A 144179-nucleotide genomic window follows, 5' to 3' on the forward strand; every position below is an offset into this window, starting at 1 on the left:
GAATCTCTAGATTTTGAAATCTGGCTTTTTAAATTCTGTTTCAGTGCACATTTCAAACTGTGGAAATGGTCAGCCCCAGTTCTGTTCCTTTAATATCACTAATTTATAATTGTTTCATACATCAGATGGTACATGGGACAGATTATCCTAGAGCAGGAATCCCCGATCTCTTTGTGAGGAACGGCTGTTTTTCTTTTCCTCAAAACTTTCAAACCTCTAGAAAATTAAGATAAGCGGAGGGAGGGGTGAGGTGAAAAGAATTGAGGTGGAAAATAGACTCCAGTAGCCTGGGGGAAGAGGCCTTCCTTGTAGCTACACATCCCTCCCGGATGGAAATCTTAGCACCTTGGGAACTGACTCAAGTTTGCTGTCAAGTTCGCTGTTGGTGGTCTTGATGGTGGGAAGTGAGAATGGGGGGAGGCTGCACCTTGGCAAACAGCTTGGATGGGTGAAGGCTGTACTAGACCTGCTGATGTAAGAAACATCAAGTTTTCCAGATAATAGGTGGCACCTTCGATGTCAGAGTCCACTGCGAATATTGGTTCATGCTCAGTTAATTATGGGCACTAAGTAAATATTAATGGAAACTGATAAGATCGTGTTTGGGATAAAAACAGAAGAGCAGTGGATTCTGACAATCTCTGTGTAGTTTACCTTCATTTTGGGGGGTAAAGGAGAACTGAATAGGAACATTCATGCTATCTATCCTTGGTTCATATTTTTGGAACACGTTCCCTCCAGGAGACTCCAAGGAGTTCCTAAATGTCAATCTAACCATGGTGTCACTCAAAGCACTCTTTAGTGGTTCTTGCATTGTTGGTATTTTGCTGTTTCCTTCCAGACTTTTTTCTATAAAGGTTTTCATAGCTGAGTTCAAATTTAATACATAATTTTGTGCCTTGCTTTTATCCACTTATAATGTTTGCGTTTTCCATGTTCTCATATAGACTTCATACAATGAATTATTAATGACAGTATAATGGTCCATTGAATGCATGTGCCATGATTTATGTAACCATTCTCCATTATGGTTCCCTTCTGGTTATTATAGGATGTAACTTTGTTCCATAACACTTAGGCAGAAGAAACATTACTTTTCTTTATTTTTTTATATCAATTTAAATGTAGGTTTGAATTCCCATGTGTATAGCTGACAAGACACCCAACAGCAGCCATCATTGGGGGGCTTGTTCCTGTGTGTATGTTCAGGGTATCTGGAGAATACCTGGCGTGTAAGTTAGGATATATTTGACTCTAAGTCAAACATATTACAAATCTACCCAAGCTGGTCTAAACCATAAAGTTGATGCACAGACCTGTAACTAGAAGTTCAGAGGGGGTTTCAGGGTTGGTCTGATGTAGTTGCTTCACAACGTCTTCAAGGACCCAGTTTCTTCCCATTTTGGCTCTGCTTTCAGCACAGTCAGCTTCATCCTGTACAAAATGGTGGTCAACTAATGCTACATGCTTCCTTGTGTGCATTCAGAGATGGGGAGGAGGTAGAGAGACAGGGAAGATTCTTCCAGAAACTTCCTCTGAATACCAAGCAAGTTTCTCTCACAGATGCCCTCAGGAAATGTCTCCTCTATTCCCACTGACCGAAATTGGGTCATATGTTCATCCCTGAACCAAGACACATGGCCAGTAGTCAGAATTTAACTCATTAGTCTTTAGATTGAGCCATATATCTTATTACTACAACCAAAGTGGGCTATTTGTCCCCCCAAGCACAAATGCAATACATGGAGAAGTAAACAAAAGTGGGGGTAGTTGCCAATAGAAGAGGGAATGAATTTACAGAGTTGACTAAAATATCTCCTATATCTTCCAAGTTCTGTTTTCAACCCTAGAAACCAAAGCACCCTGCTATACAAACATAGCTAATAAAATCCTCAAGGCCCAGCAGCCTGAAGCCCAGACACAAAGGCTCCATATCTTTTAGGGGGAAGATCCGCTATCCTTTTTTTTTTTGTCTCTCCAAGGGCAGTAAAAACAGAACACAGATTTAATTTCTCAGTAAATTGTTCTGCTACACCATCCCTGTACTTAAAATCTTTTTCTGACCTCATTTGGGGGAAGAGAAAGATTACTAAGATTGAAAACCTCCTTACTCAGAATCACCTAAATTAACAGGTGTGCATTCTATCTTTCATATCTTACACGTTGGGAAACTCGCTCAGCTATACTGCTTTTAACCATTGGCTAGTGCAGTGAGTAGCAAACTACCCAGTTAACCAGTTGGTTACCAAGTGTTTTCTTTTTTTTTCTTTTTAATTTACATAAAATAAAATTGACTTTTTGTGCGTACAGTTCTTTGAGTGTTAACACACGTGTAGATTTGTGTAATTACAACAATCATCCCCAAAATTGTCTTCTTTTGTAGAAAAACTTTCTATAGTAAGAGTTCAAATTGAATAGTGTGCATTTTCTTTTCCTTTTTAAAAATTGTTTTGGCTATTCTAGTTTCTTTGCCTTTTTGTATAAATTTCAGAATCAACTTATCTACGTCTACAAACTGACTCAAGATCTCAGATCTTCAATCTTGCTTCATCTACATCTACAATCATGTTTTCTCAACACCAACTCTCTTTATCCTGAGACTCCCAATTTGGAGACTCCAGCTTCAATTACTGCCCTTCTTTGGGCTGTGTTATATCTTGAATTTAAAAGTATATCATGTTTTTCTAGAACTCTCTCAATGACTATTATCTAGAAGTTCTAGCTGAGAAGGGAGACATTTTCCAAAAGTCACTCAGTGTTTGACACCCAGGTGTCTGAGTGTAGCTCTTCGTCTTTAAGGCAGCTTATTTTCTAAAAGATTTGGAAAGAGAGGGAGGTGAGCTATTAGTATAAATCAAGTATTAAATTCACTGTGGTTTTCATTTATCCCAGATATGAACACCTATTTTATCAATTGTTAAAGAATAATTGTTAATTATTCAATTTATTAAGTGAGAAAGATCAGTGTTGAGGTTTTTTGTTTTTATTTTTGTAAGTAATTATAGACACACATTACGTGTAACAAATGGATATTTTGACCAGGGATTCCATGCTTGTGGGTGTGGGTGCTATGTCTACAACCAATCCAACATTCTTTAAAGAAATAAAATGTGATATCTCTGTTAAAAACAAAAAAACAAAAAACCTCCTTACTTAGATACGAAAGGACCAGGATAAGTGGACTTCAAGAGGATTTACACTATCCAAAATAGTTTGTCAAAAAAATCGAGAATCTGGGCACTTGGGAGAATAGAGCTACTGCTTGAAATCACACACATATTTGCTTAAAGATAAATTTAGTAAAGCTTTATTAAGTAACCCGAGCTCCTCTAGTTCATTCATCTTCACATTCTCATTTCCCACCCTTAAAATAAAAAAGTGTCCTTCGATAGATGATTGTGTCCTTAAATAAAAAAGTGTCCTTTGATAGATGATTGGATAAAGAAGATGTGATACATACATACACACACACACACACACACACACACACACACACACACACACACAATGGAATACTACTCTGCCAAAGAAAAGATGAAATAGTGCCATTTGTGACAAGATGGATGGATCTTGAGATTATTATGCTGAGGGAAATTAGTCAGACAGAAAAAGCCGAGAACCATATGACTTCACTGATATGTGGTATATAAAACTGAAAGCAACAAAGGAACAAGACAAAGAAACAAAATCTCATAGACACAGATAACAGTTTAGTGGTTACCAGAGGGTAAAGGGGGAGGGGGTGGTAGATGAGGGTAAAGGGGATCAAATATAAGGTGATGGAAGGAGAACTGACTATGGGTGGTGAACACACTATGGGATTTATAGATGATGTAATACAGAGTTGTACACCTGAAATCTGTGTAATTTTGCTAACCATTGTCACCCCAATAAACTTGAATTAAAAAAAAAAGTGGGCTGTTGAATCTTGGACACAACCTAAATTCCCTTTAATGGGTGAGTGGATAAACAAACTGGTACATCCAGACAATAGAATATTATTCAGACCCAAACATAAATGAGCTATCAAGCCACAAAAAGGCATGGAAGAAACTTAAATGAACATTGCAAAGTGAAAGAAGCCAATTTGAAAAGGCTACATGCTGTATGATTCCAACTATAGGATTTCTGGAAAAAACAAAACTATGCAGGCAGTAAAAAGATCAGTGGTCGCCAGGAGCTGGGGGGAGGGATGAATAACAGGCAGAGCACAGAGGACATTTAGGGCAGAGAAACTACTGTTTCCCCGAAAATAAGACCTAGCCGGACAATCAGCTCTAATGCATCTTTTGGAACAAAAATTAACATAAGACCTGGTAGTATAGTATAGTATAGTATAGTGTAGTGTAGTGTAGTGTAGTGTAGTGTAGTGTAGTGTAGTATAGTATAGTATAGTATAGTATAGTATAGTATAGTATAGTATAGTATATAAGACCCAGTCTTATATTGCAGTAAAATAAGACCGGGTCTTATATTCATTTTTGCTGCAAAAGACGCATTAGAGCTGATTGTCCAGCTAGGTCTTATTTTCGGAGAAACACGGTATCACGATGGATATATGTCATTATATATTTATCCAAACACATCGACTGTATAACACCAGGAGTAAATCCTAATGTAAAGTATGGATTTTGGTTGATAATGGTGTGTCAATGTAGGTTCTGATTGTAGCAAATGTCTGATGTGGGATGTTGAGGGTGAGAGGCTGTGTGTGTATGGGGGCAGGGCGGGATGCAGGAAATCCCTGTACTTTCAGCTCAATTTTGCTGTGAATCTAAAAATTCTTTTTAAAAATTAAGTCTATTTTAAATAATGTTGGTGGTATTATGAAAGAACATAAAACTGAGAGTCAGGAGACCTCGATTCAAATCCAGACTGTCATTTACAAGCTGTATGATCTTCAGTTATTTCAATCGTTCTGTGTCTCATTTCACTCACCTGTAAACTGAGGATAATATTCATTCATCAGATTTCCTGTGAAGAGACAACATGGGTCCTCTCACAGAGCACACAGCAGGTGCTCCAAAAATGTTAGTTGAGAGTGAAGAGAGGAGGAGGAAAAGACAGGGAGACAGGGATTACATAAAATCAAGTGCTAGTGGAGGCAATTTATGACAAGACCCACCAACCAGTGATGAAGAGATGATCAGCGGTTATTTTTTCCCCTCATATGTCCCACTCCACTTTGGATTTGGGCTTTTGGCTTTGTCAAATGATGATTTAATAAAGTTTTCATTATTGCTTGAATTACTCAGAATACTACGACTCTTGCCTTTGTTCTCCATTGAGAGCTGATGGGAAGGAATGAAGTTTGGGGTAGGTTTTGTTGTTATGGTTGTTGGTTTTCATTTATTTAATAAATATTGTGAACCTAAATACTGACTGGTACTCATGCTGGATACTGGGGACGAAGCCGTGACGAAGCCAGACTCGGGCCAAGTGGTCACAGGGCTGACGTTTAGTGTGGAAGTTAGGCATTCATCAACGTATACTGAAGTGCTTTGAGTGTTACAGTGGGAAGCACGGTGAATCAGGATACCAGATAGCAAGGGGAATGCATTGCCTTTATGGTCAGGGGAGGCCTACCCTGATGTCTGAGTGCGGATGGTGCTGAGGTGGGAGGCCTTAGCAAGAAGGAGTAGGGCGCTGGATTAGAGTGCATAGGGTGGGACAGCGGTTCTCACACTTGAGCATGCGTCACAATCACATGGAGGGCTCATAGATGACTTAAGTATTACTGCATAACAAAGTACCCCAAAACTTAGCCGCTGGAAACAACAAACATTCGTTACAACAAACTCTGAGAGTTTCTGTGGGTCAGGAGTCTGTGAGTCGCTTAGCTGAGTGCTTGTGGCCCAGGGTCTCTCAGGAGGTTACAATCAAGGTGCCGGACAGGGGAGGGACCTGCTTCCAAAAGCACCTGCTTCTGAGCTCACTCTTGTGAGCTTCTCCACAGGGCTGCCTCACAGCATGGCAGGTGGCTTCTGCCAGAGAGGGAGGGAGGAAGGGAAGGAGGGAGGAAGGGAAGGAGGGAAGAAGGAATAAAGATATATACATACATATATATATATATATATATATATATATATATATATATATATATATATATAGAGAGAGAGAGAGAGAGAGAGAGAGAGAGAGAGAGAAAGAGAACCCCCAAGATGGAAGCCACAGTTTTTTTTAAAAAATATTGACTTTATTATTATTTTTGTAAAACATGTCCTTTAAATGTTCAGTAGTTATTCTATGGTTATAGTTTTATTGCTATCATATATTTTCATTGTATTATTTGAATATATTTTATTTTACATTTTGTAACCAAAAGGTACTGCTTTTTTCCAGTTTTATTGAGATATAATTGACATATGACATTGTATGTTTAAGGTGTACAACATAATGATTTGATATATGTATACATGCAAAATGATTACCATAATAAATTTAGTTACTATCCATCGACTCAGTTACAAATATTTTTTTCCTTGTGATGAGAACTTTTAAGTTCTGCTCTCTTAGCAACTTTCAAACCTCCCACTTATAAGATAAATAAGTTCTGAGGATGTAACTTGCAATATGATAACTATAGTTAACAATACTGTGTGGTATAATTGACTTTATTTTTTAGAACACAGATTTACAGGAAAATTGAGATGATAGTACACAAGTGCCCATACTTTCAGTGGCATGTTACATTTGTTACAATTCATTAACAAATGTTCATACATCATTATTAAACAAATTTGGTCTAAAGACCATTCTTTATTCAGAATTCCTTAGTTTTTACCTAATGTCCTTATATCTGTTCCAGAATCCCATCCAGAATAGCACATTCTTATCGCGTCCAGCGCAACACGGGCAGTGAGGGTGCGAGAAGGGGCGGCTTGGGTTAAGTTTTTAAGAAAGAAACAAACAGAGACTCAATGCAGTTAAATCTCTCCGAAGGCCAGGGGTCTCTCAGTCTCAGAGGACTGGAGCCCAGAATAAGGCCGACTGGAGGTTTTTACTGATAGGTATACAAATACAAGCAAGTAACATTCTTACACGGTCTGTGAGACTCATACATCATAGCAGAAAAATGTTTATTCCAATCACCCTTTGTCTGTCAACAGCCGAAGCACAAGGTCCCATGATGTCTTAATTAAGGTATGTACCCTCTCAGGGTCAAGTCTCTCATATTGTAACAGCTCTGTTGAGATAAGTGGAGAGAACTGATCTTTACTGTCCTCATGCTTGTCTCACAAACAGGTGCAAGAGAAAAGCCAGAGCCAGCAATGGCTTTTCCCAGGCAGGGGGAAGGGGAGGCAAGGCCCCTTCCCACATTTTTCTAAGGCAGTTCATTGAGGGTCCCCACTTGGTTCCGCCTGGCTTAGGTGTTATCTCCCGTGAGATATCTTACCCGTCTTTGGCTGCAAACCGTCTTTTTGGGACCAGACAGAGAGACATACGGTGTAAACACAAGGATGGAACAGAGTCCCAGAAAGGCACAGTCTCACAGACTCTTCTTTCCTTAAGGAAAGACACGGGGGACAGTTGGCTAGGCTGTTGTGTGACTACATACTCTATTTAGTTGTCTTGTCTCCTTAGGCTTCTCTTGGCTGTGACAATATTTCTCAAATTTTTCTTGTTTTTAATGACCTTGATAGTTTTGAGGAATACTGGCTAGGTATTTTGTAGGGCCAAAGTTGTTTTATAATCTGATTTTGGAAGTGAGATCTCCTCACTCTGGCCATCCTCTGTCTGTTAGAAGCGAGTACTACTAAATCTAGCTCACACTCAAGGGGACGAGATTAAGCTCCCTCTCTTGACGGGAGGAATAGCAAAGAATTTGTGGCAATATCTTTAAACCCCCATAGCTTATTAAAACACAGATTGCCAGGCCCCACTCCCAGAGTTTCTGATTCAGTAGGTTTGGGAGGGGTTCCAAGAGTTTGCTTTCTAACAAGGTCTCAGGTGAAACTCCTGCTGCTGTTCCAGGGATCTCACTTTGAGAGCCACTGGGAGCAGGGCCTAGGCAAGACCTTGGTGCGTACAGGAACTGAAAAAAGTTCATCAAGATCTACTTACATCTCAAGAGCAATCTTTTATAACTACGGCCTGCACTGAAATCAACCCACTAGTTTAACGTCTGGATTTTGCCAATTAACACAAAACTATTAACTAAAAATATATGTATGGCTATATAAAAAGGTACAACAGTGTCTTGTGTTATATTAGATATGATTTATTTCATTTGATTGTCACAAATGCCAGGGAGAGAAATCAAGTATCTCCATTTGACAAGAAGTAACTGGGACACAGAAAGTCTAAATGACTTGTTTAAGGTCACACAGCTAGTTAATGATAGAACCAAGTTTATGGCTGGGTCATTTGAGCGCTGGACCAGCACAATTTCTATTCTATCAGGCCGTTTCATATTGTTCCCAACTTCTAAGACTTGCCACCTTTTGCACAGTCATTAATAAAACTAGGCACATGACAGTTGAAGTCATCAAATGAACAGAATACATAGAATTAAAGTAGCATTTTGTTCAGTGGAAAAGGAATTAGTGAAACAAGTGATTTTCAAGCTCATAAAGATCAGCAGCATTTGCAACTTAGGTTGGGAAAACCTCCCTCTCCACCGACATTCAACTTCTTTCTGCTTGCTGACTACCACAATTGCCATCAAGTACACTCCGTCTCCAGGTAACACCTGAGAAAGTCACTGGAGGAATCACAGGCCACAGGACTTTTTGTCTGCCCAAACACACCGACAGGATTGCTGAGTTCTGCTGGCAAAGCTCCTGGTTAAACAGGTTGTAAGTATGTCTCTTTTAGGCTTTGGTTTGAATGGAAAAGACCTGACAGTCTACACATCATATCACCACCAAGATGACTTGAAAATCTAGAAGTGTGGGAAGACCACTGGATGTCTTTGAGTGTATGTATTACTGTTTATATTCAGAGTAGAGATGCAGTTATTAAGCAAAGAATTGGGTGCATAAATAGCCAATGAATGCACAAAAGTGCAATAAGCTACAACACACCAATAATACTCAGTGAGAAAACCAGTCCAGTCAGACCAAAGGAGTGGTTTTGTTACATTTTTACCTTTCCTTAGAGAACATTCTGCCTTTTAGTTCATGTTTACACATTGCCAAAAATAAAATAAGGTTTGGTGGAAATGATTAAAGCAAGCAGTACTTTACACGCTCATATTAGGAAATAATGATTTAATAATACTGAACCCTGAATCCAAGCTCACTCGTATGCAAAGAATACCCAACACACAGTGTAAGCATAGCCTTCTGTCCAAAAGTAGTGGTGCTTGTGGTGGTGAAGCATGAAACAGTCAGGGAGCTGTCCTATGGTGGTGATGGTGGTAAGGGGGTATGAAAGATAGTGTCAATGACCTTAAATTTGATCCTTTCCAATGGTAGCGGAGGTGGGGGCATGGAGCAGAGTCAGTGACCTTACAATTAATCCTGCCCAATGTTGTTAAGGGGAGTGTGCAGGGGGAGAGGGGGGTAGGCCCCAAACGAAGTGTCAGTGACCTTAAATTTGATCCTGTCCAATGGTGGTGGTGGTGGTGGTTGAAACAGAGTCAGTGACTTAACTAATCTTGTCTAAAGGTGTTGGGCCCCGTGGGAGAGTGGGGGGGTTTGGGTGGGGAATAGAGGTGGCAGGCCAGGAATGATCTAACAATCCTGTCCAAAGGTGTTCGCCAGTGGGTGGGAGAGTGGGGAGGTGGGGGCGGGGAGTCGCCGGGGACCAAGACACAAAGAGTCGGTGACGTTACAATTAATCCTGCCCAATACTAAGGGGCGGGCACGAAGCAGAACCAGTGAGTTTACATTTGCTTCTGCCCAAAGGTGGTGGCGGTGGAGGCCATGAAACAGCCACTATAATTAAGTGGCAAACAACACGAAAATCAAAGTGTCAAGATGAAACAAACACCTTGAGGCGCAACAGCCAGCCCCTGAGCAGGCCTCCCGGAAAAGGTGCCATTGGTTGAGAGGGGCTTGGAGCGAAGCGTAGGGTCAGATTCCTCACGTGGGCTCCAGGCCTCCTCACAATCGCCCTTTACCTCCGCCACCTTTTTGCTACGTAGGACCTAGTCGGGAGCGGGACTCAGAGCAGCTGCTCTTGGCCGCCCTGCTGAGTCCCAAAAGCCGGGAAGGAAGGAGCCGGCGTCGGGTCGCACTCCGGCAAAAGAAAGCGAAGACGGCGGCCAATCAGCTGCCGGCGCGTGCGGCCGCGCGCCTCCCGCGCTCCCCGTGCCCTTCGGGCGCCGCGTACGTGCGGCGGCCGGCTCCGCCCCTGTGGGCGGGACGTGGGGAAGCCGCGGGCGACCGGCCGCGGCCCGGGAGCTGCTGCTGCTGCTGCTGCTGCTCCTGCTGCTGTTGCTGCTGTTGCAGCGGCTGCACCCGCGGCGCCGAGGCCGAGGCGGAGGCTGGGGTACGCGCTTGGAGAACGCATCAGCTCCGTGCCGCTCGGCTGCACTGGCCCCTGCTGCCGCCTGCGCGTCTCGGCTGGTCTGTGCACTGCCCCGGCGAGAATGCGGCTGTTCTGGTGGCTGATGAAACAGACGGTGCCCAAGCAGATCGAGCGCTACTCGCGCTTCTCGCCATCGCCGCTCTCCATCAAGCAGTTCTTGGACTTCGGTGAGTGCGAGGCCGCGGGTCCCCACGGTCGCCACAGCCCCCACGGCCCCGTGGTCACTACCTTCCGGTACCGCCGCTGCTGCCGCGGGTCTCCGCAGCCTCAGGGCAAAGTCGTGGGAACCACGGGCGGGGTTACGGGATGCCCGGGGGCTCTCCCCGGGCTCTTATTTCGGGGCTCACAGGGACAAGGCCTGGCACCCGCACACTGGCCAGGGGCCTACCCACAGACACAACCCTCATCCCGGGCGGTACTCCCCAAACCTGCATGGTTAGCTTCAAATCTACTTGACACAGACCTCACCGCCTTTAAAACTTACCAGCGGAATGTTGGTGGCTTTTTAACGTTTTTATTTTTAGATGCTTTTTTTTTTTTTTGGTTGTGTAAGAGCTGTTTAGAAACACCTTGAAGTCGAATAAATTATGCAATGGCATTTTGTTCCTTTTCTGCTGCTCTAAGGTGCTCGCGGGTGGCGGGAGCGGCAGGACTCGAACAGTTGCAGTCTTAGTGTTATGTTAAAACAGTTAAGAGGCCTGGGCTGCAAAAGCTTGGATGCTGGGGAGGAGAGGACGTGTGGGCTCCTAGCCTTAGGATACAACCCCGGCCTCCGGGCCAGCACCTTTTGTCCTGCCTCTCCTTTTGTGTCCCACCCACCATCTCCCCAGTGGAGTGGGCTGGTGGGCCGCTTCCACGGATGGAGTTGCGAGAGCGCAGCGGACACAGCCCCCATTCTGCCTGAGGCCTAGCTGAGATGGGAATAGATTCCATCACCATATGTTAATTAGATCATGTTTCCCCAGAGTGGTGCCTTTTCAACCGCTGAGCGAATACTCCTAATTGCTGAATGCGAGGGAGCTGATTGTGAAACACCTGAAAGTAAACCACTCAGGTATCAGAATAGAATTCGGCATCCTTAAAAACAAATAAAATGGAGCAGCAAAGATGTTCTAAGTTCTCAAGGGAAAATAACCCATTATCAACGTCCGTTCATTTCATGAACTTTATGTAAAAATCAAGGGATGGTGTCAAGTGGGCATGAAAACTAAAGTGCAGAGTAGGTAGAACACTCGGGGAAGACTCAACATGCAAAATGTGATGACTGTACTTAAGTTGGGATAGGAAGAGAGGAATAGTTTAAAGTTAAGACCAAATTAAGTTTTAAGAAACCAATTTGCCAGAGAATGACAAGGAAAGTCAAAGTTCAATGAGATGTTGATCTTTGCATCTTAAACTTCGCTGCCCAAAGCTTTTCGGTAGTTTTTTACTCTACCATCTCTGGCCACTTGTGAGAATTTTAGAGGTTTAAGGCAGCTCCTGACTACAGGGTTTGGAAAGAAAATGTCATGTTGCTATAGTGTGTTTGCCATCTCTAATTTATGGTTTATAGAAGATTCTGAAAGTATCAATAACCTTTCATTAAGGTTGTCACAATATAAAGGAACAAAAAGAACCCAGAAACTCCTAATTCCTCCTTTCCACCCTCAAAGTTGAAGTGATAGCTCTAATAGCTTGGTGAAATTTCACTTGAGTTATTTCTATAGCAGCTGGTATCTACCCATGTTAGTAGGTGTCTTGGCAAGGATGCCATTTGAGTAGAAAAGCCACAGTAGGGGATAGAGTTATCATGGAAAACCCATGGGACCAGTATCTGGAAACAAATGTTCTAATTCTTGCTCTGCCACTAACTCAAGAGTGTGGCCTTGGCTAAGTGACTGAATCTCACTGGGGTTCATTTTCCTCATTAATAAAATGTGTGGATTATATCAGTTAATCTCTAAAGCACAGCTCCAAAGTCCGTGATTGCAATTTCAAAGAAAAAGGGATATGCTTTTTAAAAGAAAATTATTAAATCTTTTGATAGCTATTTCCCATAAAAGGCTCTGACCTGTTTGGGGAGGGTTGGAGGAATGTACTAATGTAGGATGATGGAAGAAGCCTAATAATTGAAGTCTTTTCCTTATAAGGGAAGCTCACAGAAGAGCCATATATAATTGTAGTGGAACTGTTAGAAACTGCAAGCCTAGTTTGTAACACTCAGATGAATCAGGTGGCAGGCAGCCTACCTTTAATGACGTCAACTAGAAGAAGAGAGTTGTCACAAAAAGGTCATCTCAAGTAGTACCTTTCTCTTAGTTCTTCTAGCTCTTGATAGAAGTTCCATTTTGGCAAGTGTGTGGGAGTTTGAGAATTTAGAATGGGTGTGGGGATATTTTTAAGGTGAGGAGGAAAAAGAGTAAAGAGGCTTTCTGCCTGTGCATGATTCGAGAAAACTACAGGGGAGGGCCACCTCAAATGCTTAAAAGGACCAGGTGGGGACTGTGGCAAACTCCCAGGTATATATGCTGGCTTCAGAAGGGGCAGCTGATTGGCACCAATTCAATATATTTTAAAAGACCTGTGGCTCAAACAAAATAGAGGCATGGGTCATGTTGACCCACAGGCTGCCACTTTGTGAATTTTATGACTTTCTCCCTGCCTACTTTACAAACGGGACATAAATTTTTGACTAGAATTACTGGACAGAGACCAGAGAAAGGATGGATATACATGGAATTTTATGCTTCAGTGTTTGTTAGAACTGTGTCAACAAATACATTGTCGTTTCTATGGCAACAGAAATCAAGCTTTATTATACTAATGTACCTTCCTTGTTTAAGAGTGAAGACTAAAACTGGTTGTTACTTCAGAAGCAGTGATTTTATTTTAAAGGAGGATTTCTCAGTCTCAGCATCGACATTTTGGGACAGGTCATTTTTGTGGGGGTGCTGTCCTGGGCATTGTGGGAGGTTTACTAAAGCAGCATCCCTGGCCTCTGCACAGTAGATACCAGTAGCCTCCCCCCTCCCCAGTTGTGACAACCAAACCATCTCCTGACAGTATCATGTCCCCTGGGAGAGCAAAATCACCCTCTGTTGAGGACCACTGATGTAAAGCATTTAGATCAGTGGTTTTCATGCCTGGGACCCATCACCCCAACTTCTAATATAAGTAATCTGGGGTGGGGTGCAGGGTATTGGTATTTTTAGAAGACCCCCCCAGGTTGTTCTAAAGCATAACCAGGGTTGCATACCACTAACTAGATGACCTTCTGGATCTAGAGGACTGTCCCCCTTTCATCTGTGTGCCTTTTATCTCTATGCTCTTCAAATAATAAAAGTTTCTTGAACTCAATCTTTACTTGAAATATGGCCTTCCATAATAATGTTGTAAAAACTATGTGTAGTGTTAGGCGGGGACTAGACTTATTGGAGGGATCACTTCATAATTATATATAAATGTCTAACCACTATGCTGTACACGTGAAACTAATATAAAATAATATTGACTGTCAACTATAATTGAAAAAAAACATAGTTACGGGGGTGTAAAGTATAGCATAGGGAATATAATTAATAATATTGTAATAACTGTACAGTGTCAGATGGATAATAGACTTATTGGGGCTATCACTTTGTGAGATACATAAGTGTGTAATCACTATGCTGTTTTGTATACCTGAAACTAATATAATATTGTATGTCAATGGTAATTAAAAAACAAATTTTTAAAAATTAAAAAAATAGAAAGAAATACGGCCTTCCAAACAGCAAAGCATAGCAAGAATAGGAAGTGGTCTAAATGGATTAGGAGTTTATAATGGCAGTGTGCCTTCTAAAGGATGGGGTTTTTAAAAACGAGATTTTCTTTTTGGTCTGAGATTATAGTCACGTGGTTCCAAATTCAAAAGGTGCAAAAGGACAGAAAAGTCAGCTTCCACTTTTGTCCACTAGTCTCCCTGTTTTTGTGTCAACAGCAGCTTGTTCTACTTTTGTCTGTACCTTGCTTTTTAAGCTTAATACCTTAGCTTTCCATATCTGTATCTGCAGAACTTCTTTTTTATGGCTTTTGAGAATTTGTTTATATGAGTGTGCTATATAATTCATTAGCCAACTCCCTGTTGATGGCTTGTAGGTTGTTTCGAATCTTTGCTATGACAACCACTGCTACAGTGAATTACAGCGTCCATTTCATTAAGTGTATATATAGGACAAATTCCTCAACGTGGGATTGCTACATTAAAGGGCATGTGCATTTGAAATTTTGATAAACAATTGTCAACTTGCTTTCCATAGAGGTTGTCTGTTTATCCTCTCATGGAAGTTTGAGCGTCTATTTTCCTACACTTTCACCACATTGTTATCAAACTTTGGCTAAGTGAAAAATGGTATCTAGATGGCATTTTTTTTCTCTTTGAGTAAGCAATTGTTTAGGTTTTACGATGGAAAATTTTAAGCATATACAGAAGTAGAGAGAATATTATGATGAATCCTGGGTTCATTATATTGCTGTCCACATGCTGTTTGTCTGTAGATGTGTGTATGAGCAGTCTGTTAGATTTTCTTATCAGTGTCATGCTTGTTTCAGAAAAAAAAATTATTTTCTAAATTAAGAGCAATTTATCTTTTGAATTTTTGTTCTTTAAAGATTTGTTAGGATCCCTCTATAAAACCTCTTAAAACATACTGTGTTTGGGGGACTATTGTTCTTTGACAATTTATTCTAAAATACTGCTCCGTGTAGATTTTCTGTTTATCCTCTAGAGTCCATTTTGATACATTGCTCTAGAAATTTACCCTAGTCATTGTGGTTTTAAGTCAACTAGCATAACTGACATAGTAGTCTCTTAGTCTTAATTTTCTCTGTGGCTATTTCCCCCTTTATTTCTTTTATATTTGTTCTCTCCTCCCCCTTTCTCGATTAGATTAGAGGGTAGTTTATATGATTGGATTCGTTTATTAGTTTTATGACTTTTATTTTCTAGTTCATTAATATCTACTTTGACTTTATTAATTCCCTCTGATTTCCTTGGGTTTATTATGTTGTTGTTTTTTTGAACTGGATATTTTATTTCTTTTTCGTTTGTTTATTTCAGTATTTAGGGCTAGAGTTTTGTAGCCCTAAGTTTCTTTATATTTTGTTCTGTTGTGTTGTGATCAGAGAATGTTATCTGAATAATTATTTAATTTATTGACGCTTGCTTTGTACCCCGAGATGTGGTCATTTCCTGTGAATGTATCTTTTGGCAGCAAAAAGAAGGTTATGCTTTCTTCTCAGGTTATAGAGTTTGGTATATCAGATCTACCATATTAATTATGTTGTTTAAGCTTTCTTTACTTTTACGTTTTTTAAAACTAGTTTATCTGTCGTGGCCCGAGAGAAGTTGAAGTCTCCTAATAATATGATTCTCTTTCTCCACATACCACTTATGGTTTTTGCTTTATGCCTGTTAATGTTAGGTTTGCTGCTTAGATCTGGTTACTGTCATTGTGAGATGTACCCTTTAGCAATACAGAATGCTGTCCTTCTCCTAGTTTAATGCTTTTTTGGCCTGGATTCAACTTATTTGACATTGAGATTTAGATCCCCGTTTTCCACTTGTTTATGTTTCCTGGTAGAGCATTGCCATTCTTTTGTTTTCAGGTTTTCTGTATTACTTTGCTTTAAATATTGGATTGAATTATAATATGAAGTTGAGTTTTGCTTTGTGAATCAAACATTTTTTCTTATGTGGTTAAGTTTAACTAATTATATTTATTGATATATGACAGGTCTGTTAATCTGTAATGAGAAACATCTGTAATTTTCTTTTGCTTTCTGTTTTTAATACCTTAATTTTCTACTATAGTGTATGTCTTATTTGCTTTATTATATTTCTTTTAATCATTAGGCGTGAATTTTGGGTTCCAGTGATTGTCTTTATAATTACTTCTTTATTTCTCTAGACCTTCTTTGTCCAGTATGGTCACCATGAGGCACTTGAGACTATTGAGCACTTGAAATGTGACTAGTGTGACTGAGAAACTGAGTTGATTTAATTTTAATTTAAAACTGATACTTGATTCAGTTCATTGGAAAACTTTTAAGTATGTTTGGGACGATTTGGATATGTGAATCTACCTGAACTATAAATTTGATGAAATCTAATTATAGGTCAATTATTTCTGATAGAAATTTAGCTTTGAATTGAGATGAAAGTGTAAGATACACACTGGATTTCATAGACTTAATATAAAACTAGTGAAATATCTCAATATTTTTTTACATTGATTCCATGTTGGAATGATAATCTTTTGGATATGCTGGATTTAATAAAATAGCACAAATTTCACCTGTGTTTTTATATTAATGTGGCTGCTAGGAAATTTAAAATGACATGTGGCTTGCATCTTTCTATTGGACAGTGAGGCTTCAGATAGTACATATTAATTCTTTATTAGGAGTAATAGGAACATCACATTTTAATGGTCAGAATAAGCATTTATTGATTTTATTTCTCAATATAACTTTTCCTTCTTCCCCTGTGAACCTGTTACTCTCAGGATTTGGGGACCAATTTATTGTCTTTGAATGGCAGTTAATGTTATAGTAGTTCTTTGTTATACCGGCCAAAGTTTGAGGTCTGTTTCTCTATTAAGTAGTTGTTATGAATTAAAAGTTCTCTTAGTGATACAAGAAAAGGAGAAGTTGGACTGTTATGACATAAATTAAAGATAGAACCTTCTGAACCTTGAATGAGTTCATAGGAAATGATTCACATTTTCATTCGGACGTGTTTTTCATCATTCAGTTTATCCTGTCCTCTTCTGGTTCCTTCAACTAATCACTTTATCCCCTCCTCGTAGACTTACTTCCTATTTGTTTTATTTCCTAGTTCCTTTGTACTTGTCTTTTACGTAGCTGCATTTGCTATTAAAGGCATTTGCTCCTGGCTTCTGTTATTTTATTCTAAACTATTCTTGGTGGAGAGTGGGCCCTCTTTGTAATGTCTCACAGCCTCCTGAGCTGTTTGCTCTCTGCAGAGTAGGCATTCCATAAATGGCAATTACTGACAATATAGAAAGGTCATTAACAATTATGTCACTTTAATCGAGTCAGTTGTTATATAAATTTAAACTTCTCTAATGTCCCCACACTTAAATATAGCATCTCCCAAGTAAAACCACCAGAAAGCAGGTTGTCTGACAACTTGGCCTTCTTTTCACAGCAAAGATTTCTACCAGAATCACACTGGTTCTGTGAACCTTGGAGCCTTTAGCTATTAGAAGGCAGCAGCCAGTTTCCCTGTTTTTACTATTCTTGAGGTTCAGCCGCCTCTGTTTTCCTTTAGAAAGTATTTTGGGGTTCTGATACCTACTGAGAGGTTGACTTTGGTTCCAAATGACTGCTCTTCGAAAAGTTTTTAAGTCATTATGCTCCTTGGAGGCTGGGGAGGACAGTGATTTTGTTTCTGGAGAAGATGCAAATTTTGTTTTGTTTTGTTTTTTAATTGTGCTAGCAAAAGGGAAAAACAATCTCATTCTGTTTCCGCATGTGTTTATTTTGTAACTTTACATATATGTACATGACACACCTTGTCTGTAAGCCGTAAGATTTTTCTGCTGTGTGGAGTTGCCAAGAATTAGACTAACCTGTTTCGAGACAGAAGCCTACTGTTCAGAATTAAAAGGGAAGAGAACAATATCATTTAGGGTAAAGACATCTAAGGAGGCTTAATGCATCTTGATCAATATCTAAAATTTAAAGAAAGAATTGGCCTTTGGGGGCCTTAATGCTCCGATAGGCTGGATTTCAGCATAACCTGGTTTATCAGGCTCTGGGCACTAAAGGTGTAGCTCTGGTTTCCTTTGATGTCTTTGCTGTTTTGTGTGCTTTTGAAGGGGAGACATGGCCACACTTACTGACCTAGTGATGACTGAGTGGTTTCTTCTCATTAAACGTTGCGAAATTGATCAGACTGTTGGCAAGATTTGGGAAACCTTGGTTTTGTTACAGGATGGAATCAGAAAATGTCACCGCTTTCCTTTTTAAAAATATTGCATATGCATATTAAATTATTTTACTTCCACAATAATCTGATTTCAGAGTTGGGCAAATCCTTTTGTTTTAGGAATACTGTAGTGTAAGATAGGCTGGTTGTCAAACTATATAGCCCGACGGTCAGCCACCTGTTTTATTTTGTTTTTCTAATTAATAGACTTTAAGACTAGTTTTAGGTTCACAGCAAAATTGGGCAGAAAGTACAGGGAGCTCCCACATACACTCCCTTGCTCAGATCCAGCCTCCCCCACTGTCAACAGCCCCCACCAGAGTGGGACATTTGTTATAGTACACCCTCACTGACCCACCATTATCAGCCCAAAGTCCATAGTTTACATTAGGCTTCTCTTTGGTACATTACGAGTTTTGAAAACACTTATTTTTGTAAATAAAGTTATACTGGAACACAGCCACACCCATTTGTTAACATATTGTGTGTGGCTTGTGTCCCTCCACAACAGCAGAGTACTTGCCACAGAGACGGTTTGACCCACAAAGCCAAAAATGTTTACCATCTGGCCATTTACAGAAAGTTTTCGGGCCTTTAGTATAAGTTAATTCAATCCCCTGTTAAAGAAGGGTGAAGTGATTGCTCTAGTGATTGTTCTTAATTTGCATTTAAATGATAAAGCTCGTAACAGTAAACCTTGGCTATCTGGAATGTTACTTTTGAGGTACCTAAGACTTTTCTAGGTAACCGGGCTGTTTACCTATAGGGTGTGTGCCCCTGAGTGGAATCACCATGTGAAAGGCTTGAAGGATTGTACAACTTGAACCTACAGAGCTGTCACCAAAGTTTAAAGTACCAGTTTCTCCACAGCCCTGCCAAAATGAGGTTTTAGGATTTTAATTGTATAATGGGTAACAGAGAAACTGAAAGTTGTATTTTTCCCCATGTAGGCTTATTCTCTGCATTTTGTTGTGTGTAAAGTTCCCTTGACCATTTAGTAACTGGAACCTGGAGTTTTAATCGTTTGTATGAATTCCTTGTGTCTATTTGGCATAGTAAGCTATTGTGCTGTGTAAATATTGTTTCCCAGTGTTCCCTGCTTTGGTAAAGTAATTATCAAAGCAACAATTAAAGGCATTTGCAAAGAATATCACCTATAATTCTTCCGTCCATTTTTTGTGACAGCCTTCTAGCTTTTGCCCATATGTTTACATACGAGTATGTTAACACCGGATGTTGGTTTCTTTTTTATTTAGTCTGAGTTTTTATACACTCAGTCATTTACAGTGTTTTTATCATGGTCAGATTTATCACCTTTAGCAGTTTGTAAATTGCTACTAAATCCTGGAATTTATTGCCATTTCTGATGGGATTTTTGTAGCCAACTTGCTTTTGCTCTGTTTTGTCCAGTTGGACAGCAGTAATTAAGACCTCAAATCTTTCTTTGTTCTTGTTTCTGTTTATCACCTACTAAGTTCACAGAGTAGTTTATATTTGTGGATTCTATTCAATAGGACAACTTTTCTGATTTGAAGTAAATATCATAGGCTAACTTTTGCCTTTAATTTGTGTTGAAATGTGGTGAAGGCAGTTCCTTATTTATTGCCTTAGGTTTTTAGAAATTCTTGCTGTTCCTGCCCACTTACTCTTCTTGATAAATTAGTTAACTTATACAAAATATGCTAAGGGGACCGTGGATGGGTTAGCTGGCATTCATTGAAACTAGCCTGGAAGCATCTTCAGTTGGCCCATTTTGCTTTAAGGCAGGAGGTGTGGGCAGTTTACCTCCATACTTGGCCTTGGGGCAGAGCTGGGTTTGAGTGTGTCCTTCATGTCCCTCAAGGAGTCCCCTATTCCTGGTCAGTGTCTCATGTTTACTGAGATTATACTTTCTGCCATAATGAATGGCACAAAAGTTACAGTGAACTATTAAATTTACACAGGTCAATATTTATATTTCCTCTAATTGAACATTTGGGGTTCTAACTCAATCTTAGATTATTTCCCTAAGCATCACCCAAGCAGTCTTGATTTTATTTTCATTCTTAGACTTAGGATTCTACTTGACCATTTGAATTGAACCAGGATTGCTTTCTTTCTTACTGGGCATGGAGGTCAGTATATAATAGTTTCACTGTTGGGAACAAATTTCTGTTTCTCTCTAACATTTTCCGAACACATGAAGTTAAATATTTTCCCTTGTGTTTTTTGCCAGCAAACAGTAGGGCCCTTTGAAATTGGTCATATACATATCTTTTTCCAAAAAACTGTTAACATTTTCATAGACTAGAACAGACTCAGGGTTTTATCTGAACGTTTCCTTGGATATGTTCTAGTAGAAAAATACAATGTTTCCTTAAACTTGGTAGCAGATATTCCTCAATCCCTGACTGTGGATTTTGTATATATTTAGTTAATTTCTCCTGCTTCTGAGATTCAATAGAAAGCAAAGTGGTAAGTGCTATCTTACTTGTCCTGTACTGGTCACGTGATGTGCTCGCGAGCACTTAATTTCTAATAAACCCTTAAGTTGCTTCCTCACAGTGAGCCTCCCTTTCTCTAGAAATTGCCCTTTCGACACAGGGGCACCGCTTCTTCGGTTGGTGCCCTTGACACATTCTCCTCCATGTCGTCTTGGACCTACGTACTTACATTCCTGCCTCTTTAACCTGAGCTTGGCCTTCAGTAAAGCAGTTCAAGAGGGAAATTACAATGGACTCTTTGGAAACTGAAAAAGATCCAATAGAGTCAACCAGCATTTACTGAGTACTTACCAACACTTGGTATAAAATATGATATAGTGGAATTTTCACCACAGTCATGTCCATTTTACAAATCGGGGAGCTGAGGTTCAGGGCAGGTAAGAAAATGAGCCACACGTACAGCAGATGGCACAGCCAGGAATCGGACCACCTCTGCTCATCTTGCGGCCACTCTACAGCTGAGAATGAGGGAAAGGGTGAGGGGTGGTGTGGGAACAAAGCACGCTGCAGGAAAGGATCGGCAAGTACACTGTCACAGCTTGTCAAGAGTCACGATGTCCTGAAGTATAGCCATTTCCTTCATGAATGTGTTCAGTAGTTTTGAAGAGTATCTGAAAAAGAGAGAAAAACGATAGTTGACAGCGCTGAAAGATTATGAAGATGTTTGTGGTCCCTTTCCTAAGAGGCTGAAACAAAACTCAAAACATGAACAGAGACTAAAAACACATGGGTAAATGGAAAACCTTGGGGTGTTTAATAGCCACTGTCTGAGCCTGAGGAGTTCTTTCATTTGTTACCTTGTTAAATTTTTTGTGATTGGATGCTAGTCAGTTGTTCTCAGTCCTGGCTGCTCATGAGAATCATCTGGGGGAGCAATGAAAACCAGTGACACCTGTCCCCCGCATAAGCCAATTAAATCAATTTCTGGGGGTAGGGTTTAGGCATGGTATTTTTGAGTTACCCAGGTGATTGTGCTTCCAGAGTTAAGAACTATATTAGATCTGGTAAAGTTTTTGCCCAGGCCCAAGAGCTATGAACAAAGAGCTATATGCCAAGATTTATGAATTCTGTGAGTTTGTGGCATGCTTTCCTGCTGTCCCTATCTCTCCCTTGAAGGTTTATGTAATAGGGGTGGGTGCATGGGAATGTGTGAGGTGTTAACCGAATTGTCCTTTATCCAAAATGCCCTTGGAGGCTCGCTGGGTGGAACACAAACAGAACACATGTAAATGTATGTACATAGTTGTGGGGACAGAGCCCCAGAAAGTAGTTTACAGGCTCTCGGCCTCATGTGGAAGGGTGCTGGCTCGGGTAGTAGATGGCCGTCGGCTGTGGCTGGTTGGCCAATTGGCTTCTAATATAACTGCTGCGGCTACGGAGGAGAGCCGAGGATTGCCGAGGAGAGCCAAGGAGAGCCGAGGAGAGTAGAGGAGCAGAGTCGAGGAGAGTGGAGGAGAGTCGTCGGTCGGTTGGCAGAAAAACGGACAGCAGGTCACACGTCCAATGAACCCAGCCTCCAGTGAGACCATAGTGATATGACTCCCCTACCTATGGCTCCGTGGGTGTTCCTTTTTGGCCTCACCATATCCTGCGTTCTTATGTGGGGAGCAGGAGCAGAGACCCCCCAGGCCGCCCCGCACGACAAATGGCGCAGCGAGCAGGGTCTCCCGCACGACAATAGTGTTTTTCTGAATTTCTAGCTCCTTTCCTTGGCTGCCTACTCCTAGCAGTGCTTTCCAGAGTTGTTCCAGGATGTACATATTAGGCAAGGTCGGTGGTGTAGGATAAAGAACTGTCAAGTGTAGAGATACAACCTAAAATCTTCTCTTAGATCCATTCAGTGGGAGCTTGAGCTCAGAGATCATCTGTCCAACCTTCCCAGTTTTGCACGTGGAAAGTAGAAGCCCTGAGTAACAGACTTCCCAAACCATCAGCTAGTTGTTGATGTAACATCTTGGCTGCCTCTTTCAAAGCAAACCAGAAATTATTGTTTTTAGGAGGCAAAAGCCACTCACCTTTGTGTACCACTCTCTGGCAGACACAGTAGTGGGCAGATATAGCTATAATGCTCACAACATCCAGGTCAAGTAGATGTTTCCATTTCTTGGATGAAGATGCTAAAGCTCAGATGATTCAAGTATCTTGTCTAAGCAAAGTTAATTGTGGCAAAACCAGTAAAAATGCAGGTAGACTGAGCTTTTAAACCTATGCATTTTTCATTCAACATAATATGCCATTTCTTTCAACATAATATACCATTGCCCCGGTGTAGTTCTTTCTAGCAAACAAGAGTATTTGTAATGCTGAGGTTTCATCTAAATTCATTGTATTAGACAATCAGGAAATTGCCTACTCTAATGGTCTTCTCATTTCTGAACTATCAGATTGATACCTATTTATTTACTTACACGGAAACAACTTTGGTTCTGATGACCACCAACACTCGTTAGACTGCTTAGTATTGTCTCTGGGAATATGTAGACTTGTACTCACGTCTTGATTTCTGGTGCCTATCATGGGGGGAGCATGGGCTAATCACTTAATTCCACTACACTCCCGTGTCCTTATCTGCAAAATGGAAACGATAGCATCTAATCATAGGTTTGTTGCACGGGTGACATCGAGGCTGCGTGGCGCATGGTACACATTCAGTAGATGTTGGCTATGCATTTATTATGGGAAATTAGTGACACAGTATTTCCTGGATGAATCAGCTTCCTGCTAAGAATAAAAACTGCATAGACAGCTCTTAACCTTGAATGTTAATTATCTTAAAGTTTGTTGGCTGAAGGTCCCAGCTATATAAACTGATCGTTTTCCAAGAAACATATAGCACTTTCAGCTCATTTGTGCTTTGAGCATGACTGGCTTTGGATCCTTTTCGTTCACTGTAATGGTTAACATTTTGCCTCAATTAACCTCAAAGATGAATACAGTGTGACCTTTACTTAACTATTCTTGCTTCCATGACAACAAGAGAGCCTGTAATTCACCATCCACCGTAGGACTAGATCCTACGTCGATACGGATCTGTGTGGTGGCTTTGGCTTCGGTTGCTACTCACATGCTCCCGCTGGCCAAAGCTCTATTTGTGGTATCAGTTCTGACACGTGCATACCTGTTCTCTCCACTCTCTGGCCCAACACACCGTATTGACAATTACTGCCACCTTATTATCACTTTCCTAGCTACCTTTCAGCTCTTCTTCCCTTAACTAAGGATTTCAATACCCCTAACCAAATATATAGAATACAATGCTCTATCTATAAGAGGAATTTACCATTACGAGCAAATGTTAGCTTGAACCACTGAATTTTATTTGCTATATTAAGGTTATACTGAAATTTACTAGGTATTTTAATTTTCAGTGCTAATCAGGAAATAGTGAACACCTACAGTGTGCCAGGTATTATGCTAACGGACTCTTCCATTTTCTGAGAAATCCTGGGACCCACAGGATATAGAAGTCAGTGACCGGGGGCAGGGGCAGAGGGGTTGCCCAAATGGAGGGCACAAATGGTGAACCCACAATGAAATTCATTTACATCTTGCTTTGGCCTTATCTGACACACAGAGAGGGGCATGTTTCTCACTAATATGTTTATGAACATATATTTCAGAAAAGTAAACAAACAGGATTTCTAAAGAGAGGATCAAGGCGTTAGTGGACATTACTCACTTTCCCTCAGCACAGACACAGATGTCCTTCAGGGAAAGATCCATAACCTTTGCTCACCTTCATTAAGGACCCCACCACAGTCACCCTGTAACCTCTTTTCCTATAAGAACAAGAAAAATCCTTACATGGAGGTCTGTACCATGGGCTTCAAACCCCATCAGGAAGATCTGCACATTCTGTATGAGATTTTTGCTTTGCTTTTTGTTTCTTTGTCTGTTTTTTAGATAACAGACTAGCTCTAGTTACAGGAAAACCTTTTTTAGGTTTTCTTTTTTTAAAAAGATAATAGACTGGCTCTAGTTAGAAGAAAACCTTTTTTATAACACTGCATTTTCTTTAAAAACACTCTTTTTAATGATTGCATATTTCCCCATGTAAATGTGCAATACTGAAATTTTTTTACTATTCCCTTATCGTTGAATATTTAGGTTGTTTAATGATGTCCCTCCCAAACCTTTATTTGGAAAAATTTCTGACCTTAGGAAAAGTTGTAAGAACAATGTAGTTAACATTCATGTCTAGCCTTTAGATTCCTTCAACAGGTCCTCAAATAATGGAGTTTCGTTATAACATTGATGAGGTGTCATAGGAATCTAATTCTTCTTTATATCAGTTAGCCTATGGGTTTTGTTATTCACAGTTTCGCTTAAAGTTACAGAACCTATCGGTGACATTAAATGAGGACTTACTGTATTTGCTTTTCATCTCCTTCCCACCCCATGCATCTGTTCCTGTCTCCCTCCCGCCTTCTCTATACGTGTTTTTTTGGCTGAACCATTTTAGAGTATGTTGCAGACATCATAACTACCCCTCGTACTTACGTATATCCTAAGCATAAGAGTAGTCTGCTAATAACCTTGATACAGGCATCACACTTGGGGAGTTTATCATTGATAGCATAACAAAATTGAATATTCAAATTTCCCCTAATTGCTGAAGGCTCCTCTACTGGACAGCTCAGGTCTAGAATGTACTCAGAAGGCATGGTGGTCGGGGCGGCTGCCGAACTAGGTGTAGCAGAGCCCAGGAGAGGCTCCCACCTCAGTAATGCAGGGGGAGAGGTTGGGACCGACAGGTAGAATCAACTGGAAGTCTGTAAACAGAAGGCTCATGCTCCACCCTTGACCATCGGAATATTATTAGGCAGGCAGTTACCCATAGGCAAAGTAAAGGGCAAAAAGGGGGTTCTTTTCTAAAGACCCTGAATGAGCTAAGAGGAATTAGGAACGCTGGTGTGGTGTTAGGACCCTCACCAAAAAGCCAATGTAATCAGGTTTTTGGGGTGCTCACGTAGTCAGTCTTTAGGCTGCCTCACTCTCAAACATGACTGAACAAGCAAGGATCGCCAGGCATCTGAGGGAAGGCCACAGTGAGAAAGAAAGAAACTAAGATAAATAAATGGCCAGAAAATGACCCCATAGCAAACAAATTCAGGCAATATAAGAATGCTTAAAAATGTAATTTGAGAAATAAATCATCTTCTACACCTACTCATGAACATCTTAAGGCAGCTGTCATTTTCCAAAGATGGCTATGATGATGCTTTTATATGATGCACCCTTGCTAACCCTCCATCAAGAGAGGGAGTCTCATCCCCTTCCCGTGGAGTGTGGGCGGGCTGTGGCTGCCTTGACCAGTTGACTAGGGCAGAAGGGGGCTAGTTGTGTGACATCCGAGGCTGGGTCATAAAAGGCCCTGCAGCTTCCACCTTGTTTACCGAAGCCATGCAACTAGCCCAAGCCCTCATGCTTTGAGAAAACCCATGGAGAGGCAGTGCTTGTGGGGTCAGACTCATGAGTTAGGAAGCCTTCAGCTACTTCCAGCCCCACCCACTCCACCGTGTAGTTACGTCCCCAGCCTTTGAGTTTTAATAATAAGGCCTGGTCTAGAGTGAGGGCAGTCTCAAATTTGGTAGACCCCAAATCTGTTGCCTATTTTGATCTCTTTTTAACTTCAGGAATAACTTTTCCCAAACAAAGGAAAAGTACTGAACTTCTCAGGCTGTGAAAAAGTACTTCTAGACCTGGAAGTAAAACAAATATTTAAAAGTATAAAAAAAATAATAAAACTATAATTGAAGCCCAAAAAATATAAGGGATTCTTTTGAAGGATGTTCACCACAATCATTTAGTAGCTCTCCATTCACATTTCAGGTTGTTTCTTTGAAGGACTATTAATCATTGTTTAGCCCTGGTAAGTCCAAGAATTACTTATTCCAAAATTCAATGTTTTCAAAAGATTGAAATGTTATAATTACAACTGGAGGAAAATCAAAGAGCTGCCCCTAAAAATATTATTTTCTTGGTTATATTTTAGCTATTTTAATGGTTAATAAATAGTAAAAATACATTGCAAATGCAAATATTTAATTGACAGTATAGAAAAAGCAACATTATCTGAACAAGCTGATCATTCATTCTGCCGGTTTTTGGTGCCTTGCTAGCAATTTTTCCATTTGTTGCTCTCCTTTTCCACTCCCTGATCCCATTACTACCACTCCCAAACCATCCCCCACCAAGTGTTAAAACTGGAAGATGTGGACAAAGATAGCCTCAAGTAATCCACACAGGAGACTTCATTTGGCGGGGTGGGGGGGGGGGGGAGGAATATGCTCAGCCGTCTGCTTTAATTATAAGCTATCTCATCAAGTTACTTCATTAACTGAAGAAATAATTGTTTTTTTCTGCTTCCTGTAAATTATTTGAAAAGAGGATTAAAGATTCACTGGAAATACAGGCCACTGTGGAAACCAGGTATAAAGAATAATAAGTCTGAACTCTTGTTCTCAGAAGGCTAGTCAAATGCTCTTTTCTTATGGTGACCCGCAGTGAGAGGCTCCCTGCATTAAATCCAAAGCCGTTCGTGTTTCTGTGTCTATCATCTTATGTCTCAGTGAATGGAAAGCTATTTGGAACCTTTCTAAACAAAGCAAATCATATCTTTTGCAAATGTGGTTGACTGTCTCCAACTTCTCAATGAAAGGGCAAAGTATGAAAAACAAGCAGAAAACAGAAGAGAATGAAAGAGTCATCAAATGAGGAAGAACAAGTGAAGAAATACACGAGTGTGTTAAAGCCAGTGACTAATTTGTGTTCACTCGTCAGAATTTTCCATGCCCCTCACCCACTCCTTCATTGTCATCTTCTGAACTGATACCGAGGAATAATTTAATTGGTAAATTTGAGTAAGATGAAGTATATAGAAAAATGCAGAACAAAAATAGAAAATCAAAATTAAGGAATGTAGAAAAGCCACGTAAGTGGGAAAAAATGAAGTCAAATAACTGGAAAGAATAACTGGAAAATACTCAATATGCCAGAAGACTTATAAAAACAGAACCCTTTTGAGAGGACATTCAATTAAAGCCAAAAGGTGTTTTTTTTGGGGGGGTAAGTTTCCTAAAAAAAAAGATTATTGGAACCCCTTGATTTAAACTGAGTTTCCAGCATTAATACACAGGATAAAATGCTTTCAACTTATATGAGGAAAACTACAGAAAGGTTAAAAAAAGTCAGGCATTTCGTATTTATTTTTAGGTTCGCTCATTAACTAACTAAAAAAGGCTTATCCCCCTGTTTGAGCTAGTGTATAATTAAAGTATGAGTACAAAGAATTCATCTCAAGAGCTAAATTAAAATGTAGGAGGCAAAACCTGAAATTTTTTAGGTACTCTTTTAAAAATACAAACTTCTGAAAGTATTATGTATTCTTCCAGTAAATCAGTGAGAAGCTACCATAGGAGAGGTACTCTGATCGGTGCCATGAGGGATATAGGTAGACACAAATAAAGTTTCTTTTTCTGCCACTTTAGAGAAGGTCGATAAATCCAAGAAGGCTAGCATAAATGCTTCCTGAAGTTTGGTCCTTAGACCATGCCGTGACTGGTTGAGTTTTCTAGTTAGGGCAGAGTTGACCAATGTAAGCATCAAGGCCTTTTCATTTTAAAATGAATGGAAGTGGTGGATAGGGACACGGAACACACTTTAATCCTTTTTAATCTTTTTTTAATTATGTGGAATCATCAAGTGAGCACAGCGTCGCACAGTCACGCTCTCAGGGCTCAGCAGGTACCAGCCTATTTGATCTGGCACACATGGCCTCAGGCTGTTTCACTTTATCATCATTGGCACAGTTAATGATTGCTGTTTGATGAGCCCCCTCTTTCACATTTTAAGAACTTGTTAATGTTAAGTGTTAAACACTTTTTAAACCTCACCATAGCCTCTACGAAATAGGTACTGCTTTTTTTCTTTTTAAAAAAATTTTCAATTACAGTTGGCGTACAGCATTAGTTCAGATGTACAACATAGTGATTATTCTTTTATAAACCTTAGGAAGTGATCACCCCAATAAGTCTAGTACCCACTAGACACCATACATAGTTATTACAATACTATCGACTATATTCCCTATACTGTACTCTACAGGCCCGTGCCTGTTTTTATAACTGGCAATTTGTGCTTCCTAATCCCTTCACCTTTTCCACCCATCCTCTAAACCCCCTTCCATCTGGTGGTGATCAGTTTGTTCTCTGAATCTATGAGTTTGTTCATTTATTTGGTTTTTTCAGATTCCGTGTAAGTGAGATCATATGGTGTTTGTATTTCTCTGTCTGAGTTATTTCACTTAGCATAATAATCTCTGGGTCCATCCATGTTGTTGCAAATGATAAAATTTCATTCTTTTGGCTGAGTAATATCCCATTGTATTTATCCATTTGTCTATCAGTGGACACTCAGGTTGCTTCCATATCTTGGCTGTTGTAAATAGTGCTGCAATAAACATGGTGCGTATATCTTTTCCAATTAGTGTTTTGGATTTCTTCAGGTAAATACCCAGAAGTGGAATTGCTGGGTCATAAGGTAGTTCTGTTTTTAATTTTTTGAGGAACCTGCATACTGTTTTTTATAGTGGCTGCACTAATTTGCAATCTCACCAACAGTGTACAAGGGTTCCCTTTTCTCCTCATCCTCGCCAACACTTATTGTTTGTTGATTTATTGATGATGCCTTTCTGACCAGGTGTGAGGTGATATCTCATTATGGTTTTAATTTACGTTTCCCTGATGATTAGTGAGGTTGAGCAGCTTTTCATATGTCTTGGCATCTGTATGTCCTCTTTTGAAAAATGTCTATTCAGGTTCTCTGCCCATTTGTTAATTGGATTGTTTGTATTTTTGGTGTGAAGTTGTATGAGTTCTTTATACATTTTGGATATTAATCCCTTATTGGATGTATCATTGGCAAATATCTTCTCTCATTCCGTAGGACGTCTTTTCGTTTTGTTTGGTTTCCTTTGCTGTGCAAAAACTTTTTAGTTTGATGTAGTCCCACCACGTTTACTTTTTATTTTGTTTCCCTTGCCCGAGGACATATATAAAAAAAAAATCACTAAGAGCAATGTCAGAGAGTTTACTGCCTATATTTCCTTCTAGGAGTTTTATGGTTTCAGGTCGTACATTTAAGTCTTTAACCCATTTTGAGTTTATTCTTGTATATGGAGAAAGAAGGTGGTCCAGTTTCATTTTTTGCATGTATCTGTCCAGTTTTCCCAGCACCATCTATTGAATAGACTGTCTTTACCCCATTGTATATTCTTGCTCCATTGTCATACATTACATGATCATATAGGTACAGACCATATAGGCATAGATTTATTTCTGGGCTCTCTATTCAGTTCCATTGATCTGTATGCCTGTTTTTATGCCAGGACTGTGCTGTTTTGATTACCACAGCCTTGTAGTATAGTTTGATATCATACAGCATGATACCGCCAATTTTGTTCTTCCTTCTGAAGATTTCTGTCGCTATTCGGGGTCTTTTGTGATTCCATATAAAATTTAAGATTATTTTTTCTCATTCTGTGAAGAATGCCATTGGTATTTTGATCGGGATTGTACTGAATCTGTAGATTGCTTTGGGTAGTATGGCCATTTTAACAATGTTAATTCTTCCTGTCCACGAGCAAGTACTGTTCTTATTTTATAGATAGGAACACTGAGGCTTAGAATTGTAGTGACACTTGCCCACGTTCATGAAGCTTGTGGCTGCTCGAGTCAGGATTCAAACCCAAGTGTGCCTTCGGCACGTGACCTTGGTTTTACTGTTCTGCAGGACCGCTGTCTTGTATCTGAGTTCTGAAGTCCAAAAAGCTCTAAAAGTTGAAGTTTGTTTTTCGTACCTTTGGTGCTCATTGCGTGGCAAAACGTGATTCCACATGACTTGAGGCCGTGGTCTTTATGCTGCTTAGTGGAAATGCGCAGATTTCACTGCAGCTATGTTGTGTCTCTGTCATGACCGTATTACACAGTGGGTGCACGTCCTCCTTTTCACTTTACTGAAATCTGAAAACCTTTACATTCTGAAACCAGTTAGCCCTGTGGGTTTCCAGAATAGATGTGGGCCTGACCGACCCTTGCCACCTGGTACCTGCCAGCCCACTCTCACTTCTCATGGCCCTCCCTCTTCACCCCAGCCCTGTGCTTCTAATTTGCTGCTCCAAATATGCTGTGGACGTGGGCATTTAAGCACGTAAACTTTCTCTACCCCCAAAACTCAGCTAATGTTTTCAAATCCTGAGTTCGTACTGATACTCCCAGTTCCAGTTCAACAGCTCAAGGTTCGTCCTCTCCTTCCCCACCCCCTAACTTCCTTTCCTACTGGGAGAATGTCAACATTTCTTTTGCGCTTTAAAAAGAAATGTCCTTTCTATTTAATGAGGGTGCAAAGTATTTCTCCTGGTATGTGGAAACGTAGACGTTCATTTTAGCTTAGATAATAGGACTTTCATTTTATAATGAGATTCACTATGAGTTTATAAATATCAGCATTTAAAATTATTCACCTACAAAAATTGTATAAAGCATTTTAGGAATGATATATGTTATCTGAAGCAGTGCAACCAGAGTCATTTTAACGGTTACTCTTCTAAGGCCAAATGAATGTATATGGAGTAGGAGGTTGGAAGGTTATTGCTGAGAATTACACCCTTCTTCCTTTCTTGGAGTATTTCCCTTAAGGGAAAAGTGAAAGAGAGAATCGTTGATTAGTTAAAGATTTACTGAAGGCCCTCAGTATACTCACTTAGTATGAGGGAAGTAAGGGGTGGATTGTTGAAGACTAATCTTTTGTTGTAACATTTTTGAAAATGGAGAAGAGGGGTGAGGTGTCAATGGGGGGGGGAAGAAAGGTTCTGCAGATGACTTTCAAAAGTGGGTTCTTTTATTTCTGGTCGTATTTGGTGGGGAGAGGGAAGGAATAAACCAGAACTTGGCTGGAAGTGTTACAAAATTGGATTTACTTCTGCATCTCTAATTTGCTGCCTTTATTGCATTTGGAAGAATGAGGAGACAATTGTTAGATGAGCTTCCGTCTTTCTGGGCCAGAGGTTGCCCATTTCCCAACAGCCTCCGGGGCATATGGAGCCCTAGGAAGGCCTATTGAGTATGAGGGAGTTGGGAGGGTCCCATGAGTATCCCAGAGCTCAGAAGAAGGACTAACGTTTATTGAACACTTACTCTGATTCAGGCTCTGCACATGTCATCACAGTCTTTACAAAAACTGAAGTTTCAGCCCCATTTTACAGATTAAGGCAGCTGAAACTCAGAGAGGTTAAGAAGTTTACTAACGATGTCCCACCCCCAAAGTAGAGGAGTTAGGGCTGGAGCACATTTCTGTCCCCAGAGCTCATGTCCTTTCTATCATGTCCTTCGTCCCCCAATCATTGTCCGGGTTACAGCAGGGCTGAAGGACTGGGGGCTGGGCCAGTCCTGGAAAACTACTCAGCTCACATGGCAGCCTGGGAAGGGGCTCAGGTTTCCTCCTTCAGGTGACAGGTACCTTTTCTCTCACTGTGTCCGTGTTATGTAAATTGTATGCACAACCAGCTCAGGGCAATCAACTGCAGATTCCCTGGCCTCTGTCTTTGTAGTCAGCAGTGTCTTACCCTGTCACGTGCCATGGTAGCCATTCTGCTTCTGAGCACACCTGTGAGCTGGTTTCTGTGGCATGTCCTGAGTTCCTATGTCTCGGTCAGAGGTAGGGTCTGGAGCTGTTTGCCTGAATGGCAGAGCTCTGGTCCCTTAAGAAACACATTTGAAGCAAATCTCAGTTCACAGTAGGTGAGTAGTTGTAGAGTGAATGGATCTATTGCCTTCTGGAAACCCCTCTGAACAGGAGTGGATTGACATGTTCTCCTACTTTTGTACTTGGCAGTTTTCCCACAGTGTTTATTTCAAAACAAATTCAGATTAGATCCCACGTCACTTTTATGTTGCTACCGGTAACACCGGGAATGTATTTGTGTGTTTTTTTAAAAAAAGCTGCTTTCAAGGTTGCCTCTTGGAATCCATGCCCTTTTTCTATTCTAATTATTTTCTTAAACTTGCTATTTCGGAGGATACAAATTTAACTAGAGGCTGCAGGATTATTTCATTTTCTCTTCCCAACCGGTAACTGTGCTACCATGGGAACATTTATTATTCCATCTGTTAGATTATAAATCATGGAACATCTTTCATCTCTTAATAGGGAGAGATAATGCGTGCGAGAAAACTTCATACATGTTTCTGCGAAAGGAGCTTCCTGTGAGACTGGCTAACACAATGAGAGAAGTTAACCTTCTGCCGGATAATTTGCTTAACCGCCCTTCTGTGGGGTTGGTTCAGAGTTGGTAAGTAAATAATGTGGCTTCAAGTGGGTGTTTCCATGATGCTATGAACATTTGGCATTGGGACCGGTTCCCTAAAAGTACACGTACTGCTTGTGTAGGAATGAGTCAGTCGGGATAGCCGGGTTTTCCAGGCAATTAAAAGTTGTTTTTTCTTTAATTGACAATTTAAATGAAACTCAGCTAATTTAATCTGACAATTAAAACGAAAATACTTCTAAATGGTAATAGACACTTCCTTGCCTTTTCAAATTTGATTTTTCTGGTTATGAAAGTGATTGCTGATTGAAAACAAATGGGAAAGTACAGACAAACAGAAAGGAACAGCAATGCAACGACCCACGTGAGCAGGTCTGCAGTCCTTTAGAGGGGAGATGCTGCTTCACTCAAGTCTCAGCCATGCTCCTTTTGTTTTTTTTAAAGAAGTTCCTCGGAGACAGTACTTCTTTTAGAACAATGAACTCCTTTAAAGGGACCTCAGACTGGAAAAACATCAGTGCTGCTGTGCTGCATTTGCCCTGTGAAAAGTATGAAAAATCTTAACAGTGTAACTTAAAGTTCAATCCGGTATAGCTCTGATACTTAAAGCATGTGTGATTTACTTGGGCAAGTTGCGTTTGTGAGTATACTACCTACTAGGTAAGCAGGGTGAGGTTGGTGAGTGGTAGGACGTGAGAGCAGGCGGTATATTTTCAGAAAGGGATTTGCGTATATTCGAGAAACATTTGCATGTCTCCTCTGTATTATAAAAAGCAAGGTAGAAGTCACTGGAGAAAGCTGGAGGAGTTTGGGAGGCTAGATGCGGAAAATGCTCTCAAGTCAGTACAGAGGAGGTGCTGTGGACTCCTGGGGGAGCGGTGCCAGCTGTGGCTTTGCACTGCCCCTCCGTGAGTGGGTGGAATTGACAGGGACAGGGAGAGCATTTTCGGGGCAGAGAGTGATGTGGACAGATACCAGGAGAATGAAACTATTAGCTTGCATTTTAGAGGGTTAGTGGAGGCCAGGCTGCTGAAAGAGAATGGCCATTCACTAGACATACCTCCATAATATTAATTATCGTACATTCTTAGGGCTGAGAATGAATCGTCTGAAACATTCTGTTGGGTGGTCTTACAGATACAGCGAGCAGTCCCTATTCCAGCAGCAGCTCCTCACGGTGGGAGGCACAGGGGCCCTGGAACCCAGGAGAGCCCAAGAGATGGTGACTGACTTCCATCTCAGAGTTGCTTTCTACCCTAAATCCATAGGTTGTTTCAGAAAGAGCAGCAAGAACTTGTTTGCGTGAGACTTCGTCTTGCTCCAAGGCCATCATTAGAGAGTTCCAGCAGAAAGTATATAAGCACTCTCGGGGGCCACTGGGGTAGGGATTCTAGGCAGGCTGGAGGACTTTCAAGTCCCCTGGTCTTGGTGGCAGTGACAGTGAAACATTTACTTTCACTTATGTAAAGTGACTTCAGGGGCTTCAAAGTGAGTTGCTGGCGAAGTATAAACTCAAATACTATGTCAGTTCTTTTTGTGTCTCCTCGCTATTCCTCTTTCATAGCTGTTCCAAACACATACATGTCTTTTCTCCCTTTTTTTTTAAACATTCAGTTTTGACATAAGGGTTCGCACAGCTAGCAGCAAGAATTCCCATATGCGTACCTTCACCCAGATTCACGAATTGGTAACATTTGTTCTGTCATTCTCACTCATACTCTCTCTGTGAGAATGTATATACATATATATATATATGATATTCCACACATACATATATGGCACACACATGTATAATACACGCACACGTTAATTTTTTCCTGAACCATTGGGTTAGTGGTAGACCTCATGCCCCTTTGCCCCCAAATACTTTAGTATGTATTTCCTTAGAACAACTCTTCGAAAACCACAGTATGATTGTCAAATTGGGGAATTTGACATTGATCCAGTAATATTTGCTAATATGTAGAACTTGTTCTCATTTCATTAATTATCCTAATAGTGCTTTTTTTTGGTAGCCCCTCCCCCCACATTTAGGAATCCAATTCAGGATCATGCGTTGTGCTTAGCTGTCATTTCCTTTCTCTCTTAAAAGCAACTCTTACACGTAACAGGCTGTAAACGCCACCTCAGTCAGAGCATGTTCTCCTTGTCCTCTTGACTTTCGGGCTAGGAAGCTTGGCATCATCTTTGCCTCCTCTCTGTTGATGACTTGGCTCTTTCAGTGAACTATCCCCTTTGGGAAGGACAGGATACCCGCCTAAAATGCTGGCATGTGGCAGGGCAGAGGGCATCACCACGCATGGCTGTTCTCCCAGGGTGGTTTGACCTGATGATTTTAACAATGTGTAATCCATAGCCTTATCTGCCCAGAGACTTGAAAAAAATATACCCAAAGACGATACTTCAGTATCATGCATTGTCACAAAGTTCAGTGAGGCTGAATGACAGAAAACATCATTTCTGTCTATGTATTTATGTGCTTAAGAGTCATTTTTAGTTACTTAAGTATGCTCATCCTCTATCCAAAGCTGGCTAGTAGGATTAGTGGTAATTAATTGTTAGACATAATTAGAATAAGGGATAATACTTTCAGGACGTGTTAAGACCCAAAGCAGAGATCACAGACCTCTGAGTAATTGGAATCTCTGAATCCCCACCAGATCGAGCAGGTCCTGTCTGGATGTAGCTGTCACAGTAAATCCCATTTTCCTGGCAGGTTTTCTAGATCTTTATGTTGGACACATCACTTCTTGTACTGGCCCTGATTGAGACATGCAGCTATTCTTAATTCCGAAGCTGTTTCTGAGGGCTTAAGGTTTAATTCTGAGAAGGAACCTTCTTTATTTCTAGTTTCTAAGTTCTTTGCATGCACCTCAATGTCACACACGTGCTTCTTATGATATATGTGCACTCTTTTGGGTAATCAAACTATAGACTTGGTGTATCAATTAGGATATGTTTGTAAGCAGCAGAAAATCTAACTAAACCTGGCTTAATAAATTGGCTTGCATAACTATAAGATCCAGCCATAGGATCAGCTTTTGGTATTGGTTTGATTCAGAGATTCTTGAGTTTATCAAAGCCCTGCTTTTCGTGGTGTCAGTTTCATCATCAGGCTGGATTTCCTCCTGGTGACAGAATAGCTGCAGCAGTTCCAGGCTTCCCATCCACATAGCACACAGTACAAACACAGAACAAATTGACTTCTCTCCCAAAGACTTCAGCAAGCCTTCTTGCTTAGCTTACTGGTCTGAGCTGAGGCAGTGTGCTCACGACTGAGCCGATCTCTGTGGTCAGCATTATGCACCGCAGTGACAGGCTTAGACCCGGACTGTCGGACTAATTAGGAATCAGTGACGAGAGAAATAGGATTACTCAGAGAAAAGTTGGGCCACCCAGGAGCTTTGCGTAGCATCGGCTTCCCCTGAAGCACTTGAGCTGCATGGGAGCGGGGGAAGAGATAGGAGGAGTACCCAAGTAAAAATTTGGGGTCCTCTGAGGAAGAGGGCAAAGAGGAATGGGTGTTGGGTAGGCAACTAACACGGTAACTCTTCTTTTTCAGGTATATGCAGAGCTTCCTTGAACTTCTGGAGTATGAAAATAAGAGCCCTGAGGATCAACAGGTCTTGGATAAGTAAGTATGGTACCCAACCTACCTGAAAGTGAAAAGATCTAGGTAAAAAATGTTTTGGTAAATGGAACTCACATCTTTAAGAACCAAGAAGTATAATTTGGACAAAAGCATTAGGTTTCTTAATGGGTAATGACTCAACATTGCATTTTTGTAAAAAAAAAAAAATTTGAGTTAAGAATTAAACATTGTGCAAAAGGAATACTGACACGTCAAATTATGCTTCATGATCTAATTCTTAATGCTTTTATACTTCTGGGGACTCACTATAAATATTGCAGTAAATGTTCCACCCAGTGGTCGTTTTGAGAATGCAGTGGCCTCTGTATATACATGAATTTATCTACTCAGTCCTTTACAATTTTAAAAAAAATTTTCAATGCATTATATTTGAGCTCGGAAAAACTATAATGGTTTTTTTTTTTTTGAGAAACTGAAAAGAATATGCTTTTTATATAACAACCTGAATTCTATTGCTGCTGTTATGCCCAAAGACTGCTAAATTCTCATACAGATGGAAAATGTTTCTGCTTTTCATTTAACCAGAAAACACTAACCTTAGCTCTGAGCGTGTTTTTTCCCCCCCAAGAGAAATTAAGTATCCCCTTCACATTACTTTCTTCCTGTTTCGTGTACACATGAGTGAATGCATATGGCAAGCCTGTTGTGCTGAGGAATTTCTTTCTAAGTAGAAACCTGGTCCACACAATTGTTGAGACTGAACACCTGCCATATAGGTGTTCCATAAAAAGAACTAGAGAAACACCATGTTATACAAGACCTTGGCTTGAGACATTTAACCCAGCCCTCTCATTCCCAGATAAGGAAACTGAGGTCACAGGTGTGAGGTGACTTGCCCAAGATCCTAACATTAGTTAGTAGCAGAACTGGATCTGTAAATCATACTTTCTTTTCTTTTGTATGTTATTCTTTACAATGTACCGTACTGCCAGAACTGCTGGTTTGAGCCATGAGTAGCTAGCTCAAATTTAGTTGTAAATTAAAATACAAAGGGGAAAAAACTCCTGACCTGTTTTCTACTTTGTTTTGTGTAATGGATCTGTGAAGTGTGGAAGGGAGGCATTGGCTTAGAGCCCCAGATGCAGTGTTTTCCTTGCTATCAGCTCTTGCTGTCATTTAAGATATTAAAATTAGATGAATCAAATCCAGAAGCTTTGTTTTCTCAAAAGTCATTAGCCAGTAACAGTTTGTTTGGCTGAGATCCTAAAAATTAGGCCTGACAAATTTTAGGATATAGATTTGGGGAAGTAGATGATAATAAGTTTTTGCTGTGTAGTTCCCAGAGTCCTGTCTCAGTTTCTGGAACAGGTTGTCAGTCCGATGCAATTTATGGATGTGAGCCTGCTTTGTAAACTGCCAAATGCTGGATCCAGTGTGCACAAGATCATAATGATAATAGCTCTCGCTCAGTGAGTTTCGGTAACCTGCCCAGGTTCACGCAGCTAGCTAACATAGTTGGGATTTTAGAAGCCTGATGCTTATGGTAAAAGAAGGAGTGAACGGTGAGTGAGTCATTTGACTCATAGCAGTAGACTTTTCTGTTCAGTGAGAGGTTATATAGGAGTCATGGGCAGGGAAATCATTTATGTACAGTGAAAGTAGCTTGGAGGACAAGCATGTTTATATAATGATAACGTTTAGAAGAGCCCCAGGAGGTTGGGGAAGTATTCTGAAAATGGAGCCATTGAGGGAAGTCCTCCCTTCAGATAAGTTGAGGCACTTGTCAACTCTAATAAATTGTTTCACTTTAGTACTATTTAATTGATAAATACACTGGAAAGAGCATTATGTAAAAAACAAATTGTCCATCATAAAATTTCTTGTGAGTAATTATGACCAAAGTTCAGAGTTGATTTATTCATCTTTACTGTCTTTGTATGTATTTGTTACAGAAATACTTCATCATTGAGAAAAATAAGACTATTCAGACAAGTAAAAAGAAAGTCACTCCAAATTTCCACTGCACTGCCAGGGGACAACTGCTGCTCACATTTTTCTTCCATCCATACTTTTAACTAGGCACACATGCAGAGGGTGCCAAAAAAAATCTATACACATTTTAAGAAAGGAAAAAAACTGTATTCAAATTGTAATATTCAGTATATACCGATAACAAAAGATGAATACAAGTCATGCATATACAATTTTTGGCACCCCTGGTATTTCTGTAAGTATAAAATATTTTTTACAAGCATAACAGTGTTGACATTATAGATCTACACCATTATTAGTAGTTTTATAGTGGTCCATCTACAGATAAGTCATGGGATTCAACCTCCTATCATTGGGGTTTAGAATGGTTTGTAATATTCTTGCGACTATGAACAGTGCTCTAAAGAACAGCTCTTAAATACAGTTGTTGCCCTTGTCGCATTATTTTCCTGGGATCAGTTCCTGGGAGTAGAATGACATTCTTTGGGCTTTTGATATATGTTGTTAAATTGCCCCACGAAACGCATGAGTTATGCTTCCACACTCTAGGTGACCCTGGTCATTCTTCAGTCTGATAAGTGGAGAATAGGATTGCATTGGTTTAGTTTGTTTTTCTTTTATTATTTGTGAAGGTGAAGTTTTTGGCATTTGCGTTTCCTCTGGTAAATTTCCCATTGACACCAGATCCCTTGCCTAGTTTTCTGTTAGGGTGCTCATCTTGTCCTTTATTAAGGAGAGTAACTTTTGCAAATATATTTTTCCCAGTTTTCACTTTGTTTTTTGACTTTATAATGTATGTCCCTATAGAATTGCTGAAATTCTACACAGTTGTGTCGTTTGTTTCTTCATGGTTTCTGCCTTTGGTGTTAAGCTTAGGACAGACAGCCTTCCTTACTCCAAGGTTATATATTTACTCACCTGATTTTCTTTTATCTTTTCTGTGATTTAACCTTTTAAATCTAAATCTTTTAACCCACTTTTTGGCTTACGGCTTGAAATTGCGATGTGACTTAAATTGTTAGCCAGCTGTCCCAACTAATTTGATTGTTTCCCTACTGACTTGCAGTGTCACTCTGTCAGTATGCTACATTTTTATATACACATACTTAACGTTGGGCCTGGTTCCGAGCTTTTTGTTTGGTTCCATTGCCTTGTCTTTTTCTTCTTAGTTACTATTCTTAATATATGTATTTTCCCTCTGCATCTTTATAAAATATACCATAATACTTGAGGAGGTTTGTTTTAATTGTCTTTGTTCTATCTACATTTTATCAGTACGTTTTACTGCTGTGAGAAATTTATCTCAAAATTGTAATCTTCAAAAGTTTGACATTATTTATTCATGGAAGCAGTTGCTTTGAGACTCCCTAATGAATCCTTGGAAATTTTGTTTGGATTGTCCTCATGTTGTCAGAAGACATAATAATGTTCTGCAGTTAAATGTAATCACTCATCCAAAAAGTCAGTGGATTCCTTAAAAGGTATTTGAGCATTTTTTTCCCACTAGAACCTTTTACTTTTTGTATCTCTGAAAGAAGAATTTCCGTAGAAAGTTTCAAGCAAAAAGTTAGGTAACACTTTAGTTTCCCATGAGTTCTTCCTTGTAACCTGTAATGATAATGATGTCTCTACCTATAAAAATATTGGCAGACCAGAGATGGAGCTGGGAAGTTTGTGCTTCAGCCATGCGATACAAAGACTGACCACTTCTGTTTTCCTCCCACACAGTTTTCTGCAAGTTCTGATTAAAGTCAGAAATAGACACAATGATGTAGTTCCTACAATGGCACAAGGAGTGATTGAATACAAGGAGAAGTTTGGGTTCGATCCGTTCATTAGCAGTAACATCCAGTATTTTCTGGATCGGTTTTATACCAACCGCATCTCCTTCCGCATGCTTATTAACCAGCACAGTAAGTTGGGGTTTTGCTCCAGTTTTGAAATGGTAACTGGGGTGATTTCTCTCAAATGTTTTTTTCTGTTGCTTCACTTTTAATTTACAGACCTGCATTTTTGTCTAGTTCAGTTTTTTCCTAAGTAAATCCTAGCTATTAAAGAACTATTCATTAGTATTCTTTGTTAAATCCTTGAAAGGCTTTTCTAATATTCATATTGGAGACGGGACCACTGCCTGCCTTTTAAGCCTCTGCTGTTACATTCCTGGTGGCGGGGAGGGTCCAGCTTTAATGGCAGCTGGGCAGTCATCTCTGCATACTTTCATGTGTCTCAGAGAGTGTTCTGTTCTTTCTCTACGATGTTAGGTATTTTCCCTTTTGGTTTTAAAAACATTGGTGCTGGGAATATTGAATTGGCAGACTGACAATATGAGTAATTAATCTTTTATTTCACAGTGATCAGTGAAATCAGATTAAATGAATTGTCAAACCATAATCTCGTCTTGAGAGTTTTAGTTCACTCTCCAGGCTGATAAGCAGATAAGAAAAAAATAACTAAAATTCTCTCCACAAAAAACTTTTTGGCTAATTTTCAGCATTGTCTCTTTGCCCAATTTCATCATTCTTATGAAAAAGCATCCACATGTCTAGAATCTAAATCATCCTCTTTGGGGAATCACAAAATGGACGCTGCATCTTTATTTTACTAATTTTATTTGGAAAAATGAATGTTATACAACTATTAAATGTGAGTTGGTCCTAAATGTATATCTTTTTAAAAATAGAAATGTATGACAATTTATAGGAAATTTGAAGGAAAAAACACACACCTAAATGCTATTTAACTAAACTACTTAGATAACTACAATTTCTTTCTGACCCAAATATATGTGTCTATGTATCTGTGTACATGTTTCGAGGTCATTGACTAAGCTTGTACACTTCTGTTTTTTCTCTCAATCAGTTGGAACTTTATGTGTTGATTAGCCTAATGCCCACATTTGTCATTTTTTTATAACTTAAAATCTCCCCTATTTTATTTAAGCATTCTCTTTTTGTGGAATCCAAATTATTCCCAATTTTTGTTTGATTTTAAAGTAAGTATACTAGTGAATAAATTAATAAGTAAATACATAAACAAAATTTCAATTCAGATTACTTTTTTCTTTGGGGTTCCTTTTCGCTTTTATTCAGAAGTAAAATTTTGCTAATCTTGTTGTTATGAAAGTATTTGCATGTACTTTTTAAAAAACTTGAACAAATACTGTTTGTGTATACAGTATTGGAAAATAATCTCCATGGCGGAGTGAAATGTTCACAGTGAAGACACTTTGCAAGCCTGGCCTAATGGTGTAGACTGTGTTTTCTAAATATTTAGTGATTGTTGGAATAAATGTCTGCAGTAGTACTGAGAAGGTGGGTAAACTTGGCTAAGGACGAAAGGAATTTTTTCATCTATGTCACAATGGGTCGGGAAGGAAGGGTTGGACATCTGGTGTGTGTCACTGCTTTAGGACCTGCTAACTGCTACTGGCATATCTTAAAGCATGTCCTTCCTCCTTCGTTGTCCCATAGTTGATCACCCATCATTGTATATATTCTATTACTTTAAGTCACTGTGGATGCTAAAATGATTCTTGCAAATAACAGAATCCTTTCAAAACTTATAAACCTCAGTATTTCTCTGCTTGGCCATCCCGGCCTGCTTTGTTTGTAATCTCTCCCTTCCCTTTTGTGTTTGTTTAGCGCTTCTGTTTGGTGATGACACCAATCCTGCTCATCCTAAACACATCGGAAGTATCGATCCCACCTGCAACGTGGCTGATGTAGTGAAAGGTAAGGAGACCGCTGTAGTGTGAGTGGTTATAGTTCAAATAGGATTGAGGTGTAATTGAGGCAGCCTGGCCATAGGGTGATGTTGCTAAGTTGTTTGCTGAGTCATCAGGCCACTCTGGGCCCAAGCCACTTGATGCGAATATGTATCGGTCTTTCTAGGCAGTTCAGGAAAAGATTCGTAATGCTCAAAATAGGAGTTTCTGCTTCATTAACTAGGCTTTTACTTGTAGTTCTAGCTTAAACCATACACATTTGTCAGCTTAAATAAATAGATTCTAAGTTTTGATTGCCACCATTATCTGAACATTTCAGAGAATGCAAATCCTTGTTAGAAGATTGGGGTGAATTCGTGTTTTATAAAATGTAAACATCTTTCTGATGTGCACCCCAGGTTTTAGAGTCTACATGGCACCTGGGCTTCATGTGGTCACTGCACATTGAACTAGATACTGTCCCAGTAGCCTTGGGGTAGATCAGAGCCCCTAGATCCATAAGTCCCTAGTGCCCGGGGAATTCCAATCTGAATGGCAGTTTCCTCATTATTAATTTAAGAGAGATGCTGGTGCCAGAAAGCCTTCCTGGTCACAAGTCATCCACCAGGTTTCCAGACCTTTTCAGTTTTCTTCAGTATTAAGGTCACTCTATGGAGCCTCCGATTCCCAAAAGGTCCCTTCCCAGGGTTATATCTCCTACTGTGGCTCTCCTCTCCCTCCTGTAAACACACACTTAAAAGTACTCAGGACCACAGCTCTCCTGGTCTTCATCAAGGGTCTTTGTTGCTCAGACATTTTCTGAACTGTGGAACTAAGTGAGAAGGAAGCAGAAGAGGGCCTAGTCTCTGTGGCAAAGCTCTCAAGCCCACCTTAAGCAGATTGACCTTTGCTGCTGGAGGTAGAGGTCTAAAGGGTGCGCAGCCTCCCCAGGAGGGGAACAGACCACACCTTCAGCAGCCATCGCTAAGGAAAACCTGTGCTATTTGTTGACCCTGGGCATTCTTACACCTGGGGAGGAGGACCCAGGCCTGCAGGCCTTACTTCAGCCTAGGATTGTCGAGCTGTTCTGGCCTCTATTTAGTTGGGAAACATTTACTCAAATTATTGCAGTTATAAGGTGAATAGGTCTAGCCTCAGTTTCCTAAGAATGCTATAGGTTGCTCTCTCACAAGATAACCTTGAGTTTGATCATGACCTCTGCAGGCCCCCAGTGGGGGAGGGGGACAGGATCAGTCCTGTCATAGATTGTATGTTCATTAGCCCCTAGCCCAGTAGATTTTATGAATCAGAAAGCCAGGTTCAGATAGTTGGCTGCCTTTAGAGAATGCAGCCAACTGTTGCACATTCGCAATGCAAAAGTGCATTATTATATACTCATGTGTGCCTTTTCTCTTGAATGTAAACAATTTGAGGTCAGGGTTTATGTCTTACACTTGTTTTGTAATTCACATAGAACTTAGTATATGCCTGTTAGTTGGTCAGTAAATATTCCTTGGTTTGACAGATTTGAAACCTTTTGATAATTTACTTTTTTAAAAACAGCTTTGATGAGGTACTATACAAGTCACCCATGTAAAGTGTACATACAAGTCAGTGGTTTTCAGTGTGTCCACAGAGTTTTGCATCTATCACCACAATCAAATTTACATTTTCATCGCCCCAGAAAGAAACTCCCTAACCATTAGCAGTCATTCTCCCCTCCCCAGCCCTAGGCAACCACACATCTACTTTGTCTCTAGAGATTTGCTGTTCTGGATGTTTCATATAAATGGAATCCTGTAATATGTGGCCCTTGGTGTCTGGCTACTGTGACTTAGCATAATGTTTACAAGGGTCATCCATGTTGTTGCATGTGTCAGTACTTCATTCCTTTTTTATAGCTGAGTAATAATTCATTGTATGGACACACCGCATTTTGTTTATGCATCAGCTGATGGACACTTGAATTAGCTGGGTGACCTTGGGCATGTTATGTAACCTCTTTGGGCCTCAGTGTCTTCATCTATGCTGTGGTGCTATTGGTAATTCACCTGTACGATAGGGTGAAATGCGTTCATATATGCAGAGCCCCCAAAGCAGTGCTAGCACCCCGTCAGGGATATAGACAAGTTTGCTAGCAGTAGTTCTTGGCAATAGTGCAAACCGTGTGGCTTCTCCTTTATGCCACTGGTTATATAGTAAGTTGGTGCCTTTACTTTTATTTCTGGCATAAATTATAAAATATTTTTAAAAGTCATTTAGGACATTTATAAGGCAATTAGGTATTTAACATTCAAGAAATATTGCTAATTTTTTGTGTGTGATATTAATATTGTGGTTATTTTTTTTTAAAGGAGTCCCAGCTTCGAGAGAGGTATTTTGAAATATTACGCATGATATAAAATGACATGTGGGATTTACTTCAAATTATACGGAGAGAGGGCAATGAAACAGATCAGGCATGTGTTGAAAACTCTTGAAGCTAGTAATGGGTACACGAGGATTCATTGTACTATACTCTGTCCTTTTGCATATGTTTGGATTTTTTTCATAATAAATTGAAAAAACATTTATTTTTATCACCCTGTTTCTTCACAAATAGTCTTTCATTAATTTTTAGAGAGTCTTTAACCACCAACCAGGACTAGATAAGTGACAGAGTTCCAGGCAACTGTGAGCCCTTCGGTAGAGCAGAAGGATGAGCAGAGCTAAAGTGAGTCAGAAGCCTTGTGGGAGGGTGTGAGAGGACGCTGTTTGGACTTCACTCTTAAGGCGAAAAGAATCTGCTTTTGCAGCACTGTCTGTAGCGCTCTTATTGGGCTTAATTACCTACTACCTGGTCTTGATCTCTAACTGGGATGTAAAGTTCTAAAGGTCTGCAATTACTCTCATCCACTTTTGCTTCACTCTTCGGGACAGAAGTTTTGTACCAAAAACTAGCTGAAGCTCATGTGCAAACGAGTTTAGTCAATACTTGAAAGAAAAGAAGTGTATGCCCACAGTCTGCTCCACAGCCGCCGCTTTCTTTGTCCTTTGTAGTCACGATTTCCACCGCGGGCCAGATCCCCTCCTTTCTCCTCCCTCCCTGTGTTCACTCTTAGCTTCTTCACTCTTTCTCCTGCCCTTTTTGCCTTTTCTCCCAGTGAGAACACTGTGGCACTGCGAACAAAGGTTACTGCATCCTCTCATTTATTCATTCCTGCCACTTACTTAGCACAACTTAAAGCCTGGATTCCCGGTGAGGCTGTGTCCAACAAAAATCACCCGCAGTCCCCTCTGCCACTCGGAATGCCACTTTCCCCAGCACACGTGCACGCACACTCCTACCCCCACACTCAGAGCATCAGGAAGAAGGACTGGCGTGCTCCGCATTCCGCACTGCATCTTTAAAACCACATTTTTCACTTCTTCATAGCCTCTAACCTTAAGGAAAACAACAGTGGAGGGTGGTTTTAGATTTAAAAAGTGCGTAAACACATAAAAGCAACATCCATAAAATCAACTCTTTTCTGTTCCCTTCATAAATCATACCCACTGACACCCACAGCACACTAAGTACACTTGGATCACACTTACTTTCTAGAATGTCGTGCTGCTCCCATCTGGTGAGGTGTGTGTTTACTGAGGGTCAGTTATTTGTCCTCAATCCATTGGTGTCAGTTACACCACCTGTCGTGACTACATCATTTATTATTATGTTGTGTAAACTGAAGAAACGTGAGTACAAAAAAAGATCCTTACTTCTATTAAAATCAAGTTGAATGCTTTGGAAAGACCTGATAAAGAAGAGTGTCTTAAAAATGTAATGAAATGACTGTGAACAAGGTAACTATTAGGTTACAGGGCAGCATTGAGTAAAAATCAGAAGAAGTCTGCACTCAGATTGCTTCATAATTATCGTTCAGTTCATTATACTTATATTCATAGATGTATGTGGCAGTGTTTATCTAAGAAAGATGACCTGGGACCCCAGACCCATCGATATTCAAAGAAGAGGCTTTGGCCTTATATAAAAACGTTGGTAAGGAAGTAAATTTGTATATTCACATGTGCATTTTACGATAGTTAGGTTTACGATATTTTATGATTTCCCACTCTATGCAACATTTTTGTCAATCATCCAGCTCCTGTTCCCACTTGGGTCAGTTAAGTGGACTAATCCTACATTACCAAAATTATAAAAAGTGCTCATTGAAGGAAATTTCGAAAATGTGGTAAAAGAGAGAAGGGAATAAGAATGACCTGTTTTCATAACCCAGTGAGAACATTGTTTTATACATTTGAATTCATGCCAAATTTATAGATTAGTATGCAACTGAGAATAATCTTTGTCTCTGTGAAATCCATAGTCTTTGTGTATTTCCCCCTGTCCAGCACTAATGCCCATCACACATGACCTTCCTGGGTGAATTCAGTACTTGATAGTTGTGGCCTCTATTCTGCTCTCTCTCTATCAGTATTGCTAGAGTCCTTTCTATGTTTCATCTGCTGTACTCATCATCTCTAGAGTCAAATGGTTTTTCCAGCCAGGTGTATATAGTCTTTATTCCTCATTAGGGCTTTAAGTCAGTTACCTTTTCTACCATGGTAAAATGGGCTGGGCCACCTAGCCGGAAACCTGAAGGTCTCTTTTCTCCCTATAGACTAAAGCAAATCTTAACAGTCAGCTTTCTTTTCTTTTTTTTAAAATTTATTGGGGTGACAATTGTTAGTAAAATTACATAGATTTCAAGTATACAATTCTGTATTACATCATCTATAAATCCCATTGTGTGTTCACCACCCAGAGTCAGTTCTCCTTCCATCACCATATATTTGATCCCCCTTACCCTCATCTCCCACCCCCTCCCCCTTACCCTCTGGTAACCACTAAACTGTTGTCTGTGTCTATGAGTTTTTGTTTCTCATTTGTTTGTCTAGTTCTTTTGTTGTTTTTGGTTTATATACCACATATCAGTGAAATCATATGATTCTCTGCTTTTTCTGTCTGACTTATTTCGCTCAGCATTATACTCTCAAGATCCATCCATGTTGTCACAGATGGTCCTGTTTCATCTTTTCTTACCACTGAATAGTATTCCATTGTGTACATATACCACAACTTCTTTATCCATTCATCTATCGAAGGACATTTTGATTGTTTCCATGTCTTGGCCACCGTAAAAAAAGCTGCAATGACCATTGGAGCACACGTGTCTTTATGGATAAATGTTTTCAGATTTTTTGGGTAGATATCCAGGAGAGGGATTGCTGGGTTATATGGTAATTCTATTCATAATTTTTTGAGGACCCTCCACGCTGCCTTCCATAGCGGCTGCACCAGTCTGCATTCCCACCAACAGTGTATGAGGGTTCCTTTTTCTCCACAGCCTCTCCAACATTTGTTACTATTTGTCTTGTTGATGATAGCCATTCTGACTGAGCAGTCAGCTTTCTGTTTCATTCCCCATGGGTCCTACTCTTCATTCTCTGCGTGTCAGAATACCCGAGCAGATGTTCTTTCTGGCTCAAAATAAGACAGGACAAACAAGGCAGAGAGCCCCAATAGTCAAAAGGCCTGGAAGTCTTCTTTCTCTGCGTCTTCTAGCAAAAAGGCACTGGGTCTCCACCCCCAAGGGCTGTATGTAGCAGCAACACTCAGAAGGTCTCAGGGCCCAGGCCTCACCAGCTCTTCTTCCCAATACCCCTAAGTGCTGTCAAGGAGAGAAAGAAACACATGTCAGTTTCCTTTGCCTCTTAGCAAAGTTTTAACCACTCCCTTCCTCTTTTTAGAGCAGTTGATATTTCTTCACTGGCTTTTTACTTTCTCCTCGTATCCTCTGAGATTTAATCTTCTAACTTGGCATTTTGCTCTCTAATAATTTTTCCTTTTGTTTTAGGAAGCTTGATGTGGAGGGAGTTGAGTTTCTGGGTTTTAATGACAGCTCTATTGACTTTCTCAGCTGTGAAGATCTGCATGGTTTAAGCGTAGTCACATGTCCAGCCCAGATGTCTCGTGTGTTGCGCGCACGCATGTGTGCACGCACGCTTGCTTATGCATGCATGCATGAGTGTGCTTGCCTATATATGCGTTCACATGTGTGTTTTACAGCCTTAGGAAGCCTTAATGAATTAACAATGATTCCATACTTAGATCTCTTGAGACAGACTATAGAAAACTTTTATGTAGAAGGGTAGGGGCAATATTTTTATTTTTGACTAGACAGTTGTATAAATGTGTAAAAGTGGGGTGCATCTTGCATAACATTAATTGAATGTACCAAACACTGAAGCATGCCTCCTTGCTGCTTATTTAGCACATTAATATCTACCTTTACACATCTGCAAATTACAGACTCGTGGTGGTGAATGCTAGAATTACTGTTGTAAAGTAGTTTCTTTTATCCTCTGGAACGAGCCTTCCATTGTGACCCTTTCCCTCCTTTCTTTGTAAGAATCCAGAAAATAAAATGGGAAATCCTGTGGTAAGATCATTTTTAAGGTACCAACTTAAATACGTGGTACAAAAGTCAGCTCTCACAGCAATGTTAGCTTGCCTGTGTTGTTCCCAGATGCTATTATTGCTTAGCGTAATAACATATAAATGGTATCCTGAGAGTATGTCATTATTTTGGTTCAGAAATAATGTCTTGTGTTCTCACTTAGGGCTCTTCAGGTTGCAAGTAACAGACCCACGTGCTAGCTCAGAAACAGATTTATTGCAAGAACCATGCAGGTCCCTTGTCTGTAGACTGTTGGACTCGTTTTGGACAATACCACTCCAGGCCTTCTAGATCATCATCACTCTCAGTGTATCCTTTCGTCTTTTGCCTGCCTGAGTGTCTCCATCCTCAATTCTCAAAAGAGGAATTTAATGGGCTCAGCCTATCTTTTTGTCCATGACCACATGTTTTAGGATTCTGGTCAGTCTGTAGATTGGTTACCCTTACATTAGATGTTTTGTTGCCCTCTTTTCCAGTTGCTCATGGTTTGGTGGTGGGAGAAGGTCCAGTACTTTAAAAAAAAAAAAAAAGCCCTGCTGGTTCCCATTCGGGATGGGTTTCAGATAGAAGGGTGATGATAGACATTCGTTATTAGCGTTGCTTTGTAACTTGAAAAGGTTCTGAAAAGCAATGTGTCTGTGACTTTGTAATGCGTTATAGTCATTTATGTTACCTTGTTCTGGCAGTGACTTCTTAAACTTGAGCTTTATGGTTTTCTAGACCATATGGTCTTTATGGGTATCCTAGACCTAAGTTAAGTTAGGGACCTTGGTACCTTCACGTTTGTTTTTTCAGTACTCACTCAAATTCATCCTCATCCAGCCTCTTAAAAGATATTTGTAAACAAACAGTTGTGTGTATTCATGATAGAGACTAATATTTGATAGCAGAGTTCTGTGGTGAGTTTTAAGTAGGAACATCTAATTTTCAAAAACCTAATAAAATTACCTCCATTCTCTACATTTTCCTGTGTGCTTTTTCTTAAAATTAATTCCTGACTGGGTTGGATCTGTTGAGCTAGTTGCTGTGTGAGCCTTTACCCTACTCTTTATGGCTCGCCTTTTAAATGCAAAATAATTAGTCTTGAGTGTTTACAGGTGAGGTATTCTCGCCTGGGGAAGCATATATATGTGCCACACCCACAATTTTACTAGTTACTTTATGATCATGCCTTATTATCCTTGAAAACAGATTTCTTGAAACAATTAATAGCACTTAGGTTTAGTGGCAGTAATAATCATTTCCTAATACTTCCTTTTAAAGATTGATGGTAAACAGTGGCTCAGTTATATTGCAGATAAAAGTAATTAGGTAAATCATCATACTTAAAAATTGTGATTTCTAATTAAACAGAAAAGTCTTACTAGAAAGCTTGTTAAAGGTGGAATTTGCATTTTACTCTGGAATAGAGGCAATGAAATTATAAGCCAGTGGTTGAATTTTGGTTGTTAATGTTGGTGATATTTTAAAGCTTTTTAGTTTTTATGTTACATCACTTAAATGGAAGTGTCCTGTTTGAGTATGTATGTGCTACTTACTTGTAATCATTCATGTCCTGGCAGAGAATTAGCGTGACCCAGCCTTGACTTTCCAGGCAGGTGGTCCCCAAATGTAGCTTCTCTTCAGAATTACTTGCTACGTTTTTAAAAATATAGATTGCCAGGCCTTGATACAGATCTACTGCATCAGAATCTCCAGGAGTTTATTTTAAAATCTCTGTGTGTTTTTTTTAAAAAAAAACTTGGTAATGGACTCTACATATAGCTAGGTTTGGGAACCACACGAGGCCTCTAGTCCCCAGTCTGACCAAAAAGAACAGGTCTCATCAGTAGTATAATTGACTACCCCTTGAGGAGTTTCTCATGGGCTAGAGGATTGTTCCATTTATCAGATATTTACTAGGTGTGTGTCGTATCCAAGGCATGATGATGTGCTATGGGGATTTATAAAGGTGCATATGGATACGGATTTTACTGTTACTGCCCCCAAATACTGTTGGCTGGCTTGTGTATGTGAGTCTTATTGTGATGTCTTGAGTTTTTCAAGGATCATAATGTAATTTTCAATTACAGCACTGATACACTATATTTTGTAGTGAGGCTTTAAACATTCTTATCTACATGTGGTTTTAGGAACCACACTGGGTCTCTGAGTCCCCAGTTGGCTGCTTTTATGTGGGCTCTTCCATCTTCTGCATGTTACATTTATGTAATACTTTTTCTTAATAGCGAATGATATTATAATCTTCTGCCATTTGGCACCTGAATACCGTGAAGAGCTAGCACAGTTAGAGGGACTGGATTCTTCCCTTTATAGTGAATGGAAGAACAATGTTTAAACACCTTAAAGGATGTTATATACTTGGAGGATTTGTTCTGTGGAGATATATTGGCCTTGGATATGGGTAATGAAGCATCATGTTTCGATTTCAGTATTTGTTGGTTTAAGTGAAGTGGCCCTGGCAGTCCTTGGTTGGCTTTGTGCTATTGTGTCACTAGGTGGAGATGTAACATTGTTTGCTGGTGTAGCCAAAGCAAAAAGAGTGAGTCTTGATTTATTTTCTTTTTACAAAAGTACTTAACAAATATTTGATGAAGTTTATTATACGCTAGGAAAAAACTTGTAAGTTTAGTATAATTCTAAATTTTAATTATTTTGGGGTTTAAATTCAGTCCTACTTTAATGTCTATTTTCACACTGATCAACTATATTTTTTCTCTCCTCTTAACTAACATTTCCTCATTATGCCCTCATTATTTCATCTTGTCAGTTATTTGAATGTCTCTATTGTTACAGTTTTTATTCTGAGGTCAAATATTTTGTAAACTTTTATTTGGGAGCAATATGAGGTAAATGAACCAAAACTTATAGCTTGAACATACCCTAATCTTATCTTTGTATTATTTTTAGGTTGATACATCAAATTTTAACGTATTTAGACTCCATAGGGCTTATTTTTCCCCTTCCTTCCTCCCGTCCTTCCTTCTTTCTTTCTCTTACCTGAATCGAATCTTAAACACATATTTACTCCATGCACAGTGTCAATGTGGGGAATGTAAAAGAAGTACGAGCCTGTCTCTGAAGAGCTGATATCCAGTTGAGAACATTGCAGACGTGCCTATGAATCGTTTTAAAGTAATTTAAATATCTAATCTTTGGAAATTGTAAAGGTGAAACTTAAAATATATTTTACTTTGGAAAACAGTCTAGCTGTTCTGCAAACATTTAAACATAGAGCTACCATATGATCAAGCAGTTTTCTTCTGCTAGGTGTATACCCAAGAGAAATGAAAACATGTTTACAAAAAACTTGGACATGAATGTTCGTAGCAATGTTATTTGTAATAGCCAAAAAGTGGAAACATTCCAGATATTTGTCAATGGGTGAATGGGTAAACAAGATGTGGTATATTTGTGCCATGCAATATTATTCAGCAAAAAAAAAGGAATGAAGTACTGACACATGCAACAGCATGATGACCCTTGTAAACATTATGCTAAGTCACAGTAGCCAGACACCAAAGGCCACATATTACAGGATTCCATTTATATGAAATATCCAGAACAGCAAATCTCTAGAGACAAAGTAGATGTGTGGTTGCCTAGGGCTGGGGAGGGGAGAATGACTGCTAATGGTTAGGGAGTTTCTTTCTGGGGCGATGAAAATGTAAATTTGATTGTGGTGATAGATGCAAAACTCTGTGGACACATTGAAAACCACTGACTTGTATGTACACTTTACATGGGTGACTTGAATAGTACCTCATTAAAGCTGTTTTTAAAAAAGTAAATTATCAAAAGGTTTCAAATCTGTCAAACCAAGGAATATTTACTGACCAATTAACGGGCATATACTAAGTTCTATGTGAATTACAAAACAAGTGTAAGACATAAACCCTGACCTCAAATTGTTTACATTCAAGAGAAAAGGCACACATGAGTATATAATAATGCACTTTTGCTTTCTTAATTTGTCCCCATATTTTGGGATGTATCCTTCTGAATTCTCTCTTCCAGCTATATCTGTAATGGCCCTGATCCTCTTACCCTATGTCTTTTTTTTTTTCCTTTGAAAAGTGAACTGTTGCTCCTCGGACTTTGATAAACATCAGCCTGAACCTGTTACCTTTAACTAACTTAAAGGACATTTTTAAGTGATGGTGGTGTCTCCAATAATTTAGAATGCGTGGCTCATGGAAATCCATTCATTCAGTAATACTAATGATGTTTCATTTACAGATAATTGGCAAATCTTAAGACTGTTGCCATTATTATTTTTTATATTACAAGAAATACCTTTTTATGTTTTTGCTATAATTTAGTCAAGTTACATGGTGTTCAGAAGTACTGCCTTGAGTTTATAGATTCTCATGAAAAATGCCTTTTAGGAATATTTAAAAATTAAACAAATGTGTGCTTAGTATAGAGCTGGCCATATAGTCATTAGTGCAGTATTTTGATATTTGTGGTCATTAAAACTTTAAGGGAGAAATTTTGGTTCAGTCTCCGTAATGCTGTTATAGCCAAAAATACTGTTTTTGTTTTTTTAAAAAAGGCAATAGTTGATGAATTCTAAATCCATCAGGTTAGAAATTGTCCTTGTTTGCTTATTCTGTTATGTCTGTCTGTCTGTCTGTCTACCTACCTGCCCACCTACCTACCTATTTGTGCCTACATTATTAGTGCAGCAGCTAACCTTTTGTTTTCTTTCCTTGCAGATGCATACGAAACTGCCAAGATGCTGTGTGAACAGTATTACCTGGTGGCCCCAGAGCTGGAAGTGGAAGAATTCAATGGTAAAAGAGAAATACTTTCACTTTAAATACAAAGGAGCTGACTAAAAAACTGATTATACCTGAGCTATATTTCAGTGAGATCCTAAACTTATGCTGCTTTTAAAATCTTTTTTATCTTTTTAAAACCTTTTCTGTATCTGTGGTCAGGTAGGTATATTGTGGTAAGGAGTTTTTGTACAGGAATGTGTAATCTATTAGAACTCAAAAGTTCTTGGAACAGAAGTAATCCAGGTAGAAAATGCACAAAGGTATAAATAGGAAGTTCTCAAAATAACAAACACAAACAGTCAATAAACACATGGGAAAGTGTTTAACTTTCTTAATCAAATAAGTACAAACAAAAGCACAGAGAAATGCCATTTTTTGTCTTTAAAATGGCAATGATTAAAACATTTTATTGCTTTGAATTGGTGCCCCCCAAAATATTCTCTTACCAACACTTACACATTTCTGGTATAAGTTTAAATTGGTACAGCTTTTCTCAAAAAATGCTAATAATGTTTTTTCTCTTTGATCCAGTATATTAGTAATGGTCATATTCTTTGGTCCAGTAAATTAAACTTCAGAAAATTTATTATAAGAAAATAGAGATGTCACCCATAAGATAGAATATTATGCAGCCATTCAAAATAATGCTTTAAAAGAATTTTTTTCTTTTTCTTTTTTTTTTAAATTAAAGTTTGTTGGGGTGACAATTGTTAGTAAAGTTACATAGATTTCAGGTGTACAATTCTGTATTACATTATCTATATCTCACATTATGTGTTCACCACCCAGAGTCAGTTCTCTTTCCATCATCATATATTAGACCCCATTTACCCTGTTCTAGAGTCCCACTCTGCCCTTACCCTCTGGTAACCCCTAAACTATTGTCTATGTCTATGAGTTTTTGTTTCTTCATTCGTTTGTCTTGTTCTTTTGTTGTTTTCTGTAAAAGAATATTTAATGTATGGGAAAAGTTGAATTTTTTTAACACGGGCTATAAAAGTTTGTAATAGTGCAAGTTCATTGGAAAATATTTTGAAGGATTTCTAGCACCTAGATATAAACGACAGCTGTCTGGATAGTGGGGTTATAGCTGATTTTTATATTAGTTATATGAGTCTATATTTCTCTGTTACTTTTTTATTTTTAAGTTACAAAAGAGACATGCTCGTTGTGAAAATACAAGCAATACAGAAATGTAGAGTAAAAAGTGAAAATCTCCACTATTCTTCTCAGTCCCATGCAGAGCTTTGTTTTTTTACATAAAGGGTTGAAACTATACATATTCTATAATCTGTTTCTCAGTTCACCTTAGAGATCTTTGCATGTATAGTTATTTAGAGATTACCCATAGTACAGATTGCCATAATTTATTTAATCATTTCCCAATGGAGATTGTGCGTGCGTGTGTGTGTGTGTGTGTGTGTGTGTGTGTGTGTGTGTGTGTTTGGAGGGTGGAAAAATTTGTGAACATGTCAAAGTATTTCTGTATGTTAGATTCCTAGAAGTGGAATGACTGAGTCTTAGGGTATGGGCATTTACAATTAAGATAAACCAAATTCCCTCTCAACAATATACCAAAGATGTTTTTCTCTTATCATGAGATCAAAAAGTTAAAATACTTCAGGTTGCTGTTGTAGGACGTTTGCCCCTAAATTCTTCTGGAAGGTATGGACTCAAAGCTGCTGTCAAAGTTTGTTGGGCTCTCAGATAAGAATTGTGCCCCTGTTTTGAATCAATATACTACCAGAACAGAGTGGACTTAGCTTGAGTCTTCCTGAGTAGAAGCAGCTTAATATTCTCTCCCTTCCTCCTAGCTAGGTGGGGCCTGACCTTAAACGTGGAACTTAAATTCACAGGTAGTAACCAATTGCTCTTTTGCGTGAATGGCAACCTCACTCATGCTGAAGGCCAGAGCAGCGAGCCTGTTCTTGCTGATTCCCAGGTGCCAGCTGTGTTAGCATGTTCCTTCCCAGCGAGGCTGTCATGCTGCGCAATGCATCCCACCAGGAGAAGAGCTTTACAACTATTTTTGGCACTGTCTCCTGCATGACTTTTAAAGCCCTTTTCCCATCTCTAAGATCAGTGAATGCTGGTGGTTATAGGCCGCCTGTAGTTTCCTGTTGCTTTGGGTAATGTATTTATGATTTATGCTTATGATTTCTTTGTGAGTGCAGTTAAAGACTGTGCTTTAGCGCTAACTAGGTTCTCCTATGTTAGAGATGCAGGTCGGAGGTTGGTCCTGAACCCCGTAAGTAGACGCTGTTGCTTCATAATGAGAGAATGCGCGAGTGTTTCCCACAGCATGGTGGCTGACTCTTTTCAGGGAGGGGTCAGATCAGATCCAGATACCTGTGGATTTATTTTCAGAGCCTGTGTGAACTAGCATAACATCGCCTTTCAGGATGCTTCCATTACCCAATGGGTGCCTCTAACAGTAGTTAGTGACAGTGCTTGCTGCTCTGCTCTGTACTTCAGAGGAGCAAGGCTGCCATTAACCCAAAAGAACAATTAGTTGCTGCCTGAGAATTTATGTTCTGTTACTTTGACATATCACCTTCCCCTCCTCCCCCCCGCCCCCCCCCAGCTTTTGGATTTTTTTCTTTCCCTGAGAAAGTAGTAAATTGGATTATGTAGAACACACTGTGTGAACACCACTATTTACCAGTCATCACTAGAATTCTAAATATTGGGGGCCAGCTATAGTAAACTTCCTTTATTATCCTTTCTGTAACACATTTAACAGGAGCATTAAAATAACGGAATTTTATTTACCTTGTATCAGGTGTCAAATATTTCGACTTAACCACCTGTGGCAACCCATGTGGGTTTCTCCAAAGACAAGTCGCCATTTCATCATACTTGTTCTCATTTCAGCCTTCTCATTCTCTTGAGAAAACAGTTGCTGAAACATGAAGCAAATAAACATTTCTACCTTACCTTTTTTGCACCCATATGGTAAGGCAGCATGGCTTAGAGGAAAGATGTGAGTGCTGTAGCTAGGCAGGGGGTAGAAATCCGCATCCTGACACTTAGGAGACATGGGCTTTAGACAAGTCACTTCACGTCTGACACTTGGCTTTCTCATCTGTAAGCTCAGCCTGTGGGGCGATACAAGGATATTTCTAGGGCCTCAAATATAGCACTGGGTACATATGGGATATTTTTTAAAGGGTGGCTACTGGAAGTCATGGTTGACTTGGGAAAGATACGACTTATGGTTACTACTTGCATTTCTCACCATTTCTAGATTAGTCTTTCCTGTCAAGAGGTTGATTCATAACTTTAGATTTGGTGGGAAACATAAAAATTTCAATTCAAACAATGTATATTTTGTTATAAGAGGTTTCATAGAAAAGGTATGCATCTATCCTGGCATTTTATTGACGTCTAATTTCCCCATATTGTATGCTTTTGTGGGTATTTTCAGGCAAGTGATTCTATACAACAATCGAAAAGCCATTACTGGTAGCTCTGTTAACACTGTAGAAATTAATTTTTTAGTAATGATGCTAGGCAACATTTATTGACTGCTTACAATGTGGCAGGCTCTGTGTAGACTACTTTATCACTATTATATCACTTAATCCTTATATTAACCCTGTGAGATATGTACTGTGCCATTTAGGAAATGGAATGCCGAGGCCCACATGAGTTAAACACCTATTAATGTATCTATTAAATGCCTAAGTCATGACTTAATCCCAGTGTGACTTTGAACCACACTATGTGTTGTTTCCAAAGGCCTTATCCGTTGACTTTGGGAATTGATTAACCATCTCTAAGTGCCTAGCTACGTCTTCTCTTAAATGCGTTTTTTTTCCTGCAGAGTTCTGTTGATATTTATTAAGTGTTGTTTCAGTGAATGGTATTTCGAGCAATGACTGTGCAAAATAGAGACTATTATTTCTTGAGTCTTGAGCATGAAAAACCTGTAACATTTTTTCCATTTACTTTTTTAAATGGAAAGTTCATATTCCATTTGTGTCTTATTCTAGAAAGTCAACAAACGTCTAGTACTAAGGGTCCACCACATAAAAGCCAATGGACTCAGGATTAGGGAAGAGTCGTGGACAAAAACATTTGACCTGGTTTTAAATGGAAGGCAAGACGTGTAAATTATAATATCCCTAAAGAAAAGTACAAGTAATTGAGCAAGCCTTCAGATGGCTCCTAGAGAAGGTTGATTGAACTGAAAAACAAACAAACAAAAAACCAAAACAGTAAAACTACCAAAGGTATTTTAATTTCCCTGAGATTTGAAGTGAGTGAAAGGATGAATTCGGAAGGCTCTTTATATAACTAATCATGCCTTTTGGTAGAAGATAGACCAAGTATTCAGTGTGCTCCTAGAGCTCTATTAAAATGACAATAATGAAATACAAAGACAAACAGCAGAGGAACTGGTAGGTACTTCAAGGGACCACTGATCCCACCTCCTGCCAGAGGGTAACCAAATGGATGTATGCTGGTTAATGGGACAGAGCAGAAAAAACCACAAAGGAGACTGCAGTGGATATGGCACCTGATTGCAGGAGGTTATCCTGGAGGGACTCCAGGAGCAGAATCGGGAGATGCAAAGGACTGAAGTGGGAAGGGAAAAGGTTAGTTGAAAGGTGGTGTGAGGTAGACCGTGGAGGGCTGATGGGGAGCTCGGGACATGTGCTTTGCCTACAGTCAGTCACAAGTGTTTTCCCCTGGGCAAAAATCAAAACTGGAGTACTTTCTTCAAGAGCAACCTGGGAAAAATTGGGCTGTTCACATGAGTGTTGTTAGCCCAAAGTAAAGCAAGCCCTCCTCATTCGAGCATTTGGGGGCCCCTCCGGTCAGAGACCAGCTTACTGTCAGCTCATCCGAAAGCCGGTTGAAAAGTCTTAACCAGGTACACAGAGCTCCAAGTCAGCTTTCCCGTTTAGGGAAGGGCATGGAGAGGTGGAGTGGGGAGGATAAACACCAGCTCCCTCAAATGGTTAATCCAGTTCCTCATTCTTCAACCAGAATATTACAGCCAAGGTGTATCAGACCTTGGGTGAAAGCCAGCAGTGTGAATGAAAACGTGAGTGGTATTAAACTTACTAGGTGCACTGTCATGGCCAGAAGGCCACCTCCCCTTTCTAAATTCTGAGAGAAAAATGATTTTGAATGAAGAATTCTGTATCTAGTCAAACCATTAATCAAGTGAATAAGGATTGAGAAATGTATCTCACACACACACACACACACACACACACACACACACACCTTTCTGAAGTAGGTTACCTGACTGACTAGATGGTGTGTTTAATAGGGATATAAGAAATAGCTAAAACATTCCAGAACTTCAATCAAAACCAATTTGAGGACAGTGGCTGTGCAGCACGATTGAAAAGCGATAGATTCTAACTTAAAAAAATCTTAAAGAATCGACTGGATAATGCAATAGAATAAGAAACTGGAAGAGCTTAGTAATGTGTGGAGGAAAACATATGTTTCTTGTCCAGTTACCCAAGAGGAAGGGTAGTTAGAAGCTCTAGGAAATACAGAGGGTGCCAAAAAAATGTATACACATTTTACGAAAGAAAAAAACTGTATTAAAATTGTAATACTCAATATATACCGATAACAAAAGATGAATACAAGTCACGTTTGACTTCTGCAATGACAAGAGGTGCTCAACGTGGTTGCCATCAGCATAATTTTAATACAGTTTTTTTCCTTTCTTAAAATGTATAGACATGTTTTTGGCACCCTCTGTATATAAAAACTGTATCAGAAACACATGGTCTAAATATTTTGTGACTTAAAAAGGGTAGTCTGATTTTGAGCAGCTGGAGGAGGATAAAGAGAATGCATTTCACCTTGAGACTGAGAACATTCTCCTTCAAGTGACACACGAACCATGTCATTGGACTCAGGGAAGGAAGTGTTGCCCTGATATGCTGTTGTGGCCGCTCTGCAGTGATCACTATTTACTTAGTTATGAGTTCACTAACACTATGGATTTTCAGCTTTGTGAAAAAGAACCTATAGGCAAAGTGCAGAAGGGTTAATTAGGGTTACAAAACAGAATGTAGGTGTTGTCGACCGAAGACCAAAGCAGAGTAGTACCTCTGGGTACAGTCTGGGAGTGAGACCGGAAAGCGGGTCTTTTCAACAAATTTTTAATCACCTGTACATATTACTTAATTGAAAAAAAAACTGATCCCCAAAGAGTTCTGGATTTAGAAACAAAAGCTCTTAGTTCAGGTGTCCAGTTTCAGGGCCTCCTCTGTTACGGTGGGCAAGTCACGCAGTCTCCGCAAAGCCTGTGTCCTCCCACCCTGGGAACCACACCACATTGTCAGGAGGATTCAGATGGATAATGTATGTTCAGGCTCTTTGTAAACTGTTAAGAACCACACAAATGTTTGCTCTATTTTAAATTCCTGTTAATTGTGTACTTTATTAGAGGGTGAGTATGTCTGTGTTCTACGTGAGAAAGTTCCTATCTTTTGAGTCACTTAAGTGATTTCAGGTCACAAGGAGGAAGGACTAAGTTTTCTAGCATCTACTCTATAGCCCACACTGTTCTTAGTGCTTGACATGGAATGTGGGGTTTCTCAGATTTCCCCCCGGAAGATCCCTGATGCAAGGAGGAAAGACTGTAGGTCTTAGGGGGTCTGTTTGCTAGCTGCTAGTAGAAAAAAGATGTGAACCTTACATTACAGTACGCTTGTTTGTCATAATTTAACACCATTTAACATTGCTGTTAAGTCCAGTTCACCAGAAGATGTCCCTTTCCTCTGTGGCTTCACATTCCCCCTGCTGACCGCTGGGGTCCGTGAAAGGGGTGGGTGTCTCCCAATTTGTAAAACACTTGAGTGATATTTGGATGACCTTAGGTAATGCTCAGAACATTACAACATAAGGAATAATATTCCAATTTTGCTCAACTATGTTTTAAAGTGATTGAGTAATTTGCCCAAGGTCACATAGCTGGTAAGTAAAGGAACTGGATTTCACCCAAAGTTTGCTGGACCTCAAAGCATATGCTTTTGCTCAGCCCTGCCTTTAGAGGCAGAAACCTAAATTAGCCTTTTGTACAGTTCTTTTTATATACTTTGGAAAACTGAATGCAAACATTGACTTTCTTCTAGTTTTCGTCCTTATTCATTGACGGTTTTGTCTCTGTTTTCAGCCAAAGCTCCAAACAAACCTATTCAGGTAGTTTATGTGCCCTCACATCTGTTTCACATGCTATTTGAGTTGTTCAAGGTAAGTGGAATTGAGCAACATGGAAAAAGTCTTCATTTTAAATTACTTTGATTCAGGACGTAATGGATTCATTAGATTAGCATAAAAAAAGGTTCTGCATAACCATTTAAAAAAATTCTAGTTCTGATATCCTGTGGGTTTTATAATTTGTACACTGTGAAATGAAAAATAGGTGGTGTACAGTATAGTTTTCGTGAATGTTAGTACATACTGATTTTGAAGCTTAATTGTTCTTTAGTGATTTTATGTAACATCCATACTGTTTTTTTCTTCAGTTAGGAGATTAGGGATGCCTTTTAGTTTCCAAACCTGGCAAAGGCTTTATTGGTGGTAGCCAGATCAAAATAAAAACATGTTTGTGCATATTTAGGCCTCTGAACATTGAGTGTTGGTGTTCTAGTGGTTGTTCTAGTCCTGAGAGCTACCGTAATCCTTTCACATATTTGAGACAACTCAGAAGATCTGACAGAGGCAGAGGAGAAAGGTGTGGAAGAGCTGAACCAAGAAGGACCTCCCTTCCACCCCAAAAAGTCTTTAGACTCTTTACAGCTTAAGCTGTTGCTTTTGTTAACGAGTAGCTAATGGCATTTCCAGTAGCAATATTACCGGCACAAGGCATTTGAGCTAAAATTTCATTTCTTCCAATGTGTGAAACCCTAAATTGAACACCTGAAAATCAGTTATGCTGATTTGCTTCCCCAAATTATACTGTTACTGATGTAACACGTGAAGGTTGAGATGGGCATTCAATTGTGAACTTCTCTTCAACAGCTGTGGCTCTTTCAGAATTTCTTTTTAACTGACATTTCTCCATTTTTCTTCAGCCAGACGATGAATTTTTGTGGGAAGCATGAATCCCCTCAGGTTTTCCGCCTTCTTTAGAGGAAAGGTGCTCCATAAATGCAGACTGATAAATGGAGTTAAAGTGCCTCAGTGAGGCTCTGCAGCCTCATTCCACGTAATGAAAACACTCCTCTTGGGTGAAAGTTGAATAATTTAAATACCCTACAGCAAAACCAAAAGCAAAAAGGAAGGAAAGGAAAATAGATGTTTAGTCTGGTAGATGGGACTAAAACTAGATGAAAAACAAAATAAAGCATCAGGAAGTTTTTTCTTGGTTTAAACACTCCTTTAGCTAAGTTCTTTAGGGGGGGAAAATGCCATGTAAATACAACTAATATTTGCTCCACAGAAGAACTGTGTATAAGTAATCTTGTGTTCATTTCTTTCTTTTTCTTGTTTTTAAAATTGTGGTTTGTGAGTCAGCAGTATGCTAAAAAACAGGGTCTTATTATTTCAGAATTCAATGAGAGCAACAGTTGAACTCTATGAAGATAAAAAACAGGCCTACCCGGCTGTTAAAACCCTTGTTACTCTGGGTAAAGAAGACTTGTCCATTAAGGTAACGCTTTATTTGCACGTATACTTTAATTATTGGTTGATTTAATAGTATCTAGACACTGAGGAATCAGAGGCAAGGGAAGAAAACTGATATTTATTGTCCTATTTGCAAGTACTGTATTAGATCCTTGGCTTAAATGACCTCATTTAAACTTCAAAAAAGTAAAAATAAACTTCATTAGCACCCTGTTTTTCAGGGAGGTAAGCAAGATCTCAAACCCAAGCCTGTGGGATCCCACCCCACTTCCCTGCCTCCTTTGTTATACACTGTTCACAAAGGAACCATATTTCATTGGGGGTTCAAAGCCCTTGTATGTTTTAGAGTAATCTGGTATGGATTTTATTGAATGAACTTGTTTCCAACTAAGTATAGCGTGGCGAGGACTTATTCTTCTTCCTTTCTTCCCCCTCCTCCCCGCCCTCCTTTCGTACATTACAGATCAGTGACCTAGGTGGTGGCGTCCCCCTTCGAAAAATAGATCGTCTTTTTAACTACATGTATTCAACTGCTCCTAGACCAAGCCTGGAGCCTACAAGGGCTGCTCCTTTGGTAAGCGTCTTTAACTGCTGCTTAAGGAAAGACCCTTACCGCGAACAGGGACTCCCAACAGAGCTGAGCAGGAGCCCTCCCTCGTTGAATGGGAATGTTTCCTGCATGGTTTGGAGGAGGGGGAATTTTACGTCACTGCTACTTTCTTTGTGAATCCTTTGGACTTAGATTTCTTTCCTAGTTTGTGTCTAAGAAACACTGAGAGCTCAGTGCCTCATTCCCAAATACAGAAAAAAGAAAACGCATTGCCCTGTGGTTAAGATTGCTACGGGAGCACCATTCACTGCCTGGCACTACCCTTGGAGGGGATGGAAGTTGAATAGCGGGCGAGCAAAGGAACAGTGCAGCGTATGTGGCTGCAGAGTGGTCCTGGGCAGTGTGGCACCACATACCACAGAGGGCCAAATCACCCTGGGCCATGCAGCCTCCCCGCCAAATTTGTTTATATCATTAAAATGTTAAACATTCAATTTTTTATACTAAATGGCATAAGCAGGAAATATATAGGTGGTGTATAGGTATGCATTTTCAGAGCTCTTTCTGTCTCCCTCTGGAAATAACCTTTCAGCCCTATTAAGGCAGTGAGAAAAGTTTCTGGTTACCATGGCAGCATTTAGATCCTCGTAGGGCCATACTTTCTTCCCCTGCTGAGTGTTTCTAATTGACAAACAACAGTTGAACCCTTTGTCATTAAACACAGCAATATATCTATCAGTCTACAGAATGGTTCAAGGTATAAATTAAGTTTCCTTTTCAAGTCCTACCTGACTAAGAAGCACATAAGAAAGATTATATTTTGTTTGTATGAAAAAAATCCAACACTTTTCATCATGTATTAGAGACAGAGTTTGTTAACTCAGCATGTTGAAAACAGAAAGGAAGTCACATCTCTCATTTGAGAAAATTCATGAAAGATCAATTTTGAATGGCATTGCCTTAACCTGGGTCTGGTACCTACTTAAATAAATATCAAAAGGAAGGAAAAAAAACACACTACAAGTAAATCTAGAGCCTTTCCCAGTTGTTTGAAAGGAACATGGATCATGTATTCCAGGTCTCAAAATAGCATTTGGGGGATAACTGTTATGTCAGTTATTTGTTAATGAAAGTGAGCAATTGAAGTAAGAGACCTTAAAAGTGTGCGTCCAACCTCCCAATTTATAGGTGAAAAAATAAGCTTAGTAGCTTGCCCAAGGTAATTGAGCTCATTATGGCACAGCTAGCTAGCACTGGCTATGTCTTCGTTCTTTCCAGTGTACCATATGGCCTCTCCTTTTGAAGAAATGCTTCCACTAGCATCTCTCCCTGTTGTCCTTGGCTATGAAGTGGGCACGTGGATGTGTACTACTAGAAAATATAATTTCCTCACCAAACACCTTACTGTGTTACAGTTCTGTGCCTTGACACATGCATTTCTTTTTGAGAAATGTCCTTCTAGCCAACTCCTATTGAACCTTTGACACCCTGGGAAAACTTACCTGAACTTCACTAAATCTGAATTAGAGGCCTCCCTCTGCATTCTGCAGGACTCTGGGCTTACCTGTCTCCTCACACTCAGTACTGCATTGGGTGCAGGCGTTCTCGGCTGTTCCTTGGTAGACCTGACAGCAAGCTCTGGGCCTTGCTCGAATGGAGGAGGCCAATTTTCTTGGCCTCTTCCTGGAGTATGCTGGTTTCTTTACTGTGGTGATCTCAGTCACCATTATGGATATCTTGTCTTCACTACTGCCCATATTCTGCCAGTCATAATGCCCTTAAATGGCAGGGTACGCTCTGTCACACCCAGCTCTTTGAGTTAGTCCCTATCCTGAGGAATGAATCTAGGAAACATGGTAGAAAATGGTAGAAATTCATGTAACTTGGTAAAATGGCTGCACTGTAGTAGCTATAATAGTTTCCATTTATGTAGTTTTACTATGTCTTAGGCATTGTACTAAGACTTTACACTTTTAATATCATTTAATCCTATAGCAGCTCTGAGGTAAGCTTTTGTTGTATTTTCTGATGAAAAAACAGTCTCAAAGAGGTTAAGGAAATTGCTCAGAGTTGCACAAAAAGTGGATTTCAGCTTAGGTCTATCTGAGCCACTCTATGGTTCATCACCCCACCACCTCCTTCGTTGACCTTGGCAGTGGATTTAATCAGAGGGGCCAAAGCTTGTGGTAAAGCATCTTCCCCTTCACTCCAGCATTACTGAAATTAGCTTCATTTGCTTTTTTTTCTTGTCAATGCCTGAGACCTTCCCCCCCCAACAACCTGTTGCTGACAGAGTTCTATGACATAGATATTTAGGCAGGTACTGGATTTGTTTTTCTGTCTCTAAAAATATAGGAGCTACCATGTATCCAAATCTTGTAGCATTCCCAGAAACTTAGGAAATAGCCTCTCAGGAAATTTTCTTTTCAATGCATTAGCCTTAGTACTGGTAGATTTGCACTCCTGTACTATTCAATTTAATTTTCACTTCAAAGAGCAAGGGAATCTGATAATGGAACTTTGGAATGATGTGGTTTGGTTTTGTTGCCAGTTCAAATTCTACTTGATTTTGGTATTTACTTTAAAAATGCTAAAAATGTACTTTAAAGTGTTAAGAAAGTGTTAGTCAAAAATTGGAGTATTTCTATTATTTTCCAAACATATGAGAAGTGTTTTTGTACAATGAAAATAGATTATTTGCCACAGATGAGCAGAAACATGATTGTAAAGTTTGAATCAATAAATTATTTGGTTTAAATCTGAATCAAAATTTTATTCTAATCTTCTGAATGATCCTCATGCCACTTGTGCCTGTTTCACTGTATTCATTTTCTTTTCTCCATAGGCTGGATTTGGTTATGGCTTGCCAATTTCTCGTCTGTATGCTAGATATTTTCAAGGCGATCTAAAACTATATTCTATGGAAGGAGTGGGTACAGATGCTGTCATTTATTTGAAGGTACTGCATTTTATTTCTGTTAGTATGAAGACATCTACTCTTTAAAACTATAAGTTCTAATAACTAATAGATAATAGCACCATATACCATCTGTCATCTCTTATATTCAGCTCAGATTTACTTTCGTTTTATGTGAAAATCATATTATGTCCCACTCTTGATTTTATGCTCAGATATAGCAAAATATGAAATGTGGAGATACAAAAAGTAAAATATTGATTTTTTTAAAAAACCATAATTATAAATTGTCCTTTTAAAAAAAATTGCACATCTCTTGAAAGGACTAATATAAAAGGAGACAGAGTATCATAAACGGGAGTCGTTTAGTCTTTTGTTGTAAAAACTTGCTGGCTTTCCCAAAGTTATAAGAATTCAGTAATCATAATATGGTTATATAAAAGGCAGCTCTAATAGCAAAGTTCTCTGTAACACAGGTTTTCTCATTCACTGGTGGGGTCAGACTTTTACTGATTTATAAACTTGAGAATATTTGGAGTATTTTTCGAATAGGTAGTATGCGCACATAGTACACAATTTTAAAGCTACCGAAGGGAAAACGAAGTCTCTCCCACCACTGGCACTGAACCACCCTGTTCTCTTTCCCAGAGTAACCACAGGCACCAGTTGCTTGTGGATTATCCTAGAGTTGATTCTATATTGATAAACATATGGGGAAAAACCTAATTTTTTTTCACACAAATGATTATTTCAGCACTTTGATTTTTTTAAAATTTCCAATATATGTTGAAGATTTTCCCTATCAGTTCATGTAGAACTGGCTCATTCTTTTCACAGCTACGTACTGTGTTATATGTTAATATACATGTAAGATGTTACACCATAACCAGTTATTTGGAATGTTTATCTTAGATGCCAGTGGATCTAAATGGTGTGATAGTTGATACCACTTTATGGGTTTATGTTTATAAATCTAGTATGTATGAAACTTTATTTGTTTCTGGGCCATTTGCGAGAGCAATTGCCCAGTGAAAAACAGTGCTTGCTTGGTATAAGACCATATAATCAAAAATATCTCAAAACAGTATTAACTGAATTAAAATGGATTTTGTTCTGGCCATGTGTACGTCAGTACTGGCTTTGAATGGGTGAATGTTTTTATTCCCTTAAAAAAGCTTTCGTTTCATCCTGGTCAATCTAAATAAACTATGAAAATTTAATTTCAATATAATTCCAAAAATATGTCTTAAGGTTTGTAATGTGATAACCAGTAAAACTTGCTTTAGTACTTCATGTGAGACGAATGACTCTGTGGCCCTCTGGTGTATATTTTTCCATTAGGCACTCTCAAGTGAATCATTCGAGAGACTTCCAGTTTTCAATAAATCAGCATGGCGCCATTACAAGACCACACCTGAAGCAGACGATTGGAGCAATCCTAGCAGTGAGCCCAGAGACACTTCAAAATACAAGGCAAAACAGTAGCGTACCACTTTGCTTTATATTCTAAAGTGCCTGATTTTTTTCCCCAGAATGTGCCAGCGAGACAATTGACACTTTCAGCCAAATCTCTTTGTGGTTTTACCATAGGGAAAGCAAAGTAATCCCTAAAGAAATATTGGCGTAGCTTTCTCTCCCCAGCTAGGAAGGAGAGCAAGAACTACATAGCCAGAGTAGCCATTCAAATAGAGGCCCCACTGTTCTAGGAGTCCTTGCAACTGTGGAGATATTAACAGCAGTGAGCAGAGTTTATCTTGCCATGAATTATATTTTAAAAGTAATTAAGTCAGAAATTTGTCAGTATCTATAGAGATTGACAGAAAAAAAATTGAGAGAAATTCTGTGGGTTCAAACTGAAAGAATAAAGAAATTAAAATGATCAATCAAGGTAAAGAAAATGTGGTATATCCACACAGTGGAATTTTATTCACCCTTTAAAAGGAATGAAGTTCTGACACGTGCTATAATATGGGTGAACCTGAAGTTATTATGTGAAATGAAATAAGCCTGACCCAAAAGGACAAGTACTGTATGATACCACTTACATGAGGTAGCTAGAGTAGTCAGATTCATAGCGGTGGGAAGTACAATGGTGGATGCCAGGGGTTGGTGAATGGGGAGCTGTTGTTTAATGACGAGAGAGTTTCAGTTGGAGAAGATGAGAAACTTCTGGAGATTGGTTGCACAACAATGTGAATGCATTTAAAGCTACTGAACTGTACACTTAAAAATAACCATTTTTTAATAATCTTAACCGAATGGTAAATTTTATGTATAGTTTCCCACAAAACATTTTTTAAATAAAAACGGGGAAAATTATCAATCACAGAATAATGAGTTTCATTATTTTATGGCAATCAGGAAAATAATCCAATCTTTGGTTTTCAGTTTTTTTCCTTTGACTACCCTTAAGCTCCAACTCTACTAGTAACAGTAAGGGTTCTGTTTATTTGTTTAATTTAAAAATAACCTTTTATTAATAGAAGGTTGTAAAAATTAGAAAATGTAAATAAAATTAGAAAATGTAAATAAGAAAAAAGAGAAAAGAGAAACCACTGTATTCCCACAACCCAGAGATTACCACGTTACAGCTTTGTGTGTTCTTATAGATATTTTGCTATTTGTATATATACGTGTTTTTCCCCCAGATGAGACCACACTGTTCATACTGATTTATGACCTGGCTTTGCTTCCTTTAACCATCTCCACCTTTCCATTTCAGTAAATTTTCATCTCTTGAAATTCCCTGATTTGTCCAAATCTGGGTTGATTCCAGGACCACATAACACATCTGAGTAGGCCTCAAGTTGTTTTTAATCTAGAACAATTTTTATTGTTGAGAGACCATGCCAGTTGTCTTGCAAAAATATCCCACCTTTGTTTGTTTGGTTTCTTCTTTGAAATTTTATTTATCTTACCCCTCATTGCCTGTATTTCTCATAAACTGCAAGTTTATCTGAAGGCTCAATGGAGCCTTTTTTTTTTTTTTTTTTCTAGAATACATCATAAGCACTATTGCATGTTGCACTGTGAGACCCATGATGTCTGGTCTATCTACCATGAGTGATGTTAAGATTGGCTATAGTTATGATGGCTGTCTTATCCCTCCATGGTATAGTTATTTTTCCCTTCTCAACTAGAAGGTGATCTGTGTAGTGTTATTACGTACTATGCAACCATCACCTGATAGTTTTTACACCAACTGATAACTTTGGCCTGAATCAATTTTATTAACATTGAGAAAATGGACGAGTTTTAAATATATAATTCCTTTGACAATTATTAGCTGACATTCTCCTATAAAGTTCTTCCTCGTCAGCTAAGGCCACTTTTGAAGTACAGTTCCTCCTGGCAAGGCAGGAAAAGTGTTTAAATCTTTCCCTTTAATTACCAAGTTTTGAGGTAAAAAGTTGAGTTAAAAGCCACCTAAAATAGTGACAAATAATGATTTTCTGGCTTTCTCTGTTTTGAGCATTATTATGGATCTTATAAGTTTTTATTGCTTTGCTATGTTTCAATCAATACTTAACATATATACATATACATATGTATAATATGTATTTAATATGTATATATATTAAAGTATACAAAGCTTAAGTTATGGCTTGACAAATTTTTACATTTATATTTCCAGCACCCAAAAGGCCCCTTTCTGGTCAAACTCTTCTCCCTCCACTCTCCCCACCATGTAACTCTATTACCTGTCACTGTATCTGACTCTGTCACTTCTTGAATCTAAAACAAAAAGAATATACAGTGTGTATACTTTTTGTGTCTGGCTTTCTGTGAGGTTTATCCATGCTATTGCACATAGCAGCCATCTTTCTGATGCTTAAATTGGCACACTGTTGGCCAATGGGAGCTATTTTAAACAGGATCCTCTGTGTTCCATAAAACCCCATTCATCTTTGAAAGCTTCCTTGCTTTCTGGCCCAAGATAGTATCAGGCTCATCTTATACCTTGCCTGCCTCAGTCCTAGAATCAGCTATTTTCCTCAAGGATTCCTGCTTGCTTTTAATGGGTGTTAGAGACCATAATCTGGAAGTTGGGCGTGTACATTATATCTTTTCTAGGCCCCTTTTCTGGACAGAGCTAATACATATATATTTTTAAATCATAAATTAATATTGATATTTTTTATTCAAATTTAACATTGCGGTGTTTCTCTGTAATATATTTTAATTGTATATATTTCTTCTTACCCTGAGAACCTTACCTTAACATAATGCAACAGAAAGGTATTTGTCTGCAAATGTAGTTTATATAGCTTTGCAATTGTGTACCATTATAGTATCATTGGTCTTTTCTGATGAATGATATAAAGGGTATCTATACTAATGTATTGTTTTTTCTATGGAAGTGTTGTGATGGACCTCTGTGCAGTATTCCTGGACTGGTCACTCAGATGATAACATTTAGAGGAGTTTGGTTTGTGCACTTGAGTGTGGGTACACACACACACACACTCGACACAACCCATCCCCAGCCCAGATTAAACTAAATCACCTTGAAACACCTTCATCAATTTCCCTTGATTCCGTTTTCAGTATGTATGTAAGTCAAGAAGCATGTTGGGCATCAGTGTGACCAATTACATTCAAACGGTTGCTCTGATGGGGAGTTATTTGCGTAGTACAGAAGCAGTCTTTATAAATAGGTCCGTTCGAATTGTAAAGTGGTAGTTCTAATTAAATATTAAAGGCAATTTTAAAACTAAATAGTTCAGCAGGTTGTATACTAATTAAGTATGAGTCTTAATTTCTAATATATTATTAGATAAACATATTTTAGCAGAAAGCAGTTTTTACAATTTTAAAATAGTTAGCCTAACAATTAAAACTGTCAAATTAAGCAAATAGGATAATTGGCATTGATCTTGGCAGAGTATTTAGTAGGTCTGGTAAATTCACTAGGTAGATGAGAAATTATAAGAAAATTTATTCTTTAATTAGATTTCTAACAAATTTTATTGAGATATAATTCACATACCATAAAATTCACCCTTTTAAAGTGTACCATTCAGTGGTTTTTAGTATATTCACAGAGTTGTGTGACCCTCAGCACTATCTAATTTTAGAACATTTTCATCACCCCAGAAAGAAGACCCATTAGCAGTCATTTTTTTATGACTGATCAGGTTTTTAACTGAGAGTAAAGAACTGTTTGAAAGTATATATAAGTAATTACATGGTATTCCTTTTTCTGTAGTAACCATAGAGAATAATTTGGAGATAAGGCAAGGGTGTTTCAATTATCACTATAATTAAATGCTTTGAGAAAGTCTTGGTTAAATAGAGAAGGTTGTACTCATAAGCTCACTATGGATATTCTCGTTATTTTCTTTGTAGAGACAAGATCAAGACTAATAGAACTTTCTAGAGAACTGAATGCTTTGGTCCTCTCTGTGAAGAAAGATCATCTTCCGCAAGTCAACCAGAAAGAGCTCCTTTCCTCTATCAACTCTGAGCGTGGCACCATCGTTATTCCAGTGCTTGAAATGTGTATTTTCTCTCTACCGCTTGGACCTTTCACAGAGAAACCTTCCTGTAGCTACTTCAGATCTTTCACTAAAGTAGTAACTTGAATACTTTTTCATAGTAAGTTGCTGTGATTTGGTTGGCGCCGGTCATGAGAGAGCACAGAGCCTCCTTAGCGCTGTGTCCTCATACCTCTCTCATTATCATAGAGTCGAGTGTCTACAACGTCCTCAGGATTTTAAGCTCCCTCCCCATTGCAGATACAGCAGATCTCTACGGTTGCACTTTGTGACCAAATACCATGGTTGTCCCAAACCACTGACTAGGGCCTGGGAATCTGGAAGTTGAAGACATCAGCTGAGTGTGTCTTGATAATTCAGTCCCAGGGCCCTTCCTCTGTCATATGCATCCCTCTTCACTCTCTAATTGCGACATTTACCTTTTTCCATCTGATCGGTCGTATTCTTATTGTGAGGTGTGGGTACTTGCGCATTAGATCTTACTCTTTGATGCATTGGTTTTATTTTAAAATTCATTTGTATAGTTCCATTCTGTTGATTAAAGCATTCCAAAAGTTGTCTTGGAATTTTTCACTTAGCTGGTTGGTCTCAAAGATCTTAAGTGAAAAACTACCTTCTGGTCACTATCACATTTGTAAAGAGTGGGAAGTGGAGTTTTTATGCTTATGTAAACATTTTACTAATGTAACACTGTACCTTTGTCATATTCTGTTCCTTTGTACTTTTCTAAGGAATTGAAAGTCCTCGTGTGATGTGCTTCACTAGTTGTAAAATAGACTACCGAAGGGAAAAGTGCTTTCTAGTTTATTTTGGAAAGTGCCCTAGATCTTCATAATTTTCATTTTCATGAATTTTAGCCAGTTTTAGAATTGCAGATCTGATTTTCACAATCCTTGGCTTTTTGCTGAAAGTTGGAATTGGCAGAGGACTTGCGGTGAGGAAAGAGGAGCCATTGTATGTACCCTGAGAAGCAGAAGCTGTCTGACAGTCCTGATTATAACCTGCAACTTCTACAGCTCCATGGGATGTGTTCGTCTTCACTGTAATTTTTCATGTATATCACCTACTTTGACTTCTGCCCTCTTTTAACGTCCATATCAGTGTTTCCATCCAAGTTTGAAGTATTGAATGCACGAATTTAAAGGTTGTAACTTGTGAAGTATTCTTCCTCCTTGAGTCATTCGCTAGTATCAGTGCAGCCGTCCCCACTGCTGTCACAGTGGGGAGTTTTCCCCTGGGGAGGAGTTGTGCCCTGACCAGCTGCGTGTGGGTTGCTGGCAGCTCTGTTTCTCTTAGTTCCACTGAATCTGATTTTCTTTGCTTTCATTATGTGGTAGTTCCTTTCGTCTTTAGAAAGAGCTCATCTCATCTATCCTTAGAAGGATCTCGTCAGAGAACTCATTAGCAGTCAAGTAAAAGAAAAGCCAGTGTACTTCCAAGGTAGGGGTGACAAAATGGTCCATATGGAGACTGAGTCAGTGTCTTGGGGACAGGGCTGTTCCAGAAGATTATTTCCTTGCAGTGTAAAAGATGTAAAAATAATGGTTCTTTACGTTTAAAGACCCTGGCTTCCTTCTAAACATTAGATAACATATCAGTGTCTTCTAGGCCTCTGTTTCCAACCATACTCCTTTACACTTCCAAGTATGATACACTGTAGAGGAATGAAAGCAGATTCCGGAAGTGTTTCCTCCTGCTTTGTTCTGGCAATATTTCACTGTGTAGGTGAGGATTGCCCAGTGATCGTTATACCGTCACGACAAGCTCTGTGTAAAGATTGAAAATGTGAAATACGGTGTGGGAAAATCCTCTCACCTTCCTCCCTCTACAGATCTTTTTCCCAAAGGCAAGATTTCTTTCAGTGTTTTAGTGACTTAATTGCAGTCCTTTACTAACATACTTTCTAGTATACTCATATCCATCTGACAGCAGTACAGTCTTGCCTCTTCTTTGTTTTCTGCATTAAGAATTTAATTTTGCTCCCAAAGCAACCATAGAACAGTTCAGGAACATCTGGCATTCTCAGTTTAATGCCCCCAAGTATTCATTTCTCCTTTTTGTCGGCTCTACATGATTCTCTGAATTGAGGTACATCCCTCTGGCTGTTTGATGGGTTTGTCTCTGAGCAAATGGTCACATTTCTTCATATAAGTTGTAATATAAATAGACATTGACCCCTTTTCAGTAAAATTAATGTAGTTCTCCCAGGTCCTCTGTGTTTGCTTTTCATTTGCTTGATTCTATTTTAAGTATCTAGAGACTGTCTATTTGGAACAGTGCCTGGCACATAGTAGATGCTTAATAAAATAAATCAAGGAATGAAAATTGAGAGACATTTACCTTGGGTGGTAGGCAACATCTTTCCAAATTCTTTTTGTTTTTAGATTAAAGTTTATTGCGGTGACAATTGTTAGTAAAGTTACGTAGATTTCAGGTGTACAGTTCTGTACTACATTATCTATATCTTAACGTTATGTGTTCACCACCCAGAGTCAGTTCTCTTTCCATCACCATATATTAGACCCCGTTTACCCTCTTCTAGAGCCCCCCACCCCTCTTCCAAGTTCTTGCACTTTATTTCCATATTAAAAATCATTCCGGTCAGGAGCTGTAGAGGCACTGAATTTCCTTTTCATAGTGTGAAGTGATGACTAGAGAAATTTAAGGAAGGAAGTAGGGATGGACCCACAGGAGCCTTCTGATCCTTTCTTTGTCTCTGAATATTTTATGACTCCTTAATAGAGTGGGTTCTTTCCATCCCACCAAGTGACATGATATTATAGCCTTGCTTATAGATTCCAAAGAACTTTCACATACAGCATCCCATTTGAGCCCTACCATGCTGTGAGGTGGACCGTGCAGGTATTATCTGTTTTTCATCTGAGTCCCAAAGCAGTGCAGAGGCTTGCCAAGGCAGCATGGTGAGTGACTGGAAGAACCAAAGTGGGTAGTTGGGTCTTGTTGCTCCTAGGCCTGTGCTCTCGACAGTGCACCAGGAATTAGCGCTGTCTCTTTTGAGGAATTTCTTGGGTATAGCAACCCTCAAGGGTAAGAGATAAATCACAGTTTTTCTGTAGTGCCAGAGAATTCCATTCAGGAGAGGTTATCCTTTGTGTGTTTTCATTTTGGCATGGTTAATTAGAGGAGATAATTGAATGGATTTGGCAACTTTTACCCAGGAAGACAGGCAACTTAAAGTGTATAGCTGTAGGTAATTACTGGAGTTATTTAGACTTAATTCTATGTTTGAATGAACTCAGTGCTCACTGCCAGCCCTTTTGTACAAAGACTCCACATTCGAGAGTTGATGCTTTTATCTTTTGCTAGCCTGGGTTACAATTTCATTTGGATTTTCTTGCATATTTACAAATGCACCTCTGTCGCCATTCCTTATGCTCAGTAACTTGGCTGGCTCTCCGATTCTTGGGTCACATCCTTTGTCCCTCAGTTCTTTGCACACCTCACTTTTAGTCTTTTAGTGTCTGGAGGTGCTGAGAGGGCTGGGTCCAGACAGATCTTTCTTCCCCTTTGGTAGATGACCTGCTTGTTTGCCCTGAATACTTGGGATTTCTTGTTTATCCTTGAATTCAGTAACTTCATTTCGTGTGTATCTCAGAGTTGACAGTTGTCTGTTGGCTTTTTCTGGTTTGCAGTGAACAGTAGATATTGACATGTGGGCCTTACTGCATTTCTTACCAGTTTATTTGTTCTCTTCTTCAACACTTTATCCCAGTATTGGCTCTCTCTTATCTGTCCTTCACATTTATCTTTCCTTCGATCGCTGTCATCTCCTTGTCTTTCTTCCTGCTGTGTGATTTCTTTCTCACCTCTTACCCTTCCGTGTCACTGATCCCGTTTTGCATAGTGGTGGTCCTTGGCCTTGATGCTTGCAATGTGGCTTTCATTTCTGTTACAGTTTTATTTTTTGTCTGTTTCTTTCCTTAGCTCTGCCAGCTTTTTTCTCTCATCATGTTGTCGTCTTTGGCTCCTTATTTCATTTCTTTGGAAGCTGACCTATATTGTCTGTATTTTCGTGGTTTTCTGAAATCATTGTTTCCAGAGTATTTGTCTTTTGCTTCTTCATTGCTTTTCTTCTGTGTTGTTTTCCTTTTTTATTGTTGCACAAGTATCATAATGGCCTTTTCTGCTTATTATTTGTCTTTGCATAGGACCAGTTCTGTCTGTTCAATTGGAGTTTGGATAAATCCTCTTCGACTCTTCCTTTTTCAACTGAGAAGCATTTGAATGATCCCCTTAGCGCTTGAACTGTAAGGCTAGGTCTTGATGGATTGTAATGGTGAGGCTGTTTTTGTTTTTCATTCTGCTCTCTGAGTATGGTGGAATAAGGAATGAAGCAGAGCCTCCTTGGGACATGTTGTCTCTGAGTGCCTTCCGTAGACGTTGTGGAATCTCTGCCCTGGGGCGGCCAGGTCCCATTGGCAGAGAAAGATTCCCTCTGACTTTCCCCATTTCCCCTAGATGTCCCCATAATGTCATTTTGTTCGATGTTGTTTCATTATAACGTTGATGAGATGCTGTAGGAACCTAACTTGTTTATAGCACTTAGCCTAGGGTAAAATTGGTTTTGTTACATGCATTGTTTTGCTTGAAGTCAAACTGTTGATGACATTGAAGACTTATGTAGTCAGCATTTGTATGACTGGCTCCTGAGTTACTGTTTGTCTCCTCTGCACACAAATAGTGCACCTGAGATCTCAACCTCCCATCTTAGGTTTGCTTCTGGAAACAGGCCCACGTAGTGTACACTCAGCCTCTCCTGATTGCCACCTGTCCTTGTTTCGCCAAGTTAAGAAGAAACGGTTGGTGGAGTCCTTTGAAACACTCTCATGAACAGCCCAGCAACTGTGGCCTGCTTCGCAAATACAAGAATCCTCTTTTAATTAGTCTCTGGTTTCATTGTTTCTGTGAGACACTCCCCTGGAGTCCTCCGTATGGGGTGGTGGATTTTATTAGTTTCATTATAGACTGCTTCTCTTTCAGTTTTTGGATGCGGTGTGTATTGAAGGGCAGGGGCACTTACAGAAACTTGCATTTATTCCACCATCTTTCCCAGTGGCCTAGGTGCTTCAACATTAACTTTGAAGATAATGCCCTTCATAATCATAATCTGTGTTAGTAAACAGAAGGACCCAATATCACTAGCAGGAAGGAACCATTAATAACTTGATCAATGCAGGACTTTTATTTATTCTATGTGGAAAGATAACTTTTAAGTCAGGTTTTTATTCCATCAATTAGATATCAGTACCTTCTGGTTTGAAAGTAAGAGACATGTGACATTTTAATGAACGTAAAAAGTTATCAGCCATCAACAATTTTATTAGTTAATTAAACATGATAGGATATTTCAAACTAGCACATAATCAGAGTTATCAAGAGAAGCATAAACAATTTTTTATTAACAGGCTCCTAGTCGAGCTGTCCCACTGAGGGTGGTAACACCCTTATGAGAGCTTTACTCTGACACAGGTTTTCTTACCTGTCTTTTCAATCAACCCATTTAAGAATCTGGTTTATTGAGAAATAGAAAAGAGTTAAGTCCTCATCAGGATTATTTCTGTTATTCATGCATGTACACTGAGATGGTTTGTAGGTGTGAGACCTACTGTAGAAGCACACAAGGTAATGTTTCAAAAGTGACAGTTGGATCACGGGTTGGGGGTTCTCTGGCCTGTTTGTAGGATTAAAGCCTCCTTTCCTCAGTGTCCCATGTATTCCTGGGCAGAGTTTCTCACCTCCAGTCCTAGCATAATGACCAAGGCGCGTGAATGACCGCCTGGCTCCGTACACCACTCTTGCAGTGCCTCCCGCTAGCTTCAGACTCCTTGCCCTGGTTCCGTCCTGGTGTGAAACGCAGAATTGAATATGTGCCTGCATGTAAGGGATGAAGGACGTGGAAGTGGTAGATAGGAGTTGTGTCAAGGAAAGCCATGTTCATTCCTCCATGTAAATAACAGTGAGCATCAGTGCTGTGCTAGAAACCGCTAAGTGCTGGGCATGTGGCCGTGAGCAAAGCAGACAGAAGTCCCTGCCTCATGGACCTCACGTTCTAGTAGGAAAGACAGATGAGACACAAAACAAGGAAAGTTTCCGTACACTGGGGAGATATGTGCTGCAGAGAAAAGTGAAGGGGCATACAGGGGGCGAGGTGCGGGGCACCAACCCTGTAAATGTTTTCATCATGGACAGGTGTGTTCCGTACATAAGGAAGTGTTGGTGATTCCTGACTTCTTTCACCTTTGTATCTCTTCACCTGGATTTGGAGCCTGTCTCCCATGCCCTGTCTATGGCTCTACAGCAGGGGTGTCCAAACTTTTTTCAATGTTTTTTACCAAGGGCCATATGTGGTAAAATACACAAACAGCCGGGCCACTCACTCGAGGTGAAGTACATATTGCCTCACCTGGTTTATTTAAGTAAACTAAGTATATTTTTGGAATTTGCTGTGGGCCAATTAACAATGGATTGCGGGCTGCAGTTGGCCCGCGGGCCGCAGTTTTGACACCCCTGCTCTACAGTTTCAAGTAGACAGTGGACTGAGCCCGCTGCAGCTCATTGTCTCGCTGACCCACAGGGAACCGTGGTCAGGTGAGAGGAGCCAGCTTTTACAATCAAATGTCATTGAATGGTGTGGCTGCTGGGTCCTCATAACAAATTCAATTACAGCGGGTTCCAGATGTGTCTTTCTAGGACTTCAGAAATCATTACTGAAATAAAGGCTTCCCATTTACAGCAGCATCCTGGATGATGATGCTGGAGTTAAAATAGCTGCTTGTCACTTCCAAACTGGTGTTCGAGGTGCGGGAAGGATTATCCGAGAAGGCTTCCCTCTCAAGTCCACAGGTTGGCGTTAGCCGTGTTCACCCCCCAAAATGAAGCAAATAAAATGTCAATACTGTGGTCACGGAATCCTTGAGAAACCTTTGTTTCTCCCTCCATCTGTCTCTAACACAGGGACATGGGCTGCTATTTGTGTTGTGACACAGGCGGCTCTCCATGGCAGTCCTGGAGGGAACAGCAAAGCCATGGTGGACACTTTTCAATTCTCTGACACCTGCCTGTCTGGTCACCTGTGGAGGGTAGAGTTGAGTGACAGACAGAGATAGGATGCTAGGATGCGTTTAATTATTCCCATAGGTAGGGCCAATTTGTCACCCTTTAAATGGACTTATTTGCATTTAAATAAAAGCACCTTAGGGCATCACTACTGAAAGTCCCCAAACAAATGTCTGATACAGTTTAGTGCCTGCATTAAAAGAAAGGCCACCCTTTCTTGCATTAATATCCTCACAGTGTTCATAAATCTTTAGCGGTATTTGACTTCCCGACTGCGCCTCTGCAGGGGCAGTGCACTTCCTGATTTGGAGTGGTAATTTACCATCTTGTGTGGAGTCTGCATCTCTCTTGAAAATCTTAAGTATCAGAGCTTGATGTGTGGGGTCCCATGGTCCGGTTTGGACTATTGGGATCTTTTTCTTCAGTGTTAGAGACTTGAGTAGATTTGTGGAAATACTGGAGCCAGGAAGCTTACAGTTGAAAAGAGTATGAATTTAACCTGAAAAGATTTCTCTGTTCTATAAATCTCTCACTGACATTCGGATTAATCAAGCATAATTAAATGTAGTTCGATTTTTGTCAGATTGTAGTTCAGAATAATATTCTTTGGAGACGCTAATATATTCTGTAGAAATTTTATTAAGCACTTTAGTTAAGCAAACACCAAGGAGAACAAAATCAGCCTCAGGAAGGTTAATTACTAAAAAAACACAAAGTATAGTAGATTATGTAAAAATCATTTAAATTTTGAATACCGTGGCTTGAGCTTTAATTTACATAGAGAGGTATTTTAGGTTTTTTTTTTCCCACATATTTTCCAAAAGTACAGAATTGCAATTGCATTCTTTAAAAGTTCTAATCATTTTACGATTCCATTAAGTTTGCTTAATTTCCAAAAGGGAAGAATTACAGCTGTATTCTTTAAATTGCAACTAATTATTTTAGGAGTCCACTAAGTTTGGTTTCAATTGTAAGAACTGTATTTTTTTATTTCTGTATCTTTAAATGAGTAATCTTTTAAGAGAAGTAGTAGGAGAGAGAATGTATGTAAAAGAAAGAGAACGTATGTGAAAGCATCCCACCGTGCCTGGCCTTTCAATAAATGAAATGAAATTTTTAAAGAAAGGAAAAACCTAAGAGTTTAGATTATAATGAAAAATCTTTTTATTTTAGCAATTTCTTTAAAGGGACAAGTAAAGAGATCAAATTGATTTTCGTATGTTATATTTTTTTGTACTCAAAGAATTACCTGTTCACTGCCCTTGCATGTCTCAGGGAATAGCCTTTGATAAGAATCCCCGTGGAAATTTCTGAAACTCTGTCATGATGTGTTCAGATTTGATAGTTCTTGTCTAAATTTCTAGAGCTAGAGTTTCAAAACTGTTGTCATCTCAGGAACACAAGATTACCCAAGAAACTTGAGCCTTGCCCTTATCACCACTCAGATTTTAAGTGCTTTGGGCTTTTTCATGATAAATGACACCCAAATGTGCTGTGTTTCATAGGTGTACAAAGCTCTCTTTCTCATGCTTATCTGAGATTTTCAAAAGGAGAAAAAACCTACAATTTGATTTTCTTTGGTAATTTTGCTTCTTGGCTTTTCAGTGAGGATTCTGTTTTCCATTGGCATTGAATCTTTTTGGGATAATAAAATTTCACTTACAAGAACATTCTATTAACTGAGTCTAACTTTTGCCAACCTAAAAGGGGCCTGCTAATTTGAATTCTGTGCATAACTTTTGCAAATGGGGTAAAATGGCATGAATATCAGTGATCATACATATTCTAAGCAATATGTTTGCCCTACAGTTAGCAAAGGAAAGAAATGTCTAACTCTGGCACTTATGACCAGTTTAGCAGCTGTTCAATTCATGTTTGCCTTCCAAATTGGTTGAAAATAGCAAACTTAAAATGGAATACATATTAATAACAGAACTACTTAATCTTTTAAATATTCTTACCTTGAGATTCTTTTTGACAGAAAATGAAAAGAATCTTAACATTCAGTTGTAACTCCATTTCAGCTCTTCATATATGCGAGGCATTAAAAAGGCCATTGCAAAAGTTGAATCTGACTAGAAGGCAAAGTCATTCGCCATTTACCCATGCTAAATGTAATATGGCAAGCAGAGTTTGCCAAAACAGGTAGGATGTGTATAAAATGTTATATTGTTGTTTATAATATATCATGACACCCCTTTCTTATAAATTTCATTTTCTTTTTGTCATTTGAACTTGTATAACCCTGGGAAACCTCAATCAGTATTTTAAAAGACACTACATTTACATTTAGAACTGGCTTATGCTTTTATCTAGAAAACTGCTGCGGTTACTATCCCGCATGTTTAATTAGAAGAAATGTTTTAGAATAATTACAGCAAAAGCCTATAATGATAGGGATCTGAAACCACTGGAGACCGCCTGCCATGGAAGAGGGACCAGGCTGAATCGCAGGCCTCGCAGCCTCGCTTGCCAAGTGCTGGCAGGAGGCAGATTTTGCCTCGCTGTTGTAACCAGCCCAAAAGGTAAAATAGAAGGGGCTTGCCAAGATCCTGTATCTGCTCCCCTTTTCTCTAGCTGCTTGTGTAACTTACTGGAGAAAACATCATATAAAGTCCTTCAGTTTCTTCTCACTTTTAAAAGTTCCTGTTACAGCTGGCATGTGAATTTGACCAATAGTGCATATACTTAAAATTCTTTTTTAGACTAGACCAAACTCAATGTATCTTGACTCTGAGTATACAGCCAAGGCAATGTTTACCTAGAAAATATCAAGTATTGAGTATTGAAAAAAATATAAGTTGACTCTATTCAGTGTTGGAAGAATCGAGTTAGATTGCCTCCGCCTTTGTTTCTGTTATGTTTGTTGTGACAATTATGCTCTCTTCTCATGCTGCGCTGCACTAGAACTGATTAAAAACCAGAGTTGTGCTTGAGTCCGTTGTGTATAACGTGACACAGTTTTAAGAAGAATGGAACATACCACTTGAGCATTCTGGCTAACCCCGATCGCTGCAGAGCTCTCGGTGTCACAGTCTCCAGAGGTTGTAATTCCTGCTTCAGGTTTACATACACATCACGCCATCTGTTGCTCTGAGTTTACATCCTCACAAAAGTATATAAGTGCTGGCAACTGAAATATTTCCCAGATTTAAAATACAAGTTGTGAACACTTAAATGCTTGAACCAAATAAGAAAAGTCAACACAGAGTAAAATATACCATTGTGAACATACCTAACGCTATGTTTAAAGTTACTTGCTTGGCCAATTTTTCATCATAACTCCTTAACTCGTAAAAGCAGTATCTAAACTGGGAACAATAGCTGATTTGACAAGAATATTAACTTACATATGAAATACAAGTTCATCACAAGTTTGGACCCATAAGTCCAAATCTGACCTGGTTCGCTATGTGCATCTGTCAGCCCACGTACAGTGATAAATGTCCGTGCGTGTCCAATGTTCATGAGCTGTCCTGTGGTTGGTGGAGTGAAGCCCGGCCCCATCGTGCTCTGTGCTGTTCTGTGGCTTGGCTGGTACACACAGTCATGAGTGAAGGATGGTTTTGGTTTCAGGTAACTTGTTGCTCCACATTCTGTGGAGAAAAGCGTTCTGTTGTTGTGATTGTTGGAAAAACATGACCAGAGAAGTGTGCGGCTCAGATAATGTTCCCCCATAAGTTGCGGAGCCATCTGTGGTGTGTGTCATCGCCAAATTAGTCCAGGAGCATGTGGACAATTCTGTACCACAATCATCAAACAATAAAATGGTAGTTGTGATTCACTGTGCTTCAGTGTGGTCCTTTCCTGAGTTCTGGTCAAGTTGTCTCATCCCTCTCACCTGTAAGCTTCGCCTTCTACTTGCTCGGTTTCTGAAATTCAATATGTGAACAGCACCAAGCACCTTTGTAAGTTGCTGGGAATGGACTAAATACTTAAATTGTTAAGATCGATCGAAGGGAAAATAGCTTATTGGGATCCTTTGTAGTGGGATCATTGAGCTCACCTTTTGGGGGGAACATCCTATTGGCAAAATAAAGGAGCTGCTTAACAGTAAGCTGTTACAGCGGTATTTTTCAAAACAGGGTTCATGGATGGGAGAAAGAGAACCGTATAATATATTTTCCAAGCCAGGACACCTTTGGCAGAGCATTTTTTGATCTGTAACCAGTCTGGTGTAAACCAGACTGCCCTGGGCAAATTGGGCTTGTCTGGCCATGACCACCCGCACCAGAATTACCTGAAGTGCTGGTTACATGCCGAGTCCTGGGCTCTGCCTCAGCTCTACTGATTGCGATTCTCAGCAGTGGAGTCCTAGGAATCTGTATTTTAACAAATGCCCTAGGGGAATTCTTCAAAAAGTGTAAGTTGGGAACTGCTATATGGAATATGCAGAAGATAAACAACTGGAAATTTTCAACTAAAGGGCTATTGATTCCATGATCTCTTCTGAGGACCGGGTGCAGCCCTGAGAAGGCAGTGCCTCCACAGACATTTGGTTGCAGTTATGTACTTCCTGAGATGTAGTCTTCATGTTATTTTTCCAATGTGTTATTCTTATTCTTTTACTAAGCATTCAACGGTGCATGGGTCTTTTCTAAAATTTGAGAGCCGCATACCGGCTATTTTGTGTATTTATCACTAAAAATCCAAACAGAAAATTTAAGGCAAGAAACTTGGGTTTGAATAATTCTTGGGGAATGTTAATATCAGCAAACCAGCACATTTGCCTTGATTCTGCTACCAGCTACCTGTTAACTGCACCTTAGTTTCCACATTGATAAAATGAGGGAGTTAGACTACGTGGTTCTGAGGTTCTTTCCAGGTCTGATATTTTATGGCACTCTTTAAAACCTAAAATGAGAAGCAATTACTAATCAGCTGCTTTCATGTTGCGATATATTTGGCCTAAAGAATACAAACCCAGTGATTCTTGAAAGTAACAGTGGTTTTAGTTAGAATTTTAAAATTATCCATCTGTATTTTACCAAGAGTCAGCCACTGTGCCAACACATCATTTACAATTGGGGAATAGCATTCTTGGAGCAGCTACTCCTGACCTGTTTTGAAATTCATAAAGTAACTACAGTTTAGCCTCACAAAGAGACCCTCCAACTCAAGAGTGTGGTTGCGTAAAGCACTTCAGTATATGTTTCTATTTCCTTGGCCTTCATTTCAAATTCTTTCCAGTGACTCGATAATACATATTTACAAACTATCTGCTGATATTTGCAGATGTTTGCCTCATAATTACATTGAGATGTACTCTTTGATCACAAGAGTAAATCATAAGGCGTCATGTAGGGGGTAGGAAGGGTTTTTGGAGACCACCATTCACCACTAGAACTCTGTGCTGATGATAATGTTCTCTAGCTGTGCTGTCTAGTATGGTTGCCACTAGCCACCTGAACACTTAAAATGTGGCCACTTCAACTGAGGAACTGAATTTTTAATTTGTGTTAATTTAAATTTAAATAGTCATCTGTGACTAGTGGCTATCATATTGGAAACTGCAGCTATATACAACTATTACACGCTATTGAAGCTTTTTCTTTTATTAATGTTGAGCACCCATTTTCACCGTCATTGATTCAGCTGGGTACTTAACAATACCCTTGTCATTTCTAAATGTTGGTCTTAAATGAATCCTTTGCCCTTTGCCCTTTGATGACACCTTCATCAACATAATAGTCTGTCTTGGGAAAAGAAAATAACAAAATGATATTTAGACCTTTTCCTGTCATAGCTGCATGGCAGATCAATTCTTATCTTTGCAGTAAAAGGCATTGATTGTCAACCTCTTTGAATCCAGTTCTCTCAGAGGCTCACTTTGTTCCGTGAGTTGAAATATTAACTACAGCCCAGAGGGTCTCAAACTGGCCACATCAGAATCTCTGAGTCCTGGGCCCCATTTCAGATCCATTCCATCAGACTGTGTCTCTGGGCAGTATTTTTTTTAAAGAGTTCCCTAGGAGCTTCTAACGTGTGACAGGGTGGAAAACCACTGATTAAAGTCCAAACTACAGACCAGCCTTTGAGAACAGCTAGAATGCTAGTAGTAGCAAAACCTGTCTCCCTGGCACAGAGCACGCCCAGCATTCTTGCTCTTTTATTGATGTTCTGTTTAACAGATAATTGGAAAATTCTTAAAAGAGAGAAAAGGCCTTGATTTGGATCTGGGGCAACTAAGCAGCCTTGCTGTTTCCTTTTGTGCAAGAAACTCTAAGCTAAGCTAATGCTACTCGTATTCACTGGCATTCCCTGTGCAAACAGAATTTGCCAGTCCTCAAACATGGTAATGATTTCAGCAACAGTGATGGATGCGGAAGCTTTCCACAGTTCCTTATAACTGTTTAATATAATAGTGTAATCATTTCTGCCATTAGAGATGATTGTTGTCACCTTAGCACAATAATTGGAACAGAACTTCTATATGAAAACTCTTTCCTAGGCCTTCAATGGACAACAAAATAACAGTTTATGAGGGCAAATAATGCCCCATTGTTCAGGTGAGAGAGGCCTCTCAGCCACCCTGCAATAAAAAAAATCTAGAGTGAGGCTTGAATGCCCATCTCATCCATAAAACAGCTCTGTCCGAATGGGGGCATTTCTGCGTAGCAGGCAAAGCCCCACAGCTGTTAAGGCCTTCAAGGAAAGTGTGATCTGATGCCTTATGACTTTGGTAGCTTGCCCAGGGCCTTCGTGTTCACGCCTAGCTCAGGGGTGATATGGTCAGGCTTCTCCATTTAGCATTCTCAGAGTGGTTTCTAATAAATAGAAAAGCTACTTTTTATAATCTACTTTTCCTATTTTCCCTCAGTCTGAGTAAGAGTTGGCAGTCTTTGCACTTTGGGAAAGTTAGAGCACCCCACCCCAAAGTGATGAATAAAGTAATTTGAAATTAGTAAGTTAGTAAAATCATAAAATTCTGTTTGGCAGAATCAGAAACATGAGCTGTTCATGAAGAGTTCAGTGAAGTCAAAGGTCAGGAGAGGCCCGAGTTGAGAGTCAAGCTAGTGAACTGCAGTGGTGGGGGAGAGGGGCAGGAAGTGTGTCCTCTTTATTCTTCATATCCCCAGCATCTAGTAGCTCACTCAAATGTTTATTGAATACTTCAGACAGGAATATACGATGATAGACCTTAAGTTAAAATGCAGACCAAAGGCCGCAATGGGAAAATAAGTTACTTTAGAAAGGGGCATGGAGTATCTTGATACTGAGTAGCTGGAAGTAAGTCCCAGCTTAAGCTGGCTAAGGTCAACATCCAAGGACCAAAACCAAAACAAAATAAAGACAAACAAAAATGGGGCAGAATAAGCAGGAAACAGATTCTGCCCACTAGCCGGAAACTATTCCTAGTCTTGTTTCAGCAGGAACAAGTCCATCGATCAAAGACTTTGGTTAGTGGCTCGTCACTTCTTGGATGAGCCAACTATGAATTGGAGGATCTGCACAGAGAAGAGTGGGAGGGGAGGTCTTCGACTTCCTTCTCCACCAGCCACGGTTCTGTGTTCATGAGAACCCAACACTTCCTCCCCTCATGGACCAATTAGCATGTCCACTTGGGTCAGACATCTCCCATTATGCCAATTCCACACTTCTCTTGTCGACGTCAAGACTCGAGAGAAACGTTTAAGTAGATTCATCATGAGTAGATGTAGGAATGTTTAAAAGAGGAACATAAATCTATCTGCATGAGGGTTACTGTTCCTCAACTCTGTCAGGACCTAGAAAAAGGCTCAAGGGCTTATGACCTACTGTGTTCAGTCATCTCATGGTAGACAGACTAAAGCCCCCCCGCCCAACCCAAATATGTTCACATCTTAATCCTCAGAACCTGGAAATATATTGTATTACATGGCAAGAAGTAATTAATGTTGCCTATGAACTTAACATAGGAAGACTTTCCTGAATTATACAGGTGGGCCCAATGTAATTACAAGGGTCATTACAAGTGGAGGAGAGAGGCAGAAGGAGTGTCAGAGTGATGTGATGTGACAAAGACTGAGCTGGCCATTACTGGCTTTGAAGATGGAAGGGGTAGCCACGAGCCAAGGAATGCAGATGGCCTCTAGAAGCTGGAAAAGGCAAGAAAATGGATTCTCCCCTACAGCTTCCAGATAGGAGCACAGCCCTGCCTATACCTTCATTTTAGCCCAGCAAGATCCGTTTTGGACTTCTGACCTCCAGAAGTGTAAAATAATAAATCTATGTTGTTTTAACCCACTAAATTTGTTATAGCAATTGAAAACTAATACACACCTATTCAATTTCTTTCATCTATTGTTAATTCCTGGGATCCAGATAGAAAACAAATACAAGAAGAATCAATGACCCAATTGTGTTAATGTTGATTTGTGGTTAGACTAGTAAATGGTGTCTTATTAACATCTGTCCCATGGAACATGATTACCAGACAAGAAAGACCGGTTATCTCCTCAAGGTATGTAACGAGTCATGTCCTGCCATGTGCATGGCAGAAGATGACAGGTTTTCTTTGAACTTGGAAATTTTAGAGTGACAAGTTCATTTGCAAGTACAATAAGTTGAAGAGGTCCCTGTGGAAAGCATAAAGTATCCCGGCTTTTTCAGGTATGGATTCATTAATTCTTTAAAAATGGAAGGTTATATATCAAATATTTTAGTTATATTTAATCCTTCCATCCGAACTCTGATTTTATGAAGAGTACAGTAATCTTGTAGTTCAATTCCTTTCCCTGCTCCCTAACAAAGATAATGAAAGTAAGAAGACTAAAACTTGCATGTAGGAGACACACAAGCCAACCCTACTCTGACTACTCTCCTCAAGTTTCCCACATTTGGTCAACTGCAGCTGAGATTCAGCTAATACGGTGTTTTTGGGGTGTTTTTTTTTAAGTTTTTTTTGGGTGACAATTGTTAGTAAAATTACATAGATTTCAGGTGTACAATTCTGTATATATGGTGTGTTTTTTAAAGAATATAAGTTATGGCTGTGCAGAATGGCCTAAAAGATCAATTAGCACCTACAGATATTTATGCTTTTAAGATTTTCAGATTTTGCCAGTTATCGGTTTTTACTTGATGGTTTCTTAAAGAATTTGATTCCAGTGTATACTTTGGTGCTTAGAACTGTCAGGCTTTGTCTGAAAAGCATCTCATGGCAGTGTTTTTGTCTAATAGCTCCTGCCAAACTCCTGGAGAAGTCACTTAAACACTCAACTCCAATAGCCAATGTGTGTGTGTGTGTGTGTAAACATTTTTGATAGTGTGCCTTTTTATTCCAGGGGTTGTGTTTATTAACAAAGGCTAATTCTCTTTGGGGCAAATATCAGAGTTCTTAAACATGAGTTTTGTTATGCCTTAGAACTGATTGTTTTTCCCTTGAAAATATTTCTGAGGTAGTGTGGGGATGGAGTCCCAGAGAGGAGTTTCCAGGCTCTCGACCTCATGTGCAAAGGTGCTGGCTTGGGTAGTAGATGGCCATCAGCTGTGACTGGTTGGCCATCAGCTGTAACCAGTTAGGCATTAGCCACTAATATAACTGCCGTGGCCGTGCTAGCAAGCGCGGATGGCGACTAGCAAGTGTGGTTAGCAAGCGGATTGTGGATTGCGGATCGTGTTGATCCTGCTTCTGGTGTCTCACCCGGCTGCCAGTGATACTGGGGTGCAGGAAGACCCCTCGTTGGGGTACTGGCGGATGTTTGCTTTTGTGTCTTGACCAGCTGCCATCAAGAATATAGTGGCATGACTCCCCTACCTATGGCTCCGTGGGTGTTCCTTTTTGGCCTCACCATGTCCTGCGTTCTTGTGCGGGGAGCGGGAGCTGAGGTCCTGCATTACAGGTATCATGGAAGTCAAGAAGAAACATGTAACTGTTACTCTAAGTACAACCTGTCAAGAATGTGTTTGATCTGTGTGGCAGAGCCAAGTAATATGATCTATGATAACAGGTGTTCTGTTTTTAAATGAATTCCCCTGCTGACTACAGGCCTGGCTTTATTCTTCTCGAGACTGGGCTAATGTTAGAACTGTTGTCATTTCAAAGAGTTAACCCTCACCAGGTGGAGTTAATAGAAACTCCTAAATTCGGGAGTGGAGGGCATGAGAACATTTCTCAGAACTTGGGCATCTGCCTTAACTGTTGACATTTGAGATCCCGATTCAGTGCCTCCACGCCCATCTATCAGCTTCCAGCTGATCAAAGGAGTTTTTCCCCGAAGATGGGAAAGTGGTTGAAATGGCCACTAATCCACGTTCTGCTACAGGTGAAAAGCATTCGTCAGGTGTAAGAAAAGTGAGTGGAGCCTGCGATCCTACAGCAGCTGAGGAGTGAGACGGGCCACTGACGCTGGCCGTTGTGGAGGCCCCAGGGGCGTGGCTGGCCACCTCTCCAGCTTCCCACTCAGAGAGGTAAGCACTTTCTCATGGTTGCTCAGTGACAGCATCATAGCTGGAGAAGCTTAGGAACAATGCAGGCTGCCTCACAAATGTAGAGACCTACACAGGCAAAGGAGACCTCAGAAACCATTTCCTCCAACCCCTCATTCTACAAAAGCAGACACCAAGATCAGAGAATTTAAGTGGTTTGGCCAAGGTCACAAAGCAAGTTAGCGGCTGGGCTCCCCACAGGAACCCCCCTCCAGGCAACTCTGTTCCCAACTAGCTTTTAAGTCAGGTGTGGGCCTTTGGGCAACTCCAAGACTCTGCCCCCTGTCATACAGTGTAGAGTCCCATCCTTAAGTGCTGGGGACACAGCTGAGCAGGTCCGGCACAGCTGCTACACCTGTATTTTTCCACATTGAGCACACTTCGAAAAAACACAACCAGCAAAAGTGCACTTCTGCAACTCTTTATTTATAAACAGGTTGGGAATGCTGTGTTCCGTTTGGGAGCAGGGGTGGGTTTGGAGCCGGGAGGGTGGGGGCAGGGATGAGGGCTGATTCCAGTAGTTTGCATTATTCAGCACCAGAGCAATTGCTTGGGCATAAGGTCGTGCTTTAACCCAGACGAGTCGTCATCATATATACAGCATAGTCTTAAGTATGTATGCTCTTCTTATGGCTTTGTCCCGGAACACATTGCAGTGACACAACAAAAAACTAAAACCTAGAGAGAAGTAGAAGTTGCAAATGCCTCATGAGCTTATTCTCTTTTTAAAAAAATCTGATGGCCAGGACTAGTGCCGAATGGATGCCTGAGGCACAGGGTCTCAGCTCCGTGTGTGCTCATGTGACTCAGTTGCGTCTGTGCCATCATCTCGCATCTTGACCTGGGATACGGCTGCCTGCTCAAATAAGATCTGAAGATGGAGAGAAAATAAACCCGGCTCTTCCTGTCCTTCCCATGAAGGATGGACTGACAGCAACTATAGCCTAAGGCATGGAGCAAGATTGCAATTCCGCAACTGTGTCTCTTCCCCCACAGAGCAGGTCAGAAGGCAGACTTCAGGGCCACCCTTCTTGAGATTGGTTCCCTTTATGTTTGTAAGGTCCTGGTACATGGGCGCTGGCTTCCCACAAATGGGCCATTCAATGTGACTCTGACATTACAAGTCCCCCGTGTTTTTAGCTGGTGGGTGAACATTTGATTTCAGGGTCCCGGGAGGAGGGCGTGGCAGCTAATGGAGAAGTGTGGAAATAGGGAAGCTAGGGGACGGAGGACCCACATCTGCATGGGTACCCAGACTTTGGGTGTCTGTGAAAGGGAGCCTGCCTTCTTCTCTTGTTAGGGGCTGAGTGGCACTTGAAGGGGAACAGAGTAACCACTCCCACCCTCACCCTCCTTCAGCCCCGGTTTTGCCCATCTTTATTTAACCTGCCTTCTTCCACAATCATAAGTGGAGCACTCTCGTCCTCAGTGTGAAGCTTCCACCTGAAGCTTCCATCCCTTTCTAGGACAGAAGAATCCTTCCTTGCTTTCTGTCATTTCTGCTGACCTCCGCAAGCCTGCATCATACCTTCTACATCTTGCACTGCGGCCTTCACTCACTCTCGGCCATTACTGTTGACTGGCCAGACCAAACAAAGCAAGCCCATCTCCCAGGATTGGGGGGTGGGGCTCAAAGAAACCAATGGCCAGGAAGCATCAAAAGTTGGGCTGCAGAATCCCCCCATTCCTTCTCAGTAGTCTTGTAGCCTTAGGAGGGTGGGGAAGGTTTGGGGGGGACATAGGGTGAAATTTAGAACCCGCTTGTGGGTTGTTTTGGTCCATCTGTGGAGTATCCCAGGCATTGGTCATTTCCTGATTGGTGGCTATGATGGCACTGAATCTGAGTCACATAAGTGGCACCTGTCAGTATGGTGTGTAGGGCCTACAAATGTATAATCAGCCTGATACCTCAACCCCATGCTATTTGCTCTAGGGCAGGATTCAGGTCAAAGTGGATCTATCTGACCTGGGTCATGGAGTAAGCATATAAGAGGCCTTCCCAAGACAGTCTCCCTCCCAAGTTAGGTCCTGAAATGGTCTGAGAGAACATTTTCTTTAATCTCCTTTCCTCTCTCCAGGCACCTCTTTTCTCCTTGTTCTCATCACCTTGCCTTGCCCAGCTGGTCTCATCCTTTCTCTGCTTACAAGTGTCACCCAAATGTGCCCAGTTTGCCCTGGGTGCATGATGGAAGAGAGAGACCAGATGGGCACACTGAAAGAAGGGGCCCTTGCTCTCTCTGCAGTGTGATGATGCGCTAGGTCTTGACTGCAAAAAGGTTTCTTCTCACATACCATGTTCGTGCCAGCTCTGTCTTGCACGAGTACTTGACAGAGCGCTGGAGGAAGTGCCATGAACAAGGGGCTTCCAAGCCAGCTTAGCCTCATGGTTTTGCTTCCCAATAAACACCACTCATCTCCAGGTGGACAGGGAGGTAGTTTGACCCCAACGCAAGTGGGAAAGACATGCCACCTTCCTTCACTGGTTGCCCCACTTGTCATCCAGAAGGCTGGTGCCAAGGGCCCCTGAAAAGGGGTGTTTCTGTTACAAGAGATGCTGGGTTGTGCCCACAAGTTGCTGGTTCGGGCCTCTGCTCAGTTAGGCCTCAGCTCTGTCTCTGGCTTTCCTGGGACAACCAGGCCGTGCCTCTTCTACCCAAGAGTATGGTTCTACACCTTGAGTCGCCTGTTCACTTCCTACCTGTGCTGAGGGGACAGTAACTTCAAACAGTTCAGCAGGAATTCTTAGGGTCTGCATCCCATTTGGCAAACCCAGGGGCAGGGATCACTACACTCGCTAGTCCATCCAGATGTTGAGCTCAGAACTGAGGTTTCCTCGTGCACTGAGAGGCTCTTCAGAGCCTCCCTTCACCCAAAAATATGATAAGAGGCCGTGAGAACAACATACTAATTTCCTGGTTGGCACAAGCCTTCCTACAGGAATTCGGGATGAGCTTTTGACGAAATTCCCAAGTCACAAGGGAACCAGATAGTCCTTGAGACCAAAGATTTCAGCAGGGTTATGAGGGTGAGAGCAGGAGTATAGTATAAAATGCCACCACCGTATTTTCATATTGCATATGGTCTGTACCCTGGATGACATGTTTGGAGCGTACATAGAAAAGATAACGTGCAGGTAGCACCCCCTATTGGTAACCTATGTGGTCTGGTACATCAAACTTTTACTTGAGGTCTATGAGACTGTTAACTGGTCAGAATGGGGAAAGCCATTCCATGATAGCATCCTTTAAGGAGAAGCTTCAGAAGATATTTACCATCTGCTAAACTTGGAGCCAAAGCAAAGAAGCTCCTCTTTTCTGTCTTATATAGGATGTTTTGCTTTGTTGTGTTTCCCACAGATTAAGGTACTTTGGGGAAAACAAGTCAAACCACTGATGAAAAAGTACAACCAGGAGCACATTAGGTCTTATGCGGTGCTCTCCTTGACAAAACTGTTCTTTGAATAAGAAGTCAAGGGTCGCACGAGATGACCTTTTCTATATCTGGCCTAAAGCAAGGCTTTGTCTATGCGCCATATTCTTGGAACTGGAAAGAATTGATGCACTGGGACATCAGGTCTCAGTGGCTAAACTGAGAAGATTGGAATTTACCTCTAACTCAACTATTTTTATTGGAAACAGCTTTGGCAGAGCTTGGGTGGCAGGAGGCAACGTGCAGGGCCCTTAGGAGCTGGAAGTAGCAGGTTGAGGAAACAGCCGCTTCCGTAGGTGGTGTACTTGGTGGGGGGAGGTGTAAGGGCCAAAGCAAAAGACACCCCACTCGGTGCAAGTCTGCGGGGAGTGCTCTGCATCTTTCCTTAGCAAGGTTAAAGTAGAGTGATTCTAGATGATGCTAAGGTTTGTATAGGTTGTCTGGCTGGAAGCCTCCATGCAGAGCCCAAGTCTTGGGCTGAGTGGAGACTGAGGGAGAGCTGGTCCCAAGGCCTCCCCTTAGCAGAGCTCAGGGTCTCCCAGCTGAGCTGCAGCTCCTGTGACTGTCACGTTTCAAAACCACCCAGGCATCCCCAGGTTCCCCCCCCCCACCTCCCCGGCCTGCGTGGTGTGGCTCTTGTTGTCTGCCAGCAGCCTTTACTTCTCATCCTCGTCCCCCTCACTCAGGCTGCTGATGGAGGCTGAGGCTGCTTTGGGCGAGGAGGGGGGTGAGGTTTTGATTGGGAGCCATGAGAAGGTGGGCGACGGGGAGCGGGAAGGGGACCGGCTCCTGGTGGGGCTGCTCACAGGGCTCTGCTTTGGGGACAACGCCTGTAGCATCCGGCTGCTCCTCTCCTGGAACATCTGCTTCTACAGAGAAATTGGAGAGAACGGATCTATTAGTGAGCCATCTGATATGGCGGCAAAGCAGGAAGGAGAGCCACCACCCCGAAATGCTTGCGCCCACAAACACAGACGTGTGCTACAGCCCATACCGTCCAAGACTCTCTCTGGGGAGGAGCTGAGTGAAGTTCGGGTGCAGTGAGATGTCCACACATGACGGTACCATCACTGCTGCTACCTGGCACTCTTTCCTCCGTGCCCTCTTTTCCTCTATCTACAAAATTTAAGTGAGTGTCTATTATTTGCCAGGTAAATAGTAATGTCGGGTACTGGAAGGGTCGCAGGAAACCAAACAAAAATCCCTCTCCTCATGGATATAAGGAGGAATCACACAATAAACAAAATGAACAAAATATGAGGTATGTCAGGTGGAACTGTACTTCTTGAGAAAACTAGAATGAGAGGATAGCAAATAAAGAGAGAGGGGTTGTGGGCCAGGGGACAGGGGTGCTGCAATTGGAAATAGGGTGTTCCGGGAAGGCTCCACTGAGAAGGTGCTATTTGAGCAAAGAACTGAAAGAGATGGGGGAGGGGACATTCCAGACAGAGAAGCCCAAGAAGGAGCATGCAGTTCATGTCCAAGGAATAGCAATGGGGCCATGGTGTCTGGAGTGGAGTCACCTGGGTAAGGAGGGGCATGGGGGATGGGAATTAGGGGGAGGTCACCAGAAGAGTTAACAGAGGACTATGTCATGTAGCGTCTTGGTGGCCATGTGAGAATTTTGACCTTCACCTTGAGAAGAGGAACCTCTGGACAGTTCTTCTACTTCAGCAGTTCTGAGCAAGAGTAACAGACTGCCTTTTGGTTTAAAAGAACAATTGTGGCTGCTGTGCTGGGAACAGACTACAGCACAGCAAGGACAGGAACAGTGAGGACAGCTGAGAGCTTCCTGCAATAATTGACCAGGCTCATGGCCAGGAGGATGGTGGGAAATGCTTACGGTCCCAGTATGTTTTTTTCCATAGTTTTATTAAGGTCTAATTGACTTAAAACTTTTTAGTGTCCAGTTCTGTGAGTTTTGACAAATGCCTTCAGTTGTGTGATTACCACCACAATCAAATTATAGGAATGTTCCATCAGCGGCCCAGATCCCTCAGGACCCTTTCTCAGGATCCCCTCCCTCAGCCTCGGGCAGCCGATCTGGTTTCTATCCCTACGGTTCTGCCTTTTCCAGAATGTCATTTAAAGGAAATCATGCAGTATGTGGTCTGGCTACATTCTGAGAGCAGAGCCAACAGGACTCACTGACAGATGGGATGTGGGGTGTGTGAGGAGGAAGAGGAATTGAGTGACTGCAGTTTCTGACCTGTGAAACTGGAAGGGCAGCCATGCCATTTCCTGGTGCGGGAGGGTCCTGGGGGTGGTGGTGGAGGATATTCGGGTGGTAAGATGGATTTTCTAGTCTGAGACCTCAGGTGACTGCTTGCTACTGGTGCTTTCAGGACCAAGCCCTTCCCTGACACTGCCCTTCTACCTTCTGGGGAGCCCAGTCCTGGCCCCGAGCCCCTGGGCACCAGGCCTCCCGGAGCTGCCAGCCAATTTGATCTTCTGTTCTTTGCCTGCAGCACAGCAACCCCCCACCCCCAGACACACACACTATTCCATCCATGCTGCCGGGGCTCTCCACTCTCCTTTCTCTCCATTGCTCATCGCTGAGACTCAGCCCCCCAGCTCTGTCCAGTCTTTTGATCCTAAAGTGACCCCGAGAGCTGATTCTCCTATTAGTCATTTTAGACTTTGTTGTTCGAGTTATTCATTTTATCAAGTACTATCGAACCCCCTAGGGTCCAGGTGCTATACAGGAGATGGTCCTGTCCAAGCTGGGGCTTCAGTGATGCATGGGAAGAGGAGGGGTAGGTGGGAAGGGAGCCTGTGGGCTGTGGAGGGCTCTTGTCCAACAAGAGGGAGCTAAGTAGACAGTACTCAGTACGATTACTTGGTGTGACCAGAAGTCCCAGCACCTGTTGAGTGGCAGTAGCCTGAGGCTGGAGTACCAGAAAGAGGCTGCATGCATTTTTTCCCCCTCAAAAGCCCCTGGAAGATTTTAATCAAGGGGAGGGGTATGATCACATCGGTGTTTTAGGAACATCTTTGGGTGTGAGTATAAAAGCAAGGAAAGAAACCATAGAGGAAAAACATTGGTATTTGGCTATGTAAAAATTTCTGTACCTTAAAAAATCTACCATGAAACAGGTAAAAAGCAAAAGAAAAATATAGGGGAATTTTTTTTTGCAGCATTTAACTACAAATTATGGATCTTAGTATTTAAACAAAGCTTACAAATAAAAAAGAAAGTAAAAACCTTCATAGAAAAATGAACATATGGCATATCCAGGCAATTCACAAAAGACTTAAAAATGAACCATAAAAATGTTCGGCATCTGTGCTCGCTTCGGCAGCACATATACTAAAAAATATTCAGCATCATAGTAATCAAACAAATGCAAAATGGCTGAAGTGAGATGTTTTACATATCAGATTGTTAAAGGTTTCTAGTCTTCTCAACTTTAAAAAACATTTTTCTGGGGCTGCTGGTTGGCTCAGTTGGTTAGAGCCCAGTACTCATAACACCAGTGTCGCCGGTTTGATTCCCACATGGGTCAGTGAGCTGCACCCTCCACAACTAGATTGAAAATAATGACTTTACTTGGAGCCGATGGGTCCTGGAAAAACAGTTTCCCAATAAAAATTAAAAAATCCCCAAACAAAACATTTTTCCAGTTCTATTGAGATATAGTTGACATATAGTGCTTTATAAGGTTAAGGTATAAGTTTAAGGTATAAGGTGTACGTTTAAGGTAAGCATAATGATTTGACTTAGATGTATCGTGAAACGATTATCACAGTAAGTTTAGTTAATATCCATCATCTCATATGCAGAGGGTGCCAAAAACGTGTATACACATTTTAAGAAATGAAAAAAACGGTATTAAAATTGTAATACAATGAATGACGCTAGCATTCATTTGATTTAACGCCATCTTTTGAGTGAATGTCATACTACACATTGCTACTGTAATTCAATTCAACTTCAAAAAGTAATACATGGATAACATCTCTTAAAATGTGTACATTTTTTCTGGCACCCGTGGAATATACCCCCCCAAAAAAGGAAAAAAATACAAAAAAATTTCCTTGTGATGAGAACTCTTAGGATTTACTCTCTTAACAACTTTCATGTGTACCATACAAGCAGTGTTGAACTATACCGTGTTTCCCCGAAAATAACACCGGGTCTTATATTAATTTTTGCTTCAAAAGACACGTTAGAGCTTATGTTCAGGGGATGTCATCCTGAAAAATCATGCTAGGGCTTATTTTCTGGTTAGGTCTTATTTTGGGGGAAACACGGTAGTACTCATGCTGTACATTACATCCCTAGTACTTATTTATCTTATAACTGGAAGTTTGTACCCTTTGGCTACCTTCACCCAACTTCCCTTTCCCCTACACCCCACCTCTGGTAACCACAAATTGGATCTCTTTTTCTACGAGGATTTTTTTTTTTTTTTTTAGATTTTACGTAAATGAGATCATACAGTATTTGTCTTTCTCTGTCTGACTTATTTCACTTTAGCATAATGCCCTCAAGAGCCATCCATATAGTCACAAATGTCAAGATTCCCTTCCTTTTTATGGTAGTATTCGTGTGTGTGTGCGTGTGTGTGTGTGTGTGTGTGTGTGTGTGTGTGTATACCACATCACCTTTTATCCATTCATTTATTGATGGAGAGGTTGTTTCCATGTCTTGGCTATTATAAATAATGCTTCTATGAATATGGGGGTGTAGATATCTGTTTGAGATAATAATTTTGATTCCTTTGGATATATCCTCAGAAGTAGAACTGCTGAATCATGTGGTAGACCTATTTTTAATTTTTGAGGAACCTCCATACTGTTTTCTATAGTGGCTGCACCAGTTTACCACTAGCAGTGCATAGGGTTTCCTTTTCTCCACATTGTCTCCACATTTGTTATCTTGTCTTTTTGATGATAGCCATTTTAATAGGTGTGAGGTGATGTCTTGTTGTGGTTTTGATTTGCACTTGCCTAATAATTACTGATGTTGAGTATCTTTTCATGTACCTATTGCCCATTTGTATATCTACTTTGGAAAAATGTCTATTCATGTCCTTTGCCCATTTTTAAATTGGATTATTTGGGTTTTTGCTATTAAGTTGTATGAGTTCTTTACATATTTTGGATATTAACCCCTTATTAGATACATGGTTTGCAAATATTTTCCCCATTCTGTAGGCTGTCTTTTCAATTTGTTGATTTGTTTCTTTTGCTGTGCCAAAGCTTTTTAATTTGATGTTATTTCACTTGTTTTTTATTTTGTTGTTTGTGCTTTAAGTGTCAAATCCAAAAAATCATTGCCAAGACCCATGTTTTCTTCTAGGAGTTTTATGGTTTTTGGTCTTACATTGAAATCTTTAATTCATTTCAAGTTAATTTTTGTGAGTGGTGTAAGATAGGGGTCTAGATTCATTCTTTCACATGTGACTATCCAATTTTGCCAGCACCGTTTGTTGAAGAGACTATCTTTTCTCCATTGAGTATTCTTGGCTCCCTTGCATAGGTTTATTTCTCGGCTCTCAATTCTCTTCCATTGGTCTATGTGTCTGTTTTATGTCAGTGCCATACTGTTTTGATTACTATAGCTTTATTATATAGCTTGAAATCAGGAAGTGTGATGCCTCCTTCTTTCTCAGGATTACTTTGGCTATTTGGGGTCTTTTATGGTTCCACATACATTTTAGAATTGTCTTTTCTATTTCTGCCATTCAAAAAATGCCATTGGAATCTTGGTAGGAATTTCATTGAATCTATAGGTGACTTGGTGTTGTATGGATATTTTAACAATATTCTTCCAATTCATGAACACAGGATACCTTTCCATTTATTTGTGTCTTTAATTTCTTTTAGCAGTGTCTTGTAGTTTTCAGTGTACAGGCCTTTTACCTGCTTGGTTAAATTTACTCCTAAGTATTTTATTGTTTTGATGCCATTGTAAATGGAATTGTTTTCTTTTTCAGATAATTCATTATTAATGTATAGAAATGTTACTGATTTTTGTATGTTAATTTTGCATCTTGCAACTTTACTGAATTTGTCGATCAGATCTAACAGATTTTTGTGGAGTATTTAGGATTTTCTATATGCAAAATCATGTCATCTGCAAAAGTTTTACTTCTTCCTTTTCAATTCTGATAACTTGCATTTTTTTTTCCCCTGATTGCTCTGGCTAGGACTCTCCGTACTATGTTGAATAGGAATAGTGAGAATGGGTACACTTGTCTTGTTCCTGATCTCAGAGGAAAGGCTTTCGAAAATTATTTTTTTAAAACAACATGTTTAATAATATCAAGCTATTGTATAGTTTGGAAATAGGCTTAAACTTTTCTATACAAAGAGTTTAATTTCACTGGACTTTATTAATGTTCATATTATTCCCTCTCTTTTATTTATTTTTTAATTGTATTAGTTTCAGGTGCACAAGACAAAGCAATACTTAGAAGTTTATCATTTATATCCCTCACACTGTGTGAACCCCCCTCCCGCCATCCACTACCCCTCTGACATCGCACACAGCCATTACATTTCCACTGTCTCTATTCCTAATGCTGTACTCTGCTTCCTGTAACCAAACACACACACACACACACACACACACACACACACACACACACACACACACACACATATATATATAATTACAGTTGGCATTCATTATTGTTCAGCTTCAGGTGTACAGTGCAGAGATCAGGCATCTACATCACCCCTGAGGTGGTCTCCCAAATGGGACACGTGTCCATCAGATACCCTACAAAATCTTTACATTGTTGATTACGTTCCCCAAAATAATTTTCAAAACCCCGTGGCCATCTTGTGGTTACCGACTATTTTCTAAAGGGCTTTCAAATTTTTATCATTGAGCATGTTAGCTGTGGGCTTCTCATATATGGCCTTTATTATGTTGAGGTATGTTCCTTCTGTACCTAACTTAAGATTTTTTATCATGCGTGGATGTTGAATTTTGTCAAGTGCTTTTTCTGCATCTATTGAGATGATTATATGATTTTTGTCTTTCATTCTGTTAATGTGATGTATCACATTGATTTTGTGTCTATTGAACCATCCTTGAATCCCAGGGATCTTTTTAATATGCTGCTGAATTTGGTTTGCTAGTATTTTATTGAGAATTTTTGCCTCTATGTTCACCAGGGATATTGGCCTGTAGATTTCTTTTCTGACAGTGTCATTTTCTGGCTTTGTAACAGGGTAATGCTAGTTTCTTAAAAAGAGTTTGGGAGTGTTCCTTCCTCCTTGAGTTTTTAGAAGAGATTTGATTCTTCTGGCATTAATTCTTCTTTAAATGTTTGGTAAAATCACCAGTGAAGCCATCTGTTCCTGGAGCTTTCTTCATTGGGAGATTTTTGATTACTGATTCAATCTCCTTACTAGTAATTGTTCTGCTCAGATTTTCTATTTCTGCCTGATTGCTTCTTGATTGCTTATATGTTTCTAAGAATGTTTCAATTTCTTCTGGGTTGTCCAGTTTGTTGGTGTATAGTTGTTCATAGTAGCGTCTTATGATCCTTTGTAATTCTGTGGTATCAGTTGTAATGTCTCCTTTTTCATTTGTAATTTTGTTGATTTGGGTCCTGTCTTCTTTTTCCTCTGTTGTTCTACCTAATGGTTTGTCAATCTTTTCAAAAAGTCGACTCAGTTTTGTTAATCTTCCCTATTGTTTTCCTGTTCTCTATTTCATTTATTTCTGTTCTAATCTTTATTATTTCCTTCCTTCTACTAACTTTAGGATCAGTTTGTTCTTCTCTTTCTGGTTCCTCAAGGCATACAGGTAGGTTGTTTGAGACCTTTCTTGTTTCTTAATGTAGGCATTTATTGCTATGAACTTTTCTCTTAGAATTTTTGTGTGCATCCCATAAGTTTTGGTATGTTGTGATTCCATTTTTGTTTGTCTCAAGATACTTTCTAAAATTTCTCCTTTTACTTCTTTGATCTGTTGGTTGTTCAGGAAAGTGTTTAATTTTCATATATTCATAAATTTTCAAATTTTCCTCCTGTTATTGATTTCTAGTTTCATACCATTGTGCTCAGGAAAGATACTTGGTATACTTTCAATTTTCTTGAATTTGCTAAGACTTGTTTTGTGACCTAACATATGGTCTATCCTAGAAAATGTTCTATATGTGTTTGAGAAGAATGTGTATTCTGCTGGTGTCAGGCAGAGTTATCTGTATGTGTCTGTAACGTCTATTTGGTCTATAGAGTTATTCAAATCTGCTGTTTCCTTATTGAGCCTCTGTCTGGATGATCTGTCCATTGTTGAGAGTGGGTTATTAAAGTCCCCAACTTTTATTGTATTGCTGTTTGTTTCTCCTATTAACTCTGTTAGTTTTTGCTTTATATATTTGGGTGCTGATGTTGGGCACATAACTATTTACAGTTGTTATACCTTCTTGATGGATTGACTTCTTCATAATTATGTAATAACTTTTTCTCCCAGTTTCAGGTGTACAATTTTTTTCCATTTTTAAAGTCCACTTTTTTCTGATATAGCATAGCTACCTCCGCTTTTGGGGGATACTATTTGCTTAAAATATCTTTTTACATCCCTTAACTCTCAGTCTGTATATGTTTTTAAGGCAAAAGTGACTCTCTTGTGGGCATAATATTATTGGATCTTGGGTAGTTTTTAAAATCCATTCAGCCATTCTATGTCTTTTTGACTGGATAATTTACATTTAAAGTAAATATTGATAGGTAAGGACTTACTATTGCCATTTTGTCAATTGTCTTATGGTTCTTTTATAGATCCATTGTTCCTTGTTTCATATCCTTTTGTCTTTTTCTGTGTTTTATTGTCTTTTGATATTAGTGTGCTTTGACTTCGTTATCATCTTCTTTTGTGCAATTACTACAGGTTTTCTCCTGCGTTTACCATGAGGCTTACATAGACTATCTTAACATTATAACACCCTATTTAAAACTAATAACCACTTCAATGGAATTCCTAAACTTTATGCTTTCACTTTTCCCCCCCCCTCATATTTTCGGTTACTGTGTTTCCCCGAAAATAAGACCTACCCTGAAAATAAGCCCCAGTTAAGATCGTCAGCCACATGGACACATTTAGTATGTTATGACGATGTTCCAGAAGAAGATGATATGACTGTATTTGAATAAATGCAGATTGTTGTACATGAAAAAATAAGTCATCCCCTGAAAATATGCCCTAATGAGTCTTTTGGAACAAAAATTAATATAAGACCCGGTCTTATTTTCGGGGGAAACATGGTATTGATGTTACAGTTAACATATGTTTTTACTGTGTAAACAATAACAGATTATTGTAGTGCTGGTTATTTTTACTATTTTTGTTTTCAAACTTTTAAATTAGAGATGTAAGTGAGTTATGCATCACCATTACCACATAATGGAATCTAACTTTGACTATATATTTACCATTAACAGTGATTTTTATGCTACCTTCTTATGGTTGTGGGATTTTTTGTTTTGTTTTGTTTGAGGGAGATGGAGGGGAGGATTCAGGGTTGTAATTAAAATTCTTTCCCATTTTTCATCTATGGAGATCTTAAAGATGGGACTGAGGTCTACAGCTTTATCTTTGTAATCTAGGCCTGTACTAGTGACACATCTAAGCAGCTCAGGTCAAACAAAACCCAGCCTAGAGACTTGGATGACATTGCAGCCCATCCAACCCACTGATAAATCCTTGAAGCTTTAACCCTGACCTACTCCTCCCCCACCCCCAATTTACAATGCCCTCTTTTTAGGAAAAGAATGGGGGAATTACTTTGCATTGGAATTAATGGTATAAAGAGGTACCTTCTCATCTGAGTAATGCTAATTCATCTCCATCCCTGGTCATTCGCTACTTATTAGAAATATACTGACAGCCTACATCTCATTACCACTGTAGCACCTCTGGCTCCCAAGAATAACCTTCTAAGAAGGATGAAATGTACACCAGTGCATCTAATATCAGGGCATTCACATTCATATTTTTAACAGCATATAACAGTTAGCACAACCTTTAGTGTACTGTATGTACTTCCCCCCAATCCCCCACCAGCCTCCCCTCTGGCAACCATCAGCTTGTATTTTATGGTTTGTTTAGTTTTGTTTATTCATTTGTTTCATTTTTAGATTCCACATATAAGTGAAATCATACAGTATTTGTATTTTTCTAACTTAGCATAATACCCTTTAGGTCCATTCATGTGGTCACAAATGGCAAGATTTCATTTTTTATTGCTGAGTAATATTCCATTATATATGAGGTCAGACAATTAAGTTCACAAACTTGTCCTAGAAAAAGTGCTCCATACCTCATTTCTGAATGTCACTACGGTCACCTTCGAAGTACTTCCCTTAGAAAGCTATGCACCAACACCAGCACCTAGTCCACCCTACAAAGCAATTTTGGAACTCTTTTTCTGGAATGGCCATCAGAGCTGTTGTTGTATTACCCTTGATGTCCTGAATGTCATCAAAATATCTTTCTTTCAATATTTCCTTTATCTTCAGGTAAAGAAGTCATTGGGGGCCAGATCAGGTGAGTAGGGAGGGTGTTCCAATACAGTTATTTGTTGATTGGCTAAAAACTCCCTCACAGGCAGTGCCGTGTGAGCTGGTGCACTGTCGTGATGCAAGAGCCATGGATTGTTGGTGAAAAGTTCAGGTCGTTTAACTTTTTCACGCAGCCTTTTCAGCACTTCCAAATAGTAAGCTTGGTTAACTGTTAGTCCAGTTGGTACAAATTCATAATGAATAATCCCTCTGATATAAAAAAAAATGTTAGCAACATCATTGCAACAAGTTGTGAACTTAATTGTGTATGTATGTGTGTATATAATTGTGTGTGTGTGTGTGTGTGTGCATATATATATAAAATACCACATCTTCTTTATCCATTCATCTATTGATGGACACCCAGATTTTTCTTTGGGCAAATACCCAGAAATAGAATTCCTGGCATGTATGGCAGCTCTATTTTTAATTTTTTGAGGCATCTGCATATTGTTTTCCATAGTGGCTGCACCAATTTACAGTCCAATTAATAGTCCAACCAACAGTGTATGAGGGTTCCCTTTTCTCCACATCCTCGCCAGCACTTTGTATAACAAGTGTATACCTTCTTATATTTTTATGATGTTAGTTGGTGTCTTTTTACTCAAAAAACTCCCTTTAGTATTTGTTGTAAGGTAAGTTTAGTAGTGATGGACTCCCTCAGCTTTTGTTTGTTCAGAAAAGTCTTTATTTCTCCATTTCTGAAAGACAGCTTTGCCAGGTACAGAATTCTCAGTAAACAGGCTTGTTTCTTTCAATATTTTGAAATCATCCTGTTCTCTCCTGGCCTGAAATGTTTTTGTTGAGAAATCTACCAACAGCCTTATGAGGGTTCCTTTGTATATGATTTTTCTTTTCTCTTTTCGCTTTCAAAATTCTTTCTTTGTGATGATTTAATTATAATGTGTCTCAGTATAGCCCTATTTGGGTTTAAACTCTTTGGGGTCCTTTGTGCCTCATAGATCTGGATGTCCAGTTCTCTCCCCAGGTTTGGGAAGTTTTCAGCCATTATTGCTTTAAATATACTTTCTGTCCTTTCTCTTTCTTTCTCTATCTGGAATTCCCATAATGCGGCCATTGTTTCTTTTGATTGTGTTCTATAAGTCCCACAGGCTTTCTTTACTGTTTTTCATTCTTTTTTGTTTTTTGCTCCTTTGACTGGATACTTTCAAATGTCCTGTCTTCTAGGTCATTGATTCTTTCTTCTGCATGATTGAGTCTAGTTTTGAAGCTCTCTGTTGAAGTTTTCAGTTTGGTCATTGTAGTTTTCAGCTCTAGGATTTCTCTTTTTTTGGTTTCTGTTTCTTTGTTGAACTTCTCATTTTGTTCATGCATTGTTTTCCTAATTTCAGTTGTCTGTGTATTCTTGTAGTTCACTAAACTTCTTAAAGAGTATTCTTCTGAATTCTTTGACAGTTCATAGATGTCCATTTCTTTAGGATAAGTTATTAGAGCTTTACTAGCTTCCCTTGGTGATGTCATTTTTTGTGATCCTTGATGTCTTATATTGGTATCAGCACATTTGAGTAAACAGTCTCCTTTTTCAGACTTTACTGGTTCATTTTGGCAGAGAGTTCTTTGTCAGTCAGCTCAGTGTGGGTTTCTGGACATGTCTGTTGATAACATCCTTGAGCAGGTGGGGTTTGCTGTCAGGGTCTATTTTGGGGTCTAGCTCTAAGGTTGGGTGGGGGGTGTTGCCACTGGCTGAGAACATTTGGATAAGACTGCTAGTTTAGTTCCCTGCCCATGTGAGGCTGTGGGATGGGCTCCACAGCTGCCTAAGTTCTCTGGTTAGGCTTACAAGATGGTCAGGATTGGATGTAATACTCAGCAGTAGGTAGGGCAGTGAATTAGCTTCTGTGCCCTGGTAGGCTAGAAGGATGAGCCCTAGGGTCTGCCTAGTTTGTTGTTCGGGGACCCAAACCAGGCAAGACTGCACTGAATTCCATGATCATACAGGGGCACCAGTTTTGTTCTATAGATGGGGAGATCCATGGGCTATATTCTCTGTTCAAGCGGAACTGTAAGCCAGGCTGTTGGATGGACTATGCAGCATCCTGTGTGCTTTGGTTAGGTTCACTGGCCAAGCAGGATGAAAGCTGTATTCAACAATCAGCAGGGCTATCAATTAGTTTCCCTGCCTGGGCACAGTGGGAGAACTAGCTCCAAGGCCAGAAGGTTCTTTGTGGTCTTGACTCAAGCTGACTTGTGCCCCAAGTTCCCTACCTGAACAGAGTCACTGGCTTTGCTCTGCAGACTGTCAGCTCCACCTGTTGGACTCTGATTGAGTATTGCTGAGCTGCACAGATTTCTAGGTGTTATGGTCAGGCTTTCTGGTTGGGTGGGGCTATGACTCAGCTCCCCTGCCTGGGCAAAAGCAGACCAGACTCCAGGGCCATAAAAATCTGTTTGGGTACCCAAATCAGGCAAACCTGTACCCTGGTGAGTTCCCTGGTCAGACTGTGCCATCACTTGGCTCTGCAGATGAGCAAAGCTGCTGGTTTAGACTACTAGTACTTGGATGCTGCAGGCAGGAACTTGGTCTGCCAAGATCAGAGTGCTGGTTGTTGCAGGCCCCTCCCCCTTCTGTCACAATGAGATTCCCAGTGGTCAAGCCCTGCAGATTGTCCCCTGTAGGTAGAAACTGGAGTGGGGACTCCCAAGAAGTGACCTACAATGATGGGGGAGTTGCATGTCCTCCCTGGGCTCTCTTTTACCCACTGGAGGAACCATAGGCTCAGGGGAGACCTCTTGGGGGAATGCTGTGCCAACCTGGGGGAGGGGTAATTGGTTAGCATGTAGCCTTTCTTCTGATCTTCTAATGCGGTCTGTCTTGGTCTCTGTGGCATGGGGTGGGGGGTGCTTCAGCATCACCCATGTGTTCAAGAATTCTCTATGAATAGTTGCTAGGTCATTCCTCGTTTTGATCCCCTTCACAAGTACTATGTTGCTATCGTGGTGATGTCAGTCTCCAGAGATTTTTTAAAAATTTGTAATGGCCAGTGTTGAGGTTCAAGAAAAAAGCCACACTCGTATTACTGCTAGTAGAAGGGTAAAATTGTGCCTTTCTGAGGGGTAATTTGGAAATAGGTACAAAAACTTTTTTCCTGAGGAGATAATCAGAGATGTAAGTAACTACTTACTGTGTACGTGGATATTCAATGTAGAGTCATAACAGACAAAACTGAAAACTCCCAAAATAGGTGAGAGAAATCTTACACAACTGAGAGGATATACTAAGCAGTGGATGAAAATCGTCTTTAAAAATATTAATAATGTGAAAAAATGTTCATGAGCTATTACACAGTAAAAATGATTTTAAAACAGTCTGTTATGCATGATCCCAATTTTGTAAAAAGTCATATATACCTGTAAATAGAAAAAAAGATTGAGGCAATACCCCCAAAATATTAACAGTGATGACTCTGGGTGATGAGACTGTAGGTAACTTGTAGTCTCTTTTTATTCTTTACTTTCTAATAGTTCTGTAATAACATATATTTTATCATCATAAACAAGTAATACGGTAGGGAGGAAGAGAGATAACCAAGGCAAGGAAGTTAGACTGGAGAGCATTGCTATAATGACATAGGTGAGAAAATATTAAGGCCTCCGGCACATGGTCAATTCCCCCAGATACTCATTTTTTCTTTATAAGCTCTAGCCTTTTAGAATCTCAAGTCTCCTCTAGCAGATATAATAGAGATGACTTGCTGATCACTAAGATCACTTCCAGATTTAAAATTCCACAATTCTACAAATACATCAATTATTCACCTTCCATTAAACGTATTGCTAACTCTGTGAAAAGATCCTACTCCTCTCAAAATAAAAAAGAACAAAAATGCTATAGATTAAACCTATTTATGAGACAAAAATCAAATGCCAGAAGGATAGGGTGGCCTATTATTAACAGCAACATTAAAAAAAAATCCTTGAACTTTTAGCATGCACTTTAAAATATGTATTTTTATTACTGTAATCTTTAAGCACATTTTTAGTGGCAGCCATTAGCCCTCCTGCTGTTAATGGATTGTCAGCATTTCCATTAGAAGCCCATTTTTCTAAGGAATCTATAACTTGTCTACTGTAGTTTGACTCAAGCTCATAACTGAGAATATTCTGCCTAAGGAGATGAGATCATTTCAGTTCCTAATGATAAACAATGGTGGTGTACTTAATAAAATGTGATATCCATGCAAAATAACTCTAGGTCTCGATTTGCAAGCTCTTTGATCTGTTACTGGTGCATTTTGAAGGGTGGTTCCCCCATGAAGAAACTGAATTGAATCAGGTCAGGAGACAGTTTGTAATGACCTTCCTGGGAAGAAAAGCACTTCTGAATACAATAAATAATGAAGACTCTGGCATGGCATTTTCAAAAAGATATATAATTCAGGTTTTTTTTTACTGTATTAAGAGGTTTCCATTTATAAAGTTTTCTCCCAAGAAAGTAATCCCATTTATATAGTCCTGTCCATATGAAAGTACTTTTTACCCTCCTACAAAGTTTTCCCTTTTAAGAAGCTCTTAACATTTACTGAGGCAGTAAGTGTCATCACAAATGCCTTTAAAGGTTTCAGTGTTTCAGATATATTCTGGCATATCTGCAGAAAAAGAAATAAAAAATATCCTAGTTAAATCTGGTTTGGACCTCTGATAAACAGTGGAACCCAAGGACCATGTTTCAGTTGTGGCCAAATCAATAAACAACTAACGCTTATACAGTGCCTGACATGTGCCTGCCAGGTACTGTATAAGGGCTTTAAATTTCAGTATGAGACAATCTAATCCTCCCAACAACCCTAGGAGGTGGCTGAGAGGCAAAGAAACTTACCCAAGGCTACCCAGCTAGGAAGTGAGCCCCTTCTCAAGACCAACTCTCTGTAATTAGCCACTTTCATAATTTCATGTTCATTCATGTTTTGTGCGTTTATTGGAAGACAAAGTTTTGAAACCTCTGTCAAAAAGTCTCAAGTGGAAAATCTAAATCAGAGTCACAAACTGAATTTTATATGTTCTTAAAATCAAAACAGTTTTAAAAATTAGCAGTGCCATTAGGTTAGCTATTATAAAAATATATAAAAAAAAACAAGTACTGAAGAGGATGTAGAGTGGGACTGTGAAATGGTGCAGCCACTGTGGAAAACAGAATTACCATATAATTTAGCAATTCCACTTTTGGGTATACATCCAATAGAACTGAAAGCAGGGACTTAAACAGATATTTGTACATCCATGTTTATATCTGCATTATTCACAATAGCCAAAAGGTGGGAATAATCTAAATGTCCACAATGGGTAAATAGATAAACAAAATATGGTAAATATAAATAATATCCCATTGTGTATGTGTGTTTATACGCACATACAGAATGGGATTTTTTTTTTTTTTCTAGCATGGTGTAGAGTATTTCCGTGATAGAAGTTGAAAAGAAACATTTTGTCTATTATAAAGTATGGAGGGTTTTTCTGGTGTGAAGAATCTGAAAGTTGACCAAAGATTCATTCTTTCAACAAATATTTACTGATAGCACACTATATATGGTTCAGACATTACTCTAAGCCTTAAGGACACAGGAGTAAACAATAGAGAAAAAAAGTCCATGCTCATGTTTATTTTTTAAATTGAGGTATAATTGACATATATTAGTTTCAGATGTACAACATAATGATTTGATATTTGTATATAAAGCAAAATGATCACCATAATAAGTCTAGTTAATATCTGTCACCATACATAGTTACAAAATTTTGTGTGATGAGAAGTTTTAAGATCTATGTTGGCAACTTTCAAATATGTAATACAGTATTAAATATAGTAGTCACCATGCTGTACATTATATCCCCAAGGCTTATTTATTTTATAACTGGAAGTTTGTACTTTTTGACCCCTTTTACCGTTTTTGCCATCCGTCCATCCCCTGCATCTGGTAACCACCAATGTGTTCCAAACTCAACGTCGGTTTTTTCTTTTCTTTTCTGGAACACATTTCAAAGGTCTGCATGTTTACTCTCCCCACCCCAGATACTTTGTTTTTGATGTCACCTTTTACGTCTTTTTATGTTGTGGGTCCCTTAAATATTATTGTAGTTATAGTTATTTTTACTACTTTTGTCTTTTAACCTTCATTTTAGCTTTATAAGTGCTTAGTCTAAATTTTACTATATATTTACCTTTACCAGTGAGATTTATACTTTCACGTTTTTCTGTTATTAATTAGCACCCTTTCTTTTTAGATTGAAGAAATCCTATTAGGCCAGTTTAGTGGTGATGAACTCCCTTAGCTTTTAGTTGTCTGGAAAATCCCTTCAATTTTGAATGAGAACTTTGCTTGGTAGCGTATTCTCAGTTGGAAGTCTTTTTTTTTTGCTTGCAGCACTTTGAATATATCATGTCATTCCCTTATGGCCTGCAAAGTTTCTGCTGATCGTCTGTCTATGGAGGTTCCCTTGTACGTAACAAGTTGTTTTTCTCTTACTTCTTTTAATCTTCTCTCCTTTTTAACTCTTGACATTTTAATTGTAATGTGTCTTGGTGTGGGTCTCTTTGGGTTCCTCTTGTTTGGCACTCCCTCAGCTTCCTGGATCTAGATCTCCATTTGCTTCTCCAGGTTATGGAAGTTTTCAGCCATTATTTCTTGAAATAAGTTTTCTGTCCCTTTCTCGCTCTTCTCCTTCTGGGACTCAGATAATGTGACTGTTGGTCTGCTTGATGTTGTCCCATAAGTCCCTGAAGCTACCTTCACTTTTTTTCACTCTCTTTTTCTTTTTGCTGTTCTGATTGGGTGAGTTCCACTTCTCTGTTTCAAGGTCACTGATCCTTTCTTCTGCTCCATATAGTCTGTTAAACAATTCTAGTGCATTTTTCAGTTTGATTATTGTATTCTTCAGCTCTGTGACTTCTGTTTGGTACTTTTTTGTATTTTCTATCTTTGTTGACGTTCTCACTGTGTTTGTCCATTCTGGTCCAGAGTTCAGTGAGCATCTTTATGACCCTTATTTTGAATTCTTAAATAAATCACTTATCTCCATTTCATTAGGACTTTTTCCTGAGGTTTTATCTTGTTCTTTTGTTTGGGACATTTTCCTGTTTCTTTATTTTCCTTGACTCCCAGTGTTGGCTTCTATGCATTAGATAAAAGAGCCACTTCTCCCAGTCTTGAAGTGGCCTGATGTAGGAAATGAAACTTGTCCTTCTACCCTGTCCTAGCTCTTGGTTGTCTCTCAAGACTTTGCAATTGTCCAATCAGCCTATTTCACTTTTAGTAGCTCCCAGTAGTTGCAGTGTCCCAAAGGGAAGATCTCAGTCAGCATCTAGATTCAGGCTGACTGGAAGCCAGACCCTTAGGCAGCAGCTCTTAAAATATGCAAATATATACAGTCCTGCTGGCCATTAGAGCCAGGCAATCTAGAAGTGTCCCTGGGCAGCAGTCACAAAAATCAGGGTGCCAGACCAGTGTACAAGTTCCTTTCCAGAAGATACCGGAGACCTGGGGTGAGGCAGCGGGAGAATGCAAAGATGGTGTCCACCAGCCTCAGAGTGCACCTCAGTAAGCTCCTATAAGTGTGCCAAACTAGAATCCTGCCCTTCAGGCTGAAGCCCCAGGGCAAGCAAATTGGTCTCTTTCACAGAAAGAGGGCATGTGTTTGTCTGCTGTCTGGCAATGCCCTGGAGTGGTTGCCAGCCAAGAACTGTGTCTTCATTTGTTATAGTCCATGAGACCCAGGAACGCAAGCCTTGCTGTTTACCAGAGCTAGGCAATCAAGTAGTGTCCCTGAGTGGCAGCTACATAAACCAGAGCACTAGATATACATATGTATGACATCCTCTCTGGGAGATACTGGTGCATTGACATACAGCAGAGGGAGAGTGCAAAGATAGCACATGCTCTCTGAGGTCTCTGGAAAGGATCAGAGTCAGTCCTTAGATGTTTAATTAGAAGCTTGCCTCTCTGGCTGCAGCTGTGAAGATAAAGATAAGCTAATAGACCTATTTCGTAGAAAGACTGGGCTTCTGATCTGTTGCCTCTTGCCATGCTCTTGGGGGTGCTAACTGGTGAGAACCCTTTCACTGTTGGTTATAGTCCTGTGGGACCCTCAAGCATAAGCCCTGGTCGTCACAAGACCCAGGTGATCAAGAAGTGTCCTCTGGGCAGCAGCCACAAAAAATTGTGGCACCATAGGAGGGTACCAGTTCCTTTTCTGGGACATACCAGTAAGCTGGAATGAGGCAGAGTGCAAAGATGGCACCCACCAGCCTTTGTTCCTGGAGAGTAACCCAGCAGGCACCTAGATGTGTATTAAATTAGATGCCTGCCCCTCAGGCCAATACTCTAAGATAAATAAATAGGCCTCTTTCATAATGTCTTTCACAACGGAATATTATTCATATTTCAAAAGCAATGAAATTCTGACATGTGGCACAACATTGGTTGAACCTTGAAGACATTGTGGTAGGTGACATAAGTCAGACACAGAGGGACAAGTACTACATGATTCCATTTATGAGGTACAGAAAATAGAAGGGTGGCTCCCAGGGCCTGGGAAGGGGAGTGATGGGAATTTATTATTTAATGTGTAAGGAGTTTCAATATGGGATGACAAAAGTGTTCTGGAGATAGATAGTAGTGATGGTTGCACAGCAATGTGAATGTACCTAATTGCACTGAACTATACACTTAGAAATGGTTTAAATGGTAAAATTTATGTTATGTATATTTTACCAGTGTGAGAAAATTAGCAGTGGACCTCACAACATATAAATATGTTCTTTCCAAAAAACAAACACACTATCAAAGTCTTTTTTTTTTAAAGGCAATCTCATATCAGATGGCAAAGGCCTGTTTGGTTGACAAAGGGATCCACTAGACTGATTGGATTGGGGCAGAGGGAATTTGTAGTCCAGGATGAACTAAAAACTTACATCTAACTTAAGGTCATTCTCTCCTGGTGCTCCAGGAAAGGGTCTACATTCACATGGTAAAATAGAATAGACTATTTTCATTTCAAACAGGAAATGATTCTCTGTGTTCAGAGCCAATGAAGGAACATAGTGGCAGATCATTCAAAATGATGCATGATGTTTTTTAAAGACAGCGTATGTAGTTAGGGTACTTATGTTTAAATAGAACGTGTCTGCTCTGGGAATTCAGACACTTCAAGCAAAAAACTTTTACTAGGAAGTCCCTACCCAAAACCAAACCCTGAAAGCTGATTTAGACTCCCTGGGTCCCGGCTCCTTTTCACTGAATACCTTGGAAGTGAACAGTGTCGCTTCCAACATGGCAACGAAGCTTCAAAATTTAGCTCCTTGAAACCCCCTCCATTGACACAGACTATCTCCAAAGAGACATCCCCTCCAAAGAGAGGTAGTACAAAGTCTCTGTTGGGAAGGCTTCCCTTTGTAGCTCTGCTTGGATTACAGGTTATTTTCTGAGTATGAGTCAAGACTGGTTACAAGAACCCAGCATGTATAGTCATGTACCACTTAATGACTGGGATACATTCTGAGGAATTTGTCATTTGGCAATTTTGTCATTGTGTGAACAAACATCATAAAGTGCACTTATACAACATACGAGGTTGGACAATTAAATTTGTGAACGCATCCTAGAAAAAGTGCTATATACCTCATTGCTGAATATCACTACCATCACCTTCGAAGTACTCTCCTTGGGAAGCTATGAACCGACACCAGCACCTAGTCCCCCCTTCAAAGCAATTTTGGAACTCTTTTTCTGGAATGGCCATCAGAGCTGTCATTATATTACCCTTGATGTCCTGAATGTCATCAAAATGTCTTCCTTTCAATATTTCCTTTATCTTCGGGTAAAGAAAGGAGTCATTGGGAGCTAGATCAGGTGAGTAAGGGGGGGGGGTGTTCCAAAACAGTTATTTGTTTACTGGCTAAAAACTCTCTCACAGACAGTGCCGTGTGAGCTGGTACATTGTCATGATACAAGAGTCATAAATTGTTGGTGAAAAGTTCAGGTCATTTTCATCTAACTTTTTCATGCAGCCTTTTTAGCACTTCCAAATAGTAAATTTGGTTAACTGTTTGTCCAGTTAGTACAAATTCATAATGAATAATCCCTCTGATATAAAAAAAAAAGTTAGCAACATCATTGCAACAAGTTCGCGAACTTAATTGTCAGACCTCATAGATGGTATAGACTACTACACACCTAGACTCTATGGTATAGCCTATTGCTCCTATGGTACAAGCCTGTACAGCATGTTACTGTATAACAACACCAGATTAAATCAAGGACAAGAGAAAATAATGTAATCAAGAGACATGGTAAACAGGAGATATATGAGGCTGTTGCTGGCATAACACGGTATACTCTTACAGCAAACTTTGTAAGTAGAAAGAGTGTACTATAAAGCACCAACAAAAGTATAGAACAGCAAATACATAAACCAGTAACATAGTCTATTATCATCAAGTATTATATACTGTACATAATTATATGTGCTATACTTTTATTTGACTGGCAGCATAATAGGTTTGTTTACACCAGCATCACTGCAAACTCGTTAGTAATGCATTGTACTAAAATGGCTATGATGTTACTAGATGATAGCAATTTTTTAGCTCCGTTATCATCTTATGGGACCACCATCATGTATGTGGTCCATCATGGACTGAAACATTGTTATGTGGCACATCACTAGCTAAATAAGTGGAGTGGTAGGTGATGAGATTGAAAAATAATACCTTGGGCTCTGATAATCCACCAATCAAAGTGAATAAATGGGAATAGATAATCTATTATAGTGACTGAGAAGTAGATCACTTGCTTCAAATTCTCAAAAGCAATTGTAGCCAGCTGCCAAGATGGCCTCACCCCCTCCTGGTATTGACATCTTTGTGTACGATCCTCCCAAAAATATACCAGGATTAGTCTGTGTGACCAGTAGAATATGACAGAGATGATGGTTTCTCACTTCTGTTATGAGGTCATCAAAGACTATAGCTTTTGGACTTCTGGTTAAGATGTCAGAGTAGATAAATGCTGTGCTCACCTCCTCCCATGACCACATCAGAATTGCAACTAAATTACAGAACAACCATCATTGAGAACCACCTGAAGAGTAACTGAACAGAAGTTCTGTAACTAAGGATATAAAGAAGCCACGTCTGGACTGATAGGAGGGGCAGAGATGTGAAATGAGCTGGTCCCACACCTATGATGTGGTGATTAAGAATCGGGAGGGAGGAGGGTTATTTCTGTTGCAGAGGTCCTCCCTCAGGAGCAAGGGCTCCCCGTGCTGGGAAGAGGAGCCCCTATAACATCTGGCTGTGAAAACCAGTGGAGACTGTGTCCAAGTGAGACAGGGAGCTGCTGGAGACTGAGGCAACCTCTTGAGGAGCCCATACCCAGACTTGCTCACTCACAAACTTCACTTGTTCTGGGCTCCAGTGAAGGGGCAGCAGAAGCAGGGATCAGGATAGCTCTTTCTGGGGACAGAAGTGCTGGCAGGCACCATTGTTCCTTTGTTGAGCCCTCCCCCCACCCAGCCAGCGGACACAGGTGGGCATCAAATCTGAGTTCTCCATTAACATGGCTAACTCGGTTCACCCCACCCCACCCCACCCAACTCATACACCTGGCCTGAACCTCTTCCAGCGGCTTTTCTACACAAGCAACCAGCCTTGACTCACACTGTGCACATTCTTAAAATCTCTGAAAGGCCCACAAACCCCAAACAAACAGCACTGGCCTCGGTGTTCCCTATACCTCTTGCTAAGCGGCCCCAAGCCTGGCATAAACAACGACTGGTCTCAACTTGCATTGTTAACACCCATTAGGTGGCCCCAAGCCTGGCATAAGGAGTGGCCAGTTTTGGGTTTGGGCATAGTTTCAACTAAGTGGCCACAAGTCCAGCACAAGTGGTGGCTGGCCTCAACTCACATTGTGGCGCCCACCAAAGGATACCGAGATTGGCACTAGTGAAAAGATGTTCGACATCACTAATCTTCATGTAAATATAAATTACAACCACAATGAGATATCACCTCACACCTGTCAGAATGGCTATCATCAATAAATCAACAAACAAGTGTTGGTGAGGATGTGGAGAAAAGGGAACCCTCGTACACTATTGGTGGGATTGCAGATTGGTGCAGCCACTATGGAAATCCGTATGGAGATTCCTCAAAAAATTAAAAACAGAACTACCTTATGACTCAGCAATTCCACTTCTGGATATTTATCTGAAGAAATCAAAAGCACTAATTCGAAAATATGTATGCACCCCTATGTTTATTGCAGCACTATTTACAACAGCCAAGATATGGAAGCAATCTGAGTGTCCACTGATAGATGAATGGATAAATACAACGGGATATTATGCAGTCATAAGAAAAAATGAAATCTTACCATTTGCAACAACATGGATGGACCTAGAGGGTATTATGCTAAATGAAATAAGTCAGACAGAGAAAGACACCATATGATTTCACTTATATGTGGAATTAAAAAAAAAGAACAATCTCATAGATTCAGAAAACAAATTGATCACTGCCAGACGGGAGGAGGCTTGGAGGGTGGGTGAAAAAGGTGGAGGGATTAGGAAGTACAAATTGCCAGTTACAAAAATAGTCACGGGGCTATAGAATACATCATAGGGAATATAGTCAATAGTATTGTAATAACTATATTATTGTGTCAGATGGGTACTAGACTTATTGGGGTGATCACTTCATTAGGTATATAAATGTATAACCACTACATTGTACACCTGACCCTAATATTGTATGTCAACTGTAAATGAAAAATTAAAAAAAAAATTTAAGACTATAGATTTTGTCTTGGTCACTCTCTATCACTCACTGGGGGAAGGAAGCTATCAAGTCATGAGGACACTTGGGCAGCCACGTTGAAAGGCCCACGTGGTTTGCAAGTGAGGTATCCAGTCAGCAGTCACGTGCATGAATGTGTGAAAGAAGATCCTCCAGCCCTAGATGACTGCAGCTCCAGCTGACATCTTGCCTGCAACTTCACGAGCGATCCAAAGTCATCACCACCCAGCTAAGCTGCTTCCTATTCCTGACCTTCATAAAATGCGTAAGACAATGTTGTTTTTAAGTCACAACATTTGGGGGGTAATTTGTTACATATTGATAACTAATACAGCCATGGACACCATGTTTGCTTGTTTAGGAAGAAGGCTGACAGTACCTCTCCTGAATCTAGATGACCTGGCCTAAAGTGCCATTTTGGCAAGTGGCTTTGTCACAAAGCCTTACAGACGTTTTGGTAAACCTCAGTTCCTCCACAGTGCCACACCCGGAAGTAATGCAAAGCGACAGCATCCCATGGACATTCCTATCTTGAAGGACACAGTGCTGGCTAGGAGAAAGAGGCTTGGCCCCAGGCTCCATTCCAGTACCTCCCAACTCCTGTGAGACCACAGGAAAGTGTCATCATTTTTCTAGGCCTTTGTTTCTAACACAGCTTTAATACTACCTTCATGGTTGGTTCAAAACAGCAGATATAAAAGGACTTCAGAAAAAGAGTTTAACCTACTATACAACTTCCAGACAGTAGCAGCAGCAGCATGACCACAACCACTTTCCACTCAGACATGGAATGTAAAGGTTTGGATTTTATATTGTAGTTTTGATATCAAACGTGAGGTCACCTGAGGAGATGTAAAGACTGTACCATGAGGCACAAACATAGCATCAACGTGTAAGTCAGATGAGAGCAGGAGGCAGGGAGCAAGTGGGGAACAGTGTGGCCACTGCAAACTAGGGAGTTCATGCCCTTCCTGAAAGAAATTTTAGGGCAGTCAGTTGGCTCAGTTGGTTAGAGCACAGTGCTCACAACACCAATGTCGCCGGTTCGATTCCCACATGGGCCAATGAGCTGCACCCTCCACAACTAGAGTGAAAAAAACACAACAACTTGGCTTGAAGCTGAGCTGCACCCTCCACAAGTACATTAAAAAAAAGACTTGAGTTGGAGCTGATAGATCCTGGAAAAACACACTGTTCCCCAATAAAAAAAATTATAAAGAAATTTTAAAACATTGTTGAGGTCCAAGCAACCCAAGTCTGCCTACTAAATTTGATCCACCAAACACCAAGTTGTAACCAAGCCCTATATCCAGCACCGTATACACATATCAGTACAGATCGATATAGATATGTAAGATTCCGGCCTCATCATAGCCTTTCCAGATGCTGGAAGGTTCTATGAATAGGTCTTCATTAAATATCCATCCCTCCATCCATGCAATCCAGAAACATTTATGAAGTACCCACTATAAGCTACAGACTATGCTGCCTACCAATTCTGTTGTACCAAATTTTGTACCGTAAATCCTTCTCTTTTGTGCCTTTCCAAGTTTGGATTATTTGTATCAGTACTGTATTTGCAGGTAATGCCGATCCTCTATTTTAAGAAATGAGTTCCAGTCCCAAATCCACAAATAAAGAATTATTATAATAATAGCATATTGATGAAAAGCAAATTACTTATCTTGGCGTTTAACATTCTTGTAACTATTCCTGTACTTTTAATGTCAACAGAAAAAAAGTAATGTCTAAGCCTGGCTGATATGGTAAATTAATGTTAATAATAGTTTTGACACTAATAGCAAGTTTTAAAAAGAAAAACCTCCAGTCTCTAAGTTGGGTTTCATTGCTTAAAAATCACCTCAGCTCGCTGTCACCAGAATCCTCTAGAACAATTCCAGCTAGTATTTCACCTTCACTGGAGCCTGAAATAGCAAGGGTCTACAAAGTTTCTATGAAATTATATTCCTTCCCTGCCTTTGCACACTCCAGATGGAGAAAACACCCATCTCTTGGAGTTACAAGACCAAGGCTTCTCGCAGAGACACATTTCTGAATCCTTATAAGCAAATGAACACTTCCATGGTTTCATTAAAAAATCACTAGCTGTTTCTCCAGAGCCTGAAAATCAGTTGTGAAAATGTGAACAACTGAAGTACACACTAGATTAATGGGAAATTTCAGACTTTGTTTTAGAGACCATGGAATACCAGAGGACAGGGTCTGTACTTTATCTTCAGTCTTCCCTAGTACTGTGTATAGAAGAGGACATTAATTAATGTCCCATGAATTAAATTGACCTGAGTGAAAATTTTAACAGGCCCAGGGAAAATGAAAAGGAACCTAGCCCTTGGCTCCTCCACTCTTGCCAGCTTTTTCTAGAAGTCAACAAGGGCTCAATCAGCCCCTTGCAAATCCTCTACCCCTCTCAGGCTCAGCCAATAAGACATCGTTGGCCTGCAGTATCCACCTCTATAATCACTTATGCAAAGCATCTCTTCCAACGTCTCAAACGTTGTTCTTTTTTCATTACTAAATGAGTGTTTTACTTTTAGATAATCCTATAATGAACCAGCTCAAAGGAGCAGAGAGGCAGCAGTGACAGCCCATCAATAAAATAATTAAGTGGAAGTGGATTTTGTTAGATTTCTCATGTCATAATAGGAAATCTTGGCTACTTAAAATCAGGGAAATCAAATAGAATCCCTTCTTTTTGTTTTAAAAGGAAAGTTAGCTATAAAAGTATCACTTTCATAGAACCCTCATTAACTGCTGACAATACTGGTTATTTACTCCGAAAATGCATGCACAATGGAACTATCAGTGGAGTACAAGGTGGTTTCCAGAATTCTCTTTTCCCTTTCCATAGTTTTCACTCAATTATCTGTAGAATTTAGGCAAGAGACCCTCAACATTTCCTCTCAGTTTTAAGACTCAGGTTATGGCCTCAGTCCCCTAAGACTTTTGCACCAACACACATATACCATGGGAAAAAGCAGGGGTGGGTGGGGGAAATCATGGTGTGATGGGCACAGATGCAGGACAAAATCCTACCTCTTCTCTCTCTTCCAACCAATGAAAGGAGAGTTCCTGACAACAAAAGCTGACCAAGGCAGCTACATTTCTTTTGCATCCTCCTCCCCTGGTTGATCCAAGAGCCTGTTAGCCTTGTCTTACAAAACAAGTTCCATGGTGCCACTGACCCACTTCACCCTTTCCCCCAAGCTCTGCATTATCTCCTTGTATTATCTCTAACTAGGAGCCTGGGATGAGCTATGGAACCAGTCCCTGCAGTAATAGACATTCAATGATTACCAAATGGCTTCAATCTCTGGACAAGAAAGAGACCAGAGCTGGCTTTGCGTGCCATATCGAGGGGTAAATAGGAACTAAATGATGAAGTTAAATGAACTTGAAGTCACTCAGGCTGATGCTCAAAGTGGGAGCCACATACTGGACTGAGATAAGGGACACCCTTGAGTGGTTACATGAAGAGGAAGATAAACTGAATATGGGGCTAAGTGAAATAATTACATACCCATGCTCCATCAGGCCCAAACAGTTCTAGGAAGTTGCCAATGAATTCCCTCGACTTTTCTTCCCACTTTTGAATTAGATCGTGACTTTTTTCTTCCACTCTGTTAACAAATTCTTTTGATCTTTCCTCTACATTCTTGACCTTTTCTTTCATCTTGTCTACCTGGTTTTGGAAGCGGTACTTCTTCTCCTGGTCAAAAATTAAAGGAGAAAGAAATGAATTTATCCAAGAGGGCATGAGAGAGATCAATCAGTTATACTAATGGTTATATGTTACTTCAACTTGTGCTCTTGTGAAGAGTCAGGATATTGCTATTTCCCAAGGGCTGGATTGATGGGAAGGCACATCTCTTGGTAGAAAAGACATTTGTCATTAGTCTACTTGGATATGTAAAGTGAAGTACAAGTGGTTTTAATATTCTCTTTCTTGTAAACATCTGAGTTGAATTAGCTTCTATAAGAGAAGAACCAAAAACATATATTTGTTCTTTATTATTGGTAGATATTGGGCAAATACACCCCTTCAATTCTGCTGGGACTTTTACAAAAGTATGAATTATACATAGAATGGCCACTCAGAGCTGCCTGAGTCCTCTGTTTTACTGGGAACATGTTAAAACCAATATTGGTTGAAATAAGTGGGCCATTGGTTGGGCCTTGGAACACATGTATTATACTAAAATTTTCATTGCAATGATATTTTCCATTAAGCTAATTGAACTGCATCAATATTCTTAGTGATGAAGAAAGCTTTCATTCTGACAGCTTCTCTGGACTGGGATTTTGTTCTTATAGTCTTCATGCAGCAGTGCTATACCTATGTACCTGGAAGGCATCGTATACTGGGCAAGTCATGTCACCTCTAAGCCCCAGTTTCCTCACCTGTAAATTGGGTATAATTATCATCCCTACCTTATAGGGTTGCTGTTAATAATTAGATAAGGTAATGTATGGAACATGTTTGCCATAATGTGTGGCAGTTAGTAAAAGCTCAATGTGTGTTGTCTGTTTCATTACTATTAAGTGGCATAGGCATTTAATTGTATTACTTGATGAGAGTGGTATCAAAACCATGAAAATAACCTGAAAAAGGGTGTTTTTCTCCATGAAATCATGATGCATTTTTTTCCTGATGGGTAATAAGGCTTATTTCACTACATGGGACTGAAGTTCATATTTCAGAATTTTTTGAAGCATCTGGAATATTATAGAACTGGGTCAGGATTTGTTGATTTAGACCTTCCAAACCTTACTGCAGCTTCAGGGTGGGGTGTGAGCTATACCTGCTGCCACTCAGCTATAGATAATATATGGTTATTATATACAGCTCTCAGGGGCATCACAGAGTAGCAGAATGAGCACTGGCCTGGGAGTCAAGGGGCTGGGAGCCTGCTGCTGTCTCTATCTCTGCTTTGCTTGAGGGGCCTTCGTCTGCTTTCCTCACTTCCAAATGGAGCGACTTCGACTAGGTCATTGACCTTCGTCAGGTTCCTGTCTCCTCTGAGGTTCTGTGATTCATCTGGATGCCCATCCAATGCATTTGATTTCATCTCCTGGTTGTGGCCATATTTGTTGTCCCAGAAAGGCCACGAGCGCATCCACGCTGACTACACGATTCCTTGAACTAAGTGGCTTATCCAAAGACCGCTTGAACAGTGTGTGCAAGAACTTTTGGAAATGGCTCGACATACTTGGATGGTTGACTGAAGTCAGTTTAAAAGAACAGTTTAATTATGGAAAAAACCAGGGCTTTGTTCTCTATAAGATACCAAATAATCACTTTGAATTCTTTTCAGCCACTTACTCTGGTACCACTTGAATCTGACATTTTCCATGTTGTTGCCCGACTTGTATGCAGCCACAGAGCCTGGACTCCCAACACCTCCGGCCTCCTCAGGACAACCAGTAATCACTGATTTACAATTAATGAGCTCCTCATTGTGAAGGGCTCAATTTGTATAAGCTGCTGCATAATTATGGCTGCATATACTTATAAGAATCTAGTTTTATAGAAAAATCCCTCTTTGAAAACAAAGTGTCTATTTTGGGGGGTTGAAATTCTGTATGGATGGAGAGTTCTTGTTTTAATCAACTACATCAGCTCCTCAGAATCCAGACAAATACAGTTGTCCAGACTCACTAACATCACCTCTAGCAACTGGGCTGCTCTCTTTGCTTTTTAACAGCTTGTTTTGCTTGTTTTAAAGATTGTTTTAACAGTTGCTCTATTATTAAACTAACAGCAGCTCTGTGAGAACAATGCAGCAGAAATACCAAAGGAAGCCAAAGACTTGAAGCTTTATTTAAGCAGCTGTAATTTCTCTGGACAATAAAAAATAGCTGTTAAGTTCTCTAATGAGCATCTGTAACAGCTTAATAAAATGAAAATTTAAAAATGTTAGAACAAGAAAGCGTTGTCTCAGGGTTTAGCTTTTCATCACCTCTGTCCTCCTTCCTTCCCTTTGAGCAGAAGACAACTCTGGCCTTTCATGATGGCAGCTCTCCCAGAAACCCTTCACCCGACTTGGAGAACTCTAAAGAAGGGAGGTTGGAGCGAGGGGAGGGAAGCGAGGCAGCTCCTTTATAAAAGGTGAAGCTTACTATCTGTGTGCCTTAGTTAACTTATGTTACCCCTTTGGACATTGGTTTCTCCATCTGTAAAATAGAGATAATACATCATTGGGTTGTTATGTGGGTTGAATGAGACGATAAATGTAACATCAAGAATACTATGTGGCATAAAGTAAGTGCTCAATACACGGTGGCAGTGGTGACAGCCCTGATGTGATGTGGTGGTCCTCAGAGGGAATGGGGTGGCACACTTACGTTTATAAAGCTGACATTCAGTTCCTTGGCTGTGTACCCTCTCTGAAGGTTGCGTCGGGCATAAACATCATAGTCTCGGACAATTCTGGTGATGATGTCTGATGTTGAGATGCCTTCCGTTCTCTGCGTTGGAACAAACATTCCTGTTCAAATAAGAAAGAGGAGATAAAGAGAAAAAACTTGGTTGACCTGTCCTCTTTAATGGCCCTCCTTTCCAGGACAAAGTTGCACCTCCTGAGGCTTTCACGTCTGGTCCCAGCTGACTCTTCTAGGCTCAGTTCTGTACGCTCCCTCCCTGCAGTAAACACTGCATGTTCATCATCCTGGACCTGTTCCCTGGGTGCACCGTGCACTCACCTGGCTCCTGGCATTTGCTCACCCTCAGCCTTGCTTTCTGCCATGGAGCCCCGTTCCCTGCCCACATCAGCCACAGCATTCCTCCTCATCCTGCAGCATCCAGTTTCAAGGTTATGCGTCTGACACTACTAGACAGAATCCACAACATTTAGGACACAAACTCATCTTCCATTAACAAATGTGTTTTCAATATCTGTCTCCTCATAGGAAGGGAACATTCTGAAAGCACAGATTATGCCTCAGCTGTCTTTGCATCCCCAGCGCCCAGCTTAGTGCCCCTGTGTCTAGCACATGGAAGGTGCTCAATAAATGCAAATTAAATGAGTAAGTGGGTGGAGAATAACGATTGAGTCAATGAATTAGTCAGATCACAGCAACTCCCCTTCTTCCCCAAGGAAGTCTGTGTCACATTATACCAAAAGAAAAGAAGAAAAAGTATACTATTTTTGTTGTCTCTGATCTAAAGACATGCCTGTGGGGGTGCTAGATGATTTTATCTCCCTAAGACTGTTCTACTCTGGATGGTGATTTCACCACTCAAAGGCCCTTTCATCTAGAATATGTGGGACTGAGGAAAAATAAGCACAGAGGATGCCAAGTTCTAATAGAACTTCCTTGAAGTCCTCATGTATTTGAGTATACAAGACAGGGCTAAAAAGCGGTTACAAATGTTATCAAAGACAAGAATCCGGTTTGTACTTACTTCTGTTGTCAACTGAACTGCCATGTTGGCAATTGAGATCTTTCTACCCAGTATGATTATGGCTGCTCAGTCAGAGACATCAGGCATGAGACACCTGTTCAATAATGGCCTTCTCCACTTGACTATAAGCTACGTGAGAGAAGAAACTGCTCCTGTCTCATTCTCTTCTATATTCTCAGCACTGGGTGACAAGCAGGCACTAGAGGAATATTTGTCAGATGAATGACTAGGTGAATATTGATCTCTAAGCGCCTTTCCAAATCCAGTTCTTTCTGATTCTATTGACATGGGTGAATTTTTCAGTCCTCTGGCCCCTACCAGGGTGCCCCTTTGGAGCTTTCTTTTGGTATCACCTGCACATTCACAGTATCAGCAGCAGGGTGGCACAGCTGATATCAGAGACAGAGCATCCAGCTTCTTGTATTTTGTGGCTCAGAGGACAGAGTTGGGGTTTACCACTAGACCAAAACTTATCAACTTCTAAGAAGGTGGACTAAAACACGGAAAACCAAATGGTAGGCAGAGGATGCAAACATCTAAATGCATGGACATAGATGGCACCCAAGTGACCCAGCTGTGCAGGGTGCTTTAGTGGGTGGGGAATGCTGAGTGGTCCCAAGTCAGGGGGACCTGAAATAAAAGGTCATCTGGGAGGAGCAGAGAGCCTTCTAGTGAGGTGTGGGGCCCCTTTTTCAGCAGACAGATATTTCACCCATACCCCTGCCTGCTGAGATAACATTAAGAAGTTTCTCTAGCTACTAACGGATTTTAGCAAGTCAGTTAGACACTGGTGACAAGAGCTCATCCTTTTCCTGAAGCCACAGGGTGAAGGCTCTGTGGCTAAGCAGCTGAAAGGTGGGGTTGGGGAGAGGTCTGCTCTGGCTGGCTGGGAGGTAGGTCTCTGAAAGAAGCCAAGCCCTCTGCTGACATAATGAGGCACCCGGCTTCCTCCACATCCTAATTATTGCTCTGCTAAAAATATTCAGTAATGAGCATGATCAGAGAACCTTTTTTCTCATGCTTTTCAGAATTGCGGCTTTTGGTTATGGAGTTATTTTAAGAAGCAGCAAAGCACATATTAATGAAGGAAACTTTCAACGGCAGTAGGCAATATTAGAGTGATGATACGTAATGTGGACCTGACAGTCTCCTTCATTCAAACTCCATGTTTTCATCCAGCTTTGCTGGACGATTTTGACATGTAGTTCTGACAAGCAGAGCAGAGCGCTGTAAAGTTTAATTCATGCCCTTCATATCTCTGGCTTCCTCTGAAGTGATTTCTGACTTTCAAAATATACTTTGATTGGAGTATAAGAACCAAATGTGGATGCTTAGCCCATTTCTGAGCATCTTTCTCCCACAGTGAATACTCTGGAGGTCTCTACCTGGGCCTCAAATGGGTCTCTGCTGTGGCTCTCCCTTGGTGAGGATTCAGCAGAGCAGATCAATGGATCATAAGAAAGGGTCCCTGTACATATGAAAAGTCACACATAGTCTTATGCCTCTGCTCCCAGGGCAAGTGACATACCACCTGCCTATTCAATTTGGAAATGGGAATTGTGGTGAATTAAAGATGGGCACGATTCCTGTCCCCTGGAATCGGGGCTGGCCTTAGTGACTTGCTTATAACAAATTGAATGCGGGATAAGTGACACGGAGTGACTTCAAAGGCTCGATCAGAAGCCTTGCGGGTTCTGTCAAGATTGCTAGCCCTCTGAATGCCTCCTTGTAGGATGCACACTCTTTGAACCCAGCTGCCATGCTGTGAGAAGCCCACACAACAAGAGACCACATATAGGTGTTCCAGTGTCAAGTCCAACTGAGCTCCCTGTGGGTGGCCAGCATCTGATGCCAGCCACGTAAGTGACCCATCTGGGACCTCCAGCCCAGTTGGGCCTTCAGATGACCGTAACCCCAGGCAATATCCGACAACAGCTGTTTGAGAGACCCCAAGCAAGAACCACCCAGCCAAGGCCTTGCTGAAATCCCACCCCACAAAATCATGAGCAAAATAAAGTGGCTCTTTTAAGTCACAAACTGCGGGAGTGACTTCATATGCAACAATTGAGTGTGGGACTGCTTAGGTAGAAAAATGTTGGACCTGTTCCTACATCTAAACAACTGGACTTGAGGTTTTACTCCCTAAAATCAGGAAAGCTACTCTTTCTTAGGTCCCTGGAGGTCACTCACCCATAAATAAAACCACCACAACCCAATGCTTGTTCCTATTCTACAAGGTAGCTGGGGAATTATCACCCCAGGAAACTCTGATTCAATTAACCCTGGAGGTAACCCTGAGTGAACCAGAATCCCTGGTCTAGTTTCTAAACCTCGCTACTCTAGGTGAGGTCTATGGACTTGCAGTGTCTAACAACCTGGTAGCTCATCAGAAATGGGGATGTTAGGTCCCATTAGGCCCTAACCCACCGAAACCACATTTTCATTTGACAAGCACTGGTCTCTACCAGGGTCTTCATGGCAATTTTAGGGAAGAAGCAGCTGGCTCACACCTCAGATCTCACAAAGACCTGAAAAGGTAATCATCACTTCATGCCATAACCCACCTCGATGTAACTGATGCATCCCAGTTTCTCCCCCTCCCCAACATGTTCCTCAGCAGCCTTGCAAGTCTGAAGTGTGTGGGGCTTCCTTTCTTGGAACTCTGGACAAACAAGATTGGGATTTGAGAACGTCAGGCCTCCCATTCTTACCTAATGCTCCTGACCACTGAGGGAACCGTTTCTGAGAGCACAGGGCAGAACTGACCGGCAGCCCTGCTGGGGTGGCATGGAGCTTCCCCACCTCAAGGGAAGGCAGATGTAGCTGAGCACATGGGAGACTGTGTTCAGCTTTGGACTTCTAAACCAGGCTCTTGTGAAGGCTCATTTCAAATAGTTATGAAAGGTAAGACTTTCACCAGAAAGAGCCAGGCTCTGAGGAGTTCAAAAAGAGTTTTCTAAATCCCAGCAGTGTCCCTTTAATTATTAAGAACCAAAGGCTAAGTGGATTCGGGGTACAGAATGTTTTACCCTAAGACCTGGAGTGGGGAAGACATGAAATTGAAAAGGGGGCAGTGTCGTGCCCTCTTGGAAGAAGAGAAGCCCCTCCTGGGGTTGAGGAAAAGAGCCCAGAGTGGGGTTAGCAGGTAAGCAGCAGAAGCCGGAGAATGTGAGCAGGGCCTGTCCCTTGCGCCCCACTCAGGTTCAAACCCCAGAGGCAGGGAAGAGACCTCGTGGAAGACCCAGAGCAGAGGAACTGGCACCCTGTTTACCTCTAGGAACTTTGGGAGGAAATGGTGTCGCAGAGGCCCTGTGCCAACATGGGGAGGCCTCAGGAGAGCCTTCCTCATGATGTGCAGGCCAGACAGGGCCTGGCATAGCTCCCTCCCACGCCTGTGTTTCCCTTACCCTCCAGTAGACTATGGAAGACATTTTTAAAGTTCTCGGGACCCTCTCTAGGAACACTGAAGGTAGTTGAAATTTAAGATTGGTATGACTGCTGAGTGGCACACCTGGAGCACATTTAAAGGAATCCTGCAACAGAGGTGGCAAGGACAGGCCAACAGATGGAGGAAGTGGCTGTCAGAGGGCTGCGATGGGAGTCTGGTAGCCACGGGTGATGGCTGAGTAAGTTTTGATACTCCAAACAAAAGGTCAGCAACAACTACCATGTTTCCCTGAAAATAAGACCTGGCCAGACAATCAACTCTAGTACATCTAGTGCATCTTATGTTATATAAGACCGGGTCTTACATTATAGTAAAATAAGACTGGGTCTTATGTTAATTTTGGCTCCAAAAGATGCATTAGAGCTGATTGTCCAGCTAGGTCTTATTTTCAGGGAAACATGGTAGATCTCCACCCCATGACAGGCCAATATATAAATCCCCAAAACAGATCACCTCAGGAGAAAAAGGCCAAAAGTTGACTCCTCACAATCTAAGTGAAAATCTAGAAGAGTCTGAGTTACTTCAAATGTCAAGCGTGGTTTTTTTTCCTGCAAATGGGGGCTGCTAAGTTCGGTTATAGAAATTAATTTTGTCCCCCTCCCCAGTTGATCCTTCCCCCACAAGAGACCTTCTCCTGGCATTCTCCTGCCTGAGAGTGGCATCTGGCTCCATGTGACATACAGAATTAAGACTCAGCCATCTTGTCCCACCAGTCTCCATCTCTGCTCTCACCTCTATACACCCTATACTACATAAACATGTTCATTTTCTCCAAATATGCTGCATTTCTTCATAAACTCCCGCCGTTGGATACATTTCCCCAGCCGGCTGTAGATGCCCCACCACAGGCTTTTATTTTGGTATAATTATGTCTGTTGCTGCTCCCTCTCATGGGTAGGGCTATGTCTTATTCATCTTTGCATTCCATTTTCCCTCCAATTGTTCCTGGCTTGGGGATGTACTTGGGAGATTCATGGGTTAACCAATGAGAGTCCAAACCATCCAAAGATGGACTGGGCTATGGAGGCAGGGAGCTCCCCATCATGGGAGATGTACAAGTATCAGTTCTACCAGAAGCTGACGGTGATGCCAGGAAGGCAGAGGAGACTAGCTTAGTGACCCTTAGGAGTTCATCCTACCCCAAGAGTCTGAAGGTCCACGAGTACCAGGAAAAGACTGTAGTGGCAGCAGGCTGATGGTGAGGGATGGGGGGACCAACGTGGATTGAGTTCAGGTGGGCCCCAGGAATAGGGGAAGATGGCTCGGATCACAGATGTCAGCAGTGGGGGCAACTCAAGTACAATGTGGGGTGTACAGACTTCTTGAAATCCCTAAATAAATCATACGATCACTCACTAGAGTATCTGTACCATGCGAGATACTGCTTTAATGTATGTAGGAAGGTATGCATGGATGTAACTACAGTGCCTGTAGATGAGATGTATGGTAGAAAGTAAAATACCAGAAAATAAACCAAGCCATTAAAAATCAACTTCTGCACCTACCTTTAGCTAAAATACCAATTCCAGCCCATCCCTTCCTCACACTTCCTTGCTCTGAGATTTTCATAGAGCAATAGGCTGATGGGAGGTTTATGGAAGGTGGTCTGATAAAAGCAGGGGGATGGAGAAGCTGACTAATTCAGGTTACTATCCTGCCCCTCCATCTCAGACATCTCATTTCTAAGGTCAGAAAAGCCATCTGATCCTATAAGAGGATGGAAGTAATTACCTTTTCCCCACCTGTGTTTTCAAGTAATCCAAATGGATATATTCTGGGGAGGCAGGGTATTTAAAAAATCCTGGCAATGACTATTTTAATTCTTAGGTGATTATTTTAAACTCTGTGACATTGACTAAAAACATCAGGTCAGGAAAATGACAAGTATTGGGTAGTGAGTGTACAGCAGAGACTATTTTTCCATTATACATTTGCCCAAAAGAGCACCTACAACTTGTGATTTATATTTGCTTGCCTGTTACAATTAGAGCAAGAGAAATGCAAAATCATAGATACAATTTTAAAGATCTTTCATTCAGATCATAGTCATTCTTAAAACAAGTCAAATGGCAAACCCTTACATGTCTCACTGAGATGTTGCTGGGCTGTGAGGCTATGATGGTTTGTACTCCCTTTATTGCACCGAACCCACAGTATCTCCAAGGAACTGAACCCACAGTATCGCCAAGGTATGCCTGTAATTTTGTGGCCAGCGACTCCTTCAATAAAGGAGTGAGTGAGGGACTCAGAAACAAGATACCAGTTGAATGTAAACCAATTGGATGCAAAGATCCATATAATTCAGACCAAAAGATCACTGCTACATCTAAATAATATGAAGAATTTCACATGATAGAAGTGTGTGCCTAAATTATCTAAATGGCTCCATTCCCCATGTGTTGGGAAGAGCCCTTGCAGACAGAAGGCTTCCATCTTAAGCTAACTCCCCATCATCTTCCATAAAAGCACTCTCTAGACCTAAGCATAAAACCTGAAACAATAACTGCATAGAAGAAAACATAGGTACTAAACTTATGGACCTTGGGTTCAAAGAGCATTTTATGAATTTGACTCCAAAGGCAATGGAAGTAAAAGTGAAAATAAACGAATGGGACTATATCAAACTTAAAAGCTTCTGCACAGCAAAAGAAACCCTCGACAAAATAAAGAGGCAAGCAACCTAATGGGAGAAGATTTTTGCAAACAACGCCTCCAATAAGGGGCTAATATCCAAAATATACAAGGAACTCATACAACTCAACAACAAAAAAACAAACAATACAATTAAAAAATGGGCAGAGGACCTGAATAGACGTTCTCCAAAGAGGTTATACAGATGGCCAACAGATATATGAAAAGATGCTCAACATCACTAATCATCAGAGAAATGCAAATAAAAATCACAATGAGATATTACTTCACACCAGTTAGAATGACTATCATCAACAAGACAAATAATAACAAGTGTTGGAGAGGCTGTGGGGAAAAAGGAACCCTCATACACTGTTGGTGAGAATGTAGGTTGGTGCAGTCGCAATGGAAGGCAGTGTGGAGGTTCCTCAAAAAATTACAAATAGAATTACCATATGACCCAGCAATCCCTCTCCTGGGTATCTACCACCAAAATCTGAAAACATTTAGAGATAAAGACACGTGTGCTCCAATGTTCATTGCAGCTTTGTTTACGGTGGCCAAGACATGGAAACAACCAAAGTGTCCTTCGATAGATGATTGTATAAAGAAGATGTGGTATATATATACACAACAGAATACTACTCTGTCATAAGAAAAGATGAAATAGTGCCATTTGCGACAAAATGGATGGATCTTGAGATTATTATGTAAGCAAAATAAGTCAGCAAAAGTCAAGAACCATATAATTTCACTGATATGTGGGACACAAAACTGAATGCAACAAAGGAACAAGACAAAGAAACAAAAACTCATAGACATAGGCAATAGTTTAATGGTTACCAACGGGTAAGAGGGGATGGGGATGGTAGATGAGAGTAAACGGGGTCAAATATATGGTGATGGTGGGAGAACTGACTCTGGGTAGTGAACACACATGTGATATATAGATGATGTATTACAGAATGGTTCACTTGAAACCTATTAATTTCACTAACCATTGTCACCCCAATGAATTTTAATTAAAACAAAAGAAACTGTGGCACATTTATACAATGGAATATTACTTGGCCATAAAAAATGAAATCTTACCATTTACAACAACATAGATGGATCTAGAGGATACAAAGTATGACAATTAAGTTTGTGAACTTATCCTAGAAAAAGCACGACATACCTCATTGCTGAATATCACTACGGTCACCTTCAAAGTACTCCCCTTGGGAAGCTATGCACTGATGCCAGCGCCTAGTCCACCCTTCAAAGTAATTTTGGAAATCTTTTTCTGGAATGGCCATCAGAGTTGTTGTCATATTACCCTTGATGTACTGAATGTCATCAAAATGACTTCCTTTCAATATTTCCTTTATCTTTAGGTAAAGAAAGAAGTCATTGGGGAACAGATCGGGTGAGTAGGGAGGGTGTTGCAATACAGTTATTTGTTTACTGGCTGAAAACTCCCTCACAGACAGTGCCGTGTGAGCTGGTGCATTGTCGTGATGCAAGAGCCATGAATTGTTGGTGAAAAGTTCAGGTCATCTAACTTTTTCACGCAGCCTTTTCAGCACTTCCAAATAGTAAACTTGGTTAACTGTCCAGTTGGTACAAATTCATAATGAATAATCCCTCTGATATCAAAAAAGATTAGCAACGTCATTGCAACAGTTCGCAAACTTAATTGTCAGACCTTGTATTATGTTAAGTGAAATAAGCCAGATTGAGAAAGACAAATACCATATGATCTCACTTATGTGGAATCTAAAAAACGAAAATAAACGAGCAAACAAAACAGAAATAGACTCATAGATATAGAGAAGAAACTGATGGTTGCTAGATGTAAGGGGGTTGGGGGAAGTGCGAGAAGGTGAAGGGATTAGGAAGTACAAATCAGTAGTCATAAACTAGTCATGGGGATGTGAAATACAGCATAGGGAATATAGTAAATAATGTTGTAAAAACTATGTATGGTGTCAGATGGGTACTGGACTTATCGGGGGAATGACTTCATAAATTATATAAATGCCTAACCACCACGCTGTACACCTAAAACTAATATAAAATAATATTGAATGTCAACTATAATTTATATATATATATAAATATAAATATAAATATAAATATAATTATATATATATATATATATATATATATATATATAGTCATGGGATGTCAAGTACAACATAGGAAATATAGTCAGTGGTATTGTAACAGCTATGTACAGTGTCAGAGGGGTAGTAGACTTGTTGGGGTTATCACTTTGTGAGGGGTGTAACTGTCTAATCACTGTGTTGTTTTGTACACCTGAAACTAATACTAAAAAAAAAAAAAAGATGCAGGAGAAGAGTCAAGAAAGCATGAGTTACGGGTAAACTGGGACAGGAAGGGGAAGAAGAGGAGGTAAATGTCACCAAGGAGCCCTGAGAATCCCACTGAGGCTCGAAACCACAGATCTGTCACAAAGCCCAACAGCAATTCCAGCAGCATAGGAGTAGGAACAGAGAACTTGATGAAGGAATTAACTCCAGGGAGCCTGTAGTAGAAGGAAACTCACCTCTTCCCAGCCCCCCAATAACTCCCTGGAGCTGACCAGAGTCTCTGACCTTAACAGAAGTGCTTAACAACAAATGGGACAACTTCCAAAGCTCAGGCTCTACGTCTGCCCTCCACGACATCACTTAACGGTTTCAGGAAGAAAATATTTTACTTGATTCTACAAATACTTATCCATTCTTTTTTTGCTTCGGCATGTGGTACCTGAAGATATTACAATCATGTGACAGGATGACATACGGCAGAACTGACTTCAAAGACAAGGAATCCAGGTTGTTAATTAGCCAGTTATCTGCCTTCTTCTGGAAGGAACTTTCTTGGGAGTATAAAATAATTTCATTGTGAATGAGAAAAATGATTGCCCTTTAAACAATAGGAATAAAAAAAGAAAAAGAAAAAAAAAATAGGGTCCTGTGATTTTAGTCTGATGAACTCTAAACTCTAGCCTCAAACCGAAAGTTGAGTACTTTGGGGCTAGGTTAATTCCTGTATAAGTAACCTAACTGGTGTCTGTGCCATTTAGCACATGTCAACAGAGGGTTGTAGAGGCTACTTGGGAGACATCTGAAATTCCAATACCTTATATGTCTACGCTGCAGAACTAGGGCAGATATCTCATTAAACGTGATTATTGTGCCACGGTGGACAGGGGAGCCCAGGAGCACACCTCACCTGCTTCCTTTATATGCTTATAAACATCGTCAGAGCCAGCAGAAGAATATGGAATGTCATCATGGGCCACAAAGTCAATCTGTTGGAAAGAGAAAGAGTGACATCACCACTGGCATGGACGTGCATGACTGTGATCTGAAAATGCCTTTTTGAAACAAAGCAGCTGTAATAAAGCAGTTGAAATAAGCAGTTTTATAATGCGGATTGGAATCCTTAACTGAAAGGTATTTCCAGTTCTCTCCATTTCCATGAGATAATGGGAACTAATTTGGTTTCTGTCCTTTGCTGGTCCCTCTTTCTCTCCTACCTCTGGCAGTAGGTTTTCTTGGCCTTCTGTTTTCCCACACTTGGCCTCTAAACTTTGTCCTTCAGAGAATTCATTCATTCTTCAGATTTGAGTCACCCCTGCTATGATGAGGAGCCCAAGTCGCCATTTGCTGTTCCATTGATGGCAATAGGCCCTCACACTTAAGTCAGATCTTATATCGTGGGAATGAGTTTAGTCTGATAAATGAATTTAGTCTCATTCCACATTTTCACAATCACCTTGTGAGGTAGGCAGGCCACACATTACTCTTTCAATTGGGACATAAATCTGCTGAAACTGGAAAACTTGTCAGATTTGCCCAAACTTTCTCTTTCACCACCCCTTGCTGTCACATTGAAAATCCACCTGTCTGGAATTTAATTCATCATGAAAACTGGTGCCTGCTTCCAGTGGCACCTCCACTTTCCCAGTTCATCTAGCCCCAAACACCTTGGAATTGGCCTCACTTCCTCTCCATCGCTATTATATTATTCTAGGGTCCTGTCACCTGGATTATTGATACCAACTTGTACCTGACCTTCCTCACTGCAGAGTCTCTCCTCCCCAAGCCATCCTTCTGTCACATGGGGGATCCTCCTTGAACAGAATTTTCTTCTTGTCATCCTGGTACCTCCTGAAATAGTTCCCTGTTTCCTACTACATCAAGTAAAATCTTCTCACCTAACTTTCAAAGGCCTTTGTAACACAGCTTTACTGCACCTCAAGAGGTAATTTTGAGTAGCAGTTTAACTTGCCTGGGTATGATCCCTGCCCCACCACTTACTTGCTATGTAAGTTATAAATTGGCGGCAAAGATTAAATCAGGATTTGTCAACCTCAGTAGCAGTGGTATTCTGAGCTGGTAATTCCTTTGGGGGGTTCTGCACTGTAGGATGTTTAGCAGCACCCTGGTATTTACCCACTAGATGCCAGTAGCACCCCTCCAGTTGTGACAGCCAAAAATGTTTCCAGACATTGCCAAATGTCCGTTGTAGACAAACTTTCCCTCACTTGAGAATCACTGGATTTAATGATATAATTATGTAAAAGTGCTTAAAAATAATAACAGGTATACAGTAAGTACTCAATAAATGCTAGTTATTATTAATTCTATTCTTAGTACTCAAACTTAGATCTGCCTCCTCTCCAATGTATAATAATAACAATAACAAGAACTTCTCAGGGTGGCCATGAAAGTGAATGCAATTTGTACAAGAGCAAAACACTTAGCACAGTGCTGGGCACATGGTAAATACTCAGTAAGTGGCAGCCATCATTACCATCATGAGTTTCCCATAATGCCTAGCACAAGTTGACTACACAATAGATGCTTAGTGAAAATGTGTTAGTGATTGCCGAAAGTAAATCATATTGTAGTCCTTCTTTTTTCTTTTTATTCTTGCTGGGAAATTGTCCCCTCTGCTATTACCCATGCACATTTATCAGTATTCTCTATTCTCTTCTGTACTGTGAATTTAAAAATAGAAAAGAAAACTCTTAGAACAGCTTAATCTTATTTTTTTGTACTGTTCATAAAAGGAAAGAATAGCTCCTAATGTGGGACTTGTAGGGAGATACAAAGCACATAATTTGATGCAGATCAAAAGAATTTCTCATGTTTTCAACTAATAAAAATCTTATATCAGTAGGAGTCTCAGGGTCACAAAATCATAGATATAAAGTTTTTTCCTTAAAGGCTGACCCTTGCCCTTCTGGATAAGATGTGTGTTCATCTGTTCCATGAAAAATCATGCCTGTGAATCTATAAGCACAAATAATGATGATGATGACATTTTTGGAGCTCTTGCTATGGGCCAACCAGTGTTCCAAGGGTTTCACTTAGATGATCTCATTAGATCCTCATGAGGAACAGTCCCATGAGTAAAGCACCAATATCACCCCATTTTACAGTTTAGGTGAGTGAGTTCAATATTTTGCTCAAGGTTAGGAAGGGATAGAGGCTGCACTTGGATCTTGGTGGTCTCGCTCCGGAGCCCACAATGAAGTGAGAGGCTCTCAGTCCCCAGGCTGGGGCAGAAGAGAGGTGCTACATCAAGTGCCATCACATGTTGGTTCCTGAAGTTACCTCTTTAGGAAATTGGAAGAGTCTTGGGGCTTTCTGGGTATTGGCTGCAGAGCCAGGCTCCCTAATTCTGCTACTTAGAGACCATGGAAGAATAAGTACCTTGTGTTTTTCCAGAAACTCTGGTGTGAGTGTCCATGGAGCATCTCTGATGACTTCATCTACATAGCGACAGTGTCTGAGAGCTTCATATCTCTCTGCTTCATTCATCACGGTGAAACCTTTGAATTTGTGGGTGAGATCATCACTGCAGACTAAAACAGGCAAAAGTATTAAGTGCTGTCAGCTGGCCCAGGCCCTGCTCACAGCCATCCCAGTACAGGCATGGCTTCTTTAAAAGGAACTCAGCCTTGCTAGGTGCTTAGCATAATTGAACTCAGGTGGTTTTTTTTATTATTTTTATTGGGGAATATTGGGGAACAGTGTGTTTTCCCAGGACGCATCAGCTCCAAGTCGTGTCAAGTTCTCAATCTAGTTGTGGAGGGCGCAGCTCACTGGCCCATGTGGGAATCGAACCGGTGACCTTGGTGTTATGAGCACTGCGCTCTAGCCAACTGAGCCAACCAGCCACCCCTTGAACTCCATTTTTTACAGGAACAAAGGATCAGGAAAATGAAGCAAGCGGAAATCTACCGGCAATTCAGAATTTCATTTCAGTGCTAATTATAACTGCATTCTCTACTGTGGCTTTTATTAACATTATTCTCCACACGACCTAATGTGACTTTCATGTCTTTTTATTTCCCTATCTCACCCTTCAGTGAAAATTACTATTAAGAAATAAAATGATCAAATGAAGAGACAGAGAAGGAAGAAACAGAGAGAGAGAGAGAAGAGAGAAGAGAGAAGAGAGGAACCAAGGGGCCTGAATTATAGAAGGTTTGAACCATCAGTTCCAATTCCTTTACTAGTTCATTGTACTTAGTAACCCAAGTGTGATTCACATGCATGCATATATGTCTGTGTGCACACACACACACACACTTCTGTTCCCTGGATTGAGGTCTAGTCACTACACAGCCAGCCACACAGTCAAGAGGATAAAGTCTTGAAATAGAAGATCTGCTCTAGCCAAGTTCATCCTTCACACATTTCTTCTCCTCTCTAGATCTCGGGTTACTGAACCCTCAGATGGGGATAATAATATCCTCCACTCTTAGCCATAGAAAGGATTTTTGAGGAAAGTGCTTCGAAATAAATGGAACAACATATATTATTCATTATCTTCTCCAGAATATATATATATATATATATATATATATATATATATATATATATATATATATATATTTTTTTTTTTTTTTTGGCAAAGGCAGCTTTCTGGAGCCTTCCTACACGTCAGGAATACACGCCATTGTGGGTACAGCCCCTGTTTGCCAGTATCCTGGTGAGGGTCATGCAGCAGAGGATCAGACCCCGACTGCTTCTTAAGACGGGTTGTTTTGTTCTTTAAGGTATTATGTATACACAATACACGTACAAATTTTAAATGTACGAGGTATTTTTTAAAAACAAAACTACGATCATTTTCTTGGAACCAAATCTGGCCACAGAGTCAGGACAGCCAACACCACACCCGGCATCCTTGGAGAACCCCCTATTGCAGCCCTCACACACCCTGCACCCAAACCATCAGCAAAACTGCTGGCTGTGCCTTCACTTGCAGCTAGAAGCCACGTTCTTCTCACCACCTTCACGGCTCCCTTCCCAGCCCATTCACCATTCTCTCCCATGGATTACTGCAGTGGCCTCCTCACTGGTCTCCTGATTCTGATCTTGCCCACCCCCACCAGCTTGTTCTCATCGGCCAGAATGATCCCATTAAAACCTGTCAGACTGCCATTCCCAGGCTCCCATCTCCCTCAGAGTAAAAGCCAAAGTCCTCCCGTGGCCTACAGGCTCCTACAAGATCCACACCTCCACCCATTACTTGACTCTGACTGAATCTCCTATCTCGTCCCAGCCCCTGACCTCCTGCGGTTTCCTGAATCCACCAGGAATGCTCCTCCTTTCAGGGCTTTGCACTTCCTGTTCCCAAGCATGGAACAGTTGTGCTCCAAATATCCATAGGGCTCACTCCCTCTCCTTTCCTATAAGTCTTCCCCGACCACTCTATTCTGAATTGCAATCCCACCACCACCACTGGCAGTCCCCCTCCCCTCCCCACTTTACTTCTTGCCGTGGCACTCGTCAAAATATAATTGTCTTAATTTTGTTCATGGTTGGTGACCCTCTACTAAAATATAAACTCCCCGAGGACAGCGACTTTGGTCTGGTTCATTTTCTGATAGCCCATAGTGGCCTCTTAACAAATATTTATTGAATGAATTAATACTGCCTGATATATATGGATGCTCAATAAGTGTTTACTATGATTTAAAATAATAGATGTATATTTATCTATAGGCACATTTCAACACCATACATGCAAATAAGAGAATAGTGTGTCTCTAGATACATACGTGTATGCCCATCTACCTCCTACACATACTTCCTGAGATGCTGTATAGACATACGTAGAATACAATACATTAGAGAAAACAGTGTAGTGGTTTACACATTTCCAAAACACCATCAACCATGTGGCTGGCTCGAAAACTTTGATGAGTATCAGAATCACCTAAGGAGCTTGTTAAATATAAAGATGCCTGGGCTCCCGTTCCCAAGATTTTGATTCAGTGGGTGGCCATGGTCTGAATGTCTCCCCCCGCCTCAAATTCATATATTGAAATCTTAACTCCCAAGGTAATGATATTCGGAGGTGGGACTTTGGAAAGTCATGAGGCTGCAACTCTCATGAATAGGATAAGTGCCTTATAAAAGAAGTTCCAGAGGGCTCCCTAGCACCTTCCACCATGTACGAGAATAGCGAGAAGACACAAACTACCATGTTTCCCTGAAAATAAGACCGGGTCTTATATTAATTTTTGCTCCAAAAGATGCATTAGGGCTTATGTTCAGGGGATGTCATCCTGAAAATCATGCTAGGGCTTATTTTCATTAGGTCTTATTTTCGGGGAAACAGGGTATGAATTGGGAAGAGGGCCCTCACCAGAAGTAGATCATGTTAGCGCCTTGACCTTGGACTTCCCAGACTCCAGAACTGTGAGAAATAAACTGCTGTTGTTAAGTTACCCAGTCTGTGGTATTTTGTTATAGCACCCTGAACGGACTAAGACAGTGGGTCTGGGGTAGGGCCCAGGAAGCTTTATTTCTGACAAGTTTCAGGGAAGATTCTGATACATACAACATTGGAAAGCCCCTGAAGCATATTATGAACATCATGAGTAAAAGCCCAGCCTGTTTTTGAATCAACCATCACACCCAGCTGTTGGGGGGTGGGGAGGAGGCAGGGAGTAGGGCCATAATAACTACCTGTATGTTATGTATTGATTCACTGACTGTGTTAGCTTTGACTCCATAAATTGGAATTATTTATGGGCCAAGCTATACAATTTACAAATCGATCTAAGACTTTAAATGTTCTTTTAGGACTTTACTAAAACACTACCTCAAGAATTATACCGAGCAGAAATGGATTTCAGGTCCATCAATTTTCTATTTTAAACAGCACAAAACTAGGCCGAACCATATTTGAACCTGCACCTGAGCAATTTGGTATAACTTCTAGATGCCCGAGATAATGGCCTCCTAACAGAGCACAGAGCAAACAAACATCCTGTTTATGCCAATGCAGGATCCTATTTTCATATCCCAGGGGTGGCCTCAAGAAGCAGCTGAACATGCTGACCAGTTATTGTCTAAACATTAATTACGCCAAAGCAGCACTGTTGTTCTTGAGTCTTGGCAAATGCATTCTGACAACCAGATGGAGAACTCTAAGCAATGGTGTTCCATGGATGAATTCACTGAGCTGTCAGGGATCTCATGCTGCAGCTAAACTATCCTGGCAGCTCACTGTGCTCGAAATAAAATGTTACTGGTATCCCTACACTAATCAGGGGAATCACTTTGTAAGTGACATAAATGTCTAATCACTGCGTTGTAAACCTGAAACAAATACAATATTGTATGTCAACTGTAATTGAAAAAAATTTTTTTAAATAAAAATATATAACCAGTTCCTTGCAGGAGAGAAAATATAACATAGGGGTTGAACTTTGGAGCCCAGCAGATTTAGCTTCTAATCCCTGCTCTGCTACTTACTACTGGAAAAGTTACTCAAACTCTGTAAGTCTTTTAAAGACAGTTGCCTGTCTTTAAAACATGGTGAAGTTTTTGGGGTGGCCGGTTGGCTCAGCTGGGTAGAGCGCAGTGCTCATAACACCAAGGTCACCGGTTCGATTCCCACATGGGCCAGTGAGCTGCGCCCTCCACAATTAGATTGAAAACAACGACTTGACTTGGAGCTGATGGGTCCTGGAAAAACACACTGTTCCCCAATATTCCCCAATAAAAAAACCCAAAACCATGGTGACATTTTGAGAATTAAATTTGATCATCTGTATGAGTAGACAGCAATGCCCAGTAACGTTTTTCCATTTATTAATAGTAGTAGAAATATAGGAGCATTTATGGCAATATTCATTTATGTTTTGGGCTCTGTCTTTTCCCTGCCGCTGCCACTCCAAGCAAGGGCCCTGCCTCTTGGTACAAACTCCGCCACAGAAGCTGTGAAGTTCAACTTGCTGGTAGACAGCCTCCCCTTCTGGCTACTGTTTCCCAGAAGCCAGAGATCCTTGGGGGAATTCTGTAACAAAGAAGACAGCGAGAGAAGATTCCTCCAAACAAGGAAGAGCCCAAAGTTCTGAGGAGCCCACAATCAGCAGGGGCCAGAGGGAGAGACTCTGGGGACGAGGGACATGCTGCCCTGGGCTCTGGGGTTCCACCTGGGCACAGGTGCCTCACCTTGCATAGGTGCAATGGATCGGTTCCCATTTAATAATTAGAGGCTAGATGATGAGGGCGGTACAAAAACAGTGCTGGGCCGAAGACTGGAAGCCCCTCTCCTGTTTCTGTAAACCATTTGGAATCTTATTTGACTCTGGGGAGCTGAAGAGAGCCCAGAAAGGGCTGAAACTGAATTTCCCGCCAGTCAGGCAAAATGGAGTCTTTGAGGACTATTTCATTTCAATTAAAATACAATAGAGCATGAACCCACATTTATGAGGTAATATTTATGTTTACTATAGTAGGAGTAGTATTATGTTTATTGTTTTTTAAATTCCCCTCCTGTGAGGCAGAAGGGTACTGGTGACTCATATCCTTAAACAAATTTTTTTAGGGAAAAAACTGTGACATAAATTTTAATTTCTTGACTTATTTTTAAATGACTGAGCTTTTAAATTAAAATGGAGAAAAAAGAACATTACAACTAGATAGTTTTAATTCACTAAAATAATACCAGCAATGTAAGCTGGCATCAAAGAATTTTCAAATTATTACTGGCTACATGCTTAAAAATTAGAAATGCAGGTATTTTAATTACAGTGCAAAATCATGGCAGTTTATGGTGTCTGTTACTGCCTAAGGTAGAGAAGTAGATGGTAGTACCTTCAGTTATCACAGTTTCTGGTCTTTGAATCAATTATTTCTGCCAAATACCAAGTATTTGAAGCAAGTACCTGTCCATGAACTTGCCCTGTCCATGAACTTGCCCGGACCAGAGTAGTTTCATGAGCTAAGCCCTTGCTCAACCCAGGGGAATTCCTACAACAAACTTAACTGTAGATGTAAGGGGGCCCATAATTAATATAGCAGTTTCTTTCAACTTACAGTATTTTATTTGCTAACTACACACATAATATCAAGAGACAGCCTTTCAAGGAACAGCACAGAATACCTATTCATAAAGGGCTCCCTGGGGCGGCTGGTTAGCTCACGTAATTAGAGCATGGTGCTGGTAGCACCAAGGTTGCCAGTTCGATCCCCGCATGGGTCACTGTGAGCTGCGCCCTCCTTTAAAAAAGGTGGGGGGAGGGCTCCCTAACTTTCTTCACCATAGAATTGTCTGTCATTAAGTTGGTTTGTAATAGGAAAGATAGTCTAAGGCAATGGCCTTCAAACTAGGGCACACATACTCCTGGGGATACACGAAGACTTTTCAAAAGGTATCTGAGCACAGGGAGCGTTAAAGGAATTAATTTCCAGATCCTCAACTTCCAAGGGTACCCTTTCCTAAAATTAATGAGCCCCCAAAAGCCTCTATGTCCAAAACGAACTTCACTTTACTAAAGAAAGGCACCATCCAAATCTTATTCTCTTGCATTGCAAGGGGCGGGGAGTTAAGACTTAAGGCCAAGCACACGGAAACCTCATTTAATGACTATTCAAAGCACCACAAATCTATAAAAGCTTCCTGTAATTCCCTCTCTTGCACACATTTCTGTTACAGGGGAAGCTGTGTGTTAGAAACGAAATTTGGTAGTGTGGGGAATGAGGGAAATTTTTGCCTAACTTTGCCTCTTTTTTCTCCCAACTATTGTCAACGGACAAGGATCTTGAGAGATACGGCCCAGGAATTCAAAGCAAAAAAGAGCATTGGAAAGAATCAGTGAATGCTAAAAATGGCTTTTTCATGTAGTTAAGGGTAAGCATTTTCCCAGCTAGTCTCAATACTCATATTGAATCCTAAAAATGCCTTTTCTCTTTTATTTAAGAGTAAGCATTTTTCCCAGCTATTCACTGCAAAATCACTTTAATAGCCAAAGCTGTATGGGCTGCTACGGCTGCTTCTTAGAAATATAACGGGAATATTTTCTGGAATTATCAAAGTTTTCAAAATACATTGGAATAAACACACGGATAAAAGATTTATGTGAATTTTCAAAAAAATTTCATATGCATTATTTAAAAAGGAAGTTAAGAATTTATTTTATCAACTCACATCATAAAATCTTTACTCCATTTATAGATAATTCTGATCCCATATATCTTCTAAAACATTTATTATTTTCTACCTCCTCATAACGAAAAATGTCTACTGCCAGACAAATTATCTTTTAGTGCTATATTTGTTTTCTATCCTTAAATACATAGGAAAAGTATAACAATGGTGTCTGATAAAGATAATTATTTCTGATTTTTATATTTGATTTTATTTAATTATTCCCCAAACCAAACACCAGAGTTTGATAGACACACCAATATTTAGAGAAGCAATAACTTTTTTTAATCATACTCCTCTCCTTATAAATATTATGTAATTTTATCTACAAATTATGTTGCATTATTATAAATTAAGCACATTGATTTATTGACTCCTTTGTAACATATTAGACCTATGTAATTTTAATCTTGACTGTATTTTATACAATGCATTCTACAATTTATTTCTTTGTGGTTTTTATAAAGCTTCTTGAAATACATGAATACATTTGAATTGAAAAGGCTTTTTCTTGGTTTCTAGGTTTTCAGTCGTTTTGACGATGAAGACTGGCTTTGCCAGGTAGGTTAGATGGTGTTTTCTGCACATTTAGCAAGCTAAAATTACAGCCCTAATGTTATGTGTGGTTTTTTTTTTTTTAAGTTTTGAGCAAATGATAAAAGCATTTTATCAAAAATAATTGGATTGCAATGGTGTAATGAAATCAACGTTTCCATTTCCCCAACCCTTTCTGAGTATATCTGGTTGAATAAGTTGCTTTCAAGTAAAAGAGTGAGGGTTATAATTAGAATCATTTGATAAGTCTTGGTAAAGCCTTTTTGTTATACTTTCCAGAAATGGAGAAAGCAAATGATTCTAATAGCTTGGAAACAAGGTCAGGTAATTTCTAATCCATTGCTTGCAACAAATTTGAAAGAAGCTCTTAATAAATTGTCACTTGCTACACCATTACAATTATTTTGATGACAATAATAAATTATTTTTGTGACATTTGGCAAATAACTCAGGAGTTCAAAAATTGAATGGCATCATTTTAACAAACTTCTTCTATTCCCATCTAAATAATTGTGTGAACAAAAATAATATTTCAGCACTTACATCTATAACAAGGAAAAATAGAAATACAATCAATGTTAAACTATGTCTCATTCTAGCAATAATACATTCAGCCACAAGTCTCATTTAACAGATAGAGAACACCAAACAAAATGAATGCTAAAGAAAACATCTTGAAAGAAGCCAGAAGAAAAAAACACCTTACCTATAGAGCAGCAAGGATAAAAATTACATTGGACTTCTCCACAGAAACAACACATGCCAGAAGAGAATGGAATGAAATATTTACAGTGTTCAGAGAAAACAACCCACCTACCAACCTGGAATTCTGTACCCTGCAACATTATCCTTTAAAAGAAAAGGAGAAATAAAGACTCCCTCAGACAAACAAAAACTGAATTTGTTTCCAGTAGACCTGCCTTGCAAAAAATGTTTTAAAAAGTTCTTCAGAAAGAAGGAAAATGATATAGGTTAGAAATTCGGATCTACATAAAGAAAGAACATTAGAGAATAAATAAGGTAAGATAAAACAAAAACTTTTATTTTTCTTATTCTTAATTCAGATAACAGTTTGTTCAAAATAATAATAGCAACAATGTATTCAATTATATATTACATATATATTTACATATAAGTGAAATGAATGATACAAAGGATGGGAGGAAGGAATTAGAAATATTTTGTTATTATAAGGTACTTGCACTACTGGTATAATGTTATTTGAAAGTGGACTTGGATTAATTTAGAACGTATATTGCAAATTCTAGGGCAATCACTAAAAAGTTAAAAAAGAAGTATAAATGATAGGCTAAGAAAGGAAAGAAAACAGAATCATATAAAATGGTCAATTAAAACAACAAAAGGCAAAAAGTGTGTAAGACAAAAGCAGAAACAAAGAATAAAGGCAACAAATATGAAACAGAAAAAAATATGGTAGATTTTAAACCAACTATATCAATAATCACTTTGAACGTCAATGGTCTAAATTCACCAGTTAAAAGACAGAGATTGTCAGAGTGGATCAAAAAACAAGACCCACGCTATGTCATCTACAAGAAACCCACTTTAATATAAAGACACAGATACATTAAAAGTAAAGGGATTGAGAAAGATACAGCACGCTAACAGTAATAAAAAAAACTACATTAATTTCAGACAGCAGGCTTCAGAGCAAGGAAAGTTATCGAGGATAAATAGGAGCATTACATAAAATAAAGGGGTCAATACTCCAAGAAAACATGATAATCTTTAATGTGTATGTGCCTAACAAAATACGTGAGGCAAAAACTGATAGAACTATAAAGAGAAATACATGAATTTACTATTATAGTTGGAGACTTGAACACTAGATCAGAAATAGACAGATCTAGCAGACAGAAAATCAATAAGGACACTACCATCAATTAACTGGTTATAATTGACATCTACAGACTACTCATCCAACCACAACAGAATACCCGTTCTTCTCAAGCTCACATAGAACATTTACCAAGATAGACTGCATTCTGAGTCATAAAACACACTTTAACA

The 144179-nt window shown here is 40.1% G+C and overlaps 2 protein-coding genes across 6 annotated transcripts in view; one reads left to right on the forward strand and one right to left on the reverse strand.

Annotated features, from left to right (window-relative positions):
* Positions 1 to 10312: 10312 nt before the first annotated feature.
* On the forward strand, positions 10313 to 71939 carry PDK3 (pyruvate dehydrogenase kinase 3). Of its 2 annotated transcripts, none has more exons than XM_019757052.2 (12): positions 10313 to 10643; positions 33139 to 33280; positions 36819 to 36890; positions 40569 to 40753; positions 42482 to 42571; positions 53744 to 53821; positions 60963 to 61039; positions 62340 to 62441; positions 62880 to 62990; positions 65812 to 65925; positions 67225 to 67364; positions 71233 to 71939. In XM_019757052.2, exons 1-12 carry the CDS (start codon positions 10538 to 10540, stop codon positions 71261 to 71263), a joined length of 1248 nt encoding a protein of 415 aa, XP_019612611.1. In that variant the 5' UTR covers positions 10313 to 10537; the 3' UTR covers positions 71264 to 71939. The 2 variants fall into 2 exon arrangements, with proteins under 2 accessions (XP_019612611.1, XP_019612612.1); XM_019757053.2 differs by having other exon boundaries at positions 10324 to 10643; positions 67225 to 67356; positions 71233 to 71474.
* A 17334-nt stretch (positions 71940 to 89273) lies between these two features.
* The window catches only part of PCYT1B (phosphate cytidylyltransferase 1B, choline), a 115824-nt gene continuing 60918 nt past the window's right edge, over positions 89274 to 144179 (reverse strand). For all 4 annotated transcript variants that reach the window (XM_019757054.2, XM_019757055.2, XM_074324221.1 and 1 more), the window contains 5 exons: positions 134849 to 135000; positions 132357 to 132435; positions 121996 to 122138; positions 119171 to 119359; positions 89274 to 93166 (listed from right to left, as the gene is read on the reverse strand). In XM_019757054.2, coding sequence (XP_019612613.1) covers positions 92954 to 93166; positions 119171 to 119359; positions 121996 to 122138; positions 132357 to 132435; positions 134849 to 135000 — 776 coding nt within the window. In that variant the 3' untranslated portion in view covers positions 89274 to 92953. The remainder of the gene's footprint in view (positions 93167 to 119170; positions 119360 to 121995; positions 122139 to 132356; positions 132436 to 134848; positions 135001 to 144179) is intronic.

The sequence above is a fragment of the Rhinolophus sinicus genome, chromosome X, assembly GCF_036562045.2.
Source record: "Rhinolophus sinicus isolate RSC01 chromosome X, ASM3656204v1, whole genome shotgun sequence".
In the NCBI taxonomy this organism is placed as follows: Eukaryota; Metazoa; Chordata; class Mammalia; order Chiroptera; family Rhinolophidae; genus Rhinolophus; species Rhinolophus sinicus.

Excerpts from the sequence above, each read along its gene's own strand:
- PDK3 (XM_019757052.2), top strand. The coding sequence starts at position 10,538 with ATGCGGCTGTTCTGGTGGCTGATGAAACAGACGGTGCCCAAGCAGATC. Across the intron at positions 33,281-36,818 it reads GTGGGGTTGGTTCAGAGTTG|GTATATGCAGAGCTTCCTTG; the intron begins GTAAGTAAATAA and ends CTTCTTTTTCAG. Across the intron at positions 42,572-53,743 it reads CGTGGCTGATGTAGTGAAAG|ATGCATACGAAACTGCCAAG; the intron begins GTAAGGAGACCG and ends CTTTCCTTGCAG.